Source organism: Ylistrum balloti, unplaced genomic scaffold, assembly GCF_031769215.1.
Source record: "Ylistrum balloti isolate Yb309-2 unplaced genomic scaffold, AGI_CSIRO_Ybal_v1 Utg370448, whole genome shotgun sequence".
NCBI classification, from domain to species: Eukaryota; Metazoa; Mollusca; class Bivalvia; order Pectinida; family Pectinidae; genus Ylistrum; species Ylistrum balloti.
Window position 1 is genome coordinate 463,913 of NW_026782298.1, and position 136,700 is coordinate 600,612.

Here is a 136,700-nt window from a genome sequence, read left to right on the forward strand (position 1 = left end):
GGGACAGAGCACTTAAAGCCCTTCCCATGTTTTTCACAGTCCTGAACCGATACGTGTTTTTATGTGGGACAGAGCACTTAAAGCCCTTCCTATGTTTTTACAGTCCTGAACCGATACGTGTTTTTATGTGGGACGAGACACTTAAAGTCCTTCCCATGTTTTTACAGTCCTGAACCGATACGTGGTTTTATGTGGAACGAGACACTTAAAGTCCTTCCCGTGTTTTCACAGTCCTGAACCGATACGTGTTTTTATGTGGGACGAGACACTTAAAGTCCTTCCCGTGTTTTTACAGTCCTGAACCGATACGTGTTTTTATGTGGGACGAGACACTTAAAGTCCATCCCATGTTTTTCACAGTCCTGAACCGATACGTGTTTTTATGTGGGACGGAACATTAAAGCCCTTCCCATGTTTTTACAGTCCTGAACCGATACGTGTTTTTATGTGGGACGAGACACTGAAAGTCCTTCCCATCTTTTTCACAGTCCTGAACCGATACGTGTTTTTATGTGGGACAGAGCACTTAAAGTCCATCCCATGTTTTTCACAGTCCTGAACCGATACGTGTTTTTATGTGGGACTTAAAGTCCTTCCCATCTTTTTCACAGTCCTGAACCGATACGTGTTTTTATGTGGGACAGAGCACTTAAAGCCCTTCCCATGTTTTTACAGTCCTGAACCGATACGTGTTTTTATGTGGGACGAGACACTTAAAGTCCATCCCATGTTTTTCACAGTCCTGAACCGATACGTGTTTTTATGTGGGACGGAACATTAAAGCCCTTCCCATGTTTTTACAGTCCTGAACCGATACGTGTTTTTATGTGGGACGAGACACTTAAAGTCCATCCCATGTTTTTCACAGTCCTGAACCGAAACGGGGTTTTATGTGGTACTATACCCTTAAAGTCCTTCCCATATTTTTACAGTCCTGAACCGATACGTGTTTTTATGTGGGACGAGACACTTAAAGTCCTTCCCGTGTTTTTACAGTCCTGAACCGATACGTGTTTTTATGTGGGACAGAGCACTTAAAGCCCTTCCCATGTTTTTACAGTCCTGAACCGATACGTGTTTTTATGTGGGACGAGACACTGAAAGTCCTTCCCGTGTTTTTACAGCCCTGAACCTATATGTGGTTTTATGTGGGACGAGACACTTAAAGTCCTTCCCATGTATTTTACAATCCTGCCAGGATAGACTCGTCTGTAGAGGGGTGTGTTATCACTGAAATGAAGATAATTGTGGTTGTTTGAACTGCATAGGTATCTCTCCCAGGACCAGAGAAGATGGAAGAGTTTTAAAAAGTTGCGTGGCCAGTAATAATCACAATATTAAATATTAAAAGTGAAAATGTTTCTTCCGATGAAAGCCATATTGTTCATACAAAGTCGCTAGAAAGAAAGAGTTAGAAATTAATGGTTTCTAGTTGTGAGAAGATTTCTGTGCCAATGACTTGTGTGATATGTTCTCGGTGCACACTTTTCTATTTGGTGAAAGCACAAGGCCAAGTTCGACTGATTAGAGGATGAAACGCACAACTAAACAGTAATCTGTAGTTCTTACTGCAGCAGTTCATGGTAGCACGTCATTGGTGCCAACGCTCAATGTAGCACGTCATTGGTGCCAACGCTCAATGTAGCACGTCATTGGCGCCAACACTAATGATAGCATGTCATTGGCGCTGACACTCATGGTAGCACATCATTGGCGCAAACCTCATTGTAGCACGTCATTGGTGCAAACCCTCAAGGTGGCACGTCTTCGGCGGCGACACTTATGGTAGCACATCATTGGCGCAAACTCTCAAAGTAGCACGTCATTGGCGCTGGCACTCATGGCAGAACACCACTGGCGCAAACACTCATTGTAGAACATTATTGGCGCCAACCTCATTATAGCACGTCATTAGCCACGACGCTAATGGTAGCACGTTATTTGCGCCAACACTCACGGTAGCACATAATTGACGCCAACGCTCAAGGTAGCACGTTATGGCGCCAAGATTCAAGGTAGCACGTCACTGGCGGCAACAATAGAGACAAAATAATGACAGAAGTTCCTCCGTAGATGAGTGTAAAAAATCCATGCGTTCGAGACCAAGATTAGATTTACCTAGCTCATAGGGCGTTTACTTCGATGATAAAGAATTCCTGTAGTGATGAGTCTACACAGGATTCAGATATACTTAATGTGATTACACGTGCTGGTATGACGAAATACAGCTCTCACAATTAACTCTAACTGGTGCACGATATGGGACTTTTGTGATACATACTTGAATTATCTCCCCTTATATAACAGAAACATCAAATAATCTGACACCATAACATGACTAAGGTTCGACAGATTTTACCTTCATCAGTGATTTAACGAGTGTTTGTTATTATTTATATCTGTCGTACAATATCAACACTACCATAATCAGACCACTAACAGGACAACAGAGACAGCGACTCTCACAGAAAAAAAATCAATGTAATCTAAACAGACACCTGAACTACGAGGAAGATTTGAATGATTACTACCTTTCATTTGTTGTACCTGTGAATTCCTTTCTGTCGGGTATATCGCCTCGTGTTATTTGTATTCTTAAATTATTTTCTTCTTTCCTTAACTGTAATTGTGAAAACGAGATTCCGTTTAAACAGTTCTGTAAAAGTACAACAATTCTTGCTCCTTAGGACGAGTCTATCTTCAACGTCACATGTACCAACCCATTATCATTTGTAAAATATCATTGCTATTCTTTTGCGTTCTCTCCGTTACCACTTCTTATATCGCACTAACTCACAGAACAGTCACAGACGACACTTTCTCCTCCCCCAATAACCCCTTCATCGCACCAACCTACAATACACCCACTAACTTAGCGTTGCCCTACCCCAATAACCCCTTCATCACACCAACCTACAATAAACCCAATAACCTAGCGTTGCCCTCCCCAATAACCCCTTCATCACACCAACCTACAATACACCCACTAACCTAGCGGTGCCCTCCCCCAATAACCCCTTCATCACATCAACCTACAATACACCCACTAACCTAGCGTTGCCCTCCCCCAATAACCCCTCATCACATCAACCTACAATACACCCACTAACCTAGCGTTGCCCTCCCCCAATAACCCCTTCATCACACCAACCTACAATACACTTACTAACCTAGCGTTGCCCTCTCCCAATAACCCCCTTAATCACACGAACCTACAATACACCAACTAACCTAGCGTTGCCCTCCCCCAATAACCCCCTCATCACACCAACCTAAAATACACCCACTAACCTAGCGTTGCCCTCCCCCAATAACCCCCTCATCACACCTGCTTACAGGACTGTCATTTACCCCCACCCGTACATATATCTATCTATATATATATCACTTTTTGTAGCCTGACTGATGTATATGTAGGTATGATAAGTATCATTTATCTGTACCCAGATGTAGATATTAACGTGATTACACTATTTACTTAATCACGTCTCGTGCACGTCATGTTGTGTGAATAGTTACATGAATACAGATATATATAGTCGTGAGAATGGATGCTTCTGTCAATGTGCCCACTATATTTCGTTCACAATATGATGCATTCTTAAGGCTGGTGCCCTTTGACCTTTTGATTATTGACGCTTCATTCTTACTCTCTGATAAGGGTGTAAAATTATGGACGTCTGAACAAAACAAGAAATCGTAAGCGGTGTTGATATTGAGTTCGGTCGTCCTCGACCGGAAGTGCACGGTTTGTAGATTGTGTCAACCATCAGACGGTTCTCAGTCAGTATTTGCCCGGGTATCTGTGTGAAACTGTCCGATATCGTCACTGCTGCAGCTACCCGGGTATGATGGATCTGGATGCTTGAATACTGTCCAATAATTAGACAGAATGCTGATATAGGACTTCCTGGATGATAAAACAGCGGTACGGACTCCGGTAAACACCGAACAATTAGGAATTGTTTTATCATTATTGATACTGGATACATTGTCCGTTATCTCAATGACTGGGCCGTAATTTGATAACAAAACAACACTACAAGCTGATTACAGTATAAAAGAGGTAAGATTAATTGTTTTTGTTCATTATAAATTGATGTGAATCGGGCTAAATCACACACACGAATCGTCTTCTGTATCGATACAAGCCAATAGGGCCTCTTTCTCTCGTTAACCCCAGGACTTATGAACATCATCTAAGATGGCATCAGTAAAGGTAAGTTGTTATTCCAATACTTTATGAGCCCGTTAGTTGGTATCTCTATTCCATCACATTCTGTTTGGTGATGTGTCTTAATATGGTTTCGTTAACGCTTGCACGGTTCTCACTTTGGGTGCGTGGCCTTTCTTTCGAGTTTGAAAAATTATCTCACAACAGCCCTTATCGGAGCAAACGAAGACCTTCATCATTAACTTGACTTGTGTTACCCTGTGTTATATACCAGTTACAGCTATTACGTGGCTGTGGCTGTGACTTTCATTAACACTGGCGGGCAGCTGAAAGAATGATGAGGAATACTGTTGTTTTGTACAATACATAACGACCAAATAGGAAACTGAACTGAAAGATATTTTAGATTGATGTAGTACCGGTTACAATGGATGTATAACAACGGACCAAAATCGTCAGAAAATTTGTCAGTAACTGAGCTTTGTTATTTAATCCAATTGTAAACATTCTTGTGTTAGAAACCGTTGGATAAGACAGGTATGTTTGACTTCTCTACCGAAGGACACCAGAGAACAGCACGTTGTAATACAGTAGTCAATACTGCAAAGTCAAACAATAACCGAAAGTGCAACCTCGTTTTCTAGATCAGTATTTGAAATTCTCTGTTCTAAACCAAATATCTTTATTCTTTTTTTTTTCAAATGAAAATGCCAGTTTTTCTCTCTCTCTCGATGGGGCTTGGGGCAGTGTAGTATTCCTTAAAGGACAGGAAATAAAGGTAGGATTAATGAATAGTTCCGGACTAAACATCCGAGGTACCCCGAGTAAAATATACATGGCTTTTGGTAGAGAAATTAAGAAAAATACCGCTGCTGACTTTAGATCTCTGTCAATCTTCGATTAATGTGGAAAATTTAACAGCAAACGTTGAATTTTAAACACTTCTAAAAATACGATGATGAAGAGAGCGAAATATCATGACAGATCTTTTGCTATTTAATAAAAATTGGTCGAAACGCCAAAGAGCCTTACAATCCTGCATGAGTTTTTTTTTTCAAATTAATTCGAAACTTTCATCATCAATTTTATGAACCAAAACTCTGTTACAATCCACATAATATTTTATTTGGTAACGATTATTACAGTAGTTTACGGCACGGTATTATCACGTGACGGATCAATGTCTGTTTCTAAATTACCATATCCTCTATTATATATAACATAGGTGACAATACCCCGATACTGGTCGATCTATTGATTATCAGTAAGAGACAGTGATAAAACACCACGGTTATTATACCGTACGACGTGACCTTGAGCCGTCCTCGGGTGTGTCACAAATCACTTTATCCCGTATAGTTTAGAGTGGTATTCATGGAGTCCCAACCACGCCTACTCCCTGGAGGAATCTGTTACTTAAGATGTAAACAATGGAACATATTTAAGTAAACAAAGAGATGTGAGACAAACTGTTCTCAGAAAAAATATCTAGTATATATAATTAGATATATAATACCTAGAAAAACACCTGTCTAGTATATATATGTAGATATATTATACCTAGAAAAATACCTGTCTCGTATATATATATGTAGATATATCATACCTAGAAAAATACCTATCTAGTATATATATGTAGATATATTATACCTAGAAAAACACCTGTCTAGTATATATATGTAGATATATAATACCTAGAAAAATACCTGTCTAGTAATATATATATACTAGAAGATATATACCTGTCTAGTATATATATGTATCTACATAGATATATACCTGTCTAGTATATATATGTATATAAATACCTGTCTAGTATATATATGTAGATATATCATACCTAGAAAAACACCTGTCTAGTATATATATATAGATATATAATACCTAGAAAAATACCTGTCTAGTATATATATATGTAGTATATATACCTGTCTAGTATATATATGTAGATATATACCTGTCTAGTATATATATGTAGATATATACCTGTCTAGTATATATATGTAGATATATAATACCTAGAAAAACACCTGTCTAGTATATATATATAGTAAAAATACCTGTCTAGTATATATATGTAGATATATCATACCTAGAAAAATACCTGTCTAGTATATATATGTAGATATATAATACCTAGAAAAACACCTGTCTAGTATATATATGTAGATATATTATACCTAGAAAAATACCTGTCTAGTATATATATGTAGATATATTATATAGAAAAATACCTGTCTAGTATATATATGTAGATATATAATACCTAGAAAAACCTGTCTAGTATATATATGTAGATATATAATACCTAGAAAAATACCTGTCTAGTATATATATGTAGATATATACCTGTCTAGTATATATATGTCGATATATACCTGTCTAGTATATATATGTAGATATATACCTGTCTAGTATATATATGTAGATTTATTATACCTAGAAAAATACCTGTCTAGTATATATATGTAGATATATAATACCTAGAAAAACACCTGTCTAGTATATATATATATATAGATATATTATACCTAGAAAAATACCTGTCTAGTATATATATGTAGATATATAATACCTAGAAAAATACCTGTCTAGTAATGTAGATATATTATACCTAGAAAAATACCTGTCTAGTATATATATGTATCTACATATCATACCTAGAAAAATACCTGTCTAGTATATATATGTAGATATATACCTGTCTAGTATATATATGTAGATAAATACCTGTCTAGTATATATATGTAGATATATACCTGTCTAGTATATATATGTAGAAAAATACCTGTCTAGTATATATATGTAGATATATACCTGTCTAGTATATATAAGTAATCAGATGTCTAATTTGGCGTTGTGTATCTATATTAGGATACTCAAGGTCACTTCTGACCGTGAACGTGACATGTATGACTGCAATGAACATGATGTCACGTGTCAGGATAGAATTCTCAGTCCTGATAAAAGTTACATGGAAAAGTCAACAAATGAAATAAACATTTCGTGATATCACAGGTACAACGTTATCTATATCATATCTACTTAATGAGTTAATATTATAAAAATATGTGTATCGCCATAGTATCAGTATATATTATATATGTATATCACAATTTATATAATAAAATTATAAGTTTATATTATACAACATTTATATAATAAAATTATAAGTTGATATTATACAACATTTATATAATAAAATTATAAGTTTATATTATACAACATTTATATAATAAAATTATAAGTTTATATTATACAACATTTATATAATAAAATTATAAGTTTATATTATACAACATTTATATAATAGAATTATAAGTTTATTTTATACAACATTTATATAATAAAATTATAAGTTTATTTTATACAACATTTATATAATAAAATTATAAGTTTATATTATACAACATTTATATAATAAAATTATAAGTTTATATTATACAACATTTATATAATAAAATTATAAGTTTATATTATACAACATTTATATAATAAAATTATAAGTTTATATTATACAACATATATATCACAATATCAGTAAAGCTTGCCACTTCTTTCATGTTTAACTGATTTCATTTATCACAAGTCTACATGTACATGGCACGACAAAATCACACCACCGACACCAGATGAGTGATATGAAATAGTGTATGTCAAGGTTACACCATCGACACCAGATGAGTGATATGAAATAGTGTATGTCAAGGTTACACCATCGACACCAGATGAGTGATATGAAATAGTGTATGTCAAGGTTACACCATCGACACCAGATGAGTGATATGAAGTTATTTATGACAAGGTTACACCATCGACACCAGATGAGTGATATGAAGTTATTTATGACAAGGTTACACCATCGACACCAGATGAGTGATATGAAGTTATTTATGACAAGGTTACACCATCGACACCAGATGAGTGATATGAAGTTATTTATGACAAGGTTACACCATCGACACCAGATGAGTGATATGAAGTTATTTATGACAAGGTTACACCATCGACACCAGATGAGTGATATGAAGTTATTTATGACAAGGTTACACCATCGACACCAGATGAGTGATATGAAGTTATTTATGACAAGGTTACACCATCGACACCAGATGAGTGATATGAAGTTATTTATGACAAGGTTACACCATCGACACCAGATGAGTGATATGAAGTTATTTATGACAAGGTTACACCATCGACACCAGATGAGTGATATGAAGTTATTTATGACAAGGTTACACCATCGACACCAGATGAGTGATATGAAGTTATTTATGATAAGGTTACACCATCGACACCAGATGAGTGATATGAAGTTATTTATGACAAGGCTACACCATCGACACCAGATGAGTGATATGAAGTTATTTATGACAAGGTTACACCATCGACACCAGATGAGTGATATGAAGTTATTTATGACAAGGTTACACCATCGACACCAGATGAGTGATATGAAGTTATTTATGACAAGGTTACACCATCGACACCAGATGAGTGATATGAAGTAGAGTAGGTAGTAGAGATTTCCTTTAGAATCAAATTTATCTGAATTTCACTCGTTTGGCCTTTAAGCGTCAAGAAAATGTGGAAAATGTTGCTTTATCCATTAATTGAGTATTGCAAGATACTACACGCCTGTGGTGTTGTACAATCACACGGAAAACATCTAGTCCAAGAGGTTTGCCATTTATTTATGTTGTTTTTTTTTAATTTAAATTTTTGAAACTATGGAGTTCGCCTCCATATCCAATTTTTGACATTTCTTTTGATAATTTCCCTTAATCGCCTCGTAGTTTTCAACACAGTAGGCAGCTATTATCACTGAACATACCTATAAGGACGAAACAACTGTATGATGTAGTATCATTGACAAATATTTTAAGGACGAAACAACTGTATGATGTAGTATCATTGACAAATCCTATAAGGACGAAACAGCTGTATGATGTAGCATCACTGATAAGTCCTAGAAGGACGAAACAGCTGTATGATGTAGTATCACTGACGAGTCCTAGAAGGACGAAACAACTGTATGATGTAGTATCATTGACAAATCCTATAAGGACGAAACAACTGTATGATGTATCATTGACAAATCCTATAAGGACGAAACAACTGTATGATGTAGTATCATTGACAAATCCTATAAGGACGAAACAACTGTATGATGTATCATTGACAAATCCTATAAGGACGAAACAACTGTATGATGTAGTATCATTGACAAATCCTATAAGGACGAAACAACTGTATGATGTAGTATCATTGACAAATCCTATAAGGACGAAACAACTGTATGATGTATCATTGACAAATCCTATAAGGACGAAACAACTGTATGATGTAGTATCATTGACAAATCCTATAAGGACGAAACAACTGTATGATGTAGTATCATTGACAAATATTTTAAGGACGAAACAACTGTATGATGTAGTATCATTGACAAATCTTTTAAGGACGAAACAACTGTATGATGTAGTATCATTGACAAATCCTATAAGGACGAAACAACTGTATGATGTAGTATCATTGACAAATTCTATAAGGACGAAACAACTGTATGATGTAGTATCATTGACAAATCCTATAAGGACGAAACAACTGTATGATGTAGTATCATTGACAAATCCTATAAGGACGAAACAACTGTATGATGTAGTATCATTGACAAATCTTTTAAGGACGAAACAACTGTATGATGTAGTATCATTGACAAATCCTATAAGGACGAAACAGCTGTATGATGTAGTATCATTGACAAATCTTTTAAGGACGAAACAACTGTATGATGTAGTATCATTGACAAATCCTATAAGGACGAAACAACTGTATGATGTAGTATCATTGACAAATCTTTTAAGGACGAAACAACTGTATGATGTAGTATCATTGACAAATCCTATAAGGACGAAACAACTGTATGATGTAGTATCATTGACAAATCTTTTAAGGACGAAACAACTGTATGATGTAGTATCATTGACAAATCCTATAAGGACGAAACAACTGTATGATGTAGTATCATTGACAAATCTTTTAAGGATGAAACAACTGTATGATGTAGTATCATTGACAAATATTTTAAGGACGAAACAGCTGTATGATGTAGCATCACTGACGAGTCCTATAAGGACGAAACAGCTGTATGAAAGAGTCTGGGAAAGTCGGGTCTATAAGCAGATCATAATACCGGGGAAAGCCTCTCCAGACAGGAACATAGTTGCTCGTTCAATCTACTGTAAAACACGACTGTCTATCGGACTCACTTAAACATAACACGAATCCTGTAGACATTGTCACGTTTGTCAGGAGTCTTGTGATCTGGCGAAGATTTACTTGGAACATTAATTGTTCTGTTGAATCAATGATCATTTGGTAATGTTTTAAACGTTCCTATGATATTGAATTTTTACAAAATATTGTCCTACACAAGAAAAGGGGTTGCTTTTCAGTTTCGGCACTTTTTGAAGGGTTACAGATTCCATATGAAAATCAGTGGTCGGACAGCATTGGCTCACTGTTACATCTCTTTGTTGAAATAATAATCTATTCTTTTGATATTCCACATTAAAACTATGCAAACATCTATCAATGATTTTGTAGATATCCTGTCGTCATGGCAACGGTACATCCTGCCCCTCCATATCGCTCTGAGGTAGATGTTGATGGATTGGAGAGCTTCGAGAGTACCGAAATATTGACTTCTAATACCTATAACAAGACGGAGATAGAACCTTCCTCACAAATTCATCATTCTACCGCTTTAGATGTTGATAACCATTCACAGACCTCGTTTACGGGTGATTTAGACGACTCAAATACATTGAAATCAGACTTGGACGTTGAACGGTCGAGCGAAACCAACTCTTCTGTGAGTCCTTCACAGGACAACGATAATTCACTCGGATCAAGCCATAACTTTCACACAGACAAAATGGCGACAGCTTTTCCGATTAGCTCCCTTGGAGTGGATTATGAGCGATCGTGTGAAGTAAACAGTCAGGATGTAGATTGGCAGCTCTCTTCTCCCGGGCAAACCGGCATTAAGACACAACCAGAGACATGTCGGACGGGAGAAAATTCCAATTTCACTACCAGCAATACTGCGACATCTTATGGGACCTCACGCCAATCAGTGGACCCGACATGTAAACTCACTGTGAAGGAACAGTCAAAAGTAGACCGAGAATTATCCAAGAAACAGGTCCAGGACTTACGACCTTCTAAGATTGTTGTCATCTTTAAATGGGTGGCCACGTTGTTACTGGGACTAACAGCACTCGGATGTCTAATAGCTAGCCGAGTCTCCTTCATATCAATAGCTGTACGTCTGCGCATGCCCGAAAATGACAACATCCCTAACAGTTCTTACGCCTACACAATGATCACCATGATACTTCTGATCCCAAACGTCTTTAACCTGCTGAGGTCTCTATGGATGGGCTTGTCTCGTAAAGATATGCCGTGGCCGAGTAGGAGGTCCATTTTCTGGGTAAGTGATGTTCTCTCACGACATTTAAATAAACATCCAAAAGTATCCAAGAGAAATGTGATATTTTATAGACAAATAAAAAAAAAATTCTACAACGTTTTTATTTTTTTAAAGTATTGATTAAGATAAACGATGACATTGTATTAGATTGATGAAATTCAGCATATATTGTCAAGTGAAAGGACTAGGCGTGTTTTTTGTTGCTGTCAATAGAGTGACAGTAGTGCGACACAGTTTCATCGTTAAGCAATCTCTGGTGTTTCAGATAGTAGGGACCAGTATCGTCGAGTCGTTTGGGATATGCCTCTTTGCATTTAAAATCTTCGGTCTGCAGTTCGGGGTGACCAGCATTGTGATGTCCGGGGGAGTGTTTTTTGGGCCGATGTTTTACCTGATCTACCGCCGTAATCGTTGTAACAAACCGCTGTCTGTAACACTAAGCTGTGGAGCCGGAATGGTGCTCCTGGCGATCGTTATTATCATCGGAGTATGGAGGGGTTTCACCCTGCTGGAGGCCATAAGTGCATGGCACATTCCTGTAGCTATACTATGTATCATGTTCACATGGATCCCTAGGGTACAGAAACGTTTGATTTCTCTGTCGACCTCATCAGGTGCATGGACTTCAAACGTCCTACCGAACTCTAAAGACCATTCAGGAGAAATCGAAAACCTTGAATCGAATATGGAAAGTGGAAGGTTTGAAGCCTCTTATCAACTTGATAATGTCGTTGAAAACACGCAGAACGTAGTGGTAAACATGGAAACACAGTCTTTCTGGAAGTCGGCTATCATCATGTCCGCGTGTCGAATCCCTGCAATCATCTTATTCTCTGTAATTCTTTACTTTTTTGACACGGACAAATCCTTTATCGGAGGAGCGATGGAATCCTTCAGAAATTCCTGGAGCCATTTCACCACGGATACCACCGCTCTTAACATGTTTATTGTCAACATAGTGTGTACCTTCATCGGTTACTTCATATCTCTATCAGCTTGTAGAATCAACATGCAAAGAGGAGCCTTCGTTCTGCCACTTATGTTTTCGACTCCGGGAGTGATGGCTGTAGTGTCGGGACTCTGTAGCTCCGGTGACTACTTTATTGTAGATGGAATTGATGAAGATGTGTGCGACACCGGGGAAGTGGTGTACAGTGCGATTTCCAGTGTACTTCTCCTTATATCAATATGTATGTCATTTGGCTGGATTATCTGGACCACAGATACAGTGATCATGTGCTCGGAATCCGAGGTAAGACATCTTTTATTAATCTTGTCTAGATTATCATTTATCAGATCTGAGGGGGAGATTGTGTTCTCGTGTACATAAGATCTGGGATGGAGACTGTGTTCTCGTGTACATAAGATCTGGGATGGAGACTGTGTTCTCGTTTACATAAGATCTGGGATGGAGACTGTGTTCTCGTTTACATAAGATCTGGGATGGAGACTGTGTTCTCGTTTACATAAGATCTGGGATGGAGACTGTGTTCTCGGATGGAGACTGTGTTTTACATAAGATCTGGGATGGAGACTGTGTTCTCGTTTACATAAGATCTGGGATGGAGACTGTGTTCTCGTTTACATAAGATCTGGGATGGAGACTGTGGTTTACATAAGATGGAGACTGTGTTCTCGTTTACATAAGATCTGGGATGGAGACTGTGTTCTCGTTTACATAAGATCTGGGATGGAGACTGTGTTCTCGTTTACATAAGATCTGGGATGGAGACTGTGTTCTCGTTTACATAAGATCTGGGATGGAGACTGTGTTCTCGTTTACATAAGATCTGGGATGGAGACTGTGTTCTCGTGTACATAAGATCTGGGATGGAGACTGTGTGTTCTCTGTGTTCTGTTTACATAAGATCTGGGATGGAGTTTACTGTGTTCATAAGATCTGTGATCTGTGTTCTCGTTTACATAAGATCTGGGATGGAGACTGTGTTCTCGTTTACATAAGATCTGGGATGGAGACTGTGTTCTCGTTTACATAAGATCTGGGATGGAGACTGTGTTCTCGTTTACATAAGATCTGGGATGGAGACTGTGTTCTCGTTTACATAAGATCTGGGATGGAGACTGTGTTCTCGTTTACATAAGATCTGGGATTGAGACTGTGTTCTCGTTTACATAAGATCTGGGATGGAGACTGTGTTCTCGTTTACATAAGATCTGGGATGGAGACTGTGTTCTCGTTTACATAAGGTCTGGGATGGAGACTGTGTTCTCGTTTACATAAGATCATAAGACTGTGTTCTCGTTTACATAAGGATGTTTACATAAGAGACTGTGTGTTCTGGGATGGAGACTGTGTTTACATAAGATCTGGGATGGAGACTGTGTTCTCGTTTACATAAGATCTGGGATGGAGACTGTGTTCTCGTTACATATCTGGGATGGAAGTACATAAGATCTGGGATGGAGACTGTGTTCTCGTGTTCTGGGATGGAGACTGTGTTCTCGTTTACATAAGATCTGGGATGGAGACTGTGTTCTCGTTTACATAAGATCTGTCGTTTACATAAGGTCTGGGATGGAGACTGTGTTCTCGTTTACATAAGGTCTGGGATGGAGACTGTGTTCTCGTGTACATAAGGTCTGGGATGGAGACTGTGTTCTCGTGTACATAAGGTCTGGGATGGAGACTGTGTTCTCGTTTACATAAGATCTGGGATGGAGACTGTGTTCTCGTTTACATAAGATCTGGGATGGAGACTGTGTTCTCGTTTACATAAGATCTGGGATGGAGACTGTGTTCTCGTTTACATAAGGTCTGGGATGGAGACTGTAAACTCATAAGGAAGTAATCTAGTACACAGTTTGATAGGGAATAATATAGTTCATGTAGCTTGTTGTAAATCTCTTATTTTCATCATACATGATCACTCCAGTCTACCCCAGTTGTTGCTGTAACTACTGACTTTGTTGTTACAGGTGTTCTGGTCGCCCGTTTATCCCGGTATCATGTTACACGAATGGTTACTGATATCTCGGCGAAACAAAATAACTGAGATTCGGGAGGCACCGCAACAAGTGGCACAGAAAACTAAAGTGTACATCTGTACTACCATGTACCGTGAGGTTAGAGATGTACTTTAAGCAGCAAAATCGTGACGAAGGCCCATCAACACACATGTATAGTGTCATTTAACGACAACCTGTTAGCACACATGTATAGTGTCATTTAACGACAACCCATTAACACACGTGCATACTATCACTTAACGACGACCCATTAACACACATGTATATGGTCACCCATTAACACACATGTATATGGTCACCCATTAACACACATGTGTAGTGTCATTAAAGACGACCCATTAACACACATGTATATGGTCACTTAACGACGACCCATTAACAAACATGTATATGGTCACCCATTAACACACATGTATAGTGTCATTAAAGACGACCCATTAACACACATGTGTAGTGTCATTAAAGACGACCCATTAACACACATGTATATGGTCACTTAACGACGACCCATTAACAAACATGTATATGGTCACCCATTAACACACATGTATAGTGTCATTAAAGACGACCCATTAACACACATGTATAGTGTCACTTAACAACGACCCATTAACATACATGTATAGTGTCACTTAACGACGAACCATTAACATACATGTATAGTGTCATTTAACGACGACCCATGAACACACATGTATATGGTCACTTAACAACGACCCATTAACACACATGCATAGTGTCATTTAACGACGACCCATTAACACACATGTATAGTGTCATTTAACGACGACCCATGAACACACATGTATATGGTCACTTAACGACGACCCATTAACACACATGCATAGTGTCATTTAACGACGACCCATTAACACACATGCATAGTGTCATTTAACGACGACCCATTAACACACATGTATAGTGTTATTTAACGACGACCCATGAACACACATGTATATGGTCACCCATTAACACACATGCATAGTGTCATTTAACGACGACCCATTAACACACATGTATAGTGTTATTTAACGACGACCCATGAACACACATGTATATGGTCACCCATTAACACACATGTATATGGTCACCCATTAACACACATGTATATGGTCACCCATTAACACACATGTATATGGTCACCCATTAACACACATGCATAGTGTCATTTAACGACGACCCATTAACACACATGTATAGTGTTATTTAACGACGACCCATTAACACACATGTATATGGTCACCCATTAACACACATGTATATGGTCACACATTAACACACATGTATATGGTCACACATTAACACACATGTATATGGTCACCCATTAACACACATGTATATGGTCACCCATTAACACACATGTATATGGTCACCCATTAACACACATGTATATGGTCACCCATTAACACACATGTATATGGTCACACATTAACACACATGTATATGGTCACCCATCAACACACATGTATATGGTCACTTAACGACGACCCATCAACACACATGTATATGGTCACCCATTAACACACATGTAGGTTGTCATTAAACGACCACTTGTTAACTTTTATGCGAGATGAGTAAATTTGTACTATATTTTAGTAAGCCTCCTTGTGTGGAACTGATACAGATTTTATAGTGCTACACTGAACTATACTGTAGAAGGCCTCGAGTAAAACACTTAACCTGCTACAATATATAAAGACAACAGACAAACAAGTTATTACTCTACCACAATGCTGAATACTAAATAGGTTGAAGACATTTTTCATTTAAAGTATCTGGACTCTCTCGGACCCCGGGGCTGAGAGCCCAAAGTGTTACCAAAGTGACGCTGTGTCAAGGGAGACAATAGGAAGTGCTCCCACAGTCAGTGACATCTTGCCACTCACGTAAGGGGACGAAAAGCCTAATCTTACACCCTACCTGCACGCCCATTAACATATACACATTGGGAGGATATCCTTAAACCAAAACAACAAACCTGTGTCGTCTGTCTTATGTTGGAAATGACAAAAAATTCTAGATACAAATGACCATACCGGATATGACGTAACACATTATGTCACGCGTTACATGTGACTAATTAAGATCGCTGCTGCGATAGACCCTTACTGAAAATATATCGATATCAGAATTAGTCCGTGTAATATCTGATTATCTCAGGTGTTTTCGTCGTCTAGTATGATAAAGTTCTACTGCTAATAACCACCAGATCGTTTTTTGTTTATCAAAGGCAGTACAAAAGTTTTAAGTAATCACTTAATGATATCAGTAATTAAAAGTGAAAACTCTTTCTTTATTACAGGTCGCCGACCAAAAAAGGAGTTGGCGATTTGTTCAGTTTACGTAGACGCTCGCTCAAAATATTCGTTTAAATCAGATCAATATTTTTCTCTGGTGGCCTGCCAGTCCCGATTTTTTTAAATAGCTCATTATCATTCCTATGTATAGAGATAGTACAGGCTGATACATTACCATAAAACATCGACTGAAGAGAAAAGTTTTCTACACATATCACATAATCAAAATCGCACTAAAATATCTCAGGATTTCTTTACGTCCCCCAAACCACTTAATTCCTCAACCTCAAAACATTGGCACCAATGCTGATTCAAATTTTACAAAAAATGACGTTACACTGATTCAGTAACGTCACACTGATCCAGTAACGTCACACTGATCCAGTATCGTCACACTGATCCAGTAACGTCACACTGATCCAGTGACGTCACACTGATTCAGTAACGTCACACTGATTCAGTAACGTCACACTGAACAAGTAACGTTATACTGATCCAGTGACGTCACACTGATCTAAGAGTGTTATATTCCAATGAGACGAATAAACACACTGAAAAAAGGATATTTACGGTGATCAGGCGGATGTAAATTTCACTCATGTATCGGTATTACTATATTGCAATAAATTGAAATTATTTAAAATATGCCTGCGATGACTTACACATATTCCCACATTAGATTGCTTTTTACATCAAAGTTTTCAGAAAGAAATTCGTTTGTCTTGCCTAATTTCTGTCTTGGTGTTTTTTATTCTAGACAAGAGATGAAATGGGGCAACTGCTAAAGTCAATATGTCGTATAAAGGACGCACAGGCGCACTCCGACAAGTATTTTGAATCGCACGTGTTTTTTGACGGAGGAGTCAAAGAGAAAACGCCAACTGACTTCGCTCTACAGCTTATAAGTCTTCTTCCGGAAACTCTAGGTAAATATACTGCCCAGCTGAAAAGTCTTCTACCGGAAACTCTAGGTAAATATACCGCCTAGCTGAAAAGTCTTCTACCGGAAACTCTAGGTAGTTATACCGCCCAGCTTATAAGTCTTCTACCGGAAACTCTAGGTAAATATACCGCCCAGCTTATAAGTCTTCTACCGGAAACTCTAGGTAGTTATACCGCCCAGCTGAAAAGTCTTCTACCGGAAACTCTAGGTAAATATACCGCCCAGCTTATAAGTCTTCTACCGGAAACTCTAGGTAAATATACCGCCCAGCTGAAAAGTCTTCTACCGGAAACTCTAGGTAAATATACCGCCCAGCTGAAAAGTCTTCTACCGGAAACTCTAGGTAGTTATACCGCCCAGCTTATAAGTCTTCTACCGGAAACTCTAGGTAAATATCGCCCTTGTGGTAAGTCTTCTACCGAAAACTCTAGATAAATATCGCCCTTGTGGTAAGTCTTCTACCGAAAACTCTAGATAAATATACCATCCAGGTGGTTAGTCTACCGCCAAGCTGAAAAGTCTTATACCGGAAACTCTAGGTTAATATACCGCAAAGATGAGTAAATATATCGCCTATGCATTTAGCTATGTCAACAACGATATGACACCATGTCAACAACGATATGGTGGTCAACAACGATATGGTACTATGTCAACAACGATATGGTACTATGTCAACAACGATATGACACCATGTCAACAACGATATGGTACAATGTCAACAACGATATGGTACTATGTCAACAACGATATGGTACTATGTCAACAACGATATGACACCATGTCAACAACGATATGGTACTATGTCAACAACGATATGGTACTATGTCAACAACGATATGGTACCATGTCAACAACGATATGGTACTATGTCAACAACGATATGGTACAATGTCAACAACGATATGACACCATGTCAACAACGATATGGTACTATGTCAACAACGATATGACAGCATGTCAACAACGATATGGTACTGTGTCAACAACGATATGGTACAATGTCAACAACGATATGGTACTATGTCAACAACGATATGGTACTATGTCAACAACGATATGACACCATGTCAACAACGATATGGTACTATGTCAACAACGATATGGTACTATGTCAACAACGATATGGTACCATGTCAACAACGATATGGTACTATGTCAACAACGATATGACACCATGTCAACAACGATATGGTACTATGTCAACAACGATATGGTACTATGTCAACAACGATATGGTACTATGTCAACAACGATATGGTACTATGTCAACAACGATATGGTACCATGTCAACAACGATATGGTACTATGTCAACAACGATATGGTACCATGTCAACAACGATATGGTACTATGTCAACAACGATATGGTACTATGTCAACAACGATATGGTACAATGTCAACAACGATATGACACCATGTCAACAACGATATGGTACTATGTCAACAACGATATGGTACTATGTCAACAACGATATGGTACTATGTCAACAACGATATGGTACCATGTCGTAGTGTCGAGGTTCTGATTGTTTTATCTACACATCGGAATTGTCTAATTCTTACAGGTGTTGACATAACTATGGTTACAAGAACCATGACTCTAGGTTAATATACCGCAAAGATGAGTAAATATATCGCCTATGCATTTAGCTATGTCAACAACGATATGACACCATGTCAACAACGATATGGTGCTATGTCAAAAACGATATGGTACTATGTCAACAACGATATGACAGCATGTCAACAACGATATGGTACTGTGTCAACAACGATATGGTACAATGTCAACAACGATATGGTACTATGTCAACAACGATATGGTACTATGTCAACAACGATATGACACCATGTCAACAACGATATGGTACTATGTCAACAACGATATGGTACTATGTCAACAACGATATGGTACCATGTCAACAACGATATGGTACTATGTCAACAACGATATGGTACCATGTCAACAACGATATGGTACTATGTCAACAACGATATGGTACCATGTCAACAACGATATGGTACCATGTCAACAACGATATGGTACTATGTCAACAACGATATGGTACTATGTCAACAACGATATGGTACTATGTCAACAACGATATGGTACAATATGGTACTATGTCAACAACGATATGGTACTATGTCAACAACGATATGGTACCATGTCGTAGTGTTGAGGTTCTGATTGTTTTATCTACACATCGGAATTGTCTAATTCTTACAGGTGTTGACATAACTATGGTTACAAGAACCATGACAACATACGGCATGAAGTTGTCATGGCAACTGTTAGCAACAGGGGAAAGACGCCAAGCACGTGGTATGACATTCTCAATTCACCTGAAAGACAACAGAAAGGTAGGCATTTTCCTTCGTTTGAGAGAGGGCGAATTCAAGAAAGATAGAGGGACGAGGCCAAAAGGAATAGAAGGGCGTGGCCAAGAGGGATATAAAAGTCTAGACCAAGAGGGAGAGAGGGGGCGAGGGCAAGAAGGATAGAAAGGGTTAGGCCAATGGGATATAGGGTCCAAGACCAAATATGGGGTATAGAGTGGGCTTGGCCAAAAGGGATAGAGGGTTATCGCGAGATAGAAAGGATGTGGCCAAGCTTATAAGATTACGAATCGTTTTAGTATTAATACATGGATCGGAAGGGAGTATGAAACAAGGGGAAAGAGATATGTAGTTGAAGACAAATTGCCAATGAAAGACAAGATATATTTTCCTCGCATTAAGTATATAAAAATAATATGCCTCCCTTCGTGTTATTTTGCAGTTGATACAAACGTTATTCGTACGTAATAAATTTAACATTATTGTTAAAACATAGGACCCACGCGTTTTATATTCTGCATCATAGAAGCATATAAAGCTATTTCTAATACCATTCAACATGTTTTTTTCGCTGATATTCTGACTAGGACCGCTTTCATTCTGTTTGTGTACGCTGTCACTACCAGCTCGGCAAATATTATAATACACTTTGAACTTACACAATATGCTCCATATCATGGTTTATAAGGTAGGGTTAAGGTTGATATATTTATGTCTTCAACTTCTCTCTATCTTTCTGTTATCAATTCCTCCTTGACACGTGAACTCAGGGTTAGCTGTGTGATTCATGTTTACCCGTGACTTGTGTGTATGATTGACAGATATCTGGTAGTAACACGAATCATCGTAACCTTGACAGTGCCCACACTTTTAAATTGTTAATCTTAGGTTGATTAAATGAAAACTAATTCTACACCAGATGATTATAGTAAAACCTGTAGCACAACGGGATGGATTTACAGTCATACATGTGAAATTAGCTTTTGTATGGTATGTAAATATTGGTATGTAAATATCGTTATGAAGACAGACTTAGCTATGGTATGTAAATATTGGTATGAAGACAGACTTAGTTATGGTATGTAAATATTGGTATGAAGACAGACTCAGCTATGGTATGTAAATATTGGTATGTAGCCAGACTCAGCTATGGTATGTAAATATTGGTATGAAGACAGACTTAGTTATGGTATGTAAATATCGGTATGAAGACAGACTTAGTTATGGTATGTAAATATTGGTATGAAGACAGACTTAGTTATGGTATGTAAATATCGGTATGAAGACAGACTTAGTTATGGTATGTAAATATCGGTATGAAGACAGACTTAGTTATGGTATGTAAATATTGGTATGAAGACAGACTTAGCTATGGTATGTAAATATCGTTATGAAGACAGACTTAGCTATGGTATGTAAATATTGGTATGAAGACAGACTTAGTTATGGTATGTAAATATTGGTATGAAGACAGACTTAGTTATGGTATGTAAATATGTAAATATTGGTATGAAGACAGACTTAGCTATGGTATGTAAATATCGGTATGAAGACAGACTTAGTTATGGTATGTAAATATCGTTATGAAGACAGACTTAGCTATGGTATGTAAATATTGGTATGAAGACAGACTTAGTTATGGTATGTAAATATTGGTATGAAGACAGACATAGCTATGGTATGTAAATATTGGTATGAAGACAGACTTAGCTATGGTATGTAAATATTGGTATGTAAAGATTGGTATGAAGACAGACTTAGCTATGGTATGTAAATATTGGTATGTAGCCAGACTCAGTTATGGTATGTAAAGATTGGTATGTAGCCAGACTCAGCTATGGTATGTAAATATTGGTATGTAGCCAGACTAAGCTATGGTATGTAAAGATTGGTATGTAGCCAGACTCAGTTATGGTATGTAAATATTGGTATGTAGCCAGACTCAGCTATGGGATGTAAATATTGGTATGTAGCCAGACTCAGATATGGTATGTAAATGTCGGTAGGTAGACAGACTTAGCTATGGTATGTAAATATCGGTATGTAGCCAGACTCAGCTATGGTATGTAAATATTGGTATGTAGCCAGACTCAGCTATGGTATGTTAATATCGGCATGTAGCCAAACTCAGCTATGGTATGTAGATATTGGTATGTAGCCAGACTCAGCTATGGTATGTAAATATTGGTATGTAGCCAGACTCAGCTATGGCATGTAAATATTGGTATGTAGCCAGACTCAGTTATGGTATGTAAATGTCGGTAGGTAGACAGACTTAGCTATGGTATGTAAATATCGGTATGTAGCCAGACTCAGCTATGGTATGTAAATATTGGTATGTAGCCAGACTCAGCTATGGTATGTAGATATTGGTATGTAGCCAGACTCAGCTATGGTATGTAAATATTGGTATGTAGCCAGACTCAGTTATGGTATGTAAATATTGGTATGTAGCCAGACTCAGCTATGGTATGTAAATATTGGTAACTAAACACAACACTATATACAATGACAATATACAACAACTCGGAGTAAAAATGTTCCAGACAATCACAAATCACACAAAAGCACCAGCCGATGACTCCAGTACACTCTGCCTATACTACATTTCTCCCTCAAGTTGTCACTTCATTTTCATATACAAACATATTCAAACATTCAGACGATAATGTTCCATACAAATTAGGATTAAGTTATATGACAACAAAAAACGTCTGATTTACAACTACTGACAAACTGCTCTGCTGTGTCTTCTTGACAGATAGATAGTATCCTTCATGCAAATGTTATTTAAGTGTGATGTATAATGTTTTTCATCTTTTGTATCTTCTTCTTGAAAATGTTTTATTCGGTTTAAATCAAATTTCATGCATTAAAGCAGAACTATTGATAACGCGAACATTGTTGTTGCCATTGAAGATGCTGTTTTCTGTGTAGGTGAACAACATGCTATTTTCTGTGTAGGTGAACAACATGCTATTTTCTGTGTAGGTGAACAACATGCTATTTTCTGTGTAGGTGAACAACATGCTGTTTTCTGTGTAGGTGAAGAACATGCTATTTTCTGTGTAGGTGAACAACATGCTGTTTTCTGTGTAGGTGAACAACATGCTATTTTCTGTGTAGGTGAAGAACATGCTATTTTCTGTGTAGGTGAAGAACATGCTGTTTTCTGTGTAGGTGAACAACATGCTATTTTCTGTGTAGGTGAACAACATGCTATTTTCTGTGTAGGTGAACAACATGCTGTTTTCTGTGTAGGTGAACAACATGCTATTTTCTGTGTAGGTGAAGAACATGCTATTTTCTGTGTAGGTGAACAACATGCTGTTTTCTGTGTAGGTGAACAACATGCTATTTTCTGTGTAGGTGAAGAACATGCTATTTTCTGTGTAGGTGAACAACATGCTGTTTTCTGTGTAGGTGAACAACATGCTATTTGCTGTGTAGGTGAAGAACATGCTGTTTTCTGTGTAGGTGAAGAACATGCTATTTTCTGTGTAGGTGAACAACATGCTATTTTCTGTGTAGGTGAACTACATGTTATTTTATGTGTAGGTGAACAACATGCTATTTTCTGTGTAGGTGAAGAACATGCTATTTTATGTGTAGGTGAACAACATGCTATTTTCTGTGTAGGTGAACAACATGCTGTTTTCTGTGTAGGTGAACAACATGCTGTTTTCTGTGTAGGTGAAGAACATGCTATTTTCTGTGTAGGTGAAGAACATGCTATTTTCTGTGTAGGTGAAGAACATGCTATTTTCTGTGTAGGTGAACAACATGATTATTTTCTGTGTAGGTGAACAACATGCTATTTTTATGTGTAGGTGAAGAACATGTTATTTTCTGTGTAGGTGAAGAACATGCTATTTTCTGTGTAGGTGAAGAACATGCTATTTTCTGTGTAGGTGAAGAACAAGAAGAGATGGAGTCAGATTATGTACATGTCTTATGTTCTCGACTTCCTTGTCAGACAGTATATCGGCCCTTCAGGAAACCCGGAAGGTGAGTCAATGCCTTTGGATGTAACCTAGGTGAGTCACTAATGTCTGATACTCCTACGTCACTACTGTCAGGACCTCGGTGTGTAACCCGGAGGGTAAATTACTATTGTCGGAATTCGATGTTACACCCAGATGGTGAGTCACTTCTATCAGGAATTCAAGTCACAATCTCGAAAGAAATGAGTCTTTACAGTCAAATTATCGTCAAGAATAAGCCATTAAGGTCACATTCTCGTCAGGAATAAGTCTTTACAGTCAAATTATCGTCAGGAATAGGTCTTTACAGTCAAATTATCGTCAGGAATAAGCCATGAAGGTCAAATTATCGTCAGGAATAAGTCTTTACAGTCAAATTCTCGTCAGGAATATGTCTTTACAGTCAAATTATCGTCAGGAATAGGTCTTTACAGTCAACGTATCGTCAGGAATAAGCCATGAAGGTCAAATTATCGTCAGGAATAAGCCATTAAGGTCAAATTCTCGTCAGGAATATGTCTTTACAGTCAAATTATCGTCAGGAATAGGTCTTTACAGTCAAATTATCGTCAGGAATAAGTCTTTACAGTCAAATTCTCGTCAGGAATAAGTCTTTACAGTCAAATTATCGTCAGGAATAAGTCTTTACAGTCAAATTATCGTCAGGAATAAGTCTTTACAGTCAAATTCTCGTCAGGAATAAGCCATGAAGGTCAAATTATCGTCAGGAATAAGCCATGAAGGTCAAATTCTCGTCAGGAATAAGTCTTTACAGTCAAATTATCGTCAGGAATAAGTCTTTACAGTCAAATTCTCGTCAGGAATAAGCCATGAAGGTCAAATTATCGTCAGGAATAAGCCATGAAGGTCAAATTCTCGTCAGGAATATGTCTTTACAGTCAAATTATCGTCAGGAATAAGTCTTTACAGTCAAATTCTCGTCAGGAATAAGTCTTTACAGTCAAATTCTCGTCAGGAATATGTCTTTACAGTCAAATTATCGTCAGGAATAAGCCATGAAGGTCAAATTATCGTCAGGAATAAGCCATGAAGGTCAAATTATCGTCAGGAATATGTCTTTACAGTCAAATTATCGTCAGGAATATGTCTTTACAGTCAAATTCTCGTCAGGAATAGGTCTTTACAGTCAAATTATCGTCAGGAATAGGTCTTTACAGTCAAATTCTCGTCAGGAATATGTCTTTACAGTCAAATTATCGTCAGGAATAGGTCTTTACAGTCAAAGTATCGTCAGGAATAAGCCATTAAGGTCAAATTCTCGTCAGGAATAAGCCATGAAGGTCAAATTATCGTCAGGAATAAGTCTTTACAGTCAAATTCTCGTCAGGAATATGTCTTTACAGTCAAATTATCGTCAGGAATAGGTCTTTACAGTCAAATTATCGTCAGGAATAAGCCATGAAGGTCAAATTCTCGTCAGGAATAAGCCATGAAGGTCAAATTATCGTCAGGAATAAGTCTTTACAGTCAAATTATCGTCAGGAATAAGCCATGAAGGTCAAATTCTCGTCAGGAATATGTCTTTACAGTCAAATTATCGTCAGGAATAAGCCATTAAGGTCAAATTCTCGTCAGGAATAGGTCTTTACAGTCAAATCATCGTCAGGAATAAGCCATTAAGGTCAATTTCTCGTCAGGAATATGTCATTTCCCTCACATTCTCGTCAGGAATATGTCATTTCTGTACATTCTCATAAGGAATAAGTCATTCCGTCACATTCTCGCACGGAATAAGTCATTACTGTCGCAATGTCGTCAGAAATAAGTCAAATTGTTCTCAACCATTACCAATGAGATAGATCTGACAAAGTATTTGTACAAAAGATGCACAGAACATATTATAATTAAATAACGTCCTCACACCACTATTTGGTAAATCTAGGACCTTTTTTCTGATGCCTAAAGTGCTTAAATCTAGCCGGTGAATGATCTACACTAACCTAATAGATAAATGTGGAGTGGCACTTTTTCTATGCTTCAACGATTTTCGTTGTTTCCAGGATTGTAATGAACAGAATAGCTTCTTTTCAATACAAGTTTTGAATTAGATACAGGAGAGTCAAATACACGAATTGAATTTAAATGCATCGTACAGATATTCTATCCTTCTGGATCTCGTTAATGAGTCTTAATGGTCGGAGGTGTTGAAATCAAGGAGGCGACATAGAAGATTCAATATTGGACACGAGGGTTGAAATATAGTGTAGAGGTTTCATTTACAACAGATAATGATGACGTCACGGAAATAACCAGTTTATTGCTGACGAAATTGAATATCCTGTGAACATCGACGTATCACACGTGTATTAGACTCGGGCCACCAAACAAGTCATGCAGGATAGGCAGAGGGGCGGAACAGATAAAATAGATCATAGAAAAATTAGGATATCAAACTAATCTCCCTTTTGTGTGAGAAACTTTCATTCAAATTTCTTTCCAGATAATATGTAGTTATGTGTCTGCTGTTTCTATACTACAGTTGACGATAGCCACGCCTTCATCCTCACAACCGATGCTGATGTTAATTTTACACCAGATTCTGTGGAGGCATTGCTTGATCTCATGACACGTGACCAATCAGTAGGAGCTGTGTGCGCACGCACACATCCAATCGGATTTGGTCCTCTGGTGTGGTACCAGAAATTCGAATACGCGATTGGTCACTGGTTCCAGAAGGTGAGATGTCTGAATAGACACCAGGAATAACTCCCGTGTATTATTTTGTATGTCTGAATAGACACCAGGAATAACTCCCGTGTATTGTTTTGTATGTCTGAATAGACACCAGGAAGAACTCCCGTATATGAAATTTAAGATTAATCTCAGGTTTCATAAAATGTCTTCAACATTGTACTTTTTAAAATAATCATGATAATATGTGGAAGTACTTATTAAGACAAGATAACACGCTATTATATCTGATATTAAATCATCGCTTCTGGTAAATAACTGAAGAACATATTTCAGGCTGCCGAAGACGTCTTGGGTTCGGTTCTTTGTGCCCCTGGGTGTTTCAGTGTGTACCGGGTGAGTGCCGTTCGAGATATCGTGTCCACTTACGCCTCCAATGTCGAGAAGGCATTCGAATTTCTCACCAAAGACATGGGCGAGGATCGCTGGTTCTGTACGCTACTGGTAAGTATTCCTCGACTGTCGGTCTAAGGTCAAGGGTCATTAGGTCAAAAGCCATAATGAAAAACGTGAAAATAATGTAGCGATTAGGAAGGGTAAAAAATAAGTTTATATATACCGGGTACAGAGAGATAACGAATGTCTCTGATTTACTGCTGATAGCGAGGGTAAAAAATAAGTTTATATATACTGATGATAGCGAGGGTAAAAATAAGTTTATATATACTGCTGATAGCGAGGGTAAAAATAAGTTTATATATACTGATGATAGCGAGGGTAAAAATAAGTTTATATATACTGCTGATAGCGAGGGTAAAAATAAGTTTATATATACTGCTGATAGCGAGGGTAAAAATAAGTTTATATATACTGCTGATAGCGAGGGTAAAAATAAGTTTATATATACTGCTGATAGCGAGGGTAAAAATAAGTGTATATATACTGCTGATAGCGAGGGTAAAAATAAGTGTATATATACTGCTGATAGCGAGGGTAAAAATAAGTGTATATATACTGCTGATAGCGAGGGTGAAAATAAGTGTATATATACTGCTGATAGCGAGGGTAAAAATAAGTTTATATATACTGCTGATAGCGAGGGAGGGTAAAAATAAGTTTATATATACTGCTTTATATATACTGCTGATAGCGAGGGTAAAAAATAAGTTTATATATACTGCTGATAGCGAGGGTAAAAATAAGTTTATATATACTGCTGATAGCGAGGGTAAACAATAAGTTTATATATACTGCTGATAGCGAGGGTAAAAATAAGTATATATATACCGGGTACAGATAGATAACGCATGTCTCTGATTTACTGCTGATAGCGAGGGTAAAAAATAAGTTTATATAACCGGGCACAGATAGATAAATACGAATGTAAACGACGTACGAGTAACTGTTGAAGAGAACCAACTGCTTCCGCCATGTTACCACTCTTACGTTTCTTTAATAGGTTCAAAGTGGCTGGAGAATAGAGTATTGTGCCGCTTCTGAGAATAAGACCCAATGTCCGGAGGAATTTGAGGAGTTCTACAAACAAAGGAGACGTTGGATTGCATCAACGATCGCCAACCTGATTCTCCTCGTCCGGGAGTGGAAGATCATCAGTAAGTTTAACCAACGGGTGTCCATCTTCTTCACCATATACCAAGGCCTGCTTCTCTTCTCTACGCTGATTGGACCAAGTGTCGTTATCTTGATTGTCTCAGGTAATTTGATTGGTTGATATTTATTAATCTTGAATATGTTGTGCCTGTATAGCAGGAAATCTTTACGACCTTTCACAACAGACAACGACACTTTACATGTATCTAACTATATGTACATCCGTTTCAAAACTCGTAATTCTAGATAACAGAAATGTTAAAATTCGATTTTAAAGCACACTTCGACAATCGACAATCAGACAAACATTATCAATATATGAGATTTGTTGGAGTCTGGCGATGCTCTGCAGTGGTTTGACGACAACATAATTCCTGACTAGTATTATCAGACATATTTCAAGGATTGCTGAGGTGCTATGCTTATTTTGAAGAATCATGATATTACGAGATAGAATTATGACCAATACTAAGGATATTCTGATAACCTCTGGTGTTTTCACAGGAGGCCTTGTTTATGCTTGGGCTGTAAGCAGCGTGACTACCATCATACTTCAATGTATAACCTGTGTGGGCTTCACAATCATCTGTCTCTACTTCTCACAAACCACACAGATGAAGGTAAGCCTGGTCTGTCTCTGCTTCTCACAAACCACACAGATGAAGGTAAGCCTGGTCTGTCTCTACTTCTCACAAACGACACAGATGAAGGTAAGCCTGGTCTGTCTCTGCTTCTCACAAACCACACAGATGAAGGTAAGTTTGGTCTGTCTCTGCTTCTCACAAACGACACAGATGTAAGGTACAGTTTGGTAAGCCTGTCTCTACTTCTCACAAACGACACAGATGAAGGTAAGCCTGGTCTGTCTCTACTTCTCACAAACCACACAGATGTAGGTAAGTTTGGTCTGTCTCTACTTCTCACAAACCACACAGATGAAGGTAAGCCTGGTCTGTCTCTGCTTCTCACAAACCACACAGATGTAGGTAAGTTTGGTCTGTCTCTACTTCTCACAAACCACACAGATGAAGGTAAGCCTGGTCTGTCTCTACTTCTCACAAACCACACAGATGAAGGTAAGCCTGGTCTGTCTCTGCTTCTCACAAACCACACTGATGAAGGTAAGCCTGGTCTGTCTCTACTTCTCACAAACCACACAGATGAAGGTAAGCCTGGTCTGTCTCTACTTCTCACAAACGACACTGATGAAGGTAAGCCTGGTCTGTCTCTACTTCTCACAAACCACACAGATGAAGGTAAGCCTGGTCTGTCTCTACTTCTCACAAACCACACAGATGAAAGTAAGCCTGGTCTGTCTCTACTTCTCACAAACCTCACAGATGAAGGTGAGTCTGGTCTGCCTCTACTTCTCACAAACCACACAGATGTAGGTAAGTTTGGTCTGTCTCTACTTCTCACAAACCACACAGATGAAAGTAAGCCTGGTCTGTCTCTACTTCTCACAAACCTCACAGATGAAGGTGAGTCTGGTCTGCCTCTACTTCTCACAAACCTAATTCTGTCAACCGAGAAAATATAGCTTAGGCCCTTGAACTATTATACAGGAGTTCGTCTCATGTGCTTTTCTCCTGCCTTGAACTGAGAATTATATAGAAAGGCGATAGAAGTGTTTTAAAATCGCTCCAAATTCCTTGTTCATGGACGAAAAGGACGAAAGAAAACAAGAACGAAAAGAAACCAAGGACGAAAAGAAAACAAGGACGAAAAATTCACTGTATACAGTAATAACATTCAATGATAAAATCGTATGACAATCGATGTTTCAGTGGGATTATTTTAGAAACAACAAAATACTAATTTGATCAAAAAATTCTGTTTGTTTTCTGGTCAGAACATAATGTGGCTAGGTTGCCCGAACACCAGTGATTTATACACAATAACCATTGATATGACAGTGAAAAGGTTCGTGTGCACTTTTCCAATGTGGAACAATTTTCTAGGTGGCCAAGTTACTGACTTTCCTGTACGCATGCGTCATGATGGCTGTGACTGTCGGAACTGCCCAACAGGTGGTGCAGGATCTCGCGTTCGGTGATGACAGCAAACCCATCACGGCAGATAACAACACCGGTGGAGTGGAGGTCATTACAAAGAGTCCATCAGGTATTTAAAGTTCCAACACCATATTACATATTCTGAAATTGTATGTTCCTGATGTTTAAATTTGTGATCTCGAGTGTATTTAGAAATATTCAATATGACTGTGTATTTTCATGGTATCACAATATCGATAAGCCTTCAGTATGAAGTGTACAACATAAAGTTAGCCGCTTTATCTTATTCCGTCCTCTCCTTCTCGTGCAGCAAAGTCAATTGCGAATAAATAAAAGATGTTCCTCGCGACAAAGGTTAGAAGGTATAAAAACTTGAGATACAAAGTCGATATTAATCGCGTTGCTTTAAGTGACGACAAGTTGTCCTGCATGTTTCCAGATGTCAGCATGGGATTTCCGGTGTCCTTGACCACTCTGTACTTGGGAAGTCTGATTGGAATATTTCTAACCGCTGGTCTTCTTCATCCTCGAGAGTTTACGTGCCTTGTGCATGGCTTATGGTACCTGATATGCTTACCTTCGGGATACCTCATCCTCAATATATACAGCGTGTGTAACATCACGGATAGATCATGGGGTGAGTTTTACTTGAAAATTCCATTGTCTATATGTGTACAATTAGATAGCGTCTTTCATGAGGGATATCTGTGATGGTACTCGGCTCTTACACACGGGAGTAGCTTATGTTTACTAGGTGTATTAATACCATTGATTCCATTGTGACCTCTGTATTTCGACACTTACGTGAAATTTGCAATTTTGTTGATAAACGATCTCTGACTGAATCGCGTTATCAAATGTAAACAAATACAGGTTTGACACCGTAGTTACTGATGTCACGTCGGGTCGGGTCGGTTTAGGTTAGGTAAGGTAAGGGTAGCTCAGGCCAGGTCAAGATAGGTCAGGTAAGGGTTAGTTGGGTTAGGTAAGGTCAGGTAAGGGTTAGTTTGGTTAAGTAATGTCAGGTAAGGGTTAGGTGTGTTATGTAAAGTCAGGTAAGTGTTAGTTTGGTTAGGTAAGGTCAGGTAAGGGTTAGTTTGGTTAGATAAGGTCAGGTAAGGGTTAGTTTTGTTAGATTAGGTCAGGTAAGGGTTAGTTGTGTTGGGTAAAGTCAGGTAAGGGTTAGTTGTGTTGGGTAAAGTCAGGTAAGGGTTAGTTTTGTTAGGTAAAGTCAGGTAAGGGTTAGTTTTGTTAGGTAAAGTCAGGTAAGGGTTAGTTTGGTTAGGTAAAGTCAGGTTAAGTAAGATGGGTTAGGTAATTTGATGTTAGGGCTAGTTGGGTTCGATAAGGTTAGGTAAATATTAGTTGGGTAAATTAAGGTAAATTTAGAGCTAGTTGGGTTAGGTAAAATAATGTTAGGGTGAGTTGGTTTAGGTAAAATAAGGTTAAGGTAAGTTGGGTTAGGTAAAATAATGTTAGGGTTAGTTAGGTAAAATAAGGTAAGGTAAAATAAGGTTAGGGTTAGTTAGGTAAAATAAAGGGTAGTTAGGTAAAATAAGGTTAGGGTTAGTTAGGTAAAATAAGGTTAGGGTTAGTTAGGTAAAATAAGGTTAGGTAAGGTAAAATAAGGTTAGGTAAGGTAAAATAAGGTTAGGGTTAGTTAGGTAAAATAAGGTTAAGGTAAGTTGGGTTAGGTAAAATAAGGTTAGGGTTAGTTAGGTAAAATAAGGTTAGGGTTAGTTAGGTAAGGTAAAATAAGGTTAGGGTTAGTTAGGTAAGGTAAAATAAGGTAAGGGTTAGTTAGGTAAGGTAAAATAAGGTTAGGGTTAGTTAGGTAAAATAAGGTTAGGGTTAGTTAGGTAAAATAAGGTTAGGGTTAGTTAGATAAGGTAAAATAAGGTTAGGGTTAGTTGGGTTAGGTAAAATAAGGTTAGGGTTAGTTAGGTAAAATAAGGTTAGGGTTAGTTAGGTAAGGTAAAATAAGGTTAGGGTTAGTTAGGTAAAATAAGGTTAGGGTTAGTTAGGTAAGGTAAAATAAGGTTAGGGTTAGTTAGGTAAGGTAAAATAAGGTTAGGGTTAGTTAGGTAAGGTAAAATAAGGTTAGGGTTAGTTAGGTAAGGTAAAATAAGGTTAGGGTTAGTTAGGTTTGGATAGGGTAATTGCTATCAGGGTTACATGTATATTGTGCCGATTTGTTTCAGGTACTCGAGAAGAGAAAACAAAGTCGGTAGTGAAAGATACGCGGACGTGGTACGAAATTGTAGGGGACACCTCTCGAAAATTATTCGGGTAAGTATTTTCTTATATATGTTATTGCTTGGGAATACAGTACATATTTGAAGTTGGTGGTCCGGGGATCGGTTCACGAAGAGAACGTGTACAGGTAGGGAATAACTTCTCCTGCTACGTAGGTTTTTTCGGGAGATTTCGGTTTCCTCCCATCCGCTTCCATCAGGACCAACAAGAGAGATTAATGTAAGCCGATAGCGTCAGATATCATATCTATTTATAGAAACATTGGCAAAATCGCAAAGGTCATGTGTAATTGTAAACGATTAAGGCTGAAATTGTTGTTACTCCCGATTTTTCTTTTCTAAGATTGAACGACAAGAGTGGAAGTGTACGTAAGGTTTTACAATTTGTCCTGTTTATCTTTGATCTGAAGTTACATTTGTGTACACGTGGAAATATCAACCTACAGTTCGGAGCTCAAGTCACATTCGGAGCTGGTTAACTGAGGGTATCATCAGAAGACACCATGTGTCTACTGGTGGGGTGTGTCACCATATGTATACAGGTGAGGTGTGACACCATGTGTCAACTTGTGACATGTGACACCATATGTATACTGGTGAGGTGTGACACCATGTGTCTACTTGTGAGGTGTGACACCATATGTATACTGGTGAGGTGTGTTACCATGTGTCTGCTGGTGGGGTGTGACACCATGTGTCTACTGGTGGGGTGTGACACCATATGTACACTGGTTAGGTGTGACTATGTGTCTTCTGGTGGGGTGTGACACCATATGTCTACAGGTGGGGTGTGACACCATGTGTCTACTGGTGGGGTGCGACACCGTGTGCCTACTGGTGAGGAGTGACACCATGTGTCTACTTGTGAGGTGTGACACCATATGTATACTGGTGACGTGTGTCACCATGTGTCTTCTGGTGGGGTGTGACACCATGTGTCTACTTGTGAGGTGTGACACCATATGTATACTGGTGAGGAGTGACACCATGTGTCTACTTGGAGGGGGCTACTGGTATGAATGTACCAAGCTGCTGAAAATAAAATCTATAGAGAAAAAAATCCTTTCATAACTTTAGGGAAATTTTTTATCTTCTTCGGGGTTTTGTTAAATAGCTAGCCTTTATAGTATAAAGCCCGCTTGAAGAAATACACTTAATGTATTATTTCAGTTGTTGTCAGAGAGAAGAAAGACCTGCGCCCAGTGAACAAGCTGTCGTGGTTCGAGCTCGGCACTCTTCTGTAACAGAACCCCACCACAAGACAAGCGAGAGTCATCTTTCTAAACCATTTACAGAAGAAAAGGACCGAGAACCTGAAGGTAGGGAATGATATTCGTTTTATGTTGAGGATGTGTTAACATGGTATGGCTTGTTTTTATTAGGAAGGACTTCACTAATCCCGACATTGCAGGGGCGTGTGGGATTTGTGATTGACTAATGTTTGTGTAAGACTGTTGGTATGATTGGGAGAAACAGGTCTGATTGATTATCGATAATTTAGAGAAGCGTGTGAGATTTGTGATTGACTAAGCACCAGGAAATCTGGACTCTTGTCGTCAATTTGTTGCATTACCGTAAAAGCGTAGTATATTGTTTTATCTAAAGCATCTTATTGATGACGTCAGTATTTAATGTGTAAATTATTTTATATAAAAAGCACCCTTTTGATGACGTCATTATTTATTGTGTTAATTGTTTAATGAAAATGCACCATATTGATGACGTCAGTACTTATTGTGTAACTTATATCTAAATCTCAATAATTTGTAGTTGACTTACAACGTAGTCTGTCAGTCGACATGCTACAGGACGACGTGGAGGAGAGCTACTTCGAGGATGATATAACACCACAACCAGTGGAAGAATGGCTGGATAAAGATTTCCGGGTGAGATAATAGCTTATAAATATTCCCCATTACTCCACACATTTAGGGAGTGTAACTTTGATGAACGAGATATCCCGCCTGTTTCCTAGCAGTGAGAGTTGAATAACATACCTAAAGTGATTATTGTTTTTGAATTGTTAACGTGATTTCGTCAAATCGATACAATGATGTAGATATCAGATACAATGATGTAAGTATCAGATACAAACAGCCGCAGTAGATACAATTGTGTAGGTATCAGATACAGACAGCCGCAGTAGATACGATGATGTAGGTATCAGATACAATGATGTAGATATCAGATACAATGATGTAGGTGACAGATAGAGACAGCCGCAGTAGATACAATTGTGTAGGTATCAGATACAGACAGCCGCAGTAGATACGATGATGTAGGTATCAGATACAATGATGTAGATATCAGATACAATGATGTAGATATCAGATACAATGATGTAGGTATCAGATAGAGACAGCCGCAGTAGATACAATGATGTAGGTATCAGATACAGACAGCCGCAGTAGATACAATGATGTAGGTATCAGATACAGACAGCCGCAGTAGATACAATGATGTAGGTATCAGATACAGACAGCCGTAGTACAATGAGATACAATGATGTAGGTATCAGATACAGACAGCCGCAGTAGATACAATGATGTAGGTATCAGATACAGACAGCCGCAGTAGATACAATGATGTAGGTATCAGATACAGACAGCCGCAGTAGATACAATGATGTAGGTATCAGATACAGACAGCCGCAGTAGATACAATGATGTAGGTATCAGATAGAGACAGCCGCAGTAGATACAATGATGTAGGTATCAGATACAGACAGCCGCAGTAGATACAATGATGTAGGTATCAGATACAGACAGCCGCAGTAGATACAATGATGTAGGTATCAGATAGAGACAGCCGCAGTAGATACAATGATGTAGGTATCAGATACAGACAGCCGCAGTAGATACAATGATGTAGGTATCAGATACAATGATGTAGGTATCAGATACAATGATGTAGGTATCAGATACAGACAGCCGCAGTAGATACAATGATGTAGGTATCTACAGACAGCCGCAGTAGATACAATGATGTAGGTATCAGATACAGACAGCCGCAGTAGATACAATGATGTAGGTAGATACAATGATATCAGATAGAGACAGCCGCAGTAGATACAATGATGTAGGTATCAGATATAGATACAATGATGTAGGTATCAGATACAGACAGCCGCAGTAGATACAATGATGTAGGTATCAGATACAGACAGCCGCAGTAGATACAATGATGTAGGTATCAGATACAGACAGCCGCAGTAGATACAATGATGTAGGTATCAGATACAGACAGCCGCAGTAGATACAATGATGTAGGTATCAGATACAGACAGCCGCAGAAGATACAAAGATGTAGGTATCAGATACAATGATGTAGTATCAGATACAGACAGCCGCAGTAGATACAATGATGTAGGTATCAGATACAGACAGCCGCAGTAGACACAATGATCTAGGTATCAGATACAGACAGCCGCAGTAGACACAATGATGTAGGTATCAGATACAGACAGCCGCAGTAGATACAATGATGTAGGTATCAGATACAGACAGCCGCAGTAGATACAATGATGTAGGTATCAGATACAGACAGCCGCAGTAGATACAATGATGTAGGTATCAGATACAATGAGACAGCCGCAGTAGATACAATGATGTAGGTATCAGATACAATGATGTATAGATACAATGATGTAGGTATCAGATACAGACAGCCGCAGTAGATACAATGATGTAGGTATACAGTATATCAGACAGCCGCAGTAGATACAATGATGTAGGTATAGATACAATGATGTAGGTATCAGATACAGACAGCCGCAGTAGATACAATGATGTAGGTATCAGATACAGACAGCCGCAGTAGATACAATGATGTAGGTATCAGATACAATGATGTAGGTATCAGATACAATGATGTAGGTATCAGATACAATGATGTAGGTATCAGATACAGACAGCCGCAGTAGATACAATGATGTAGGTATCAGATACAGACAGCCGCAGTAGATACAATGATGTAGGTATCAGATACAGACAGCCGCAGTAGATACAATGATGTAGGTATCAGACAGCCGCAGTAGATACAATGATGTAGGTATCAGATACAGACAGCCGCAGTAGATACAATGATGTAGGTATACAGACAGCCGCAGTAGATACAATGATGTAGGTATCAGATACAATGATGTAGGTATCAGATACAATGATGTAGGTATCAGATACAGACAGCCGCAGTAGATACAATGATGTAGGTATCAGATACAATGATGTAGGTATCAGATACAGACAGCCGCAGTAGATACAATGATGTAGGTATCAGATACAGACAGCCGCAGTAGATACAATGATGTAGGTATCAGATACAATGATGTAGGTATCAGATACAGACAGATACAATGATGTAGGTATCAGATACAGACAGCCGCAGTAGATACAATGATGTAGGTATCAGATACAGACAGCCGCAGTAGATACAATGATGTAGGTATCAGATACAATGATGTAGGTATCAGATACAAACAGCCGCAGTAGATACAATGATGTAGGTATCAGATACAATGATGTAGGTATCAGATACAGACAGCCGCAGTAGATACAATGATGTAGGTATCAGATACAATGATGTAGGTATCAGATACAATGATGTAGGTATCAGATACAATGATGTAGGTATCAGATACAATGATGTAGGTATCAGATACAATGATGTAGGTATCAGATACAATGATGTAGGTATCAGATACAATGATGTAGGTATCAGATACAGACAGCCGCAGTAGATACAATGATGTAGGTATCAGATACAGACAGCCGCAGTAGATACAATGATGTAGGTATCAGATACAAACAGCCGCAGTAGATACAATGATGTAGGTATCAGATACAGACAGCCGCAGTAGATACAATGATGTAGGTATCAGATACAATGATGTAGGTATCAGATACAGACAGCCGCAGTAGATACAATGATGTAGGTATCAGATACAATGATGTAGGTATCAGATACAATGATGTAGGTATCAGATACGATGATGTAGGTATCAGATAGAGACAACCGCAGTAGATACAATGATGTAGGTATCAGATACAATGATGTAGGTATCAGATACAGACAGCCGCAGTAGATAAAGTACTGTTAAGCTGGTCATTTTCACGGGTAAAAATATTCGCTGAATTATATTTTGGCAAATTAAAATTGCGTAATTTGGATTAAAAAGAACAGCTTATACACAGTGGATTAAATTTTCACGAGCACTACAAAAAAATCATCCCACGAAAATAGCCGGTTATACGGTAAAACGTTATTGCTGGTTTTCGTTGCAGCAGGACTACGTACCTTTATTCAAAAAGCATGGTTTTGACAGTACGATTTTCATCAGTGCTATGAAAGAAAAGGATCTGACTTCAATTGGGATAAAAAAGAAGGCTCACGCGACGTACCTCATGGAGCGAATCAAAGTACTTCCAGAATTCCGAATCGAGGTCAAAGTACCGGTAAGTATAAAAATACCTACCGCGCTACTTACAGGAGATCACTGTTCAATTTAATGGACAGAATATGTGTGTAATCTTTGGAATTTTTGAACGATTATTAAAAATCCTGATTTTTCCTTTACTTTATACATTAACATATATAACATGTGTAACCCTGGTAAATACTAGCCACAATATACCACTCCGATAGAGAGAATGTAACCCTGGTTAATACTAGCCACAATATACCACTCCGATAGAGAGAATATTACCCTGGTAAATACTAGCCACAATGTACCACTCCGATAGAGAATGTAACCCTGGTAAATACTAGCCACAATATACCACTCAGCTAGAGAGAATGTAACCCTGGTAAATACTAGCCACAATATACCACTCAGATAGAGAGAATGTAACCCTTGTAAATACTAGCCACAATATACCACTCAGATAGAGAGAATGTAACCCTGGTAAATACTAGCCACAATATACCACTCAGATAGAGAGAATGTAACCCTGGTAAATACTAGCCACAATATACCACTCAGATAGAGAGAATGTAACCCTTGTAAATACTAGCCACAATATACCACTCAGATAGAGAGAATGTAACCCTTGTAAATACTAGCCACAATATACCACTCAGATCAGATAGAGAGAATGTAACCCTGGTAAATACTAGCCACAATATACCACTCAGAGAGAATGTAACCCTGGTAAATACTAGCCACAATATACCACTCAGAGAGAATGTAACCCTGGTAAATACTAGCCACAATATACCACTCAGCTAGAGAGAATGTAACCCTGGTAAATACTAGCCACAATATACCACTCAGATAGAGAGAATGTAACCCTGGTAAATACTAGCCACAATATACCACTCAGATAGAGAGAATGTAACCCTGGTAAATACTAGCCACAATATACCACTCAGATAGAGAGAATGTAACCCTGGTAAATACTAGCCACAATATACCACTCAGATAGAGAGAATGTAACCCTGGTAAATACTAGCCACAATATACCACTCAGATAGAGAGAATGTAACCCTGGTAAATACTAGCCACAATATACCACTCATAGAGAGAATGTAACCCTGGTAAATACTAGCCACAATATACCACTCAGATAGAGAGAATGTAACCCTGGTAAATACTAGCCACAATATACCACTCAGCTAGAGAGAATGTAACCCTGGTAAATACTAGCCACAATATACCACTTAGATAGAGAGAATGTAACCCTGGTAAATACTAGCCACAATATACCACTCAGATAGAGAGAATGTAACCCTGGTAAATACTAGCCACAATATACCACTCAGATAGAGAGAATGTAACCCTGGTAAATACTAGCCACAATATACCACTCAGATAGAGAGAATGTAACCCTGGTAAATACTAGCTACAATATACCACTCAGATAGAGAGAATGTAACCCTGGTAAATACTAGCTACAATATACCACTCAGATAGAGAGACTGTAACCCTGGTAAATACTAGCCACAATATACCACTCAGAGAGAATGTAACCCTGGTAAATACTAGCCACAATATACCACTCAGATAGAGAGAATGTAACCCTGGTAAATACTAGCCACAATATACCACTCAGATAGAGAGAATGTAACCCTGGTAAATACTAGCCACAATATACCACTCAGATAGAGAGAATGTAACCCTGGTAAATACTAGCTACAATATACCACCCTGATAGAGAGAATGTAACCCTGGTAAATACTAGCCACAATATACCACTCAGTAAATACTAGCCACAATAGAGAGAATGTAACCCTGGTAAATACTAGCCACAATATACCACAATGGTAAATACTAGCCACAATATACCACTTAGATAGAGAGAATGTAACCCTGGTAAATACTAGCCACAATATACCACTCAGATAGAGAGAATGTAACCCTGGTAAATACTAGCCACAATATACCACTCAGATAGAGAGAATGTAACCCTGGTAAATACTAGCCACAATATACCACTCTGCTAGAGAGAATGTAACCCTGGTAAATACTAGCCACAATATACCACTCAGATAGAGAGAGGGTAACCCTGGTAAATACTAGCCACAATATACCACTCAGATAGAGAGAATGTAACCCTGGTAAATACTAGCCACAATATACCACTCAGATAGAGAGACTGTAACCCTGGTAAATACTAGCCACAATATACCACTCAGAGAGAATGTAACCCTGGTAAATACCGGCCACAATATACCACTCAGAGAGAATGTAACCCTGGTAAATACTAGCTACAATATACCACTAGAGAGGTAACCCTGGTAAATACTAGCCACAATATACCACTTAGATAGAGAGAATGTAACCCTGGTAAATACTAGCCACAATATACCACTCAGATAAAGAGAATGTAACCCTGGTAAATACTAGCCACAATATACCACTCAGATAGAGAGAATGTAACCCTGGTAAATACTAGCTACAATATACCACTCAGATAGAGAGAATGTAACCCTGGTAAATACTAGTCACAATATACCACTCAGAGAAAATGTAACCCTGGTAAATACTAGTCACAATATACCACTCAGATAGAGAGAAGGTAACCCTGGTAAATACTAGCCACAATATACCACTCAGAGAGAATGTAACCCTGGTAAATACTAGCCACAATATACCACTCAGAGAGAATGTAACCCTGGTAAATACTAGCCACAATATACCACCCTGATAGAGAGAATGTAACCCTGGTAAATACTAGCCACAATATACCACTCAGATAGAGAGAATGTAACCCTGGTAAATACTAGCCACAATATACCACTCAGGGAGAATGTAACCCTGGTAAATACTAGCCACAATATACCACTCAGAGAGAATGTAACCCTGGTAAATACTAGCCACAATGTACCACTCAGAGAGAATGTAACCCTGGTAAATACTAGCCACAATATACCACTCAGATAGAGAGAATGTAACCCTGGTAAATACTAGCCACAATATACCACCCTGATAGAGAGAATGTAACCCTGGTAAATACTAGCCACAATATACCACTTAGATAGAGAGAATGTAACCCTGGTAAATACTAGCCACAATATACCACTCATAGAGAATGTAACCCTGGTAAATACTAGCCACAATATACCACTTAGATAGAGAGAATGTAACCCTGGTAAATACTAGCTACAATATACCACCCTGATAGAGAGAATGTAACCCTGGTAAATACTAGCCACAATATACCACCCTGATAGAGAGAATGTAACCCTGGTAAATACTAGCCACAATATACCACTTAGATAGAGAGAATGTAACCCTGGTAAATACTAGCCACAATATACCACTCATAGAGAGAATGTAACCCTGGTAAATACTAGCCACAATATACCACTTAGATAGAGAGAATGTAACCCTGGTAAATACTAGCCACAATATACCACTCGGCTAGAGAGAACTTCTCTGTAGCTTAGTAACCCTGGTAAATACTAGCTACAATATACCACTTAGATAGAGAGAATGTAACCCTGGTAAATACTAGCCACAATATACCACTCAGCTAGAGAGAATGTAACCCTGGTAAATACTAGCTACAATATACCACTTAGATAGAGAGAATGTAACCCTGGTAAATACTAGCCACAATATACCACTTAGATAGAGAGAATGTAACCCTGGTAAATACTAGCCACAATATACCACTCATAGAGAATGTAACCCTGGTAAATACTAGCCACAATATACCACTTAGATAGAGAGAATGTAACCCTGGTAAATACTAGCCACAATATACCACTCAGCTAGAGAGAATGTAACCCTGGTAAATACTAGCCACAATATACCACTTAGATAGAGAGAATGTAACCCTGGTAAATACTAGCTACAATATACCACCCTGATAGAGAGAATGTAACCCTGGTAAATACTAGCCACAATATACCACCCTGATAGAGAGAATGTAACCCTGGTAAATACTAGCCACAATATACCACTTAGATAGAGAGAATGTAACCCTGGTAAATACTAGCCACAATATACCACTCATAGAGAATGTAACCCTGGTAAATACTAGCCACAATATACCACTTAGATAGAGAGAATGTAACCCTGGTAAATACTAGCCACAATATACCACTTAGATAGAGAGAATGTAACCCTGGTAAATACTAGCCACAATATACCACTCAGCTAGAGAGAATGTAACCCTGGTAAATACTAGCTACAATATACCACTTAGATAGAGAGAATGTAACCCTGGTAAATACTAGCCACAATATACCACTCAGATAAAGAGAATGTAACCCTGGTAAATACCAGCTACAATATACCACTCAGATAGAGAGAATGTAACCCCGGTAAATACTAGCCACATTATACCACTCAGATAGAGAGAATGTAACCCCGGTAAATACTAGTCACAATATACCACTCAGATAGAGAGAATGTAACCCTGGTAAATACCAGCTACAATATACCACTCACAGAGAGAATGTAACCCTGGTAAATACTAGCCACAATATACCACTCAGCTAGAGAGAATGTAACCCTGGTAAATACTAGCTACAATATACCACTTAGATAGAGAGAATGTAACCCTGGTAAATACTAGCCACAATATACCACTCAGATAAAGAGAATGTAACCCTGGTAAATACCAGCTACAATATACCACTCAGATAGAGAGAATGTAACCCCGGTAAATACTAGCCACATTATACCACTCAGATAGAGAGAATGTAACCCCGGTAAATACTAGTCACAATATACCACTCAGATAGAGAGAATGTAACCCTGGTAAATACCAGCTACAATATACCACTCAGAGAGAAGGTAACCCTGGTAAATACTAGCCACAATATACCACTCAGCTAGAGAGAATGTAACCCTGGTAAATACTAGCCACAATATACCACTTAGATAGAGAGAATGTTACATATGTAGTCACCTGACAGGTAAATTAGTGATCGCGGATGTCGCTACTCAGGATGTACTGAATGGTCCATTCCATATGTAGGACATAACTGCTTCTACTTGTACAATATCAGTTATGGGACTGAAAACTTACCGATGGACGGCCATATTGGGTTTAGACTGTGAATGTTTATAATTATTTATTGATAATTTCTAGTTGGAACGTCCTGATATTCTATATTTAGGCTTCCATGTGTCCCAAATTGTGCATTTTCAATTTTGGTACTGGTCAACAAAAAAAAACACAAAAAAAAACCAAATTGGTCGAAAGTTATTGTAGAAGATAGCCGTTCCCTGATAAGTAAGGGGGATGGATCCTATTCACTAAAACGCTTGTTTACCTTGGTAAGTTACGGCCATTGTTCAGTTGTGAACGGATGAACAGAGTGACAACCAATTTTGATTTTGTTTGTTACCGTTATTTATCGCAGTGTACTTGGTGGGATTGAAATATTTGACGAAACTTTATCTGAACTGAAAGATTAAAGGCTAATTTGTGGCATTCGCAGTTTTCTTAACGACGAAGACCTTTGTTGGAAAGAACGATGCAACTTGTGAAGGGCAGGTCTGCTTTTTGGGGCCCCATTCAACATTGAACTGAGTGTTGGTTTTACAGGAAAACGTGTTGGTTTTACAGTAGAACGTGTCGGCCTGACTCCGTGTGAGAGAGCCTCAGTAAACATTGTTCTAAATGTTAGTTTTACATGAGAACGTGTCCGCCTGGCTCTATGAGATATCGCCGCAGTAAACGTTGTTCTGAGTGTGTTTGTTTTACAGGAGAACGTGTCCGCCTGGCTCTATGAGATATGGTCTCAGTAAACATTGTTCTGAGTGTGTTTGTTTTACAGGAGAACGTGTCCGCCTGGCTCTATGAGATATCGCCTCAGTAAACATTGTTCTGAGTGTGTTTGTTTTACAGGAGAACGTGTCCGCCTGGCTCTATGAGATATGGTCTCAGTAAACGTTGTTCTGAGTGTGTTTGTTTTACAGGAGAACGTGTCCGCCTGGCTCTATGAGATATCGCCTCAGTAAACATTGTTCTGAGTGTGTTTGTTTTACAGGAGAACGTGTCCGCCTGGCTCTATGAGATATGGTCTCAGTAAACATTGTTCTAAATGTTAGTTTTACAGGAGAACGTGTCCGCCTGGCTCTATGAGATATGGTCTCAGTAAACATTGTTCTGAGTGTGTTTGTTTTACAGGAGAACGTGTCCGCCTGGCTCTATGAGATATGGTCTCAGTAAACATTGTTCTGAGTGTGTTTGTTTTACAGGAGAACGTGTCCGCCTGGCTCTATGAGATAGGGCTGGAACAGTACTACGGCGCCTTCAAATCAAACAAAATCACGGCACCAAAGGATCTGGAAATTCTCAAATCTTTTTCACGAAAAGAAATTGAAACGGAATTGAAAATCACCAAATCTGGTAAGTATTCTTGCTATATATCAACGAGGAAAACTTTCGACAAAGTCTTTGTGATACTGGCTCTGAAATATGCCGTACGATTTTAAGTCTCAAAGTGGTACCAAATCCGAGACCTTTATGTAAATAAATGTTTTGCAACAAAATATAATAAACAAGAAAAAATTACAATAAACCGAGTAAACCGCCTCTTTGACGAAGAACTTCTAAGTAACCATAAGTCATTCCTGATCTACCCGGATAACAATGTCAAGGGTATCGATTTATTGTTTATTGATTCAGCATGTATCACTATAGTAACCTGATGTGTCGTATTAATTCAGGTCACGTGGCTAGACTGTTGACCGCCATCAAGCACCTGAGGAACCCAACTGAAGGTAAATTCTTAAAGTATCAAGGGAGATAACTCTCGTGTTTCTGGCGCTTATGATTCCTCCAAGGATATCTTTCAAGCACATCTACATTATATACACTGTTGACAAAAGGGGATGTATAAGTAGCGGGACTTTTTCATGGCTTATAAAATGATTTATATTGGTTTTCATATTTCCTACTTATGCCACGGAAATGTTCTGTTGTGTCAAAAAATGTGTTGAAATCGTTATAATAAAGTTGTCCAAATAAAGACAAAAAGATCCTTAAAAAATTGACACCATAAATTGAAGTGTAAACTTTGACAGAATCTTGTTATACATATAAAAACAGTATTTATATACTTACGGATACTGGACAAAAAAAGATGCAAGAAGTATAAAATTTCCCTTTTTCAGAGGAATTGAAACGTATCGAGGTGAAGAAACAGCTCGGCAACACGGAGTGTTACGAGATAGAACACATTAACCAAGAGGAACATATCTTTTGGAATGAGCTGAAGGACGTCTGTCTCAAGCCTAGCTCTACCGCATTCGGTCACAACGAGGACCTGAAAGGTGCCACATAAAGGAGAAAATGAACTTTTTTATCATGTACCTCTTTAGAATATGTCAAGAAGGGCTAGGAACTTTTTACCAAAGATTTAAAAAAGACAAAAACAAAATATAAAAAAAGAACAAAAAAAAAAAAACAAGAAAAAGAATAAGAAAAACAAAAACAAAAAAAAAACAGAAACAGAAAAAAGTTAAAAAGCACGTTTCAATATGAGAAAAGGATTGTGATATAAATGCACCGTGCAGTCTTAACTTTACATTAATGTACAGGTGTAAATATATAGATTAGAACTTTACACACCTTTTTTTGTACAGGTGTAAATATATAGAATAGAACTTTACACTCCTGTACAGGTGTAAATATATAGAATAGAACTTTACACTCTTGTACAGGTGTAAATATATAGAATAGAACTTGACGCTCCTGTACAGGCGAAAATATATAGAATAGATCTTTACACACCTTTTTTTGTACATGTGTAAATATATAGAATAGAACTTTACACTCATGTACAGGTGTAAATATATAGAATAGAACTTTACGCTCCTGTACAGGCGAAAATATATAGAACTGAACTTTACACTCCTGTACAGGTGTAAATATATAGAATAGAACTTTACGCTCCTGTACAGGTGAAAATATATAGAATAGATCTTTACACTCCTGTACAGGTGTAAATATATAGATTAGAACTTTACACTCCTGCACAGGTGTAAATATACAGAATAGAACGTTACACTCCTGTACAGGCGAAAATATATAGAACCGGTACACGTGTAAATATATAGAATAGAACTTAACACTCCGGTACGATGTGTTGTGTTTATACCAGATGGACAAATCTATTGTTTCACTAACCATTCTAGATGTCACATTGATGGCCACCGGGTAAATATATTACTCATCCTGTAAGTTATATTTCAGAAAAACTTGGAGAGTTAAGAAACAACTTTCTCGGGATTCTCGCGGTCTCTAACACCTTGTGGTTGATTCTCCTGGCAACCCTGGCATCTAAGATGGAGCTAAAAGTTTCTGGAACGGATCCTGTCGGTAAGTTATCAAATTTTATAAAGTTATCCATTTGACGTGTCGTCCACGTGTATCACATCGGGACATCTGATGTCCCATATCACGTGACATCGTCACGCGCCGGACAATCTGCTACTTCCGACATGATATTACACCATGACACCTGGTGTACCTACCAACGTGATACCATTTGACATGTGTCTTTTTTTTTTTATAAAAGTTCTCTACTTGTGAAACCAGGAATTCTATAGTATTTACTCATTTATTTGTCAGCACTTTAGCGGTTTCACATCTTGAGGAATTTTCATCAATTTACTTTCAGATTCAGGTTTGTGAGGCCAAGGTCGTGCTTCTCTCCCTGAAAGATCTTTTATAAAAATCACACACCTTTAAAGCACCTTAATGTCTTAAACAAGTTCAAATTTCAGGATTGTTGGGTCACCTGTACTATTTCCTCACAGGATTTTGGTCAAAACTCACCCACTTACAGAAGAGCATAACGCGGTCTTTCATATAACCTTGCTTCGTTGAATTCACTTACATACTAATGATAAAACCTCTAAACCACACCATCTTTATAAATCATTACAGGGTCGGTGGGGAACATGGCTTACTTTAGCAATAAATAATGTGCTTGTTGTTTCAGGACTGGTGTTCTTGGGAATTTTCGGTTTTCTCTTCGTCCTGCAGTTTCTTTGTATGCTTGTCCATCGCCTGACGACCTTCGGTCACTTCTGTGCGCGCGCGCCTTACAGATTTGGCCATCAGTATAACAGTTCCTGGAAGTTTGCGGACGGTAACACGGGCTGTAATTTAAGCGATGACGACAGACAGGCTCTCAACGAAGCCAAGGAGGGCGATAAAAAGATAAAAGCTCGTTTAATATCCCAGAAGCGAAAACACCGGAAACAGCATGTGTCTATAGCAGACGAGAAAGAACATTTACTAAAGGACCTCAATAAGACTTCTTATTTCTGAACCAAAATATTGGAAATATTCAGGAAATAGTTTACAGTGTCAGTGTAGGGGAGGCGTGTCTCTGATGACCGCCTCTCAGGCATTCGTCATCAGACCGAAGTAATTTAATTGTTTGATTGTTTGGACAGGAATTATGTAAGTTTAAATATTTGTTCAAAGGTACTTGTGGACATGAGTGTTTGTGAGGGTCTATACTCAGAACCAGACTAACTTAAAAACGTGTTAATTTCCTCGCAAACAATCAACAACACATATCTACCTCCGCGAAAGGAAAAAAGTCTAATCATTCCATGAAAGAGTTGATACTGTTATTTTGCAAAATAAATATTTATATATATATATATCAGATCAGCAAATCATAAATATTCAAATATAATACCATTTTATCTGTGATAAGACGATAACTACATTATATACACATCACCACTGTTAGGCTCATTTCTTGCCGGTCGAGTTGCTTCCCCTTGTCCATCCTTTTCAAGTTTGATGAAATCGTGATCGTACAAGGCCTTAAAACATTTTCATTCACCTAGGTTGCTAAGATGATCATATCATAATTGAACGGGTGAACAATTCCCGACAGTTTTTGACTCCGGAAGTATATGATTTAGTTTCATTTTGACTGATACGTCCGTGCACTCGGTTTCCGAGAGCCAGTTTCCTACACAATGTAATAGATAAGTGAATTTTTTTCAGTGCTGAAAAGAGTATCGTGACAATTGATAAAAAATGTTTATAGAAAATTTGATCTTTTTTTTTACAAAACGATACACGAGTAGAGCTTTGTATAGTAAAATGGTACCAATCTTCGTTCGTAATCTGTGAAAGATTTATTGACTAAAATGTATTAGCTGGTAAACTACATAGCTTTGAACAAATTCGTATAAAGCACCATCCTGAGAAAGAATCGATCAGCTTCATGGCTACACACTCAGTATACTAATATTACAGATTTGAATATGTCACGTGATTCAATCACTAAATATTTAAATTACCAATTACACTGTAAAGTTTTACTAGCAAATATTGATGTTATGACGTTCTGCAAATCGTTAGGTCAAAGGTCGTAGGTCAAGTTTATAGGAAGAACTCAATTTTCATTCGTTGTTCCAGTTTAGTCGAAACGTTTTGTTACTTGTCAACTGTAATTAAAATAAGGAAAGAGTTTCCGATAATTCAACAAAAGCTGCAAACACCGTGACAGTTTTTAGAGAGTACGGAGATGGGTTACATGAACTAGTCTGATGAATTTCATATTGTGAATACTTACTATGTTGATGTCTATTTTGTGTAAATCATTTTCGGTCAGAACTCCGAAAGATTTTAATTGTCAAACTGTTATATTAATAAATACTCATTGATCGTAACATTGTTTGTGGTTTCAATTTGTCCTGGAACAAGAACAACAGATTTTGAGTCCGGATCTGTTAAAATGAATTTAAAATTACTTCTGTAAACTGGTCTTACCTAAGTGGTCAATGAAGGATTTCTTTCGAGCGATTTCAACAGGATCTAGTCACGTGTTCCTACCGTGTGATCTCAGAGGGATCTAGTTACGTGTTCCTGCCGTGGGATCTCAGACGGATCTAGTCACGAGTTTCTACCGTGGGATCTAGGGATCTAGCCTTGAGTTAATATGGCACACACAAGAAGGACCAGCGCTGAACATGTCCGTAAAGTTTAGATACGGTTCCTCACTCAGTTGCTCACCAAGAGATCACAAATTGATGATTTTGGTGCCCGCTTCTGATTAATCATTGTTCTTTAGAAATTGGATCCTTCCCCTTTATTTTTTCATTGCTCTTCATGATAGGAAACTTGAGGATTTCTCAGAAGAAGTGGTGAAAATAACGATCCTTGTCCAATCCAAGATGACCACCTTTCAACCATTTTGTTTTCCTAGTCAGTCCTAAAATTAACAGGGCACAGCTTGGGAGCAAGAGGAACCTACACAAAAAATTAAGTAGACCAATCAGTATTTCTTACGAAAATAGCATCAACAAATCTTCATAGTTTAAAATCCAAGATGGACACTCATCAGCCATTTTGTTTAGCTTATCACTCCCAAAATCAAGAGGGCACGACTAGGGACCAAGAGGAACCTACGTATGAAATTCGAGAAAAATTAATGATGAACTATGTAAGAAATAATGAAAACATGCATTGAAAAAAATAAAGATGACTGCATGTGAGACAGTTTTTTTTTATCAAATTCATAATCCAAAGGCTACAACCAGTCAAATGCGAACCTGTACTTCGTTAATGGACGATTAGAGTATGTAGGCTAAAAGCAAATATAAATGTGACTATAAATGATACAATCAAAATCCGCACAGAAGTTTTCAGCTGGTATAATATTCAGCCCTTTGACTCTACAAAACACCTAATCCATATGTTATAAATTTTTACTGCTGCCAAGGATTCATAATTCAACACAGCTCAAACTGTTCTATGTAAAGAATAATCGACTGCATCGTAAATCTTTAGACCATCTTATTTCCAGTATCAATTTCCATAATTACTCATGTAAACCTACATTTGTGAAGACTGAAATTAACCAGATCAATGTTTTGTGACAGAGAGTAAGTAACCAGATCAATGTTTTGTGACAGAGAGTAAGTAACCAGATCAATGTTTAGTGACAGAGAGTAAGTAACCAGATCAATGTTTAGTGACTGAGAGTAAGTAACCAGATCAATGTTTAGTGACTGAGAGTAAGTAACCAGATCAATGTTTTGTGACAGAGAGTAAGTAACCAGATCAATGTTTTGTGACAGAGAGTAAGTAACCAGATCAATGTTTTGTGACAGAGAGTAAGTAACCAGATCAATGTTTTGTGACAGAGAGTAAGTAACCAGATCAATGTTTTGTGACAGAGAGTAACCAGATCAATGTTTTGTGACAGATCAAATGTTTCAATGTTTTGTGACAGAGAGAGAGTAAGTAACCAGATCAATGTTTTGTGACAGAGAGTAAGTAACCAGATCAATGTTTTGTGACAGAGAGTAAGTAACCAGATCAATGTTTTGTGACAGAGAGTAAGTAACCAGATCAATGAGTGACAGAGAGTAAGTAAGAGAGTGACAGAGTAAGTAACCAGATCAATGTTTTGTGACAGAGAGTAAGTAACCAGATCAATGTTTTCTGACAGAGTAAGTAACCAGATCAATGTTTTGTGACAGAGTAAGTAACCAGATCAATGTTTTGTGACAGAGTAAGTAACCAGATCAATGTTTTGTGACAGAGAGTAAGTAACCAGATCAATGTTTTGTGACAGAGAGTAAGTAACCAGATCAATGTTTTGTGACAGAGAGTAAGTAACCAGATCAATGTTTTGTGACAGAGAGTAAGTAACCAGATCAATGTTTTGTGACAGAGAGTAAGTAACCAGATCAATGTTTTGTGACAGAGAGTAAGTAACCAGATCAATGTTTTGTGACAGAGAGTAAGTAACCAGATCAATGTTTTGTGACAGAGAGTAAGTAACCAGATCAATGTTTTGTGACAGAGAGTAAGTAACCAGATCAATGTTTTGTGACAGAGTAAGTAACCAGATCAATGTTTTGTGACAGAGAGTAAGTAACCAGATCAATGTTTTGTGACTGAGAGTAAGTAACCAGATCAATGTTTTGTGACAGAGAGTAAGTAACCAGATCAATGTTTTGTGACTGAGAGTAAGTAACCAGATCAATGTTTTGTGACAGAGAGTAAGTAACCAGATCAATGTTTTGTGACAGAGAGTAAGTAACCAGATCAATGTTTTGTGACTGAGAGTGTGACAGAGAGTAAGTAACCAGATCAATGTTTTGTGACAGAGAGTAAGTAACCAGATCAATGTTTTGTGACAGAGAGTAAGTAACCAGATCAATGTTTTGTGACAGAGAGTAAGTAACCAGATCAATGTTTAGTGACTGAGAGTAAGTAACCAGATCAATGTTTTGTGACAGAGAGTAAGTAACCAGATCAATGTTCTGTGACAGAGAGTAAGTAACCACATCAATGTTTTCTGACAGAGAGTAAGTAACCACATCAATGTTTTGTGACAGAGAGTAAGTAACCAGATCAATGTTTTGTGACAGAGAGTAAGTAACCAGATCAATGTTTTGTGACAGAGAGTAAGTAACCAGATCAATGTTTTGTGACAGAGAGTAAGTAACCAGATCAATGTTTAGTGACAGAGAGTAAGTAACCAGATCAATGTTTAGTGACTGAGAGTAAGTAACCAGATCAATGTTTTGTGACAGAGAGTAAGTAACCAGATCAATGTTTTGTGACAAATCTATGGTTTGTGACTGAGAGTAAGTAACCAGATCAATGTTTTGTGACAGAGAGTAAGTAACCAGATCAATGTTTTGTGACAGAGAGTAAGTAACCAGATCAATGTTTTGTGACAGAGAGTAAGTAACCAGATCAATGTTTTGTGACAGAGTAAGTAACCAGATCAATGTTTTGTGACAGAGAGTAAGTAACCAGATCAATGTTTTGTGACAGAGAGTAAGTAACCAGATCAATGTTTTGTGACAGAGAGTAAGTAACCAGATCAATGTTTTGTGACAGAGAGTAAGTAACCAGATCAATGTTTAGTGACTGAGAGTAAGTAACCAGATCAATGTTTTGTGACAGAGAGTAAGTAACCAGATCAATGTTTTGTGACAGAGAGTAAGTAACCAGATCAATGTTTTGTGACAGAGAGTAAGTAACCAGATCAATGTTTTGTGACAGAGTAAGTAACCAGATCAATGTTTAGTGACAGAGAGTAAGTAACCAAATCAATGTTTTGTGACTGAGAGTAAGTAACCAGATCAATGTTTAGTGACAGAGAGTAAGTAACCAGATCAATGTTTTGTGACAGAGAGTAAGTAACCAGATCAATGTTTTGTGACAGAGAGTAAGTAACCAGATCAATGTTTAGTGACAGAGAGTAAGTAACCAGATCAATGTTTTGTGACAGAGAGTAAGTAACCAGATCAATGTTTTGTGACAGAGAGTAAGTAACCAGATCAATGTTTTGTGACAGAGAGTAAGTAACCAGATCAATGTTTTGTGACAGAGAGTAAGTAACCAGATCAATGTTTTGTGACAGAGAGTAAGTAACCAGATCAATGTTTTGTGACAGAGAGTAAGTAACCAGATCAATGTTTTGTGACAGAGAGTAAGTAACCAGATCAATGTTTTGTGACTGAGAGTAAGTAACCAGATCAATGTTTTGTGACTGAGAGTAAATAACCAGATCAATGTTTTGTGACTGAAACTGTATGTGCTATGTTTAGCGACTGGAGTGAATAAGTCTCGTTCATGGTATCATAAGTTAACTGTATGTGCTATGTTTAGCGACTGGAGTGAATAAGTCTCGTTCATGGTATCATAAGTTAACTGTATGTGCTATGTTTAGCGACTGGAGTGAATAAGTCTCGTTCGTGGTATCATAAGTTAACTGTATGTGTTATGTTTAGCGACTGGAGTGAATAACTGTATGTCTATGTTTATGGTATCATGGTATCATAAGTTAACTGTATGTGTTATGTTTTGCGACTGGAGTGAATAAGTCTCGTTCATGGTATCATAAGTTAACTGTATGTGTTATGTTTAGCGACTGGAGTGAATAAGTCTTTTCATGGTCATAAGTTAACTGTATGTGTTATGTTTCTGGAGTGAATAAGTCTTTCATGGTATCATAAGTTAACTGTATGTGTTATGTTTAGCGACTGGAGTGAATAAGTCTCGTTCATGGTATCATAAGTTAACTGTATGTGTTATGTTTAGCGACTGGAGTGAATAGATCTGTTTCATGGTATCATAAGTTAACTGTATGTGTATGTTTAGCGATAAGTTAAACTGTATCATAAGTTAACTGTATGTGTTATGTTTAGCGACTGGAGTGAACAAGTCTTTTTCATGGTATCATAAGTTAACTGTATGTGCTATGTTTAGCGACTGGAGTGAATAAATCTCGTTCATGGTATCATAAGTTAACTGTATGTGTTATGTTTAGCGACTGGAGTGAATAAGTTTCGTTCTTGGTATCATAAGTTAACTGTATGTGTTATGTTTAGCGACTGGAGTGAATAGATCTGTTTCATGGTATCATAAGTTAACTGTATGTGCTATGTTTAGCGACTGAAGTGAATAAGTTTCGTTGATGCTATCATAAGTTAACTGTATGTGTTATGTTTAGCGATTGTGGTGAATAAGTCATTTTCATGGTATCATAAATTAACTGTATGTGTCATGTTTAGCGACTGTAGTGAATAAGTCTCGTTCATGGTATCATAAGTTAACTGTATGTGCTATGTTTAGCGACTGGAGTGAATAAGTCTCGTTCGTGGTATCATAAGTTAACTGTATGTGTTATGTTTAGCGACTGGAGTGAATAACTCTCGTTCATGGTATCATAAGTTAACTGTATGTGTTATGTTTAGCGACTGGAGTGAATAAGTCTCGTTCATGGTATCATAAGTTAACTGTATGTGTTATACTGGAGTGAATAAGTCTGTTCATGGTATCATAAGTTAACTGTATGTGTTATGTTTAGCGACTGGAGTGAATAAGTCTCGTTCATGGTATCATAAGTTAATGTATGTGTTATGTTTTAAATGTATGTAAATTAACTGTATGTTTATGTTTAGCGACTGGAGTGAATAAGTCTCGTTCATGGTATCATAAGTTAACTGTATGTGTTATGTTTAGCGACTGGAGTGAATAAGTCTTTTCATGGTATCATAAGTTAACTGTATGTGTTATGTTTAGCGACTGGAGTGAATAAGTCTGGTTCATGGTATCATAAGTTAACTGTATGTGTTAAGCGACTGTGAATAAGTCTCGTTCATGGTATCATAAGTTAAATGTATGTGTTATGTGGAGCGACTGGAGTGAATAAGTCTCGTTCATGGTATCATAAGTTAACTGTATGTGTTATGTTTTACTAAGTGAATAAGTCTCGTTGTATCATAAGTTAACTGTATGTGTTATGTTTAGCGACTGGAGTGAATAAGTTTCGTTCTTGGTATCATAAGTTAACTGTATGTGTTATGTTTAGCGACTGTATGTGTTATGTTTAGCGATAAGTCTTCGTTCATGGTATCATAACTGTATGTGTTATGTTTAGCGACTGGTATGTGTAAATAAGTCTCGTTCATGGTATTATAAGTTAACTGTATGTTGTTATGTTTAGCGACTGGAGTGAATAAGTCTCCTTCATGATATCATAAGTTAACTGTATGTGTTATGTTTAGCGACTGGAGTGAATAGATCTTTTTCATGGTATCATAAGTTAACTGTATGTGCTATGTTTAGCGACTGGAGTGAATAAGTCTCGTTCATGGTATCATAAGTTAACTGTATGTGTTATGTTTAGCGACTGGAGTGAATAAGTCTTCATGGTATCATAAGTTCATGGTATCATAAGTTAACTGTATGTGTTATGTTTAGCGACTGGAGTGAATAAGTCTATTTCATGGTATCATATGTTAACTGTATGTGTTATGTTTAGCGACTGGGGTGAATAAGTCTTTTTCATTGTATCATAAGTTAACTGTATGTGCTATGTTTAGCGACTGGAGTGAATAAATCTCGTTCATGGTATCATAAGTTAACTGTATGTGGTATGTTTAGCGACTGGAGTGAATAAGTCTCGTTTCATGGTATCATATCATAAGTTAACTTTATGTGTTATGTTTAGCGACTGGAGTGAATAAGTCTTTTTCATGGTATCATACGTTAACTGTATGTGTTATGTTTAGCTACTAGAGTGAATAAATCTTTTTCATGGTATCATAAGTTAACTGTATGTGCTATGTTTAACGACTAGAGTGAATAAATCTTTTTCATGGTATCATAAGTTAACTGTATGTGTTATGTTTAGCGACTGGAGTGAATAGATCTTTTTCATGGTATCATAAGTTAACTGTATGTGCTATGTTTAGCGACTGGAGTGAATAAGTCTCGTTCATGGTATCATAAGTTAACTGTATGTGCTATGTTTAGCGACTGGAGTGAATAAGTCTCGTTCATGGTATCATAAGTTAACTGTATGTGTTATGTTTAGCGACTGTGAGTGAATAAGTCTTGTTTCATGGTATCATAAGTTAACTGTATGTGTTATGTTTAGCGACTGGAGTGAATAGATCTGTTTCATGGTATCATAAGTTAACTGTATGTGCTATGTTTAGCGACTGGAGTGAATAAGTCTCGTTCATGGTATCATAAGTTAACTGTATGTGTTATGTTTAGCGACTGGAGTGAATAGATCTGTTTCATGGTATCATAAGTTAACTGTATGTGCTATGTTTAGCGACTGGAGTGAATAAGTCTCGTTCATGGTATCATAAGTTAACTGTATGTGTTATGTTTAGCGACTGGAGTGAATAGATCTGTTTCATGGTATCATAAGTTAACTGTATGTAATAAGTAACTGTATGTGTTATGTTTCGACTGTGGTGAATAAGTCTTTTTCATGGTATCATAAATTAACTGTATGTGTTATGTTTAGCGACTGGAGTGAATAAGTCTAGTTCATGGTATCATAAATTAACTTTATGTGTTATGTTTAGCGACTGGAGTGAATAAGTCTTTTTCATGGTATCATACGTTAACTGTATGTGTTATGTTTAGCTACTAGAGTGAATAAATCTTTTTCATTGTATCATAAGTTAACTGTATGTGCTACGTTTAATGTGAATATCATAAGTTAAATGTATGTGTTATGTGGAGAGACTGGGGAGAATAAGTCTTTTTCATTGTATCATACGTTAACTGTATGTGTTATGTTTAGCGACTGGAGTGAATAAGTCTATTTCATGGTATCATATGTTAACTGTATGTGTTATGTTTAGTGACTGGGGTGAATAAGTCTCCTTCATGGTATCATAAGTTAACTGTATGTGTTATGTTTAGCGACTGGAGTGAATAAGTCTCGTTCTTGGTATCATAAGTTAACTGTATGTGTTATGTTTAGCGACTGGAGTGAATAAATCTCGTTCATGGTATCATAAGTTAACTGTATGTGTTATGTTTAGCGACTGGAGTGAATAAGTCTCGTTCATGGTATCATAAGTTAACTGTATGTGTTATGTTTAGCGACTGGAGTGAATAAGTCTATTTCATGGTATCATATGTTAACTGTATGTGTTTGTTTCATATGGTATCATAAGTTAACTGTATGTGCTATGTTTAGCAATTGGAGTGAATAAGTCTCGTTCATGGTATCATAAGTTAAATGTATGTGTTATGTGGAGCGACTGTGATGAATAAGACTCGTTCATGGTATCAAAAATTAACTGTATGTGTTATGTTTAGCGACTGGAGTGAATAAGTCTCGTTCGTGGTATCATAAGTTAACTGTATGTGTTATGTTTAGCGACTGGAGTGAATAGATCTGTTTCATGGTATCATAAGTTAACTGTATGTGCTATGTGTAGCGACTGGAGTGAATAAGTCTCGTTCATGGTATCATAAGTTAACTGTATGTGTTATGTTTAGCGACTGGAGTGAATAAGTCTCGTTCATGGTATCATAAGTTAACTGTATGTGTTATGTTTAGCGACTGGAGTGAATAGATCTGTTTCATGGTATCATAAGTTAACTGTATGTGCTATGTTTAGCGACTGGAGTGAATAAGTCTCGTTCATGGTATCATAAGTTAAATGTATGTGTTGTTGATGGTATCATAAATTAACTGTATGTGTTATGTTTAGCGACTGGAGTGAATAAGTCTTTTTCATGGTATCATAAGTTAACTTTATGTGTTATGTTTAGCGACTGGAGTGAATAAGTCTTTTTCATGGTATCATACGTTAACTGTATGTGTTATGTTTAGCGATTGGGGTGAATAAGTCTCCTTCATGATATCATAAATTAACTGTATGTGCTATGTTTAGCGACTGGAGTGAATAAGTCTCGTTCATGGTATCATAAGTTAACTGTATGTGCTATGTTTAGCGACTGGAGTGAATAAGTCTCGTTCATGGTATCATAAGTTAACTGTATGTGTATGTGTTATGTTTAAGTTAACTGTATGTGCTATGGAGTGAATAAGTCTGTATTCATGGTATCATAAGTTAACTGTATGTGTATGTGTGGAGTATGTTTAGTATCATAAGTTAACTGTATGTGGACTGGGGTGAATAAGTCTCGTTCATGGTATCATAAGTTAACTGTATGTGTTATGTTTAGCGACTTGGGTGAATAAGTCTCCTCCATGGTATCATAAGTTAACTGTATGTGTTATGTTTAGCGACTGGAGTGAATAAGTCTTTTTCATGGTATCATTAGTTAAATGTATGTGTTATGTTTAGCGACTGTTCATGGTATCATAAGTTAACTGTATGTGTTATGTTTAGCGACTGAAGTGAATAAGTCTCGTTCGTGGTATCATAAGTTAACTGTATGTGTTATGTTTAGCGACTGGAGTGAATATATCTGTTTCATGGTATCATAAGTTAACTGTATGTGCTATGTTTAGCGACTGGAGTGAATAAGTCTCGTTCATGGTATCATAAGTTAACTGTATGTTAATTTAACTGTATGTGTTATGTTTAGCGACTGGAGTGAATAAGTCTCGTTCATGGTATCATAAGTTAACTGTATGTGTTATGTTTAGCGACTGGAGTGAATAAGTCTCGTTCATGGTATCATAAGTTAACTGTATGTGTTATGTTTAGCGACTGGAGTGAATAGATCTGTTTCATGGTATCATAAGTTAACTGTATGTGTTATGTTTAGTGACTGGAGTGAATAAGTCTCGTTCATGGTATCATAAGTTAACTGTATGTGTTATGTGGAGCGACTGTGGTGAATAAGTCTTTTTCATGGTAACATACTTTAACTGTATGTTTTATGTTTAGCTACTAGAGTGAATAAATCTTTTTCATGGTATCATAAGTTAACTGTATGTGTTATGTTTAGCGACTGGAGTGAATAAGTTCTATGTTTCATGTGTATCATAAGTTAACTGTATGTGTTATGTTTATGTGGAGTGAATAGTTCATGACATGTTAACTGTATGTGTGAATAAGTCTCGTTCATGTATCATAAGTTAACTGTATGTGTTATGTTTAGCGACTGGAGTGAATAAGTCTCGTTCATGGTATCATAAAGTTAACTGTATGTGTTATGTTTAGCGACTGGAGTGAATAAGTCTTCTTCATGGTATCATAGGTTAACTGTATGTGCTATGTTTCGCGACTGGAGTGAATAAGTCTTTTTCATGGTATCATAAGTTAACTGTATGTGCTATGTTTAGCGACTGGAGTGAATAAGTCTCGTTCATGGTATCATAAATTAACTGTATGTGTTATGTTTAGCGACTGGAGTGAATAAGTCTTTTTCATGGTATCATAAGTTAACTGTATGTGCTATGTTTAGCGACTGGAGTGAATAAGTCTCGTTCATGGTATCATAAATTAACTGTATGTGTTATGTTTAGCGACTGGGGTGAATAAGTCTTTTTCATGGTATCATAAGTTAACTGTATGTGCTATGTTTAGCGACTGGAGTGAATAAATCTCGTTCATGGTATCATAAGTTAACTGTATGTGTTATGTTTAGCGACTGGAGTGAATAAGTCTCGTTCATGGTATCATAAGTTAACTGTATGTGTTATGTTTAGCGACTGGAGTGAATAAGTCTTTTTCATGGTATCATAAATTAACTGTATGTGTTATGTTTAGCGACTGGGGTGAATAAGTCTTTTTCATTGTATCATAAGTTAACTGTATGTGCTATGTTTAGCGACTGGAGTGAATAAATCTCGTTCATGGTATCATAAGTTAACTGTATGTGTTATGTTTAGCGACTGGAGTGAATAAGTCTGTTTCATGGTATCATAAGTTAACTGTATGTGTTATGTTTAGCTGGAGTGAATAAGTCTTTTTCATGGTATCATAAGTTAACGACTGGAGTGAATAAGTCTCGTTCATGGTATCATAAATTAACTGTATATGTTATGTTTAGCGACTGGAGTGAATAAATCTCGTTCATGGTATCATAAGTTAACTGTATGTGTTATGTTTTGCGACTGGAGTGAATAAGTCTCGTTCATGGTATCATAAGTTAACTGTATGTGTTATGTTTAGCGATTGGGGTTCATGGTATCATAAGTGAATAATGTTTCATGGTATCATAAGTTAACTGTATGTGCTATTAGCGACTGGAGTGTATCATAAGTTAACTGTATGTGCTATGTTTAGCGACTGGAGTGAATAAATCTCGTTCATGGTATCATAAGTTAACTGTATGTGTTATGTTTAGCGACTGGAGTGAATAAGTCTCGTTCATGGTATCATAAGTTAACTGTATGTGTTATGTTTAGCGACTGGAGTGAATAGTCTTTTCTAAGTTAACTGTATGTTATGTCATAAATTAACATGTATGTATGTGCTATGTTTAGCGACTGGAGTGAATAAGTCTCCTTCATGGTATCATAGGTTAACTGTATGTGCTATGTTTCGCGACTGGAGTGAATAAGTCTTTTTCATGGTATCATAAGTTAACTGTATGTGCTATGTTTAGCGACTGGAGTGAATAAGTCTCGTTCATGGTATCATAAGTTAACTGTATGTGTTATGTTTAGCGACTGGAGTGAATAAGTCTCGTTCGTGGTATCATAAGTTAACTGTATGTGTTATGTTTAGCGACTGGAGTGAATAGATCTGTTTCATGGTATCATAAGTTAACTGTATGTGCTATGTTTAGCGACTGGAGTGAATAAGTCGTTCATGGTTCATAAGTTAACTGTATGTGTTATAGCGAAGTTAACTGTATGTGCTATGTTTCGCGACTGGAGTGAATAAGTCTTTTTCATGGTATCATAAGTTAACTGTATGTGCTATGTTTAGCGACTGGAGTGAATAAGTCTCCTTCATGGTATCATAAGTTAACTGTATGTGTTATGTTTAGCGACTGGAGTGAATAGATCTTTTTCATGGTATCATAAGTTAACTGTATGTGCTATGTTTAGCGACTGGAGTGAATAAGTCTCGTTCATGGTATCATAAGTTAACTGTATGTGCTATGTTTAGCGACTGAAGTGAATAAGTTTCGTTGATGCTATCATAAGTTAACTGTATGTGTTATGTTTAGCGACTGGAGTGAATAGATCTGTTTCATGGTATCATAAGTTAACTGTATGTGCTATGTTTAGTGACTGGAGTGAATAACTTATGTTAACTGTATGTGTTATGTTTAGCGACTGGGGAGAATAAGTCTTTTTCATTGTATCATACGTTAACTGTATGTGTTATGTTTAGCGACTGGAGGGAATAAGTCTTTTTCACGGTATCATAAGTTAACTGTATGTGCTATGTTTAGCGACTGGAGTGAATAAGTCTCGTTCATGGTATCATAAGTTAACTGTATGTGTTATGTTTAGCGACTGGGGTGAATAAGTCTACTTCATGATATCATAAATTAACTGTATGTGCTATGTTTAGCGACTGGAGTGAATAAGTCTCCTTCTTGGTATCATAGGTTAACTGTATGTGCTATGTTTCGCGACTGGAGTGAATAAGTCTTTTTCATGGTATCATAAGAAAATTTGTGAGTCAGTAAAACCTACAGGACACAGACATTAAGTGTCAGCGACACAGGAAGTCTATAGGACACAGACATAAAGTGTCAGTGACACAGGAAGTCTATAGGACACAGACATTAAGTGTTAGTGACACAGGAAGTCTAAAGGACACAGACATAAAGTGTCAGTGACACAGGAAATCTGAGGGACACAGACAAACAGTGAGTCTGTTACACAGGAAGTCCAAAGGACTGGACATACAGAATGTCGGTTACACAGGAAAACTGCAGGACCCAGACATACAGTGTATCAGTGACACAGGAAGTCCAAATGACACAGAAATACAATTTCCATTACACATCCAGTCAAAAGGACATGGACATACAGTAAGTCAGTGACACAGTAAGTCTGATGGACACAGACATACAATGTGTTTGATACACAGGAAGTCAGCAGGACAGACAAAGTGTGTCCGTTACACAAGAAGTCCAAAGGACACAGACATACAGCATGTCTATTACACAGGAAGTCTGCAGGGCGTGGACATACAGTGTGTCAGTGACACAGGAAATCTGCAGGGCGTGGACATACAGTGTGTCAGTGACACAGGAAATCTGCAGGGCATGGACATACAGTGTGTCAGTGACAACAGAAGTCTGCAGGGCGTAGACATACAGTGTGTCAGTGACACCAGAAATCTGCAGAGCATAGACATACAGTGTGTCTGTGACACCAGAAGTCTGCAGGGCGTAGACATACAGTGTGTCAGTGACACCAGAAGTCTGCAGGGCGTAGACATACAGTGTGTCTGTGACACCAGAAGTCTGCAGGGCGTAGACATACAGTGTGTCAGTGACACCAGAAGCCTGCAGGGCGTAGACATACAGTGTGTCAGTGACACAGGAAATCTGCAGGGCATGGACATACAGTGTGTCAGTGACACAGGAAATCTGCAGGGCGTAGACATAGTGTGTCAGTGACACAGAAAATCAATGGGATATTCCTATTACTGAAGTTGTTCTGAAGTTTAGGACTTTAAAAAACAAAGTGAAAAAGGAATCACCACTTGAATTATCAGTATTCCTTTAGAAATACCCTTTATCACTGTTCAATATATATAAGTGTATATATATAGACATGCAGGCAATTCTATCTTGTCAAGTAAATTGGCACAGACAAAGGTTTAAAGTTACAAAATTTTCTCATTTTCAAATTGAAAATAAAGCTTGGTCAGAAAGATGGGTCATACAATTAAAACGCTGTGATTGGCCCCAAATGATTGACGCCCCGCCCACTGTGACATTTACCTGGTGAAAACTGTAAGCTCAAGCACATTCAATCTGGTTACCATGGCAAATATACAAATTCTACAAAAGTTCTCCTACCTAAACATCAAAATAAGCTGAACCAAGAGGAGGGAGTACCAAGGCTCCCGAGGGAGTCATAGCCAAGATCTGCTCCCCATTGTATTCCAATAGATTACAAATCAAAGCCCTGAATCTGATGAAGCTATTGTAACTAATAAACATTCAAATGTAAATTAAATATGAAATGAACAGTATTTGTGGTAATGTTCAAAAAATTTCCTTTGAACTTTTTAACAATAAAATACATTTTATTAAGAAAGAAAATCTGCCGTTAAGCAAAAAAATGATGATTTTTAGGGTATAATTGTCCGAGCTTGTCTCAGTTCCAAGAATACATCAAACGGATCAGTCTTATTATTTTAGGAAGGTAAACAAGTAGAGAAAAAACGTGTTATATAATAAAATTCATATTAAATATGTGTATAACTGGTATAAAACTTCTACAAATAAAGTTAACAAAACTGGAAACAGATCAAGGGGAGATAATTCTACATGAAGACCAAGTCTTTGTCTGGGACGGATATGACATCATCACATCACACAACAGACAGCGACATTAATATTTACTCTTAAATTATCAAAATCTTCAAAGAAAATATGCCATGAGAATATCCAGAGAGACATGTATAATAATACACAGCTATGGCTAATGATATACACCACTGTTGTAACATTAACTACCAAATGAAATTTAATGTAATCTGACAAAGTTTATTAATCATTTTCTAAGAGAAATGAAATATGTTTAAATATACATGATTGATCTTATATCACTGAATCTGTTCTGCTGTATAAATATGAACAATTCTTATTGACTGATTGAACTATCAAACCACATTCAAATAACTGTAGTGTTGTGTAGTAACCAAAATACTTAATTGGTTGTAAGAATCACGATAATAATGAACAACTTTATGGGTTGTCTCCCCTTCAGGTTTTATCCTAGATTAAATAAAGTGTACTCTTTGAGTTGTCTCAAAATCAAGAATTAAACTAGGTATCAGACACTAGACTCCCCTTTTTAGGTTGTCTCCCCTTCAGTTTTTATATGAATTAAAGAAGGGATTTGTTTTGGACGCCTATCCATGGAGCTGTCAGCGCCAACATACAAGAGCCAAGAACAATGTCAATCTATTACACCCTATACCTGTTTGTGCAGAGCCCTGAATTAGTGTCCAGTCTGTCTATCAATCTATTACACCTTACACCTGTTTGTGCAGAGCCCTGAATTAGTGTACAGTCTATCAATCTATTACACCTTACACCTGTTTGTGCAGAGCCCTGAATTAGTGTCCAGTCTGTCTATCAATCTATTACACCTTACACCTGTTTGTGCAGAGCCCTGAATTAGTGTCCAGTCTGTCATGTCAGAAGCTGTCACTAAGGCCCGATAAAACAGAGATAAATGCAGACTTTTCCATGCTTCCACAAGGCAAACTTAAAACCCTACTTCAGAACTTTCTATTTGTATCAATTTGAGACTGCTGAACATAACTGAATGAATTCCCAGATATAATGTTCTCAACACCCAAGTCCTACTATAGAATACATTCTGTATCTCACCTCAACTTCCTGTATCCTTCTCAGTCCTATTACAGCAACATTTCACCTCACCCTTCCCGTAGGTTCAAAATCATTTTCAAATCAAAATATAATATGAAATCAATGCAGGATTTAGGTGACATTGGTACAATACATTTTTAATATAAAAACATTTGTTGATGATTCAGAACTATATTCTGTTTGTTCATAATTTCATACTACATGTTACAATATTATCTAAAAAACAAAAAAAAAAAAAACAAAAAAAAAAAAAGGAAAAAAAAGGCATTATCACAATATAATCGTTTTTTAAAATCAACAAAAAGTCCTGAAACAGACCGGTCAAGATTTCAGAGGACATTACTTGATTTTTTTTAACTCCACACACTTAGCAACATCATTGTTTTTTTAAACTTATTTGGGGGCGTTTGACACTCCCAACCTCTGGCAATTTATGTTTCACAGGAAGCTGAGAAATGCGCCAGTCTGTACTGCTGGACAACATTTTACCCTAATTGGTCTGGATGACATACAACTGACCTCTTGTATGGTGTTCGGTGAAGTACCTACTACAAAGAGACCTGCATCAAAATAACCCTGGCTGTTCACAGATATATAATAAACCCTACAAACCTCTTCTCTTCTACCAGATAACACAAAAAGTCATCAATTTTCTGAGATGAGAAAACAAATTCACCATAAACACTGAAAATAACAAAATTAGTATTTCTTGTACATAATTTTACCTGGGTCATCTAGACCTGAGAACTTGGGTCTATAAATTGTGTTTTATTGGCCTTGGAGCACTGAAAAATTGCATCAGTCATAAAATGCCTTTTGAGAATCTTTGAGAATGTGAACAACGACAAAAAGATTGAAGATAATTCCATTTTAGTCATCACTTCTGTACAGCTCAAGTATTGCAATAAAATGAGAACAGAAATGAAATGTGACCGTACTGCTACTATGGCAACACTGGCAGACATCAGTTAGTGCTATTAAATATATATATATATATATTTATATTTATATATATATATATAAATGATAATAAAAATTTTCATGCGAGACTCTGTAAACACAACCCTTGTTAACACAGTAAATACCTAGCACTCAACAGATTACTCTTTAGCTGCGACAATCTTGTATCGAGTTGTGAATTTGAGACGTTGCGTAGTGGTGGACTGATTTCTTTCTAAACCCCAGAAACATTCTTTATCATAGTATGTCTCCAATCTTTCAACACGTTATTTAATAACATCAAAAGATTGAAAGCAATGTAATCATTTTCACAATTTGGAAATTCCCATCCTGATGCAAAAAGTCATTCAAAGAATGCACCCAGTTACTTCCCCTATCTGAAGTATACTTCTTGCATCAGTGAAATGAAAATTGCACAAAATCTACCATCTGTTCAACAAACTGAGCCCAAATCTGCATTACTATGACTGAATCTACTCGATGGTCTAAATCACAAAAACAACCAACTGTTTCATATTGGGATTAGCACATTTTCACATTTGTATTCAATAAAAATCATGAAACCCTGTCCATCGCAGTCCCTTTACAAACATTTATGGGACTACATGATAAAAGTAATTGCGTACAGAGACTTGTGTATATCTACCCTTGTTAACAGGAGTTATCCCCCTTGTCTGTGTATGCTGTAAAACTACCACATCAAAGTAGAAGCAAGCAAGTCAGACAACAAGAGTTGCTTCCCTTTATCACTAAATGTGATTTGACTCCTGGTTTCCTTTTGTCCTTCTCACTTGCTAGGTGTGTCAATAAAATGCGGACAGATCTTTTTCACACACACACACACACACACACACACACACGCACGCATGCACGCACACGCACACACACACACCTTCGTATATACACCCTCAAGTTCAACTTTCCACACACATACACATCATCCATACCTCAGATCATTACTATTGGCATCGCAGCAAGTCAGCCTCCAAGTTTCCTTCAGGTGTTAATCTCAAACCTTAGAAACCATGATTCTGTTGATAGCATATCTCAAAATTATTTACATAAATTGAAAACATGATAAATATTGTTAACCAAATATGTTCATTTTGAGATTTTTAAAGGTCTAAACCTATGGGCTGACCAACCATGTGCCTCCAGGAAATCTATTTGTATACACACACACACTATACACATATATATATATATATTACACATATATATACATAGATATACGTACGTTTAGCTATGTATACATACATATAAACTAACTATATCACCCTAGCTCAGTCTCAAGCATTACAAAACCAATATATAAAAAAAACTATAAAAATCCTATCTCTCGGCCAGTGAAACAGTAACCTAGCATGTAAGGACATTGGTGAAGAATGTCACTGTTATTTTACTACAAGACAGTTTTACAGAGGAAAAAGGATTCCATCAGAACTGTAGTAAATACTACAATGCAAACACACGTCTCTCTCTCCACCCAGTCACCATGGTCTCACCAACGACTCCAACTCGTTTAGATCTTTCCTTTGGAATTGGTTACACCATTTGTGGTACCTGGACTGTCCAGGGCTAGCAAAGGGAGACTTGCGAAGGATTTGCTTAAGTCACAGGTGTTAATAAATTACATGCACTATGCACACACATACCATTACATACAAATGACACGACACATTTCCCGCCAGGAAAGTGTACATCGGGCATTCAACCTTGTGGTAGGGGAGTCATGTTGCTTTTAACACCGGCTCCACTGCTGCCCAGGTCAGTGAACACTCAGCTCCACACAATCTTGCAGTGGTCAGCCAGTCCTTGTATGGTCAGTTCATCTAAGCCACCTTAGCTTAACAAGAGTATTTATTTATCACGAACTTTGCCTTATTTTTATGCAAAAACAAACAAGAAACCCATTAAAATAAACATTACCAATTTGTAAATACTGTAACCATACAAATTTGATTCCTAATTAATTGGATTTGTTTACAACCGACTTTCTTGGTAGTCAGATGCACATTTTTGTCAATCAAAGCTATGAAAGCATGGTGATCTCCATGTAAATCATGAAAATGGGTCCATTTAAACCAGTGAACTTCAAAGTGATCTCTAAGTAGGTCAATTTAAACCAGTGAACTTCGTAGTGATCTCTAAGTAGGTCAATTTAAACCAGTGAACTTCGTAGTGATCTCTAAGTAGGTCAATTTAAACCAGTGAACTTCATAGTGATCTCCAAGTAGGTCAATGGGTCAATTTAAACCAGTGACCTTCATAGTGATCTCTAATAGGTCAATGGGTCAATTTAAACCAGTGAACTTCATAGTGATCTCTAAGTAGGTCAATGGGTCAATTCAAACCAGTGAACTTCATAGTGATCTCTAAGTAGGTCAATGGGTCAATTTAAACCAGTGACCTTCATAGTGATTTCTAAGTAGGTCAATTTTTACCCACGAACCTCTTGTTATTCTAAGGCCACTACTGTCATATTTTCCTGCAGTAATTTTGTTGCAAATTTGCTGGACCAATACAACAAGTTCTGTATTTTATAAAACTACAAGAAATGAAAGTTTCCTATCAAAAGTCAACAGTAGCAAGTGCACTCAGATATCAAAGAACAAACGAAAGTGGCACAGAACTTCCATCCTGGTAGCTCTTACAACCCCAGCAGTGTGTTGATTCAAACGAACATACTTTCTGCACCTATCACTCCACAAATACCATAGTGCACGACTGGGACCCAATGTTTTATGTTATACGACAGCGGTACTGAGAGAAACCAGACATCTTTGACTACAGTAAAATTTGCCAAACAGCTTTAGGAATCAGACATCTAAACACTGTTGGCTAGTAAAACGATATATATCTTGTATTTAAAATTGTGAAACTGTTGATGTCCTTCTAGAAAAAATCTCCAAACCTCTCTCCAATGATTTCTCTCTCAGTTCAGTTTAAAATTGTTATGTCCAACTGAACAAGAATGAAATGTTTGTAACAATCAGCTATTCAGATCTTTCCAACCATCAAACTTTGTTCTCCTCACAAATTCATTCAGTATGATATCCACATGAAATCTCCTGCAAGACAGACTGACGAGTGTTGAACTGTTGGTGTTGGAAGTCCAGCCGCTGACCGCTGGTCCTATATACTGGTCATTTGACAAAGTCCAGCTGTTGACCGCTGGTCCTGTATACTGGTCATTTGACAAAGTCCAGCCGTTGACCGCTGGTCCTGTATACTGGTCATTTGACAAAGTCCAGCCGTTGACCGCTGGTCCTGTATACTGGTCATTTGACAAAGTCCAGTCGTTGACCGCTGGTCCTGTATACTGGTCATTTGACAAAGTCCAGCCGTTGACCGCTGGTCCTGTATACTGGTCATTTGACAAAGTCCAGCCGTTGACCGCTGGTCCTATATACTGGTCATTTGACAAGTCCAGCCGTTGACCACTGGTCCTATATACTGGTCATTTGACAAAGTCCAGCCGTTAACCGCTGGTTCTATATACTTGTCATTTGACAAAGTCCAGCCGTTGACCGTTGGTTCTATATACTGGTCACTCGACAAAACCGTCAACAATTGTCACAACAATCACAGGTTTTTTTTAAATAAAAAGATTTTTTTTAATTTCTAGCACGCATTCAAAATGACCACCTTATATTTAAATGGCGATCCACCACATGTAGCTGAATTCAGACACCAATACACTCTTTAAGCCCAAGATCTTCTAGTGCTTCTCTCCAATGGTTGTCCTCTCCAAACCACACGGAGAAAAAGCCATGTGGACAATACGGACTGGTATGCAGCACTGAGCCAGACTATGCTGGCTCACATCACCATAAAAAACCAGTTTTCTTTTAAATGTGTATATATATATATATATATGTATGTATATATATGTATAAAACCGTTTTAAATTAAACCGACTTTTGAATTGTTAATAAAACCGGTTCAAGATAAAACCGGCTGTTACAACACCAGCTTGACGATCATCCGGCCCACAATCAACCAATGGACCAGCTCGTAACAAATGTGTGTTCAATGTCGATCAAGCCAAGGCCACGTGTCAGAGATGGTAATTGGATGAGGTCAGAGGTTACTGACTGGGGTCAAAGGTCACCAGACCAGTTTCCTCCCCTTGTTAATGTACACCAATGGACTGTCTATGCAGGTGGGCGTACCTGACCTTTGACCTGCTCACACTAAATTGTATTCCTTTAGATTTAGCTGCAGAATGGTATCCTTCACAGCCGCAAACACAAACCTAATGTTTTCAGTATCTGAAACATGAACATAGACAAATTGAGAGAAAGTTTACTCTGTTTATTACATAGGAATTCACCATAATCTCTGTAAGGTTCTGAGAACACCTCCAGATTTTTTTTCAGTTCTCCAAAAAGTTATAAATTTTGAAGGAGTTTAATCAACATATTATTCAATTTGAGATGTTTAAATGTGCTTTACAGAATATACAGATGTAGAGGTAATAAAACACAGTTAGACTTGAATAAAAACAATGTGAACCCATTCAGCACTTTTTAGGGACAACTGTACATTAACAGGGTATTACAAAATCATCTCACCTGTTGCACACGTAAAATGTGAATAAATTATCTTGTCTGGATCAGGATTTAAATCCACAAACATCCGTAATATAAACTCACGAGCCAGCTGAGCATCCTTCTTTGGCCCTGTAACACAATACACAGAATAGATCAGCTATGCAATAGATGTGTAGACATGTAACAGATATGTAGACATATAACAGATGTGTAGACATTACAGATGTGCAGACATATTACAGATGTGTAGACATATAACAGATGTGTAGACATTACAGATGTGTAGACATATAACAGATGTGTAGACATATAACAGATGTGTAGACATTACAGATGTATAGACATATAACAGATGTGTAGACATATTACAGATGTGTAGACATTACACATGTGTAGACATTACAGATGTGTAGACATATAACAGATGTGTAGATGTGTAGACATTACAGATGTGTAGACATATAACAGATGTGTAGACATATAACAGATGTGTAGACATATAACAGATAAGTAGACATTACAGATGTGTAGACATTACAGATGTGTAGACATATAACAGATGTATAGACATATCACAGATGTGTAGATGTGTAGACATTACAGATGTGTAGACATAAAACAGATGTGTAGACATTACAGATGTGTAGACATATAACAGATGTGTAGACATTACAGATGTGTAGACATATAACAAATGTGTAGACATTAGAGATGTGTAGACATATAACAGATGTGTAGACATTACAGATGTGTATACAGATGTGTAGACATATAACAGATGTGTAGACATTACAGATGTGTAGACATTACAGATGTGCAGACATATAACAGATGTATAGACATATTACAGATGTATAGACATATAACAGATGTGTAGACATTACAGATGTGTAGACATATAACAGATGTGTAGACATATTACAGATGTGTAGACATATAACAGATGTGTAGACATTACAGATGTGTAGACATTACAGATGTGTAGACATATAACAGATGTGTAGACATATCACATATTGGTAGACATATTATAGATGTGTAGACATTTAACAGATGGGTAGACAGACATTTTTTAGACATGTAGACATATTACAGGTGGGCAGACATAATATAAATGTCACAGATGGGTTGACAGACATAACTGGGTTAACAGACGTGCGACAGATAAGCCACAACCTACCATCAAATTCTGGAAAATAGTCTACGAGGTGCGAGTGCATAATCTTCTCCTCCAGTAGGTCTTTTTTGTTGAGAAAGAGGATGACGGAGGAGTTCTGGAACCAGGGGTATGTAATTATAGTCCTAAACAAAGCCTTCGATTCCTCCATTCGATTCTAAAAAAAGCAACAACAAAAAAACACCATATCATCATTTTATCAATATTATAGTCAAAAATTTCCATTTGACAATATTTCACTATTTTCTCCCTTTTGACTAAATGTCCTTTTTAGTGTTTTTTTAGCACAATATTCAATCCAATTACCAATTAAATATAGATATGTTTGTGCCAATAAAAAAACACAGTTGAAGGGAGATAAACCATACACAAATAAAGGCTTTTTCACTGATACTAATCATGGAGGTATGATACTCAACTTGGACACAATTAACTTTTCCCCCAACAAGTTCCTGTCAAAGTAATTAAAACTGAAAATGCAAACAATTCCTCATTAAATATTCAGATCAATGTCCCAGCCTTTTTTGTTTAATCCAATGCAATTCTAAGCCTTTCTTTAAAACAGTGTTACCAATCCAGTTGTCATACCATCACTTACCTCATTATCAGATTCCACAAGAACCTGGTCATATTCACTTAAGGCTACAAGAAACATGATGGACGTGACATTTTCAAAACAGTGGATCCATTTGCGCCGTTCAGACCTCTGTCCTCCCACATCCACCATTCTGGAAGGAAAAAAGATCATATTTGGAAACAAGACCTCTACAGTATCCTTCGAAATGGGAGACACACTTTCTTATGGGAGACACACTTCCTAATGGGAGACACTTCCTAATGGGAGACACACTTCCTTATGGGACACACTTTCTAATGGGAGACACACTTCCTAATGGGAGACACTTCCTTATGGGACACACTTCCTTATGGGACACACTTTCTAATGGGAGACACACTTCCTAATGGGAGACACACTTCCTAATGGGAGACACTTCCTTATGGGACACACTTTCTAATGGGAGACACACTTCCTAATGTGAGACACACTTCCTAATGGGAGACACACTTCCTAATGAGAGACAAACTTCATAATGGGAGACACACTTCCTAATGTGAGACACACTTCCTAATGGGAGACACACTTCCTTATGGGACTCACTTCCTAATGGGAGACACACTTCCTAATGGGAGACACACTTCCTTATGGGACACACTTTCTAATGGGAGACACACTTCCTTATGGGACACACTTTCTAATGGGAGACACACTTCCTATAGGTGATATACATTTATCATTGTATAAACAATTCTCTGTACCAGTTCATGTTTAGGTATCTGGTCAAGCATCATATCTGTTAGTACCAATTATATGGTCAAGCATTGCGTCTCTCTGAACCAGTTATATGGTCAAGCATTGGGTCTCTCTAAACCAGTTATATGGTCAAGCATTGTGTCTTTGAACCAGTTATATGGTCAAGCATTGTGTCTCACTGAACCAGATACATGGTCAAGCATTGTGTCTCACTGAACCAGTTATATGGTCAAGCAATGTGTCTCAATGAACCAGTTATATGGTCAAGCATTGTGTCTCACTGAACCAGTTATATGGTCAAGCATTGTGTCTCTCTGAACCAGTTATATAGTCAAGCATTGTGTCTCTCTGAACCAGATATATGGTCAAGCATTGTGTCTCACTGAACCAGATACATGGTCAAGCATTGTCTCACTGAACCAGTTATATGGTCAAGCATTGTGTCTCTCTGAACCAGTTATATGGTCAAGCATTGTGTCTCTCTGAACCAGTTATATAGTCAAGCATTTTGTCTCTCTGAACCAGTTATATGGTCAAGCATTGTGTCTCTCTGAACCAGTTATATGGTCAAGCATTGTGTCTCTCTAAACCAGTTATATGGTCAAGCATTGTGTCTTTGAACCAGTTATATGGTCAAGCATTGTGTCTCACTGAACCAGATACATGGTCAAGCATTGTGTCTCACTGAACCAGTTATATGGTCAAGCAATGTGTCTCAATGAACCAGTTATATGGTCAAGCATTGTGTCTCACTGAACCAGTTATATGGTCAAGCATTGTGTCTCTCTGAACCAGTTATATGGTCAAGCGTTGTGTCTCTCTGAACCAGTTATATAGTCAAGCATTGTGTCTCTCTGAACCAGATATATGGTCAAGCATTTTGTCTCTCTGAACCAGTTATATGGTCAAGCATTGTGTCTCTCTGAACCAGTTATATGGTCAAGCATTGTGTCTTTGTGATGTGAATGCTTACTTACCTAAATATTATACTGTCCAGATCAAAAGGATACTCTATAATTCCAGTTGTGGGCACCCTCACACGTAAGATGTCTTGCAATGTGGGTAGATAGTTTGGTGCCGCAATCCTGTCCACATCATCTAAGTAACTAATAAAAAAACATAGTATATTGATATCTGTGTAAATTGTTTCAAATCCTGTCTATGTATAACCAGGGCTCTCGATTTGCCAGATTTGGGGCCGATTCCCAATGCAAAATAGTATCTTTTTTCCCAATTTAGACCCCAAGTTTTCCCAATTCTAAGGAAAACACCGCTATCTTTCCCAATTCTAAGGACCCCGGGCCCCAGTCCCAAAATGGGGTGTAAGAGCCCTGATAAAAATTGACAAACTTTTAACTGTAACTTGTTTACTGTTCATACCAGGACACTAAAAGTTAAAATCAAAATTAAATGATATTTTACGTCTCACCATCCCACTTTGTCTTCTTCAAATTAAGTGTCCACACATGCAAAATTTACTTTAAAAAGAAAAATGAGAAACTATCGAAAAAACAGGTATCACTAATATGTTATGTATGGTGTTCACAAATTCTAACATCAATTATGACATGTTTAGGAAGTTCTTAAGATATGTAAACTATGGTGTTATTGAACATAATGAAAGGTATATAAGACTGAAATGAATGTCAATATTTTTGAAGTTCTGACCAATTCTCCTAATGCACAAAAAAAAAATTCTCACAAAATAACTGGATCGCAGCAATCCGAATCACTAATTCTTGAAATAAGTTTGAACTGCTGATTGTAACTATATATTATTGAAACTTCAGGGATTTACTGTACAGTTACTTTATCAAATAGGGAAAGCTTCAATTTAAACTGTTCTTTTATAGACCTATGCTTTCTACTAGGAGTATTTCGCCAAGGAAAACTGGTGATATAAACATCTTTCTTTTCAAAATGTTTCAATCTGCAATAAATGATGAACTTAAACATATAACCGCATATTTCAGTGGGGAGTTCTCTGTGTATTTTTGGACCATGTCACTTCCATAATGTAAAGTTTTGATTTGTTCATTCTCTAGAGTATTCATAAAGACACTATGCTTTAAAAATTCTCTTTGAACCAGATCTTGAAAGCGTATTGTCTCTTACAATCCCTTTACATCACACTGGCTTCTATGGAACTCTTTAAGCAGTTAAATAAAAACTTACTATTTAGCAGAGTCTGTGAGTTGGTACTCTCTCCGCCTGTCGTAGCACTCCTGTATGCCAGCATCAGCCCACAATGACTGAATCGCTTCAACAGACTGAGAGTCCAGTGTGGTTACAGTCTCGTAGTCAACCTGTCTGATCATCGAGGCATTCTCCTGTAAAGTGTGATAATAAATCAGATAAAATGGAACCAAGGATTTCATTAAATAAAACAATTTTACAACAAGCTTCTCTCAAGATTAATGGTTAACGAAGCAGACAAATAAAATAAGTATTTTTCATATGTTTCTTTCAATAGGATTTATACATAAACAATAAGACGGTTCCTCTGTCCTTTTTCTTTGGAAATTCATTCTATCACCTTGTCATTGTTTCCAAAAATCATCAACAAACAAATCGAGTCCTACAGGTATCTAAAGTAAACATTACAAATAATTTCAGGAATTTTTTTTTTATCTTTTGTAAATTACACTCCGTTTTACTTCAGCCATTTTACACTTATCCAATAGATATGTTACCATATAGCTGGTGACTTTCACAGAATTTTTACAACATTTAAAAACAATCCTCTCATATCTTAATGAATGACATGTACCTTAGAGAGCGTAAATATCATAAAATAACCAGCTATATACATCATCGTGTTCTATTTCTATTCCCTATTCTAACTCGGTACTATAATTATGTTGTTTTTCCACAATCAATTCAGGCCTAGGCTTTTAGTCTGATAATAAAACTGACCTAACAAGACCTAATATCATTTATTTCAAAACGAAAATCATATGTAGAATAAGCTAAATTAATGAAATTTGAATTCACTTTGACTGACCTCATTATCTGCTACTTCAAACGCGATCTTGATGGTGTCCATTGCCCTAATCATTGAATGCATGGCCATAAAGATGTTCTGGTAGACAATCTTGATGAAGCCACGTTTGTCCTCCTCGGAGTAGCCAGTTCCATGGATAATTCTCATCTGTTTGATGAATGTACTCTTTCCAGACTCTCCAGTTCCTAAAAAAATTGAAGCGATGCATGATATTAACATTTTTTCTGCTCTTCCCTCTCGGTGATACACAAGGCCTTCCCTCTCGGGAGATAAACAAGGCCTTCCCTCTCGGAAATAAACAAGCCCATCCCTCTCGGTGATACACAAGCCCTTTCTACTCAGTAATACACAAGGCCTTCCCTCTCGGTGATACACAAGGCCTTCCCTCTCAGTAATACACAAGCCCTTCCATCTTGGTGATACACAAGGCCTTCCCTCTCGGTGATACACAAGGCCTTCCCTCTCGGTAATACACAAGGCCTTCCCTCTCGGTGATACACAAGGCCTTCCCACTCGGTAATACACAAGGCCTTCCCACTCAGTAATACACAAGGCCTTACCTCTCGGTAATACACAAGGCCTTCCCTCTCGGTGATACACAAGGCCTTCCCACTCAGTGATACACAAGTCCTTCCCTCTCGGTGATACACAAGGCCTTCCCACTCGGTGATACACAAGGCCTTCCCACTCGGTGATACACAAGGCATTCCCTTTTGGTGATACACAAGACCCTCCCTCTCGGTAATACACAAGGCCTTCCCTCTCGGTGATACACAAGGCCTTCCCACTCAGTGATACACAAGTCCTTCCCTCTCGGTGATACACAAGGCCTTCCCACTCGGTGATACACAAGGCCTTCCCACTCGGTAATACACAAGGCATTCCCTTTTGGTGATACACAAGGCCCTCCCTCTCGGTAATACACAAGGCCTTCCCACTCAGTAATACACAAGGCCTTCCCACTCAGTAATACACAAGGCCTTCCCACTCAGTAATACACAAGGCCTTTCCACTCAGTAATACACAAGGCCTTCCCTCCTAAATTCACAAGGCCTTCCCTATTTGTGATACACAAGGCCTTCCCACTCAGTAATACACAAGGCCTTCCCACTCGGTGATACACAAGGCCTTCCCACTCCGTGATACACAAGGCCTTCCCTCTTGGTGATACACAAGCCCTTCCCTCTTGGTGATACACAAGGCCTTCCCTCTCGGAGTCAAGAGAACATCATGATCATTTTGTTGGATTCTCCGTATTTTCTTTACAGAGCGTGTTAGTCCCCTTAAAGTTACAGTTCATTGTATGATCATTATGACACAGAGACTAGCTCAAGTCAGTAGAATAATTCACCAACTAGAGCTTTATATCGGAGATTTTAGAGGACAACCTGAACTTTCACCTTTATTTGTATTTCTCTGCTGGAACTTGACAGGTATGCTACTCAAGTACTACACCATCTACAGCTATGTGTTCACATCACAGAAATTAACAGATCCAACAAGGAAATGACAATATAAAAGCCCCATCAGATACTCGATTAAATTGTGTCAAAGTTTAGTCAGCTACTGAAGAGAAAAACATGGAGACAAAAACAAAATATTCATTTTTACAACTTGTTTTCACGGAGTTCAAATACCAAGCTATAGTTTATTCCAAGTTACACTTCAGGGATCTTTCAACTCATTTGACCCGAGGTTTGTACATGACCTGAGGTCTGTTTATGACCCAAGTTTTGTAGATGACCTGAGGTTTGTATTGACCTGAGGTCTGTACATGACCTGAGGTTCGTACATGACCAGAGGTCTGTACATGACCTGAGGTTCGTACATAACCAGAGGTTCGTACATGACCTGAGGTCTGTACATGACCTGAGGTTTGTACATGACCAGAGGTTCGTACATGACCTGAGGTTGGTACATGACCAGAGGTCTGTACATGACCTGAGGTCTGTACATGACCTGAGGTTCGTACATGACCTGAGGTTGGTACATGACCTGAGGTCTGTACATGACCTGAGGTTTGTACATGACCTGAGGTCTGTACATGACCTGAGGTCTGTACATGACCTGAGGTTTGTATTGACCTGAGGTCTGTACATGACCTGAGGTTTGTATTGACCTGAGGTCTGTACATGACCTGAGGTTTGTACATGACCTGAGGTCTGTACATGACATGAGGTTCGTACATGACCAGAGGTTCGTATATGACCTGAGGTCTGTACATGACCTGAGGTTTGTACATGACCTGAGGTTCGTACATGACCTGAGGTTGGTACATGACCTGAGGTCTGTACATGACCTGAGGTTTGTACATGACCTGAGGTCTGTACATGACCTGAGGTCTGTACATGACCTGAGGTTTGTATTGACCTGAGGTCTGTACATGACCTGAGGTTTGTACATGACCTGAGGTCTGTACATGACCTGAGGTCTGTACATGACCTGAGGTTTGTACATGACCTGAGGTTTGTACATGACCTGAGGCTTGTATATGATAAGGGGTTTGTATATATGATCTGAAGTTTGTTTAAATCTACAAGTTTCCTGGGTCCACATACAGTATATGAATGTAGACTATGACAAGTAGTCAGCATTAAGTAATTCATGGGTCTAACAAATTTGCTTTAGCAGGGGAATGCATATTAATGTTATAGGATATTAAAGACTCAAGTCTTACATTTTGACCTTTTTACACTGTTGACCAAGTAACTTGATTACATAAGGAACCTGCAGCTAGTCATTATAGACTGTAATGATGAGTACTCTCAATGGACTGTAAACAACGATCAGTCTGCTGATATAAACTAGATGTCTTAAGGATGAAATAAAGTCCATGATCTTGTTTATGTTAAACATGTGATGATCACATTTCACAACAGTCACTTCAGTCTTATCATCTATTACAGATAAGTTTTACATCTCACCATTGACAAAAATGCAAGTCGCTTACTTGTTCCAAGTCACTGTGACATCTATTGAAACGAACAGATATTGCCAATAACACAAACAAGACTCCTTATTAGGCCCCTATAATCAGAAAACAACAGGTAATTCACAACTTTTTCTAACAACAATTTTTGTATCACTTGGCTTTGTGGTATTAAAATGTACAAGAGCTGGGTACTAAATATTGTACAAGAGCTGGGGACTAAATATTGTACAAGAGCTGGGTACTAAATATTGTACAAGAACTGGGGACTAAATGTTGTACAAGAGCTGGGGACTAAATGTTGTACAAGAGCTGGGTACTAAATATTGTACAAGAGCTGGGGACTAAATGTTCTACAAGAGCTGGGGACTAAATATTGTACAAGAGCTGGGGACTAAATATTGTACAAGAGCTGGGTACTAAATATTGTACAAGAACTAGGGACTAAATGTTGTACAAGAGCTGGGGACTAAATGTTGTACAAGAGCTGGGTACTAAATATTGTACAAGAGCTGGGGACTAAATGTTCTACAAGAGCTGGGGACTAAATGTTGTACAAGAGCTGGGGACTGAACGTACATGAGCTGGGGACTAAATATTGTACAAGAGCTGGGTACTAAATATTGTACAAGAGCTGGGGACTAAATGTTGTACAAGAGCTGGGGACTAAATGTTGTACAAGAGCTGGGTACTAAATGTTGTACAAGAACTGGGGACTGAATGTTGTACAAGAGCTGGGGACTAAATGATGTACAAGAGCTGGTGACTAAATGTTGTACAAGAGCTGGGGACTGAATGTTGTACAAGAGCTGGGTACTAAATGTTGTACAAGAGCTGGGGACTAAACGTACATGAGCTGGGGACTAAATGTTGTACAAGAGCTGGGGACTGAATGTTGTACAAGAGCTGGGGACTGAATGTTGTACAAGAGCTGGGGACTAAATGTTGTACAAGAGCTGGGGACTGAATGTTGTACAAGAGCTGGGAGAGCTGGGGACTAAATGTTGTACAAGAGCTGGGGACTAAATGTTGTACAAGAGCTGGGTACTAAATGTTGTACAAGAGCTGGGGACTGAATGTTGTACAAGAGCTGGGGACTAAACATACATGAGCTGGGGACTAAATGTTGTACAAGAACTGGGGACTGAATGTTGTACAAGAGCTGGGGACTAAATGATGTACAAGAGCTGGGGACTAAATGTTGTACAAGAGCTGGGTACTAAATATTGTACAAGAGCTGGGGACTGAATGTTGTACAAGAGCTGGGGACTAAACGTACATGAGCTGGGGACTAAATGTTGTACAAGAGCTGGGGACTGAATGTTGTACAAGAGCTGGGGACTGAATGTTGTACAAGAGCTGGGGACTAAATGTTGTACAAGAGCTGGGGACTGAATGTTGTACAAGAGCTGGGGACTAAATGTTGTACAAGAGCTGGGGGACTGAATGTTGTACAAGAGCTGGGGACTAAACATACATGAGCTGGGGACTAAATATTGTACAAGAGCTGGGGACTGAATGTTGTACAAGAACTGGGGACTAAATATTGTACAAGAGCTGGGGACTAAATGTTGTACAAGAGCTGGGTACTAAATGTTGTACAAGAGCTGGGGACTAAATATTGTACAAGAGTTGGGGACTAAATGTTGTACAAGAGCTGGGGACTAAATGTTGTACAGAGCTGGGGACTAAATATTGTACAAGAGCTGGGGACTAAATGTTGTACAAGAGCTGGGGACTAAATGTTGTACAGAGTTTGATTCTAAATGTTGTACAAGAGCTGGGGACTAAATGTTGTACAAGAGCTGGGTACTAAATATTGTACAAGAGCTGTAGAAAGTCAAGACAAAAGTATGGGACTTAAGATATACAAATATTAAAAGCAACATCTCAAGGGTTTATCTATTTGTTCTGGTACAAATCAAAGTAAAAACTTTTTTTTTCCAAATATGTTATCCAGTTAACTGTGTAACAAAAGTAATGGTTTGTTATCTTATTAAAATCTACCTTATCAAGCTGACCTATCCTATGTACAAAATTACTTCTTATTAAGTTTTGTTCAATCTATCAGGCCTGGCTATGTAACAGGATGATATATCCCCACCAAGGGCAATGAGTCCAAGACAATATCCCCACCAAGGGCAATGAGTCCAAGACAATATCCCCACCAAGGGCAATGAGTCCAAGACAATATCCCCACCAAGGGTAATGAGTCCAAGACAATATCCCCACCAAGGGCAATGAGTCCAAGACAATATCCCCACCAAGTGTAATGAGTCCAAGACAATATCCCCACCAAGGGCAATGAGTCCAAGACAATATCCCCACCAAGGGCAATGAGTCCAAGACAATATCCCCACCAAGGGCAATGAGTCCAAGACAATATCCCCACCAAGGGCAATGAGTCCAAGACAATATCCCCACCAAGGGCAATGAGTCCAAGACAATATCCCCACCAAGGGTAATGAGTCCAAGACAATATCCCCACCAAGTGTAATGAGTCCAAGACAATATCCCCACCAAGGGTAATGAGTCCAAGACAATATCCCCACCAAGGGCAATGAGTCCAAGACAATATCCCCACCAAGGGCAATGAGTCCAAGACAATATCCCCACCAAGTGTAACGAGTCCACAACAATATCCCAAATGAGCAATGGGGATATCCCAAACAAAAGGAAAACCTCCAGTCCAGGGATAATAAAGAAACGTCCCCTCAGAAGCAAGGGGGGATGTGTCCAGGCAGTGACTTTGGTAGAATCTTTTAGGCAAGTATGGTACACACCATTTCCAAAATTCCAAGGCCCATTATATAATAACTAAGAGATAAATTGACCCCTCAAAATTCCACAGTTCCACAGGAAAATCACGAGCCCAGGATTCAAGTATCCAGGTCCCTAAAATCACAGTGTGTGGTATGGTATTTTGTCTCACCAAGAACGGGTAAATAAGGGTTTTTTCTCTGTGCAAGAACTCCTTATTCTAAACCAAGGCTCGAAACAAGCGCATGTGCTCTTTGCATGTTCTGAAAACAATTTCAGGGACTTCAATGACGTGTCCTGAAAGTGGAAGTACTTTTATGAGGTCAAACATGTACACCAGGATGTCTACCACTAATAATGTGTTATCCTCAAACTGAAAATCCTATGATATCATCAAGATTGAAACTCATCTTAACCAACAACTTATAATCAAAGACTTGTGACATTTAATAATCTTCCCCCTCATGTTCAGATCAACCTATTTCATCCTAAAGGGGGTGAACATTTCTGTTTTGGTCCAAATAACAGGGGATGTGGCCCAGACAATATCCTGTCCTAATCATGAGGGATGTGTCCAGGATAATATCCCGTCCAAATCATGAAGGATGTGTCCAGGATAATATCCCGTCCATATCATGAGGGATGTGTCGAGGATAATATCCCATCCATATCATGAGGGATGTGTCGAGGATAATATCCCGTCCATATCATGAGGGATGTGTCGAGGATAATATCTCGTCCATATCATGAGGGATGTGTCCAGGACAATATCCCGTCCAAATCATGAGGGATGTGTCCAGGATAATATCCTGTCCTAATCATGAGGGATGTGTCGTGGACAATGTCCCTTCCAAATCATGTGGGACGTGTCCAGGCTAATATCCTGTCCTAATCATGAGGGATGTGGCCAGGATAATATCCTGTCCTAATCATGAGGGATGTGTCCAGGATAATATCTCGTTCAAATCATGAGGGATGTGGCCAGGATAATATCTCGTCCATATCATGAGGGATGTTGCCAGGATAATATCCCGTCCAATCATGAAGGATGTGTCCAGGATAATATCCCTTCCAAATCATGGGGGATGTGTCCAGGACAATATCCCGTCCATATCATGAGGGATGTGTCGAGGACAATATCCCATCCAAATCATGAGGGATGTGTCCAGGACAATATCCCGTCCAAATCATAGGGGATGTGTCCAGGATAATATCCCGTCCATATCATGAGGGATGTGTCCAGGATAATACCCCATCCTAATGATAAGGGATGTGGCCAGGATAATATCTCGTCCATATCATGAGGGATGTTGCCAGGATAATATCCCGTCCAATCATGGGGGATATGTCCAGGACAATATCCCGTTCAAATCATGGTGGATGTGGCCAGGACAATATCCCGTCCATAACATGAGGGATGTGTCGAGGATAATATCCCGTCCAAATCATGAGGGATGTGTCCAGGACAATAACCTGTCCAAATCATGAGGGATGTGTCCAGGATAATATCCCGTCCAAATCATAGGGGATGTGTCCAGGATAATATCCTGTCCTAATCATGAAGGATGTGTCCAGGATAATATCCCGTCCATATCATGAGGGATGTGTCCAGGATAATATCCTGTCCTAATCATGAGGGATGTGTCCAGGATAATATCCCGTCCAAATCATGAGGGATGTGTCCAGGATAATATCCCGTCCTAATCATGAGGAATGTGTCTAGGATAATATCCCGTCCTAATCATGAGGAATGTGTCTAGGATAATATCCCGTCCATATCATGAGGGATGTGTCCAGGACAATATCCTGTCCATATCATGAGGGATGTGTCCAGGACAATATCCCATCCAAATCATGAGGGATGTGTCCAGGACAATAACCTGTCCAAATTATAGGGGATGTGTCCAGGATAACATGCTGTCCAAATCATGGGGGATGTGTCGAGGATAATACCCCATCTAAATCATGAGGGATGTGTCCAGGATAATATCCCGTCCAAATCATGAGGGATGTGTGCATGACAATATCCTGTCTCAATCAGAGGGGTTACCTAACTTTTTTGGCTGTGTTGTCTTCGTGAGACAGAGAAAGGGTTCAGCATTCTGGGTATGGTACCTTCATGGGGCATAACAAGGACATACTATTCTGCTTGTGATATCTGTTTGATACTCAATGGGTCATAAAGAAAAGCTGACTGGTATGTTGTCTTTGTGGCACAAGTTGATTTTTGGATGTTGTTTCATGGGGCACAGAAATCAGGAAGGGTAAATATTTTCAAATAAAATTGAAAGCAGCTCTGAAAGGCTAATATCTGATATGTATATAATACTAAACTGATAACGATTACCATGCTGATTAAATGAAAAGAGTTCCAATCAGGCCCATCTTTTCCATTTTTAACAAGCATCTCAAAAATACAATTAACACAAGGAACTACAATCTGGGGTAATTAATGATGTTGTGTGATATTGGGATTTTTTTTAAATCACTCTAGCAAAATCTTTAAATATGACACTACTTGCCTCAGCAGCTTTAATTATGATGCTGTGTATCAGACAAACCCTGTCCTGATAGAATCAGCTTTCCTATGTAATCTGCTTAGGTTGTTAAGCAAACTGTAATTCTACAAAATAAGGCAATCGACGATTCCACCTACACATAGCATAATGCACATCTACATGAAGCTGGCCCATACAGACATCCAATACACACCAACTATACATTGCAAATGTCAACATTTTCTGTAAAAAAAATCAATTTCTTCCCTTTGGAATATATTATATATCATGAACAATAACAGACATATAAGTGGCGACGGAAGATTTTAAATATTGAAAATTTGAATGACTGGGTAAAAAATCATTATATATCACGAAAAGTAGTTTCTTCAATGAAAACAGCTCGAGCTAATGAATTCACCCGAATGTTTCATTTCAAGATGGCGGCCCACATCAGCTATCATACAATACACACAAACTGTCGGTATACAACCAGTGTCTCATGTCTGCATTGGCTGCCCGAGACCACAAATGTAGGAAAAACCAACAGAAAATCACAATTAAATGCCGATATTTCTCTTTACAGCTGTACCAAACCCTTAGAACGACATAAGTTATTCAAGATGGCTGCCGGTGGACCATCGATTGCAGAGCAGTCCTGGGTTGTTTATATCCGTGTTTTGGGGTATAATACATCGACAAATCTCCACAGTTCTATACGTACCTAAAAGCAGAAGTTTCAACTCCCGTCTGGCATCTCTCTTGGCCTTCCTCAGTTCCTTTTCTATTTCGCAATTTATCCGTTTTTGCTCCTTCGCTTCTTCACTCAAACAACACGCCATGACGAGAGTGTGTATTGCCGAGTCTTTCCCTGCTATCCGTTCTACTCTAGTCCGACCGACAATTAATTAGTCGGCTAGGTCCTTAAACCAACACATGTGAAATTGTAAAACCGATTCTTGAGAGTAGAACCTTTCTCTGGTACCGGCAGGCCTAGCCAGTCCACAACGTTTCTCTAGTCTCGTTCCGGTATTTCTATTTTCCTTGGGTGTGGTGAAAGGCCCTGTAAAGCTGTAGCGATTTCTCCACACTTTCGCGCACCTGTTAAATACTCACATCCGGTTAATCAAATTTGCGAATATGACAATTAACACATAAAATTAATAAAGACTTATTTTCATCAGACAAATTAACCTTCCGTACTACAATCGACAAACACCGAGAGAATAGGTGCCGATGCGCTCATCTGTACAATTGATGGAACAGCCGAAATGTTGAACAGCCAACAGTCGCGATTGCCTAGAGTATTATGGGATGGCTAACTAGTTGCATATGAAATGAGCCGGCATTTCATTCACATAGCGCCGATCCACATGATGGGATACTAAATCACTCAGCAGCTGCAACTTTACACAACGAGCTCTCTGTCTACATCAGGATTAATATAATCAGAATATCATCATATTTGTATGAATAGTAATATAATTAGAGAACAATTATCGCCCGCTGGAATACCAGAGGGTCGTTATAGTGGACGTAAAACCCGTGAAATAAATAAACAATGATAAGCTAGAGGAGTCACAACCACTCGTGTGAGTAGGGCTAACCGAATACATTGGCATAGCAGAAAAAAACACGGATTAAATGAAAGTGGCAGGGCATCAATTATTACCTGGATTTAAAAGGTATATGTAAATATTTCACCGGGGAACAGAGTTTCCTTTTTAGATGAGTACAAGAGTTTCCATCTTTTTTTCATTTTACCAATCCTGGCGGAACAAATTGGAAATTCAGTACGATCACTATCTCATATGAAATAGTCAGACACGTAAATTTCTGTTCATCACATCCATATCTATACAACACAAAACTACCATGCCCGAGAAAACATGTGACATAACGGGTACAAAATCTAAATTAGCGACATTTTCATGGCGACGTCACCATGTTTATGACGTCACTGAAAGCATATTACAGCTAACCCCAATGAATAATGAAATGTATATTATTAGTATTACATTTTATGACAACTCTGTGTTATCATTCTTTCGTCGAGCCTTCAGCGAGTTGGAACTTTTACACGAATTTCATACAATGAATAAAACATATTTATCTCCATATTATTTTTCCCTTAAAATATTGCAGGACACACTTATGTCGTGTTATTTTTACCTAATTGTCTCTTTAATGACGACACGAGTAAAAAAAAATCACATCATTTCATCATCATATTACGTCACAGTCTGTCACATGATAACGTATAGTGCATAGAATATTTCAGCCGGCTGAAGATATCTTGTTCAACGCATCTTCAGGCACTATGAGGTTTCTGGTTTAAATACATAGATTTATGCACACCATGGTAAATAGGTAAATGTGACATTTATTAGAAAATAAATTAAGTCGTCTTCAATCCGACACCACGGTCACCACCCCTACCACTGCCGCCCGTGACCACCACCACCACCGCTGCCGCCCGTGACCACCACCACTAACACTGCCGCCAGTTAGCACCACCACCGCCGCCCGTGACCACCAATACCATCTGCCCTCCATGATCACCACCACTAACCCTAATGCTGCCGTCCGTAACCACCCCTACCAACGCTGTCCGTGACCACCAACCCCTACCACTACCGCCCGTGACCACCACCACCAAACTTACCAATGCCGCCCGTGACCACCACCATCACCACCCTTGTTCACCCTTGCCCACCCTTGCCCACCCCTACCACCGCCGCCATTGACCACCACCACCGCCCCCCATGACTACCATCACCATCGCCCATGACCACCATCATCCCTATCACTGCAGCCCATGACCACTACCACCACCGCCGCCCGTGACCACCACCCCTACCACTGCCCTTTATGACCACCATCAACAACCCTACCAATGCCGACCGTGACCATCACCATCACCACCATCACCACCATCACCACCATCACCACCCTTACCTACCCCTACCACTGTCGTCCGTGACCACAACCATCACCACCCTTACCCACCCCTATCACCGCCGCCAGTAACCACCACCACCATCACCACCGCCGCTCGTGACCACCAACACCATCGCCCATGACCACCATCATCCCCTTTCACTGCAGCCCGTGACCATTACCACAACCGTCGCCCGTGACCATCACCCCTACCACTGCCCTCAATGACCACCACCACCAACCCTATCAATGCCGCCCGTGACCATCACCACCCTTGCCCACCCCTACCATCGCCGCCAGTAACCACCACCACCGCCGCCGGTGACCACCAACACCATCGCACATGACCACCATCATCCCCTTTCACTGCAGCCCGTGACCATTACCACCACCGTCGCCCGTGGCCATCACCCCTACCACTGCCCTGAATGACCACCATCACCAACCCTACCACTGCCGCCCGTGACCACCACCATCACCACCCTTGCCCACCCCTACCACCACCGCCAGTAACCACCACCACCGCCGCCCGTGACCACCATCATCCCTATCACCGGAGCCATTACTACCACTACCACAGCCGCCCGTGACCACCAGCACTACCACTGCCACCCGTGACCACCAACACCATCGCCAGTAACCACCACCACCACCGCCAGTAACCACCACCACCGCTGCCCGTGACCACCAACACCATCGTCCGTGACCACCATCATCCCTATCACCGGAGCCCATTACTACCACAGCCGCCCGTGACCACCAGCACTACCACTGCCGCCCGTGACCACCAACACCATCGCCCGTGACCACCACCATCCCTATCACCGGAGCCCGTGACCACCACCGCCGCCGCCCGTGACCACCAACACCATCGCCCGTGACAACCATTATCCCTATCACCGGAGCCCGTGACCACCACCACCACAGCCGCCCGTGACCACCACCCCTTCCACTGCCGCCCGTGACCACCACAACCATCACCGCCAGTGACCACCACAACCAACCCTACTACTGCCTCCCGTGACCACACCTACCACCGCCGTCCGTGACCACCAACCCTTTCCACTGCCGTCTGTGACCACCACCATCATCACCACCACCGCCACCGCCACCATCACCGCCAACGCCGCCGCCGCCGCCACCACCACCACCACCCCTATTATTGCAGCCCGGGCCCATCCCACTACCACCGCCCGTGACCACCACCACCACCGCCAGTGACCAACACCACTCCTTCCACTGCAGCCCATGACCAGTATTATTTGATATTTAACTCTTATGAATGTGTTTTTGTAGCTAAATGATTACCTTGTATATAATTAGAAGGATCAATTATATAATGAATTTAAATATTGATATCAACAAAGTGAAAAAAGACCACATTGACAGCTGGGAGGTAGATAGTTCTTACTCTGGTCAGTGAGTGACCGACCACACTGACAGCGGGGAGGTAGACATTCCTTACTCTGATCAGTGAGTGACCGACCACACTGACAGCGGGGAGGTACATAATTCTTTCTCTGATCAGTAAGTGACCAACCACACTGACAGCGGGGAGGTAGACATTCCTTACTCTGATCAGTGAGTGACCGACCACACTGACAGCGGGGAGGTAAACATTCCTTACTCTGATCAGTGAGTGACCGACCACACTGACAGCGGGGAGGTACATAGTTCTTACTCTGATCAGTGAGTGACCGACCACACTGACAGCGGGGAGGTATATCTCCCTTGTATCCTTACTGATGTATAGGACGTGTATAGGACGTGTATATTTCCCTTGTATCCTTACTGATGTAAAGGACGTGGTTACCTCCCTTGTATATTTACTGATGTATAGGACCTGGTTACCTCCCTTGTATCCTTACTGATGTATAGGACGTTGTTACCTCCCTTGTATCCTTACTGATGTATAGGACGTGTATATCTCCCTTGTATCCTACTGATGTATAGGACGTGGTTACCTCCCTTGTATCCTTATTGATGTATAGGACATGTATATCTCCCTTGTATCCTTACTGATGTATAGGACATGTTTAACTCCCTTGTATCCTTACTGATGTATAGGACATGTATATCTCCCTTGTATCCTTTCTGATGTATAGGACATGTATATCTCCCTTGTATCCTTACTGATGTATAGGACGTGTTTACCTCCCTTGTATCCTTTCTGATGTATAGGACATATATATCTCCCTTGTATCCTTACTGATGTATAGGACGTGTTTACCTCCCTTGTATCCTTACTGATGTATAGGACATGTATATCTCCCTTGTATCCTTACTGATGTATAGGACGTGTTTACCTCCCTTGTATCCTTACTGATGTATAGGACGTGGTTACCTCACTTGTATCCTTACTGATGTATAGGACGTGGTTACCTCCCTTGTATCCTTTCTGATGTATAGGACATGTATATCTCCCTTGTTTCCTTACTGATGTATAGGACGTGTTTACCTCCCTTGTATCCTTACTGATGTATAGGACATGTATATCTCCCTTGTATCCTTACTGATGTATAGGACGTGTTTACCTCCCTTGTATCCTTACTGATGTATAGGACGTGTTTACCTCCCTTGTATCCTTTCTGATGTATAGGACATATATATCTTCCTTGTATCCTTACTGATGTATAGGACGTGTTTACCTCCCTTGTATCCTTACTGATGTATAGGACGTGGTTACCTTCCTTGTATCCTTATTGATGTATAGGACATGTATATCTCCCTTGTATCCTTACTGATGTATAGGACGTGGTTACCTCCCTTGTATCCTTATTGATGTATAGGACGTGTTTACCTCCCTTGTATCCTTACTGATGTATAGGACATGTATATCTCCCTTGTATCCTTACTGATGTATAGGACGTGTTTACCTCCCTTGTATCCTTACTGATGTATAGGACGTGGTTAACTCCCTTGTATCCTTACTGATGTATAGGACGTGTTTACCTCCCTTGTATCCTTACTGATGTATAGGACGTGTTTACCTCCCTTGTATCCTTACTGATGTATAGGACGTGGTTACCTCCCTTGTATCCTTATTGATGTATAGGACATGTATATCTCCCTTGTATCCTTACTGATGTATAGGACGTGGTTACCTCCCTTGTATCCTTATTGATGTATAGGACATGTATATCTCCCTTGTATCCTTACTGATGTATAGGACGTGGTTACCTCCCTTGTATCCTTATTGATGTATAGGACATGTATATCTCCCTTGTATCCTTACTGATGTATAGGACGTGTTTACCTCCCTTGTATCCTTACTGATGTATAGGACGTGGTTACCTCCCTTGTATCCTTACTGATGTATAGGACGTGTTTACCTCCCTTGTATCCTTACTGATGTATAGGACGTGTTTACCTCCCTTGTATCCTTACTGATGTATAGGACGTGGTTACCTCCCTTGTATCCTTATTGATGTATAGGACATGTATATCTCCCTTGTATCCTTACTGATGTATAGGACGTGGTTACCTCCCTTGTATCCTTACTGATGTATAGGACGTGTTTACCTCCCTTGTATCCTTTCTGATGTATAGGACATATATATCTTCCTTGTATCCTTACTGATGTATAGGACGTGTTTACCTCCCTTGTATCCTTACTGATGTATAGGACGTGGTTACCTCCCTAGTATCCTTATTGATGTATAGGACATGTATATCTCCCTTGTATCCTTACTGATGTATAGGACGTGGTTACCTCCCTTGTATCCTTATTGATGTATAGGACGTGTTTACCTCCCTTGTATCCTTACTGATGTATAGGACATGTATATCTCCCTTGTATCCTTACTGATGTATAGGACGTGTTTACCTCCCTTGTATCCTTACTGATGTATAGGACGTGGTTACCTCCCTTGTATCCTTACTGATGTATAGGACGTGTTTACCTAGCTTGTATCCTTACTGATGTATAGGACGTGTTTACCTCCCTTGTATCCTTACTGATGTATAGGACGTGGTTACCTCCCTTGTATCCTTATTGATGTATAGGACATGTATATCTCCCTTGTATCCTTACTGATGTATAGGACGTGGTTACCTCCCTTGTATCCTTATTGATGTATAGGACGTGTTTACCTCCCTTGTATCCTTACTGATGTATAGGACGTGGTTACCTCCCTTGTATCCTTATTGATGTATAGGACATGTATATCTCCCTTGTATCCTTACTGATGTATAGGACGTGTTTACCTCCCTTGTATCCTTACTGATGTATAGGACATGTATATCTCCCTTGTATCCTTACTGATGTATAGGACGTGTTTACCTCCCTTGTATCCTTACTGATGTATAGGACATGTATATCTCCCTTGTATCCTTACTGATGTATAGGACGTGTTTACCTCCCTTGTATCCTTACTGATGTATAGGACGTGGTTACCTCCCTTGTATCCTTATTGATGTATAGGACATGTATATCTCCCTTGTATCCTTACTGATGTATAGGACGTGGTTACCTCCCTTATATCCTTATTGATGTATTGGACATGTATAGTCCATGCTATCAAACTATTGTCCGTTAGACATGATGTACGTTATCGCTCCATATTTGCAGTGTCAAATGCGACCTTTCATCCTTTAACCTTGACCGATGACGATCTTAACCTAATTCATATAATGATCGACATATAGAACTATGAACCATTTTTTGAATGTTCAAGATATGACATATTGATTCGGAACAGGACGTGACGCAATAAGGCGGACGGATATGACTTGATTCCTATGATATCTTGTCTCTTCTCCAACCAAATAGCTGAGACTTACATTTATATTCCACTTCGTGGTGTGAGAGACTCCTCTTAGTTTAAGAAAGGGAACCCAAATGTATTTAACTGAAATGTCTGTCTATATATACTGAAAATATTGAAATCGCTTTTGAATTTCCGTATATCTGACAACCAGAGTAAACAGAACACCAACGGTTACAGAGTGACGTCACACCCACAAGTAGAGAATGACGTCACACTTACAATTACAGAATGACGTCACACTTACGATTACAGAATGACGTCACACTTACGATTACAGAGTGACGTCACACCTACAATTAGAGAATTACGTCCGATTTACGATTACAGAGTGACGTCATACTGCAAGTTTGGATACCCTTGCAATTCAATCAACGTTGTTGTGACTTGGATTGACATACAAGATAAGTATGTATCACGATAGATAGACATCGCCTGACAGAAATGCAAACACCTTTTAGCTTTAACGCTGGACTCTTTGATGTTGGATTCCTCAATGGTTTTCCATAGATTTACCAAACGAATCCCGTGTGCACGGTTCTAGTATTAAACACTTTTCTTGTTTCTACTTGTAAGTTATAACATACACCACGCGTGTTTACACAGCGCTGTTTGAAAAGGGAGTTCTGTATGGAGGGGAAGGGTAGGGAGGGACGTCATTCCCCAAAATTTCATTTAATCTTCTCGTGCATAATTAATATACCGAAAGTCTGTTGTCACTGTCTACGCAAGACTGAAGAAAGTAGGATCTATACAGTAACATGTAATGTGTGAATAATAAAACACATAGAATATCTAATTACTACAGGTTCACTATGTCCTATATACAAATACGAGGTTTGAAGGAGAAACACGGCCTGAGAGGATACAGATAGTGTGAGAGTGATGCTGCACGAAATAAGTAAGTACGACAGATATAAGCTGATTAACAACTGAATTCACCTGAGGTAATTAGTGCCCAGGTAAACCTATTACCGGCAGGTGTGTTATCTACATTCCGCCCAGGTTCGGTCAGCAGCTGTCCAGAGACGCCCACCCCACCATCATTCACAAACTGTTAACTTTAAATACATAGTAGATCTGTCGCTACTCCGCAATCACACTGGACACTATGTCAGCAATACCAGATAAGGTAATGATAGGGAGATTTATAGCTAAATATAACCTACTCAGAATAGAAAAATATGGGTACGTATTGAGAACAGAAATTAAAAAGGAATCAACTAAAAAAAGATCAACAAAGAAATAAGAATTCAACAATTCAGTGATTCATCACCAATCGGGAATCAACATACCTCCGTCTACACACCGCAGAAATAGTGTGTAGTTAATGATATTCTTTTCAAGGCTGAGTTAAACTGGCTTTACAATTCTTTCTGTAAAATCTTATTCTTTCGAAGTTCAATTTCTAAGTCTGTACACATGAATACGTTCCCTAAGCAGTGAGAGGTTATGATATCTTGTTCCTGTCCTGACTTTGTCTGTACACATGGATACGTTCCCTACATAGAGAGAGACTATGATATCCTGTCCCTGTCCTGACTTTGTCTGTACACATGGATACGTTCCCTACATAGTGAGAGACTATGATATCTTGTCCCTGTCCTGACTTTGTCTGTACACATGAATACGTTCCCTACATAGTGAGAGGTTATGATATCTTGTACCTGTCCTGACTTTGTCTGTACACATGGATACGTTCCCTACATAGTGAGAGGTTATGATATCTTGTACCTGTCCTGACTTTGTCTGTACACATGGATACGTTCCCTACATAGTGAGAGGTTATGATATCTTGTTCCTGTCCTGACTTTGTCTGTACACATGGATACGTTCCCTACATAGTGAGAGGTTATGATATCTTGATATCCTGTCCCTGTCCTGACTTTGTCTGTACACATGAATACGTTCCCTAAGTAGTGAGAGACTATGATATCCTGTCCCTGTCCTGACTTTGTCTGTACACATGGATACGTTCCCTACATAGTGAGAGACTATGATATCTTGTCCCTGTCCTGACTTTGTCTGTACACATGGATACGTTCCCTACATAGTGAGAGACTATGATATCTTGTCCCTGTCCTGACTTTGTCTGTACACATGAATACGTTCCCTGTCCTGACTTTGTCTGTACACATGATATCTTGTCCCTACTTTGTCTGTACACATGGATACGTTCCCTATATAGTGAAAGGTTATGATATCTTGTCCCTGTCCTGACTTTGTCTGTACACATGAATAAGTTTCCTGATTATTGAGTGGTTATGATATCCTGTCCCTGTCCTGACTTTGTCTGTACACATGGATACGTTCCCTAAGTAGTGAGAGGTTAATATATATTGTCCCTGTCGTGACTTTGTCTGTACACATGAATACGTTCCCTACATAGTGAGAGACTATGATATCTTGTCCCTGTCCTGACTTTGTCTGTACACATGGATACGTTCCCTAAGTAGTGAGAGGTTATGATATCTTGTTCCTGTCCTGACTTTGTCTGTACACATGGATACGTTCCCTACATAGAGAGAGACTATGATATCCTGTCCCTGTCCTGACTTTGTCTGTACACATGGATACGTTCCCTACATAGTGAGATAGTGAGAGACATATGATATCTTGTCCCTGTCCTGACTTTGTCTGTACACATGCACATACGTTCCCTATATAGTGAGAGACTATGATATCTTGTCCCTGTCCTGACTTTGTCTGTACACATGAGAGACTATGATACTGACTTTGTCTGTACACATGGATACGTTCCCTAAGTAGTGAGAGACTATGATATCTTGTCCCTATCGTGACTTTGTCTGTGCACATGGATACGTTCCCTATATAGTGAGAGGTTATGATATCTTGTTCCTGTCCTGACTTTGTCTGTACACATGAATAAGTTTCCTAAGTAGTGAGTGGTTATGATATCCTGTCCCTGTCCTGACTTTGTCTGTACACATGAATACGTTCCCTAAGTAGTGAGAGACTATGATATCCTGTCCCTGTCCTGACTTTGTCTGTACACATGAATACGTTCCCTACATAGTGAGAGACTATGATATCTTGTCCCTGTCCTGACTTTGTCTGTACACATGAATACGTTCTCTACATAGTGAGAGACTATGATATCCTGTCCCTGTCCTGACTTTGTCTGTACACATGAATACGTTCCCTACATAGTGAGAGACTATGATATCTTGTCCCTGTCCTGACTTTGTCTGTACACATGAATACGTTCCCTAAGTAGTGAGTGGTTATGATATCTTGTTCCTGTCCTGACTTTGTCTGTACACATGGATACGTTCCCTAAGTAGTGAGAGACTATGATATCTTGTCCCTGTCCTGACTTTGTCTGTACACATGAATACGTTCCCTAAGTAGTGAGAGACTATGATATCCTGTCCCTGTCCTGACTTTGTCTGTACACATGGATACGTTCCCTACATAGTGAGAGACTATGATATCCTGTCCCTGTCCTGACTTTGTCTGTACACATGAATACGTTCCCTACATAGTGAGAGACTATGATATCTTGTCCCTGTCCTGACTTTGTCTGTACACATGGATACGTTCCCTAAGTAGTGAGAGGTTATGATGTCTTGTCCCTGTCGTGACTTTGTCTGTACACATGAATACTTTCCTTGGTAACAATAAAACATTTTTTGGTAATCTTGGATTATTATCTCAGTGTCGTATTTTCAATTTGTAAGCCTGTGTCAATACTTCGCCCCAGTGTCATAATAACAGAATAACATACCCCATGTGTCTCCCACTTGTTCAGGAGATTGTTGTTAAAAATCGGAACAGCGGGGAAAGCTTTTTAATCTACATAAACGTTGCAGCCATGCATCCCAACAGGTCACTAGCGAAATATTACATACTCTGGACATCTTGTTTATTCAGAATGTTTAAGTATGATCAGATCTTTCTACTCGGAGACATCTACAACAAAAATATGCTTCTCTTGAAAAACTGTTACAAAGAATTCAAGTTAATTATAATATGTACCTTCTAGTTAACCACACGCCCGCTTTATTATTGTACCGACTATTCCCTGTACATTTGTGTTGTTAACAGAATTTTTTGCTATTTATGTTGGTGTGCTGACTTCTACCATTATGCCTACAAAGCTGATGAATTCCTCTCTGGAAATCTGGTTGGTTAGGCCTAGTTATGCTGTCAAACCCTTGCGGTTAACACCAGTATAATGAACGGTCCAAATCTTGGTATGTCTAATGATATGTGAGTGCATCCGAGTTTAACCGGAAAATGGGAAACTAGGATAGTCATCAGTACACGGACTTTAGATTGAAGGGAAATAACTCGAGTATTTTTTTCTTCTTCGTGCATAATCCTTACAGAGTTATCGTTCTTTACATCTCTTTAAAAGGTTTATTTTCGTGCCTTCACGCCATTTGAAGTTGCAATTTGTCTACAAATCTTCAAAGGGGGCACTTGATTTAACACAGTGATTTTTGTACTTATTTTGTGTACTAGGTACAAATGTAGATGCTGTTTAAGGCCTATAAGAAAGGATATGATATCCTTTGTACCCATTCCTCTCACTATCGATTATTACACCACTAATTCTATATACAATCAGTCCTATCAGTATTTGTGGATACTTTTTTTTTGAGGTTTGGAATATTTTTAGAATTTCAAAAGGTTCGAACAAAAATGAACAACAATAATTATCAGGACCGCCTTACCCACTAACACATCTCGTGTCCGCAAAACAAAAGTTATGTCTGATAATAGGTGATTGTTTATGAAGAGGTTATGGTACAATCATTTGTACTATTTGTACTTTCCATTTTGAGAAAAATTGTATTCAAGAAAGTCAGTCAGATCTGAGAAAGAAGACAATCTAGTTGGTCGCTAAAATATCCCTTTGTATCAAAGCATCTCCTAACTAACCGAAGGCCGTACAGACCACTGCTTTGATAGCGTGACACATTTTAACCTCGTGATTCTAAAGGGCACTTTTTATTGTAAGATAGTGCTGAATTTAATCGACCCAGTAGAGCTAATTTGATATTCATAAGGAAGCTAAGTGTATAAAGATATATGTCGGTCAAAGGCACTCCGGAATATTGTTAAACCTTTATTTTCTATTTATAGTAACAATGACCTTAATATATGATCTTCTGAAAGGCAACTATAGATATAGGTATTTATATTTAGGTTCAGATGCATGTTTGAATATTGAGTGGAATTGAATGAGCCAACGGGATGCCCAATTACAGTGTATATCGATTCAAAATTTATATTAACAGTGACCTTGGTTTTACCCTTCATATCTGACACAATAAACTATTTATAGTAACAGTAGCCTTGATTTTCCCTTCAGATCTGACACAATTAACTATTTATAGTAACAGAATTGATTTCCCCTTCAGATCTGACATATTAGCTATTTAAAGTAACAAAGCCTTAATTTTCCGTTTCATATCTGACACAATTAACTATTTACAGTAACAGTAGCCTTGATTTTCCCTTCAGATCTGACATGATTAGCTATTTATAGTAACAAGGCCTTGATTTTTACGAACCGATCAGACAGATTAACTGTTTTGAGTGAAAATGACATTAATTTTTACAAATTGATTTTACACGATATACTATTTATAGTAACAATGATCTTGATTTTTACACTTCAGATCTGAAATGTTTGACTTGCTAAAGAACACCCATTATGGGTGTTTCCTCTTGACATAACATGTTCACTATGACTGGCTTTTATAAACAAAACAACAAAGACCTTCCCATGTTTTTCCTGATTTATTCCAAAACGAAAATAAATAGAAATGTGTAAGTCTGGCTCTAGAGTGTAACTGTACAGGTGTAAATACATTCACACAAGCCTGGCTCTAGAGTGTAACGGTACAGGTGTAAATACATTTGCACAAGCCTGGCTCTACAGTGTAACTGTACAGGTGTAAATACATTTGCACAAGCCTGGCTCTACAGTGTAACGGTACAGGTGTAAATACATTTACACAAGCCTGGCTCTACAGTGTAACGGTACAGGTGTAAATACATTTACACAAGCCTGGCTCTACAGTGTAACGGTACAGGTGTAAATACATTTACACAAGCCCGGCTCTAGAGTGTAACGGTACAGGTGTAAATACATTTACACAAGCCCGGCTGCACAGTGTAACTGTACAGGTGTAAATACATTTACACAAGTCTGGCTCTAGAGTGTTACTGTACAGGTGTAAATACTTTTACACTAGCCCGGCTGCACAGTGTACTGTACAGGTGTAAATACATTAACACAAGCCTGATTGCAAGGTGTAACTGTACAGGTGTAAATACATTTAAACAAGCCTGGCTCTACAGTGTAACTGTACAGGTGTAAATACGTTTTAACAAGCCTGGCTGCACAGTCTAACTGTACAGGTGTAAATACATTTACACAAGCCTGACTGCAAGGTGTAACTGTATAGGTGTAAATACATTTACACAAGCCTGACTGCAAGATGTAACTGTACAGGTGTAAATGTATTTACAGAACTTCAGAACTTCTTAAGGAATATGATAACAAAAATTGTTTAGGGACAAATAGATGATGGACCATGGAAATAGGGTGATTTGAATAGCTAACCATCTGATGATAGTGAGCTAATAAATCTACATAATATGTCACTAGAATGTGGACTCATCTGGTGTCAATGGGATCAGAGAAAGTGACAACATATACACTATCATTGTCATAAAGGTGTTACCATAGCAACAACTGTCACAGAGGTATTACCATTGCAATGCCTGTCATATAAGTATTACCATAGCAACAACATCATAGGTGTTACCTTAGCAACAGTTGTAACAGAGGTGTTAACATAGCACAAACTATCATACAGGTGTACCCAGAGCAACAAGTGTTGTATAGGTGTTTCCATAGCAACTCTTCACTTCAAAGTGGTTAAACTGTAGCAATATCTGCCACCACATGGCAATAACTTTCTCAGAAGTAAAACCATAGCGACAATGACTGTAACACAGGTTTAAACATAGCAAAGATGTCTGACACTGTAACACATGTTTAAACATAACAAAGATGTCCGGCACTGTCACACAGGTTTGAACATAGCAAAGATGTCTGACACTGTCACACAGGTTTAAACATAGCAAAGATGTCTGACACTGTCACACAGTAATAATTGCCACAGTCATAGATGTGTAACCATAGCAACAAAAAACGTCATGAAAGCTTAACCACTGGCAATGATTGCCACTGTCACAGAGATGTAATCATAGACAATGACTGCCACTGTCACAGAAATGTGGCCATACATACATAGTATTGCGTTAGCTTCAACTTCAAACTTAAAATGCAAATAAGCAGTGATGATGACAAGTAGGAGAATTAAACTACAACTGACATCTATAATACCTGGTACAACTGACATCTATAATACCCAGTAGAACTGACATCTATAATACCCAGTACAACTGACATCTATAATACCTGGTACAACTGACATCTATAATACCTGGTACAATTGACATCTATAATACCCAGTACAACTGACATCTATAATACCTGGTACAATTGACATCTATAATACCCAGTACAACTGACATCTATAATACCTGGTACAACTGACATCTATATTACCTGGTACAACTCACATCTATAATACCCGGTACAACTGACATCCATAATACCCAGTACAACTGACATCCATAATACCCAGTACAACTGACATCTATAATACCCAGTACAACTGACATCTATAATACCCAGTACAACTGACATCTATAATACCCAGTACAACTGACATCTATAATACCCAGTACAACTGACATCTATAATACCTGGTACAACTGACATCTATAATACCTTGTACAACTGACATCTATAATACCTGGTACAACTGACATCTATAATACCTGGTACAACTGACATCTATAATACCCAGTACAACTGACATCTATAATACCTGGTACAACTGACATCTATAATACCCGGTACAACTGACATCCATAATACCCGGTACAACTGACATCTATAATACCCGGTACAACTGACATCTATAATACCCGGTACAACTGACATCTATAATACCTGGTACAACTGACATATATAATACCCAGTACAACTGACATCTATAATACCCAGTACAACTGACATCTATAATACCCAGTACAACTGACATCTATAATACCCAGTACAACTGACATCTATAATACCCAGTACAACTGACATCTATAATACCTGGTACAACTGACATCTATAATACCAGTACAACTGACATCTATAATACCTGGTACAACTGACATATATAATACCCAGTACAACTGACATCTACCCAGTACAACTGACATCAAAGTTACATTTAGTAACTTAATATCCTCAAACACATTTCAGAACTGTTGTCTAATTGCAAATGGGAAGCTGCCTGATGTCATGAGGCCTCCAAGGCAATGTTGGCAGTTGCATGTTACTGGTCAGTAGAGGTTACAGTTCAGTTATTGGTGATGTCCTTGTCTGTATATATCATTATAACAACACTGGTGATGTCCTTGTCTGTACTATATCATTATAACAACACTGGTGATGTCCTTGTCTGTACTATATCATTATAACAACACTGGTGATGTCCTTGTCTGTACTATATCATTATAACAACACTGGTGAGGTCCTTGTCTGTATATATCATTATAACAACACTGGTGATGTCCTTGTCTGTACTATATCATTATAACAACACTGGTGATGTCCTTGTCTGTACTATATCATTATAACAACACTGGTGATGTCATTGTCTGTACTATATCATTATAACAACACTGGTGATGTCCTTGTCTGTATATATAATTATACCAACACTGGTGATGTCCTTGTGTGTACTTCTGTGTCATTAAAATGACAACACTGGTGATGTCCTTGTGTGTACTTCTGTGTCATTAAAATGACAACACTGGTGATGTCCTTGTGTGTACTTCTGTGTCATTAAAATGACAACACTGGTGATGTCCTTGTGTGTACTTCTGTGTCATTAAAATGACAACACTGGTGATGTCCTTGTCTGTATATATAATTATACCAACACTGGTGATGTCATTGTGTGTACTTCTATATCATTATAACAACACTGGTGATGTCCTTGTCTGAACTATATCATTATAACAACACTGGTGATGTCATTGTCTGAACTATATCATTATAACAACACTGGTGATGTCCTTGTCTGAACTATATCATTATAACAACACTGGTGATGTCATTGTCTGTACTATATCATTATAACAACACTGGTGATGTCATTGTCTGAACTATATCATTATAACAACACTGGTGATGTCATTGTCTGAACTATATCATTATAACAACACTGGTGATGTCCTTGTCTGTACTATATCATTATAAGAACACTGGTGAGGTCCTTGTGTGTATATATATCATTATAACAACACTGGTGATGTCCTTGTCTGTAGATATCATTATAACAACACTGGTGATGTCCTTGTCTGTATATATCATTATAACAACACTGGTGATGTCCTTGTGTGTAATATATCATTATAACAACACTGGTGATGTCCTTGTCTGTAGATATCATTATAACAACACTGGTGATGTCCTTGTCTGTATATATCATTATAACAACACTGGTGATGTCATTGTGTGTACTATATCATTATAACAACACTGGTGATGTCCTTGTGTGTACTTCTGTGTCATTAAAATGACAACACTGGTGATGTCCTTGTCTGTATATATAATTATACCAACACTGGTGATGTCCTTGTCTGTATATATAATTATACCAACACTGGTGATGTCCTTGTCTGTATATATAATTATACCAACACTGGTGATGTCCTTGTGTGTACTTCTGTGTCATTAAAATGACAACACTGGTGAAATCCAACTTTGTGTCTTCATAATTTATCTCTGAAATTAAAAAATTGCAAATGAAAATTATTCCATTGAAAGCAGTATATTGTAATACAGTAACACTTGGCTATAATGAATCCCTAGGGGCCTACAAAATCACTTTGTTATTATTGTAATTCATAACAACATTATGTGACAGAGGCCATTTCAGTGCCTCAGATTTGAATTCTGGACCACTGGCTCATTAGTCTCATGCTCAACTGATCAAGCTAAAGAGAAGTTCTCTTTAGCCGAGAAATAATGCAGCTAGTATTTACCATGGTTACATTTTAACGAATCATGCTTTAAAGTGATGTGAATTAATATCCAAAAGATTAAGGAAATGTCTGGTCTCTAGACATTTAGTAGTCAAATATAGACATTTCCTGTTCTTTTATCCCACAGACATAAATAAACTCATGATATGTATGATGGGTACCACTGTTACTGGGTATCCTTGTAGACTTCGACTCTGGGTTCACTAGTCAGTTGGTGCTGGGAATATGTGAGAAGGCTTTTTATAAGCTATAAATGATCAGAAACATTGGTGACTGAAACCAGTGTAGTGTTGATGTACAAGGCTTAGCACAGACAAAATAAATTGAATGTACATTGTACTTCTAACATTTAGCTTGTCCAGAATTCCACTCTCTCTGCCTGATAAACATGGAGATCACCGCATCACTAGAGGATGATTCTCACGTTAACACGTAGGATAACACCGACCCAGTAATTATTCATTACAATACAGTTGATCAAATTATGATGTAGACAAAAAATAGGAAGAATTTTAAGAAGTGAAACAGAGTTACCTACCCTTCAACATTAAGTCGTCCTAGTATATCACGTACAGTTGCAATGAGTGATTCGTGATCCTGAGGAGACTCCAGAATGAGGCTGTGTAGTTTAGCCATGTACGCATCAATGGTATCTATAGTGGGAAGTTCACCAGTACCTGTAATAATGGTAGATTGTTATATAACAATGATATCTATATTGAGATGTACCTGTAGTAATGGTAGATTGTTATATAACAATGATATCTATGGCGAGATGTACCTGTAGTAATGGTAGATTGTTATATAACAATGATATCTATGGTGAGATGTACCTGTAGTAATGGTAGATTGTTATATAACAATGATATCTATGGTGAGATGTACCTGTAGTAATGGTAGATTGTTATATAACAATGATATCTATGGTGAGATGTACACTTGTAATGAGAGATTGTTATATAACACTGCACCTATCCTGGGAGAGGAGTGAGAAGTGTACCTGTAGTAACACTGCATGGTGGGAGAGGAGTTGTTATATAACACTGTACTTACCTGGGAGAGGAGTACTGGAGAAGTGTGAGACAGTCTCTCAGTCCCCATGTCTAACACTGTACTTACCTGGGAGAGGAGTACTGGAGAAGTGTGAGACAGTCTCTCAGTCCCCATGTCTAACACTGTACTTACCTGGGAGAGGAGTACTGGAGAAATGTGAGGTGACAGACTCCCAGTCCCCATGTCTAACACTGTACCTACCTGGGAGAGGAGTACTGAAGAAGTGTGAGACAGTCTCTCAGTCCCCACGTCTAACACTGCACCTACCTGGGAGAGGAGTACTGGAGAAGTGTGAGACAGTCTCTCAGTCCCCACGTCTAACACTGCACCTACCTGGGAGAGGAGTACTGGTGAAGTGTGAGACAGTCTCTCAGTCCCCATGTCTAACACTGTACCTACCTGGGAGAGGAGTACTGGAGAAGTGTGAGACAGTCTCTCAGTCCCCACGTCTAACACTGTACCTACCTGGGAGAGGAGTACTGGAGAAGTGTGAGACAGTCTCTCAGTCCCCACGTCTAACACTGCACCTACCTGGGAGAGGAGTACTGGTGAAGTGTGAGACAGTCTCTCAGTCCCCATGTCTAACACTGTACCTACCTGGGAGAGGAGTACTGGAGAAGTGTGAGACAGTCTCTCAGTCCCCACGTCTAACACTGTACCTACCTGGGAGAGGAGTACTGGTGAAGTGTGAGACAGTCTCTCAGTCCCCACGTCTAACACTGCACCTGCCTGGGAGAGGAGTACTGGAGAAGTGTGAGACAGTCTCTCAGTCCCCATGTCTAACACTGTACTTACCTGGGGTAGGAGTACTGGAGAAGTGTGAGACAGTCTCTCAGTCCCCACGTCTAACACTGCACCTACCTGGGAGAGGAGTACTGTAGAAGTGTGAGACAGTCTCTCAGTCCCCACGTCTAACACTGCACCTACCTGGGAGAGGAGTACTGGAGAAGTGTGAGACAGTCTCTCAGTCCCCATGTCTAACACTGCACCTACCTGGGAGAGGAGTACTGGTGAAGTGTGAGACAGTCTCTCAGTCCCCATGTCTAACACTGTACCTACCTGGGAGAGGAGTACTGGAGAAGTGTGAGGTTAGAGAGGCTCTCAATCCATCCAGATGACCCTGTAGTGCCATGTTAGAGCTACGCTGCTGCACAGACTCCACTTCCAGCTTTTCTATAGCCTGTTTCATATTTTCTATATGTTTGCTGAGAATGGCATTCTGCTCCTCTAATTCAGTTGTCTGTTTCCTCAACTGTCTGAGCTCTGATTCCCTTGCTGTGTGGAAATCATTAACACTATAATCACACTACACATCTCACCTCCCACTCAATCCAAATATTTTTGTACAGGGAGGAACAAGTAATAAAGGAATTTTAAGCAATTTATAGTTTCACAAGGTTAAAACTAATTAAGTCTTAACCTTACTATTGATTTTTCTACTAAGGTATTTCTATATTAATTTATTAGCGAATAAGAGAACTGCAGGATGGAACAATAAATGCTTGCAGGGCTCTCACACCCCATTTTGGGACTGGGGCCCGGGGCCCTTAGAATTGGGAAAAATAGCGGTGTTTTCCTTAGAATTGGGAAAACTTGGGGTCTAAATTGGGAAAAAAGATACTATTTAGCATAGGGAATATTCGGCCCCAAATCTGGCAGATCGAGAGCCCTGGCTTGTTCAAGATCACAGAAATAATTGTAAATGTAATATTAAGTTAAAGTGATTAGAGATAAAACAGTGCTGTATCTTGGGATGATAAATTAATGTTTACAAAGTGTTAAAATGTCAGGAATATTAAAATCTGAAAAAAAACATGGGTATTTACTTGTTTAACCAAAACATTGTTGATGGGTTTTGATCTGAATTCACAAGTGGCCATATCCATGTAATCAAACTGATACATATAGCAGACTAGATCATGTAACCAATGAAATACCTTTGTTATGGTCAAGGAACTCCTCTGTGAAGACAGGAATATCAAAAGTGCCTGTGTTTTCCTCGTCGCCATGTAGAGTCTGCAGCAATAAAATCAGCATATTCATCCCGCAGAATAAACATTGAAATAGCAAGCTCACATTACATAAATGGACTTAGTTATGTCCAAGCAATGATTTACCACTAAATGAACAGAGTGACTGAGTGATTTACCACTAAATGAACAGAGTAACTGAATGATTTACCACTAAATGAACAATGACTGAATGATTTACCACTAAATAAACAGTGACTGAGTGATTTACCACAAAATGAACAGAGATTTACCACTAAATGAACAGAGTGACTGAATGATTTACCACTAAATGAACAATGACAGAGTGATTTACCACTAAATGAACAGAGTAACTGAATGATTTACCACTAAATGAACAATGACTGAGTGATTTACCACTAAATGAACAGAGTAACTGAATGATTTACCACTAAATGAACAATGACTGAATGATTTACCACTAAATAAACAGTGACTGAGTGATTTACCACTAAATGAACAATGACTGAATGATTTACCACTAAATAAACAGAGTAACTGAATGATTTACCACTAAATGAACAGAGTGACTGAATGATTTACCACTAAATGAACAGTGACTGAGTGATTTACCACTAAATAAACAGTGACTGAGTGATTTACCACTAAATGAACAGAGTGACTGAATGATTTACCACTAAATGAACAATGACAGAGTGATTTACCACTAAATAAACAGAGTAACTGAATGATTTACCACTAAATAAACAGAGTGACTGAATGATTTACCACTAAATAAACAGTGACTGAATGATTTACCACTAAATGAACAGAGTGACTGAGTGATTTACCACTTAATGAACAGTGACTGAATGATTTACCACTAAATAAACAGAGTAACTGAATGATTTACCACTAAATAAACAGAGTGACTGAATGATTTACCACTAAATGAACAGAGTAACTGAATGATTTACCACTAAATAAACAGAGTGACTGAATGATTTACCACTAAATAAACAGAGTGACTGAATGATTTACCACTAAATGAACAGAGTGACTGAATGATTTACCACTTAATGAACAGAGTGACTGAGTGATTTACCACTAAATGAACAGAGTGACTGAATGATTTACCACTTAATGAACAGAGTGACTGAATGATTTACCACTAAATGAACAATGACTGAGTAATTTACCACTAAATAAACAGTGACTGAATGATTTACCACTAAATAAACAGAGTGACTGAATGATTTACCACTAAATGAACAGAGTGACTGAGTAATTTACCACTAAATGAACAGAGTGACTGAATGATTTACCACTTAATGAACAGAGTGACTGAATGATTTACCACTAAATGAACAGAGTGACTGAATGATTTACCACTAAATGAACACTGATTTACCACTAAATAAACAGTGACTGAGTGATTTACCACTAAATGAACAGAGTGACTGAGTGATTTACCACTAAATGAACAGTGACTGAATGATTTACCACTAAATGAACAGAGTGACTGAATGATTTACCACTAAATGAACAGAGTGACTGAATGATTTACCACTAAATGAACAGAGTGACTGAATGATTTACCACTAAATGAACAATGACAGAGTGATTTACCACTAAATGACCAATGACAGAGTGATTTACCACTAAATGACCAATGACTGAGTGATTTACCACTAATTGAACAGAGTGACTGAATGATTTACCACTAAATGAACAATGACTGAGTGATTTACCACTAAATGAACAGAGTGACTGAGTGATTTACCACTAAATGAACAGTGACTGAATGATTTACCACTTAATGAACAGTGACTGGGTGATTTACCACTCAATGAACAGTGACTGAATCTTGAGTTACCACTAAATAAACAGAGTTACTGAACAATTTACAAACATGTTTTACTTACATCTAATGTAGAACTGTTGAACCCAGATGATTCTGAAGTAAAAAAAATAAAAATTAAAGTCAAGGAAAAAAAAAATGATCATTGATAATTACAGATGATGTATCCTGTCCATATACACGGATGAAGCGTTCTAACTTTATATACATTTATATACACTTAAAACATAGTTCCTTGCGAGATCAAGTGATTTACACTATCAGCAATCTGATTGAGGTTTTGTGACAAAAGCCAGGAAGACATAGACAGTAACTGATTAATCACATGAATTTTTCTTACAAATTCTGAAAAAACAACCATATGTGGGTCTCGACAGGAAGTTAACGTGTCAAGGACTCAAAATCTGAGTCCCATAAATCAGCAAAATCCATCTGATATCACTAATGTCGTGGACCATTAATGCAAACCTTTCATCTTCTTCTCACGGAATAATTTGTATGCCTCCGTTTTTTGGTAGCTCTCCATCTCTTTCATGTAACGCTCTTTATCCTTTTCTGCCTCATCTAGGTACCTCTGAAACAGTGTTAAGTGGTTATAGAGACATGATATTACAGACTGATGCCCGAATTATCTCCCCTGTATTTGTATTAGACCAATCATGATATACTAGGATTTTACTATCCTTTTCTGCCTCATCTAGGTACCTCTGAAACAGTGTTAAGTGGTTATAGAGACATGATATTACAGACTGATTCCTGAATTATCTCCCCTGTATTTGTATTAGACCAATCATGATATACTAGGATTTTACTACCCTTTTCTGCCTCGTCTAGGTACCTCTGAAACAGTGTTAAGTGGTTATAGAGACATGATATTACAGACTGATTCCTGAATTATCTCCCCTGTATTTGTATTAGACAAATCATGATATACTACGATGTTTTTAGAGATATATGAGATCTTACTTGTTTATCGTGTTGAGGAAGTTTAGACCATTCCGCGCCCAGTAGTCTTAACAGGTCAGTAAAAGCCGTACTAGGGTTCTCCTTTCTTAATGTCTCACGCCTCTCATTCAGGAACCGGACATATCCTGTCAGAGGTGGCTTGGGTGCATTTGTATCCCTCACTCGCTTCCTCTTCTTCCCTTTTGGCCATCCTCCTTTCTTCTTCACACCCTAAAGAAACAATCATTGTCTACATTTGCTCTTAAAAAAATTGGTAAAAACACCAAAATATCATATGTCCCTCATTTCTTGTCCCTGTTAAGCATAATAATCCCCAATATTAGTTTCACTAGCAATGTGTCTGATGGTAGCTCTTCCATTTTGTGTTACCTAGAAACTAGACAACAAGAGTTGTTGTCACATATCCTTAAAAATTCTCCCCATTCTTCTACATTTAAGCCCTGCTTTCCCTGTCCCTTTAACAGAACTAACATGTATTATATAGTGGTATCAATACTACACATATGTGTACAGCTGAGCCACATTAATCATGTCACCTTTCAAGCAAAAGTGGCTGGATAGCGAAGCAGATGGATTACTGAAACAGACCATGATCTGTAGGAGTTATGTCCCTTGTCAGAAACAAGACAGCATACATCAAATAGTATTACTCCAATTGATTCTATTATACTTTAACATTGCATTTTCTCACGTAGCAGTTGGGGTAAAACGTCATACTTCTTGTAAGCAATTATGAGTGAATGTTAGGAAACATTGCTGATGCTAGAATATTTATCCTGCCGTGAACAATATTGTCCCAAGCTAAATCTGGTCAGTGAAATTACCACTAGTTAAACATTAACTTGGAAGGCAGAGAAAATGACCAGGGCCTTCCCATTTACTCACTGTAATCTGAACAGTTTTCAAAGAGAAACAAACCAACAAAAAATAATAATGATGACCGATGGTTAAAACAGCTCCTTATAAATAAACACAATTCACTACAGGTGAATCATGCATTATTTGTATACTATGGGTCCTCGTCCATTCATTTGTTACCAACAGCCAAACACGTGATCAAGACAAATGTAGTGGTATTCAGAGAACTTAATTACTTGACCAGCGACAAGTCAAAATGACACAACTGCACCAGTAAATTGATAAACAGATTAATAGTAAACAAAAAACATGCTTTCATTGCATCCAACCTGTTGTCAGATAGCCAGCATATCCAGCCAGAGGCACGATGAAAATTAGCAGCTGGATTTGAGGGACTTTTTATACTGCAAAATGGTGATCTGTTCCCAAATTTACCGACTGTAGACAGATACTGAGGCAACCAGATAAGAGTGGCAAATTAATGTTAGGGAGATCTGGATTTTAGTATTTCCAGCTGGATACAAGGGGAACAAGATTAACTGTGAATTAATGGGGCCCCACTCTTTAATGGGATCAGATCTCAGAACCAGTAAACCCTACAGGTCCTTGTCCTGGCTACAGACAACAATATACAGTTAACCATACAAGAATATATATAACCATATACCCACCTCGAGAGGAGCAGCTCCATCAGCTTCTGTACTTGTTATTTGTGTGACTGAAAAACAAGCAAACATCGGAATTTTACACAGAAACAAAAGAAGCTATAGGAAAAATAGCCAACCTCACAATATTCCTCCATTTTAGACTGTCTCTCTATATCTGACAATATTCCTCCATTTTAGACGGTCTCTCTATATCAGACAATATTCCTCCATTTTAGACTGTCTCTCTATATCTGACAATATTCCTCCATTTTAGATGGTCTCTCTATATCTGACAATATTCCTCCATTTTAGATGGTCTCTCTATATCTGACAATATTCCTCCATTTTAGATGGTCTCTCTATATCTGACAATATTCCTCCATTTTAGACGGTCTCTCTATATCTGACAATATTCCTCCATTTTAGACTGTCTCTCTATATCTGACAATATTCCTCCATTTTAGACAGTCTCTCTATATCTGACAATATTCCTCCATTTTAGATGCAGTTTCTCCGTATATAACATTATTTTTCCATTTTAAATGGTCTCTCTATATCTGACAATATTCCTCTATTTAAGATTGTTTCTCTATATCTGACAATATTCCTCCATTTTAGACATTCTCTCTTTATCTGACAATATTCCTCTATTTTTGACTGTCTCTCTATATCTGACAATCTTCCTCTATTTTTGACTGTCTCTCTATATCTGACAATATTCCTCCATTTTAGACAGTCTCTCTATATCTGACAATATTCCTCCATTTTAGACTGTCTCTCTATATCTGACAATATTCCTCCATTTTAGACAGTCTCTCTATATCCGACAATATTCCTCCATTTTAGATGCAGTTTCTCCGTATATAACATTATTTTTCCATTTTAGACGGTCTCTCTTTATCTGACAATATTCCTCCATTTAAGACGGTCTCTTTATATGACAATATTCCTCTATTTTAGACAGTCTCTTTATATCTGACAATATTCCTCTATTTTCGACTTTCTCTCTATATCTGACAATATTCCTCCATTTTAGACTGTCTCTCTATATTTGACAATATTCCTCCATTTTAGACGGTCTCTCTATATCCGACAATATTCCTCCATTTTAGACAGTCTCTTTATATCTGACAATATTCCTCTATTTTAGACAGTCTCTTTATATCTGACAATATTCCTCTATTTTCGACTTTCTCTCTATATCTGACAATATTCCTCCATTTTAGACTGTCTCTCTATATTTGACAATATTCCTCCATTTTAGACGGTCTCTCTATATCCGACAATATTCCTCCATTTTAGACAGTCTCTTTATATCTGACAATATTCCTCAATTTCAGACCCTCTCAATATCTGACATTTTAGATGCAGTTTCTCCATATATAACAATATTCCTCCATTTTAGACGGTCTCAATACCTGGCATTTTAGATGCAGTTTCTCCATATATAACAATATTCCTCCATTTTAGACGGTCTCAATACCTGGCATTTTAGATGCAGTTTCTCCATATATAACAATATTCCTCCATTTTAGACTGTCTCAATACCTGACATTTTAGTTGCAGTTTCTCCGCATATAACATTATTTTTCCATTTTAGACTGTGATGATATAAAGTACAGTGTTACTGAGTGTATACCATACCTTGAGCTAAATCACCAAGTCCTTGACTATGTGAAGTGATGAATGAACTATCAGGATTGGAGAAACTGGAAAATAAAAGTCAACCTTGAAATAAAAGAATCAGTTCACAGTCACAAAGTACGTCATTGGTGAATTATTGAACATCTTCAATAACTACCTAATGATACAGAAATATGATCAATGTTCCTACAAGACAATAACTGGTACTGTTAATACACTAACAAAGCAATAACTGGTAGGTATATCAGGGCTCTCACACCCCATTTTGGGACTGGGGCCTGGGGCCCTTAGAATTGAGAAAAATAATGGTGTTTTTCTTAGAATTGGGAAAACTTCGAGTCTAAATTGGGAAAAAAAGATACTATTTTGCATTGGGAATGGGGCTGAATATCAGCCCCAAATCTGGCAGATCAAGAGCCCTGTATACATACTGTTCACCCACATATCAGGCAATGAAGAGCATGTGCCTTTCATCTACACAATAGTTACTACAACTTGTACACTTACGACGCATCCACTGTAAGGTCGTGGCTCTCCTTTGAGACATCATCATCAAATCCTTCAAAGTTTAGTCGTAACCCAGACAACATAGTGTTGCCTGACCCAGGTCCAAGGTCCATCATCTTCACTGCTCAACTGAAAATGTTGAACTACAGAAGTATAACAACCTTAAATGACAAATACTTTGTGTAAATATTAAGGATGTTGTTAGATCCTAATGTTAAAGTCCCGATTCAGTAATGTAATTAACAATCCAAGAATTAATCTATACTGCAGTCCACTTATTATTTACAAAGATTTGTAATTACACCTAGATCTTTTTAATCTAAAAATCAGAATGATTGGTACAGCAAGTAATTTAATATTTTTAAGTATCACCATATCTAGTTATTGATTTGGTGTCTGCGACCACAGGGGCATGTATTGATGTTTCTAGGGGAGGGAACTTGTATGGGCCCCGACTTCTCCCCATCATTACATGCCATTGTGCCTTTCATCATCTGAGGTAATAGGAAATTGAGGGGCTAGATTGCATTTTGAGCGCTAAGGCTATCAGTGACCGATATAGTGTATGATTATGCATGGTATAAGAAAGAGTAGAATATATTAGGAGAGATCCCAGAGGGATGTTGGCACCCAACATTGTGTGATCTTTATTTGTTCTTTAAAAGATATTTTTCTCGTCTACATTTATTAATTATATGAAATGTGAAAATTCATACAAGAAATTGACTTAATCTTTGGCCGTTTTTTTCTGATCAATCTCAAAACAAAAACGGCATATCCCATATCAGTAACCTTTAGAACATGATGTTAGAGCAAGGACACCCCGACTTGGTCTTTATGATTAATATTGTGAAAAACTTTTTGAGACCATATACTGATTATATAAGCCTTAGTTTCCTTCGCCATTAGCCGAGACTACAGCACTTCTTTCTTTCACGAATAGCAGATCGACAAACACCTTGTTTTGTGACCAAGAGCGCGATAGCAAAGCGGTGTGTATCGGCAAATATATTAATAGCCTTCAACACTCAAAGAAACGCATGTTGCGGCTCTCAATGCATAACTTGAACATCGAGAAACTTCCGATAAGTTGCACACTTCAATACAACCAGTTGACTTAGAACTTGAAAACAACATAAACCAAAATACATGTGGCCATGTGGTAATGTTGACATTATTCACCAATAGCCCCTTAGAGGGGGGGTACCTGTTAATCAGCAATGGCGGGGTGTCCGTTCTCCTGCTCGCGCAGTGATATAAATCATAAAATAGTTCAAAATGTAACAAGTTATTTTTCGATTACTTTAGCAGGTTTTGGTAAAATTCATATGAAAAACTGACAATGTCTGCTTCATTGAATACAATATTATGAAAGTTTACACAAAATAATTCACAAGAAATATGTAATATTTTTAGAGAATACACCGGACGGCGCATGGTTTTACAGACCGGAAGCGCAATGCGGCGATAATTAATGTCCCATGTGGTCTCTATTTACATTTCAACCATGACTGGACAAGAACTGTCGAGTAAATACACAACAGAGATCCTTTGTCAGGGAACAGAGAATGGCTTGAAATGGAGGTGAGATCATTTACACTTTTAAGGTTGAAACAGACATTTTTTTTGAAATACAAACACGTAGATCGCGAATGAAAATTGTTTTATGATAAATTGAATAAATAATCGTGAAAACATGAAATAAAACAAGCGATGACAGGTCGAATGTGTCAATATCGATTTTGACAGCTGATAAAGGATTGTTTCGCTCTGAGAGGATATTGGATTTTTGATTGTATACAATGACTGCCATTTTGTGTTGAACAACACGAGCATATTACGTTAAGATTGTGTTCCTCTCTAGATCGCGATATTCGCCATTATTTACTATAGAACTGTTTTTATACTGTACCGTTATTACGTCAAATGTTGGTAACATAACACTATAACATGCATAATTTGGTCTATTTTTAAACATCAAGTTAAACTCTAGTAAAATGTAATGTTAGAGTCAACAGATAGTAAATTTTAGATAAAGTATAATTAATTAATGATATGATAATTAATAGTCATATATATATATCATCGTCCATATATTTTAGTCTCAATATTGTTTTGATTTTTTTTGTATGGATATATGTGTAAACGTATTACATAACTTTACATCCTAAATTACATAGAATAGTGTTTGATTATTTGAATATATTTACATAATTTCCACTGATTCAGGGACATTTACAATTTTATCAATACATTTAGAACTGAAATGTACTTAAAAAGAAACTATTTTTCACCTGTTTTGTTTGTTATATATATCACAAATTGCTTAGTTTTAAAAATGTGTGCCACGAAAAACATCTTTGATGTTTTAATGAAACATTTTAAAAATCACATTATTCGTTTAACATTAACATAGAATTGCTACCTTGCAGAGAATTTGAAATGTTCTGTTTTAGAAAAAAATTCTTTAAGTTTGTATAAAAATACACCTTTGTTTAGTCCATGAATATTATGGATGCAAACATAAAGCTTCAAATGAAAGATTTTATTTTTGGAGACTTTGCATTCACTAAAATAATGGTTAGGAAATCTTTACCAAGATGATTAGGAAGCAATTTATCAAAAGGGATAGAAAACCCTTAAGGAGAACAACCAGGGAACCTTTCATCAAAATGGTAAAAAAGATCTTTTACCAAAATGATTGCGTAGGGAACATTTCACCCAAATAGTTTTGGGTACAATTGTCCATTTCCCAAAATGGTTAGGAAACAGTTCACCAACATGCTTGAGAAACCACCTTTAACCAAAATGGTCAAGGAGTCCTTCGCCATTTTTCTTTACTTTTTTTTTCACGACTTTTCAGTACATGCACACATTTCATTTGCCATCTTTTTTTTTCTCATACTTTGTGTGAGAAATCCAAAAAGATAGAATTCCTGATAAAAAATCAAAAGGAAAAGTAAGTGTCTTGTAGATAGGTAGGATGAAAAATGATCATTGAAATTTTGGAAATTGTTGATAATGACATTATCCTCAGTACTATGAAATTAATTAGTTCAAAATTGAAATATATCTTTTATTCTGTACTACAAATTTTATGTCGAGAATTGAAAATTGATCATGATGAAAATAAAAGGACTAAACTGCAAAAAGAAACAAAAAATGAGCAGTTTTCTTACAGTCACCATGCATTAAACAGTCAAAATAGAATGATTGATATGAGGAAACAAAAGAAAAAAAAAGAAGAAAGAAACAAAAAATTCTGTAAAGTTCTTGAGAGTGTTAGTTTAAAGTAACTACAACTGAATCAAGTTTAAAGGTCAGTTTTCAGGTTTGGATATTACTGGGTTGACCTCCCTGTGAACACTCAGGGTCATTTTGGATAATACTTGGTTACTGGGTTGACCTCCCTGTGAACACTCAGGGTCATTTTGGATAATATTTGATTACTGGGTTGACCTCTCTGTGAACACTCAGGGTCATTTTGGATAATACTTCATTACTGGGTTGACCTCCCTGTGAACACTTGATTCCTGAGTTGACCTCTCTGTGAACACTCAGGGTAATTTTGGATAATACTTGATACCCGGGCTGACCTCCCTGTGAACACTCAGGGTCATTTTGGTAATATGAGGGAATTATACCTCTGATACAAGCATTGGTAAGATTTTACAGTACAATATCATGGCTCTTGATCTGTCAGATTTGGAGCAGATATTCGGCCCCATTCCCAATGCAAAACAGTATCTTTTTTCCTAATTTAGACCCAAAGTTTTCCCAATTCTAAGGAAAACACCGCTATTTTTCCCAATTCTAAGGGCCCCGGGCCCCAGTCCCCAAAATGGGGTGTGAGAGCCCTGTAATGTAGCACCACCAATGTAGCAAATATTCACCAGAATTTTAAAGTTTATGATAATACCCAGAGTACTTAACATAGGCATATAGCCTACATGTCAGCCTGAACGTTAGAGGTTTTCTGGATAACTTGTAAGCAGTGGTTCCCAGCTGCTGTACATGTAAGTGGCCACTTGGAAAAGTTAGCAGAAAATGATGAGTGACAAGGTCTGTCTGTTTTATAAAGCACTGAGTGCATGGAAATTAAACTTCTCAAAGTTTTACTGGCTAAAGTGGCTTGGTGTCTGAGGTATTTTCTCAGGCATCACAGAAACAAAAAATTGTCTTAGTTTTAATTTGTCAGATACCATTAATGGTGTAAATAGTCAGATTTAACTGACAATAGTAAGATTTAACTGTCAGTGTAAACAGTCAGATTTAATTGTCAGTATAAATAGTCAGATTTAACTCCGTGTAAATAGTCAGATTTAATTGTCTGTATAAATAGTCAGATTTAATTTTCAGTGTAAATGGTCAGATTTAATTTTCAGTGTAAATAGTCAGATTTAATTTTCAGTGTAAATAGTCAGATTTAACTGTCAGTGTAAATAGTCAGATTTAACTGTCTGTGTGAATGGTCAGATTTAATTTTCAGTGTAAATGGTCAGATTTAATTTTCAGTGTAAATAGTCAGATTTAACTCCGTGTAAATAGTCAGATTTTATTGTCAGTGTAAATGGTCAGATTTACCTGTCAGTGTAAAGAGTCAGATTTAATTTTCAGTGTAAATGGTCAGATTTAATTTTCAGTGTAAATGGTCAGATTTAATTGTCAGTGTAAAGAGTCATATTTCATTTTCAGTGTAAATAGTCAGATTTAATTTTCAGTGTAAATAGTCAGATTTAACTGTCAGTGTAAATGGTCAGATTTCATTTTCAGTGTAAATGGTCAGATTTTATTTTCAGTGTAAATGGTCAGATTTCATTTTCAGTGTAAATGGTCAGATTTCATTTTCAGTGTAAATAGTCAGATTTAACTGTCAGTGTAAATGGTCAGATTTAACTGTCAGTGTAAATAGTCAGATTTAATTTTCAGTGTAAATGGTCAGATTTACCTGTCAGTGTAAATGGTCAGAGTTAACTGTCAGTGTAAATAGTCAGATTTACCTGTCAGTGTAAATGGTCAGATTTAACTGTCAGTGTAAATGGTCAGATTTAACTGTCAGTTTAAAGGGTAAGATTTAATTGTCAGTGTAAATGGTCAGATTTAATTTTCAGTGTAAATGGTCAGATTTAATTGTCAGTGTAAAGAGTCATATTTCATTTTCAGTGTAAATAGTCAGATTTAATTTTCAGTGTAAATAGTCAGATTTAACTGTCAGTGTAAATGGTCAGATTTCATTTTCAGTGTAAATGGTCAGATTTTATTTTCAGTGTAAATGGTCAGATTTCATTTTCAGTGTAAATGGTCAGATTTCATTTTCAGTGTAAATGGTTAGATTTAACTGTCAGTGTAAATGGTCAGATTTCATTTTCAGTGTAAATGGTCAGATTTTATTTTCAGTGTAAATGGTCAGATTTTATTTTCAGTGTAAATGGTCAGATTTCATTTTCAGTGTAAATGGTCAGATTTCATTTTCAGTGTAAATGGTCAGATTTCATTTTCAGTGTAAATAGTCAGATTTAATTTTCAGTGTAAATGGTCAGATTTAACTCAGTGTAAATAGTCAGATTTAACTGTCAGTGTAAATGGTTAGATTTAATTGTCAGTGTAAAGAGTCAGATTTCATTTTCAGTGTAAATGGTCAGATTTCATTTTCAGTGTAAATGGTCAGATTTCATTTTCAGTGTAAATGGTTAGATTTAACTGTCAGTTTAAATAATCAGATTTAACTGTCAGTGTAAATGGTCAGATTTCATTTTCAGTGTAAATGGTCAGATTTCATTTTCAGTGTAAATGGTCAGATTTAATTTTCAGTGTAAATAGTCAGATTTAATTGTCAGTGTAAATAGTCAGATTTAACTCCGTGTAAACAGTCAGATTTAACTGTCAGTGTAAATAGTCAGATTTAATTGTCAGTGTAAATAGTCAGATTTAACTCAGTGTAAATAGTCAGATTTAACTGTCAGTGTAAATGGTCAGATTTAATTTTCAGTGTAAATAGTCAGATTTAATTTTCAGTGTAAATGGTCAGATTTCATTTTCAGTGTAAATGGTTAGATTTAACTGTCAGTGTAAATGGTCAGATTTAATTGTCAGTGTAAATGGTCAGATTTAACTGTCAGTGTAAATGGTCAGATTTAATTTTCAGTGTAAATAGTCAGATTTAATTTTCAGTGTAAATAGTCAGATTTAACTGTCAGTGTAAATAGTCAGATTTAACTGTCAGTGTAAATGGTCAGATTTAACTCAGTGTAAATGGTCAGATTTCATTTTCAGTGTAAATGGTTAGATTTAACTGTCAGTGTAAATGGTCAGATTTAATTGTCAGTGTAAATGGTCAGATTTAACTGTCAGTGTAAATGGTCAGATTTAATTTTCAGTGTAAATAGTCAGATTTAATTTTCAGTGTAAATAGTCAGATTTAACTGTCAGTGTAAATAGTCAGATTTAACTGTCAGTGTAAATGGTCAGATTTAACTCAGTGTAAATGGTCAGATTTAATTTTCAGTGTAAATGGTTAGATTTAACTGTCAGTGTAAATAGTCAGATTTAACTGTCAGTGTAAATGGTCAGATTTAACTGTCAGTGTAAATGGTCAGATTTAATTTTCAGTGTAAAGAGTCAGATTTAATTTTCAGTGTAAATGGTCAGATTTACCTGTCAGTGTAAATGGTCAGATTTAACTGTCAGTGTAAATAGTCAGATTTAACTGTCAGTGTAAATGGTCAGATTTAACTCAGTGTAAATAGTCAGATTTAATTTTCAGTGTAAATAGTCAGATTTAACTGTCAGTGTAAATGGTCAGATTTAACTCAGTGTAAATGGTCAGATTTAATTTTCAGTGTAAATAGTCAGATTTAACTGTCAGTGTAAATAGTCAGATTTAATTGTCAGTGTAAATGGTCAGATTTAATTGTCAGTGTAAATGGTCAGATTTAATTGTCAGTGTAAATGGTCAGATTTAACTGTCAGTGTAAATGGCCAGATTTAACTCAGTGTAAATAGTCAGATTTAATTGTCAGTGTAAATAGTCAGATTTAATTGTCAGTGTAAATAGTCAGATTTAACTGTCAGTGTAAATGGTCAGATTTAATTTTCAGTGTAAATGGTCAGATTTAACTGTCAGTGTAAATGGTCAGATTTAACTCAGTGTAAATAGTCAGATTTTATTTTCAGTGTAAATGGTCAGATTTAACTGTCAGTATAAATGGTTAGATTTCATTTTCAGTGTAAATGGTCAGATTAAACTATCTACATTGTACACTGGTCAGAGTTATTGTCTATACAGTCTTTGTACACAGATCAGAAATCACAAAAGACATTAACATAGGGTTATTATCAGGCTTGAGTTGATTTCTAATTAGTATGTAATATTATTAGATATATGTGGCAGGTAAATCTCAGAAGCAAGGCCTCACTTTTAATTGATTTCTTATGATTTATCAAAAGTAAAATCTTCCTAAAACATTACATACATGTAGTGTTGTATATATGTATATCTCTGAAAATCCAGACAAGACATCCATGTACGAGTTGTATTCACTGTCCTAACAAAATATTTTCAAAGTGAGCTATTTTTGTCGCAATAATATTTCCTTTGTATTAGCGTGTAGATAGCACTGTGAGTAAAGACTGCATTAAGGCTGTGTAGACTAAGAGGATTTAAATGTAGGACATGATACATTGATAGAGATGTGTTCTACGTTACAGAGTGCCTCAGTTATAACCACAGTAGACCTACTGAGCTCTCCATATGTCTTCTGTAACATTAATTCATTAAAGATGTTAAAACTGAGAAATTGGGTTAAAGTAGTACTTAACACTTTCCTCAAACTGCTGCTACAGTCAGGAGATGTGATCTGTAAAGGCTTAACGAATGAGTAGATTTAAAAGCTTATACAGTACAGTTTCAAATTAGCCAAGCATGACATTGAACAAATTGTCAGAGTGAGGTCTGAAGGCCAATGTTTTAATGAAAAAAGAACTGATCTAAACGTAAGAAATTTGTTTACAACATATATAATACACAGGCAAACCCACAAGTGGTATCTCTATAGATAGTATATACCTGACACATGTAATACTAATCATAATAATTCAACCTCTATATACCTCCGTTACCAGTGTTATAACACCCATTACATAACTACTATGTTACCAGTGTAACACCCATTACATAACTACTATGTTACCAGTGTTATAACACCCATTACATAACTACTATGTTATCAGTGTTATAACACCCATTACATAACTACCCTGTTATCAGTGTTATAACACCCATTACATAACTACCCTGTTATCAGTGTTATAACACCCATCACATAACTACACTGTTATCAGTGTTATAACACCCATAACACCCATTACATAAATACCCTGTTATCAGTGTTATAACACCCATTACATAACTACTATGTTACCAGTGTTATAACACCCATTACATAACTACTATGTTACCAGTGTTATAACACCCATTACATAACTACTATGTTACCAGTGTTATAACACCCATTACATAACTACCCTGTTATCAGTGTTATAACACCCATTACATAACTACCCTGTTATCAGTGTTATAACACCCATTACATAACTACCCTGTTATCAGTGTTATAACACCCATTACATAACTACCCTGTTATCAGTGTTATAACACCCATTACATAACTACCCTGTTACCAGTGAAATAACACCCATTACATAACTACCCTGTTATCAGTGTTATAACACCCATTACATAACTACCCAGTTACCAGTGAAATAACACCCATTACATAACTACCCTGTTACCAGTGAAATAACACCCATTACATAACTACCCTGTTACCAGTGAAATAACACCCATTACATAACTACCCTGTTATCAGTGTTATAACACCCATTACATAACTACTATGTTACCAGTGAAATAACACCCATTACATAACTACCCTGTTATCAGTGTTATAACACCCATTACATAACTACCCTGTTATCAGTGTTATAACACCCATTACATAACTACCCTGTTATCAGTGTTATAACACCCATCACATAACTACCCAGTTATCAGTGTTATAACACCCATTACATAACTACCCTGCTATCAGTGTTATAACACCCATTACATAACTACCCTGTTATCAGTGTTATAACACACATCACATAACTACCCTGTTATCAGTGTTATAACACCCATTACATAACTACCCTGTTATCAGTGTTATAACACCCATTACACAACTACCCTATTGTCAGTGTAATAACACCTATTACATAACTACCCTGTTATCAGTGTTATAACACCCATCACGTAACTACCCTGTTATCAGTGTAATAACACACATCACATAACTACCCTGTTATCAGTGTTATAACACACATCACATAACCACCCTGTTATCAGTGTAATAACACACATTAAATAACTACCCTGTTATCAGTGTAATTAAACCCTTAACATAACTACCCTGTTATCAGTGTAATAACACCCATTACATAACTACCCTGTTGTAAGTGTTATAACACCCATTACATAACTACCCTGTTATCAGTGTTATAACACCCATCGCGTAACTACCCTGTTATCAGTGTAATAACACACATCACATAACTACCCTGTTATCAGTGTTATAACACACATCACATAACCACCCTGTTATCAGTGTAATAACACACATTAAATAACTACCCTGTTATCAGTGTAATTAAACCCTTAACATAACTACCCTGTTATCAGTGTAATAACACCCATTACATAACTACTATGTTATCAGTGTAATAACACCCATTACATAACTACCCTGTTATCAGTGTAATAACACCCATTACATAACTACCCTGTTGTCAGTGTAATAACACCCATTACATAACTACCTTGTTATCAGTGTTATAACACCCATTACATAACTACCCTATTGTCAGTGTATTAACACACATTAAATAACTACCCTGTAATCAGTGTTATAACACCCATTACACAACTACCCTATTGTCAGTGTAATAACACCCATTACATAACTACTATGTTATCAGTGTAATAACACCCATTACATAACTACCTTGTTCTCAGTGTCATAACACCCATTAAATAACTACCATGTTATCAGTGTTATAACACCCATTACACAACTACCCTATTGTCAGTATAATAACACCCATTACATAACTACTATGTTATCAGTGTAATAATACCCATTACACAACTACCCTATTGTCAGTGTAATAACACCCATTACATAACTACTATGTTATCAGTGTAATAACACCCATTACATAACTACCCTGTTATCAGTGTTATAGCACCCATTACATAACTACCCTGTTATCAGCATTATAACACCCATTACATAACTACTATGTTATCAGTGTAATAACACCCATTACATTTCTACCCTGTTGTCAGTGTACTAACACCCATTACATAACTACCCTGTTGTCAGCGTTATAGCACCCATTACATTACTACCCTGTTATCAGCGTTATAACACCCATTACATAACTACTATGTTATCAGTGTAATAACACCCATTACATTTTTACCCTGTTATCAGTGTAATAACACCCATTACATAACTACCCTGTTATCAGTGTAATTAAACCCTTAACATAACTACCCTGTTATCAGTGTTATAACACCCATTACATAACTACCCTGTTGTCAGTGTAATAACACCCATTACATAACTACTGTGTTATCAGTGTAATAACACCCATTACATAACTACCCTGTTATCAGTATAATAACATCCATTACATAACTACCCTATTGTCAGTGTAATAACACCCATTACATAACTACCCTGTTATCAGTGTAATAACACCCATTACATAACTACCCTGTTATCAGTGTAATTAAACCCTTAACATAACTACCCTGTTATCAGTGTTATAACACCCATTACATAACTACCCTGTTGTCAGTGTAATAACACCCATTACATAACTACTGTGTTATCAGTGTTACAACACACATTACATAACTACTGTGTTATCAGTGTTACAACACACATCACATAACTACCCTGTTATCAGTATAATAACACCCATTACGTAACTACCCTGTTATCAGTGTAATAACACCCATTACATACATGTATATTATCACACTTGTAAGTTCACCTACCAGAGCTGTGATTACCTGAATGTATATTGATTATAATGTCATAGCTTTGTGATGTTTTAAGCATGGTTACATTACTCATGGAAGAGATTAAGAAGGAGAAGATTTTATTTATGTGTAAAATGATATTCTGTTTTATTAACTGTCTTCAGTGTTGTTTAATTTATGTGAATACAAAGGTTACATTTGTTCATTCTGTACATCAGATTCGTGAAACACATCCTAATTACCTCATTGTAAGCTCTAAGACAGGATATTTTAAAAGTCTCTTATGACTGGAAACTCCAGTAAAATCCTGTGTATACATACAAACTTCACCTTCCAACAAAGAACAAGGTGACAAAACATCACCTATTGTAGAGAATTTCAAGGGTAAATTCTGTCTGGTTTGACTGTCAGCAATGGAGCTTGTGCTGAGGTCATATGAAATTGTGTTTAAGTGGTGGCTGTACAGAAATTAAATCTTTATTTCTCTGTATACAAATAATGTTGTGTGTATAGTTGTATAGAATATGTTGTTGTACACACCTACACACATGTATTGTTGTACACAACTATATACACATGTTGTTGTATACAACTATATATATATGTTGTTGTACACAACTATATATATATGTTGTACATGCCTACATATGTATGATGTTGTACACACCTATATATATGATGTTGTACACAACTACACACATATGATGTTGTACACAACTACATACACTTGTTGTATACAACTATATATATATGATGTTGTGCACAACTATATATATATGATGTTGTACATAACTGTATATATATGATGTTGTACACAACTATATATATATATGATGTTGTACACAACTGTATATATATATATGTATATATATATATATATATGATGTTGTACACAACTATATATATATATATATATATGATGTTGTACACACTATATATATCTATATATATATATATATGATGTTGTACACAACTATATATATATATGATGTTGTATACAAATATATATACATATGTTGTTGTATACACCTACATACACGTTGTTGTACACAACTATATATACATAGGGTTATTGTGTACAACTTGTGATTTTGATATACAGTTAACATCAATAGGGAACTGTTATCTTTTTATTGTTTTATTTCTGTCATATTAACATGTTATTAATTGTGGCAAGCTCACCCTTGTCTTTTCAGATAATCTTAGGTAGTATTGACAAAACTTCCATTTTACAGGTCAATTGTGTCATTTACATGTCATCAGTATATACAAGTTATATGATAACAACAAAATAGAATAATTATTGATTCATTATAGTATATACCTCCACTCTGAAAAGTTGTGACAGTTTGCGACAATGATACTCAGGGCTCTCATACCCCATTTTGGGACTGGGGCCCGGGACCCTTAGAAATGGGAAAAATAATGGCGGTTTCCTTAGAATTAGGAAAACTTTGGGTCTGAATTGGGAGAAAAGATACTATTTTGCATTGGGAATTCGGCCCCAAATCTGGCAGATCGAGAGCCCTGATACTACATAAAATATTCTGTTCCCTTGTTACAGACCAAGTGTACTATACAATATATATATTTTAACGTCTACAGATGCTGGTATTATGAGTCAGTATAGTTTAATGCTGAATAAGTGTACTATACATATCTGTACATATATTTCATAGTCACTTAATAAAAAACACTGGCTTATCAGCAGTTGCCAAATTAAATTTTCCATTCTTAAGACCTCTATTTAATACAATTTTCAGAAGTACCCTTTATTTACTTTCAGTCAAGTTGATATAAAATGAAATATACAAACTTTAAGACGATTTAAGACTAAAGTCTTACCCCACAATGTGTTTTGTAATTTCAGCTTATTGTAACTGTTTTCCTGTGATAAAGCTGACAATGCTAGCAGGACACCGTCAGATTTTGTGGTTGGAAAAATTTGCATTTTGATATGGTAACACAGAGAGTTTAAAGAGTCTGTATCGCTTCTCGCTGAACATGATCAATTATTGACGTAGGATGCAGCCTTCGTAGAGGCAGACTTCAAGTCTTCGTTTCTAGCGTCTGGCTGTTGTATGCTTTCAGACACTGGATCAGTCAACATCCAATCCATGTGATTGCTGGAATTCACTCTTTGTGTTGGTCATAATTTTCTATTTTTTCAGATGTAACTGTGATACTGTTGATATTGAGAGATAGATGACAAGTAACTGTGATACTGTTGACATTGAGAGATAGATGACAAGTAACTGTGTGTTGATATTGAGAGATAGATGACAAGTAACTGTGTGTTGATATTGAGAGATAGATGACAAGTAACTGTGATACTGTTGATATTGAGAGATAGATGACAAGTAACTGTGTGTTGATATTGAGAGATAGATGACAAGTAACTGTGTGTTGATATTGAGAGATAGATGACAAGTAACTGTGTGTTGATATTGAGAGATAGATGACAAGTAACTGTGATACTGTTGATATTGAGAGATAGATGACAAGTAACTGTGTGTTGATATTGAGAGATAGATGACAAGTAACTGTGATACTGTTGATATTGAGAGATAGATGACAAGTTACTGTGATACTGTTGATATTGAGAGATAGATGACAAGTTACTGTGTGTTGATATTGAGAGATAGATGACAAGTAACTGTGATACTGTTGATATTGAGAGATAGATGACAAGTAACTGTGATACTGTTGATATTGAGAGATAGATGACAAGTTACTGTGATACTGTTGATATTGAGAGATAGATGACAAGTTACTGTGATACTGTTGATATTGAGAGATAGATGACAAGTCAAGTTACTGTGACAAGTAACTGTGTGATATTGAGAGATAGATGACAAGTTACTGTGATACTGTTGATATTGAGAGATAGATGACAAGTTACTGTGATACTGTTGATATTGAGAGATAGATGACAAGTTACTGTGATACTGTTGATATTGAGAGATAGATGACAAGTTACTGTGTGTTGATATTGAGAGATAGATGACAAGTTACTGTGATACTGTTGATATTGAGAGATAGATGACAAGTAACTGTGTGTTGATATTGAGAGATAGATGACAAGTTACTGTGATACTGTTGATATTGAGAGATAGATGACAAGTTACTGTGATACTGTTGATATTGAGAGATAGATGACAAGTAACTGTGTGTTGATATTGAGAGATAGATGACAGAGATAGATGACAAGTAACTGTGATACTGTTGATATTGAGAGATAGATGACAAGTAACTGTGTGTTGATATTGAGAGATAGATGACAAGTAACTGTGATACTGTTGATATTGAGAGATAGATGACAAGTAACTGTGTGTTGATATTGAGAGATAGATGACAAGTAACTGTGTGTTGATGTTGAGAGATAGATGACAAGTAACTGTGTGTTGATATTGAGAGATAGATGACAAGTAACTGTGTGTTGATATTGAGAGATAGATGACAAGTAACTGTTGTTGATATTGAGAGATAGATGACAAGATATTGAGACTGTGACAATACTGTGTGTTGATATTGAGAGATAGATGACAAGTTACTGTGATACTGTTGATATTGAGAGATAGATGACAAGTAACTGTGATACTGTTGATATTGAGAGATAGATGACAAGTAACTGTGTGTTGATGTTGAGAGATAGATGACAAGTTACTGTGATACTGTTGATGTTGAGAGATAGATGACAAGTAACTGTGTGTTGATATTGAGAGATAGATGACAAGTAACTGTGTGTTGATATTGAGAGATAGATGACAAGTAACTGTGTGTTGATGTTGAGAGATAGATGACAAGTTACTGTGATACTGTTGATATTGAGAGATAGATGACAAGTTACTGTGATACTGTTGATATTGAGAGATAGATGACAAGTTACTGTGATACTGTTGATATTGAGAGATAGATGACAAGTTACTGTGATACTGTTGATATTGAGAGATAGATGACCAGGGTTGTTTTCTGAAGACTTATTTTTGGGCTTAAAATGGGTTCCATTTCATATTGAAATGATCTAATATCAATGTCACTTCAAATTAAACCTAGAACCTTAGTTGGGAACCCCTGTCCCTTTAGTAAGGACACTGGGACCTAACTTGTGATCCTCTGTCCCTTTAGTTAGGACACAGGGACCTGACTTGTTATCTCCTGTCCCTTTAGTTAGGACACTGGGACCTGACTTGTGATCCTCTGTCCCTTTAGTTAGGACACAGGGACCTGACTTGTTATCCCCTGTCCCTTTAGTTAAGACACAGGGAACTCACCTGTGATTCCTGTCCTTTAGTTAGGACACAGGGACCTAACTTGTGATCCTCTTTTCCTTTAGTTAGGACACAGGGACCTGACTTGTTATCCCCTGTCCCTTTAGTTAAGACACAGGGAACTCACCTGTGATTCCCGTTCCTTTAGTTAGGACACAGGGACCTAACTTGTGATCCTCTGTTCCTTTAGTTAGGACACAGGGACCTAACTTGTTATCCCCTGTCCCTTTAGTTAGGACACAGGGAACTCACCTGTGATTCCTGTCCTTTAGTTAGGACACAGGGACCTAACTTGTGATCCTCTTTTCCTTTAGTTAGGACACAGGGACCTAACTTGTGATCCTCTTTTCCTTTAGTTAGGACACAGGGACCTGACTTGTGATCCTCTGTCCCATTAGTTAGGACACAGGGACCTGACTTGTTATCTCCTGTTCCTTTAGTTTGGACACAGGGACCTGACTTGTTATCCCCTGTCCCTTTAGTTAGGACACAGGGACCTAACTTGTGATTTCCATTCCTTTAGTTAGGACACAGGGACATGACTTGTTATCCCCTGATCCGTTAGTTAGGACACAAGGACCTCAGTGGTGAACCTGTGCCCCTTTAGTTAGGACACAAGGACCTCAGTGGTGAGCCCGTGTCTCTTTAGTTAGGACACAAGGACCTCAGTGGTGAGCCTGTGTCCCTTTAGTTAGGACACAAAGACCTCAGTGGTGAGCCCGTGTCTCTTTAGTAAGGACACAAGGACCTCAGTGGTAAGCCCGTGTCTCTTTAGTTAGGACACAAGGACCTCAGTGGTGAGCCCATGTCCCTTTAGTTAGGACACAAGGACCTCAGTGGTAAGCCCGTGTTCCTGTAGTTAGGACACCAGGGTCTTATTGGTAAGCCCGTATCCTTTCTAAACAGGCCTAGGTATCCCAGTGGTGAGCCCTTTTTCATCAAGGTTTGACATAGGTATCCCAGTGGTGAACCCTTTTTCATCAAGGTTTGACATACGTATCCCAGTGGTGAGCCCTTTTTCATCAAGGTTTGACATAGGTATCCCAGTGGTGAGCCCTTTTTCATCAAGGTTTGACATACGTATCCCAGTGGTGAGCCCTTTTTCATCAAGGTTTGACATAGGTATCCCAGTGGTGAGCCCTTTTTCATCAAGGTTTGACATAGGTATCCCAGTGGTGAGCCCTTTTTCATCAAGGTTTGACATAGGTATCCCAGTGGTGAGCCCTTTTTCATCAAGGTTTGACATAGGTATCCCAGTGGTGAGCCCTTTTTCATCAAGGTTTGACATAGGTATCCCAGTGGTGAACCCATGTACTCTTATTAATTGATTTTTCCTCCATGCAACATTCTGCAATCTTTCATCACAGTGTTGATACAGCAGCTTTCCCTCCTCATTGATCACTGTAGGGGAGTGATCACACTGTCACAGAGACTCTCATCACTGTAGGGGAGTGATCACACTGTCACAGAGACTCTCATCACTGTAGGGGAGTGATCACACTGTCACAGAGACTCTCATCACTGTAGGGGAATGATCACACTGTCACAGAGACTCTCATCACTGTAGGGGAGTGATCACACTGTCACAGAGACTCATCACTGTAGGGGAATGATCACACTGTCACAGAGACTCTCATCACTGTAGGGGAGTGATCACACTGTCATAGAGACTCTCATCACTGTAGGGGAGTGATCACACTGTCATAGAGACTCTCATCACTGTAGAGGAGTGATCACACTGTCACAGAGACTCTCATCACTGTAGGGGAGTGATCACACTGTCACAGAGACTCTCATCACTGTAGGGGAGTGATCACACTGTCACAGAGACTCTCATCACTGTAGGGGAGTGATCACACTGTCACAGAGACTCATCACTGTAGGGGAGTGATCACACTGTCACAGAGACTCTCACCACTGTAGGGGAATGATCACACTGTCACAGAGACTCTCATCACTGTAGGGGAGTGATCACACTGTCATAGAGACTCTCATCACTGTAGGGGAGGAGTGATCACGCTGTCACAATACTGGTGACATAAACTCCTGATATCAAGATTACAATTAATCTACAGTTATTTCAAGTATTGATCATAATGGAGCATCCCTGACTAGGATTTCTGATATGGGCTGATGGTAACCTGGTAAGCACTCCCAGGGTGTGTTGTTTACCTGCTCCTGATGTAGAGCCATGATAACCTGGTAAACACTCCCAGGGTGTGTTGTAGCACCCCCAGGGTGTGTTGTTTACCTACTCCTGATGTAGAGTCATGATAATCTGGTAAGTACTCCCAGGGTGTGTTGTTTACCAGCTCCTGATGTAGAGCCATGATAACCTGGTAAGCACTCCCTGGGTGTGTTGTTTACCTGCTCCTGATGTAGAGTCATGATAATCTGGTAAGTACTCCCAGGGTGTGTTGTTTACCAGCTCCTGATGTAGAGCCATGGTAACCTGGTAAGCACTCCCAGGGTGTGTTGTAGCACTCCCAGGATGTGTTGTTTACCAGCTCCTGATGTAGAGTCATGATAATCTGGTAAGTACTCCCAGGGTGTGTTGTTTACCAGCTCCTGATGTAGAGCCATGATAATCTGGTAAACACTCCCAGGGTGTGTTGTTTACCTGCTCCTGATGTAGAGCCATGATAATCTGGTAAGCACTCCCAGGGTGTGTTGTTTACCTGCTCCTGATGTAGAACCATGATAATCTGGTAAACACTCCCAGGGTGTGTTGTTTACCTGCTCCTGATGTAAAGCCATGATAATCTGGTAAGCACTCCCAGGGTGTGTTGTTTACCTGCTCCTGATGTAGAACCATGATAACCTGGTAAACACTCCCAGGGTGTGTTGTTTACCTGCTCCTGATGTAGAGCCATGATAATCTGGTAAACACTCCCAGGGTGTGTTGTTTACCTGCTCCTGATGTAAAGCCATGATAATCTGGCAAGCACTCCCAGGGTGTGTTGTTTACCTGCTCCTGATGTAGAACCATGATAACCTGGTAAACACTCCCAGGGTGTGGCAACAGTTGTGTTTGGGTTGCTGAGACAGCTCAATGTTGTGAAATATTGATCCAAACCTGGTCCTCCCTTGAGTTATACAATGAGACGATCCATTTGTAATGGAAGCATAAACGTAACAGAATGTAAGCATTAATTTTGAAGGTTGGTTAATTAAGACGTGTGTGAGTCACAGGAGGTGTGTGGAGGAGTGTGTGACAGGGAACCGCTATACTAACATTAAGTGTGGAGACATGTAACCCAGGATTTTGTGTGAAGAAGGTAGGTTATTTGGTGTAAATTTTATGCCAGGGCTACTGAAATGATGTGCAGTCTAAAGCATTACATGGATAATTTAACACAACAGAGAGTGTTTCCAGGCTCAGTAATCTGGTATGCATCTCAGCTGTAGTATCTGTAGTATAGGACCTACATAGCATTAGTAGGATAGTATTACCACTGTTATACTATAGTCTATGGAGTACAGTTGATACAGTAGGTGTAAACAACTACATGGAGAGTCTACACAGGTCCATGTTATAGGAATTTCATACACTTTCCAGACAAAGTTATCTATGTACTGTGAAGTATATTAGCAGTTTATGATAGCTACCAGCTATAGAAACACATAGGTATCATCAAGACTCCGAGTATGTGGTATGTTATAATTCTAGCATTGTGTAATTCCATGAGAGCTCTCCCCAGAGATGCGTTTTTAATTCCCGATGTCACTTTTCTACCCATGGTTTTAATTCTTGATGTCATCTGTCTCACTATGTTTTGATTTCCTGATGTCACCTGTCTGAATGTGTTTTGATTTCCTGATGTCTGACGGTTCTCTCGCATGTCTGACGGTTCTCTCGCATGTTTGACGGTTCTCTCGCATGTCTGACGGTTCTCTTACATGTCCGACGGTTCTCTCGCATGTCCGACGGTTCTCTCCCATGTCCGACGGTTCTCTCGCATGTTTGACGGTTCTCTCGCATGTCCGACGGTTCTCTCGCATGTTTGACGGTTCTCTCGCATGTCCGACGGTTCTCTCCCATGTCCGACGGTTCTCTTACATGTCTGACGGTTCTCCCTGATCCCTGATGTGTCCCCTCAAAGTTTGAATTTGACCATGACATGTTAGGGGTAGACAAATTTCAAGACAATGAATTGACTTTTGTTTGTTGTTGTAAAGATTATTCCTAAAAAGGGACGGGTTGTTACCACACACCACACATAGGGTTGTTACAACACATAGGGTTGTTACCACACACCACACACCACACATAGGGTTGTTACAACACATAAGGTGGTCACCACACATAGGGTGTTAACCACACATAGGGTTGTTACCACACACCACACACCACACATAGGGTTGTTACAACACATAAGGTGGTTACCACACATCGGGTTGTTACCACACATAGGGTTGTTAACAAGCATAGGGTTGTTACCACACATAGGGTTGTTACCACACATACGGTTGCTACCACACATACGGTTGTTACCACACATAGGGTTATTACCACACATAGGGTTGTTACCACACATAGGGTTATTACCACACATAGGGTTGTTACCACACATAGGGTTGTTGTCAGGTAAATATGGCGTTATAGCTGAAATGTTCCTATTGTAGATGTAACGGAAAGAACTCTGGTTGGTTGCTGATCATTATAGTGCAATATAGATTGTATCAGCATTCTCTGGTGGTCAGTCCAGGGTCAGACGGTTTATGTTCACCACAGAGTCAGCTGTGTATATATGTCCAATCATTTCTCCAGACACAACACTGATCAGGGTCAGGGAACTTATTTGTTTGTTTACTCACTTTGGCGTGGTAGTATCTGCTGATTCAAACCATATTCATTAATTTGTGGCATGCCTCTTGTTTCTTGATCTCCCTAAGTGGTCAGTCTGTTTCTAGCTTCCTGGAGTTATGTCAATCTGTCTTAAGTCTCCATCAGTTGTCAGTCTATTTCTAGCTTCCCTCAGTTAGATCAGTCTGTCCATTTCTAGCTTCCCTCAGTTAGATCAGTCTGTCCATTTCTAGCTTCCCTCAGTTAGATCAGTCTGTCCATTTCTAGCTTCCCTCAGTTAGATCAGTCTGTCCATTTCTAGCTTCCCTCAGTTAGATCAGTCTGTCCATTTCTAGCTTCCCTCAGTTAGATCAGTCTTTCCATTTCTAGCTTCCCTCAGATCAGTCTGTCCATTTCTAGCTTCCCTCAGTTAGATCAGTCTGTCCATTTCTAGCTTCCCTCAGATCAGTCTGTCCATTTCTAGCTTCCCTCAGTTAGATCAGTCTGTCCATTTCTAGCTTCCCTCAGATCAGTCTGTCCATTTCTAGCTTCCCTCAGTTAGATCAGTCTGTCCATTTCTAGCGTCCCTCAGTTAGATCAGTCTGTCCATTTCTAGCGTCCCTCAGTTAGATCAGTCTGTCCATTTCTAGCTTCCCTCAGTTAGATCAGTCTGTCCATTTCTAGCTTCCCTCAGTTAGATCAGTCTGTCCATTTCTAGTGTCCCTCAGTTAGATCAGTCTGTCCATTTCTAGCTTCCCTCAGTTAGATCAGTCTGTCCATTTCTAGCTTCCCTCAGATCAGTCTGTCCATTTCTAGCTTCCCTCAGTTAGATCAGTCTGTCCATTTCTAGCGTCCCTCAGTTAGATCAGTCTGTTCATTTCTAGCTTCCCTCAGTTAGATCAGTCTGTCCATTTCTAGCTTCCCTCAGTTAGATCAGTCTGTCCATTTCTAGCTTCCCTCAGTTAGATCAGTCTGTCCATTTCTAGCTTCCCTCAGTTAGATCATTCTGTCCATTTCTAGCTTCCCTCAGTTAGATCAGTCTGTCCATTTCTAGCTTCCCTCAGTTAGATCAGTCTGTCCATTTCTAGCTTCCCTCAGATCAGTCTGTCCATTTCTAGCTTCCCTCAGTTAGATCAGTCTGTCTAAGTCTCCAAGTGGTGTCCCTCACAAGTGAGTCTTTGTTTGTTTTCCTCATTGATGAGTCTTTTTTGGTTACCATCAGTGGTCACTTTTCTGTTGGTCATTGTCAAGTTTGTGTGGGTGTCACTTAGTGGTCAGTTTTGTGTTGGTGTCCCTCAGTCAGTCTTGTACTGATGTTCCCAAATGGTCAGTCTGTGAAGTAATGTCTCCCCTAGTGGTCAGTTGCTATCTGTAATGAGTCCCCCTGTGCCTGACTATCCATTGCTGATCATCATTATAGTAATCCTGTGATTCCCTCTGGATGTTTTGACCAGTGGTTGTGTCCAGGATGTACTTACTGAATAAGTGTTGCACTGATAATCACTTACAGGTTAGACATACGAAGAGACATGGAGATACCATGTGTATTTACCAACCACAGCTTATCAGAATTGTCTATGATGCTAGCCTGGTTGTCAGTTAAATTGTGTCTGATGCTGGCCTGGTTGTCAGTTAAATTGTGTCTGATGCTGGCCTGGTTGTCAGTTAAATTGTGTCTGATGCTGGCCTGGTTGTCAGTGTCATTGTCTCTGATGCTGGCCTGGTTGTCAGTTAAATTGTGTCAGATGCCTGTCTGGTTGTCAGTTAAATTGTGTCTGATGCTGGCCTGGTTGTCAGTTAAATTGTGTCTGATGCTGGCCTGGTTGTCAGTTAAATTGTGTCTGATGCTGGCCTGGTTGTCAGTTAAATTGTGTCTGATGCTGGCCTGGTTGTCAGTGTCATTGTCTCTGATGCTGGCCTGGTTGTCAGTGTCATTGTCTCTGATGCTGGCCTGGTTGTCTGTTTCATTGTGTCTGATGCTTGCCTGGTTGTCAGTTTCATTGTGTCTGACGCTGGCCTGGTTGTCAGTTAAATTGTGTCTGATGCTGGCCTGGTTGTCAGTTAAATTGTGTCTGATGCTTGCCTGGTTGTCAGTTTCATTGTCTCTGATGCTGGCCTGGTTGTAAGTGTCATTGTCTCTGATGCTTGCCTGGTTGTCAGTTTCATTGTGTCTGACGCTGGCCTGGTTGTCTGTTTCATTGTGTCTGATGCTTGCCTGGTTGTCAGTTTCATTGTCTATGATGCTGGCCTGGTTGTAAGTGTCATTGTCTCTGATGCTTGCCTGGTTGTCAGTTTCATTGTGTCTGACGCTGGCCTGGTTGTCTGTTTCATTGTGTCTGATGCTTGCCTGGTTGTCAGTTTCATTGTGTCTGACGCTGGCCTGGTTGTCTGTTTCATTGTCTCTGATGCTTGCCTGGTTGTCAGTTTCATTGTCTATGATGCCTGTCTGGTTGTCAGTTTCATTGTCTCTGATGCTGGCCTGGTTGTCAGTTTCATCGTCTCTGATGCTTGCCTGGTTGTCAGTTAAATTGTGTCTGATGTTTGCCTGGTTGTCAGTGTCATTGTCTATGATGCTGGCCTGGTTGTCAGTGTCATTGTCTCTGATGCTGGCCTGGTTGTCAGTTTCATTGTCTATGATGCTGGCCTGGTTGTCAGTGTCATTGTCTCTGATGATTGCCTGGTTGTAAGTGTCATTGTCTCTGATGCTGGCCTGGTTGTCAGTTTCATTGTGTCTGATGCTGGCCTGGTTGTCTGTTTCATTGTGTCTGATGCTTGCCTGGTTGTCAGTTAAATTGTGTCTGATGCTGGCCTGGTTGTCAGTTAAATTGTGTCTGATGCTGGCCTGGTTGTCAGTTTCATTGTCTATGATGCTGGCCTGGTTGTCAGTTAAATTGTGTCTGATGCTTGCCTGGTTGTCAGTTTCATTGTCTATGATGCCTGTCTGGTTGTCAGTTTCATTGTCTCTGATGCTGGCCTGGTTGTCAGTGTCATTTTCTCTGATGCTTGCCTGGTTGTCAGTTTCATTGTCTATGATGCTTGCCTGGTTGTCAGTTTCATTGTGTCTGATGTTTGCCTGGTTGTCAGTTTCATCGTCTCTGATGCTTGCGTGGTCGTCAGACTTATTGTCTGTGATGCACACTGAGGGTTGGTACTATATTTGCCTCAGGGTTGTTTTGTACCACTCTCACCTGTCTTCATCATTTCCAGCATCAGTCTACAGCTGTTTGACTTTCATCTCACTAGTAGTTAAGCTTTAACAACTGTGATGGTAGATTTAAGTTATAATCTGCTCTTTGTCAGTCTTATCAACAAATTCACATCAAACACAACAAAACACACAATAAAATCACCTGTTTTAACAACATGATTATGTGGCAGAACCAATGTTCGTGTTGTTTAGTATCAGGACAAGGTGACAGGGTACAGTCATCAATGGGTCACACATCACACTTATGTCTACCCTGAGACAATTTCAAACTTGTAAACTGTTTCTATCCTGGAAGTTTCAAGGTCTCTATTACAGTTAGTGGTAGTCAGTCTACATGAATATAAATATGAGAAAAACCTTAGGAGCACATTAATCACTCCTTCAGTGTAATATGCTGTGAATTCCCATGTCATCTGAAAACAATTACATTTGTGGGTGTGTAATGGGGCTCCTAACCTGTACACATGTAGGGGGTGTAATGGGGCTCCTAACCTGTGCACATGTAGGGGGTGTAATGGGGCTCCTAACCTGTACACATGTAGGGGGTGTAATGGGGCTCCTAACCTGTGCACATGTAGGGGGTGTAATGGGGCTCCTAAACCTGCTCCTAACCTGTACACATGTAGGGGGTGTAATGGGGCTCCTAACCTGTACACATGTAGGGTGTGTAATGGGGCTCCTAACCTGTGCACATGTAGGGGGTGTAATGGGGCTCCTAACCTGTACACATGTAGGGTGTGTAATGGGGCTCCTAACCTGTACACATGTAGGGTGGTAATGGGGCTCCTAACCTGTACACATGTAGGGTGGTAATGGGCTCCTAACCTGTACACATGTAGGGTGTGTAATGGGGCTCCTAACCTGTACACATGTAGGGTGTGTAATGGGGCTCCTAACCTGTACACATGTAGGGTGGTAATGGGGCTCCTAACCTGTGCACATGTAGGGTGGTAATGGGGCTCCTAACCTGTAAACATGTAGGGTGGTAATGGGGCTCCTAACCTGTACACATGTAGGGTGTGTAATGGGGCTCCTAACCTGTACACATGTAGGGTGTGTAATGGGGCTCCTAACCTGTACACATGTAGGGTGGTAATGGGGCTCCTAACCTGTACACATGTAGGGTGTGTAATGGGGCTCCTAACCTGTACACATGTAGGGTGTGTAATGGGGCTCCTAACCTGTACACATGTAGGGTGTGTAATGGGGCTCCTGACCTGTACACATGTAGGGTGTGTAATGGGGCTCCTAACCTGTACACATGTAGGATGTGTAATGGGGCTCCTGACCTGTACACAAGTAGGTTGTGGAAAGGGGCTCCTAACCCGTACACATGTAGGGTGTGTAATGGGGCTCCTAACCTGTACACATGTAGGGTGTGTAATGGGGCTCCTGACCTGTACACATGTAGGGTGTGTAATGGGGCTCCTAACCTGTACACATGTAGGGTGTGTAATGGGGCTCCTAACCTGTACACATGTAGGGTGGTAATGGGGCTCCTAACCTGTACACATGTAGGGTGTGTAATGGGGCTCCTAGCCTGTACACATGTAGGGTGTGTAATGGGGCTCCTAACCTGTACACATGTAGGGTGTGTAATGGGGCTCCTAACCTGTACACATGTAGGGTGGTAATGGGGCTCCTAACCTGTACACATGTAGGGTGTGTAATGGGGCTCCTAACCTGTACACATGTAGGGTGTGTAATGGGGCTCCTAACCTGTACACATGTAGGGGTGTAATGGGGCTCCTAACCTGTACACATGTAGGGGTGTACAATAGGGTGCTCCTGACCTGTACACATGTAGGGTGTGTGACAGAAAAAATGGGGCTCCCCTAACTGACATATTGTGCCTCTCAACATAATCAGAAAATAATGTGAGAGGGAATGATATACGCATTAACTAATGTTCGTCCAGATGTCAGAACTAAGTCGGGAATTCCACTTACAAGTCAGTAGGATGTAATATAACTATTTGGTGCCTGGTGTTGTACTGTTTACAACATATATATGGTATGTAGGGAAGTGAACTGGTTTGGCCTGAATGGTATGAGATAATTGTACTAATTAGAGTACAATCACATGTGACATTTGGCAAATCCTGACTTAGATTTGACCTTTTTAGGGGAAGAGTCATATAAATCTCACTTGATTGTTCCTGATCGGAGTGTTTGGATTATCTCACTTTCCTGGAGAGGGTTGGTTGTCTGCAAAAAGTAGATTTAAATAACAGATCTGATAGTATAGATGGCCCCTCTCTACCTCATCTCTGTGTCTCAATCTCTCCAGTCACTGATAGTATAGACAGCCCCTCTCTACCTCATCTCTGTATTTGACTCTCTCTAGTCACTGATAGTAAAGACAGCCCCTCTCTAACTTATCTCTGTCTCTCACTCTCTTCAGTCACTGATAGTACAGACGACCCCTCTGCACACCATCTCTGTATCTCATTCTCTCCAGTCACTGATAGTATAGAGGGGCCCTCTCTACCTCATCTCTGTGTCTCAATATCTCCAGTCACTGATAGTATAGACAGCCCCTCTCTACCTCATCTCTGTATTTGACTCTCTCAAGTCACTGATAGTATAGATGGCCCCTCTCTACCTCATCTCTGTATTTGACTCTCTCAAGTCACTGATAGTATAGACGGCCCCTCTCTACCTCATCTCTGTATTTGACTCTCTCAAGTCACTGATAGTATAGACAGCCCCTCTCTACCTCATCTCTGTATTTGACTCTCTCTAGTCACTGATAGTATAGACAGCCCCTCACTTTTCTCACATGACTGTATCCTGAGATTGTGGATCAGCTCACTTTTCTCAACTGTTTTTTAAAAAAATTGGTA

General features: G+C 38.3%; 4 protein-coding genes and 1 long non-coding RNA gene across 8 annotated transcripts; 1 reads left to right on the plus strand and 4 right to left on the minus strand.

Annotated features, from left to right (window-relative positions):
* The first annotated feature begins 10,799 nt into the window (after positions 1-10,799).
* On the plus strand, positions 10,800-47,498 carry LOC132554839 (uncharacterized). The gene is made up of 21 exons (XM_060219163.1): positions 10,800-11,675; positions 11,941-12,927; positions 14,613-14,759; positions 17,718-17,886; positions 20,138-20,271; positions 24,159-24,255; positions 26,731-26,927; positions 27,219-27,386; positions 28,342-28,597; positions 28,998-29,113; positions 30,455-30,617; positions 30,948-31,145; positions 32,710-32,797; positions 33,934-34,082; positions 34,534-34,649; positions 38,046-38,213; positions 44,417-44,567; positions 44,888-44,941; positions 45,335-45,493; positions 46,416-46,541; positions 47,167-47,498. Exons 1-21 carry the CDS (start codon positions 10,800-10,802, stop codon positions 47,496-47,498), a joined length of 4,851 nt encoding a protein of 1,616 aa, XP_060075146.1.
* An 18,230-nt stretch (positions 47,499-65,728) lies between these two features.
* On the minus strand, positions 65,729-84,096 carry LOC132554881 (guanine nucleotide-binding protein G(q) subunit alpha). Its single transcript, XM_060219210.1, has 8 exons — positions 83,856-84,096; positions 74,945-75,129; positions 74,116-74,270; positions 72,918-73,046; positions 71,227-71,356; positions 70,632-70,785; positions 69,473-69,580; positions 65,729-69,169 (listed from the first exon to the last, which is right to left on the minus strand). Exons 1-8 carry the CDS (start codon positions 83,971-83,973, stop codon positions 69,087-69,089), a joined length of 1,062 nt encoding a protein of 353 aa, XP_060075193.1. The 5' UTR covers positions 83,974-84,096; the 3' UTR covers positions 65,729-69,086.
* Positions 84,097-96,594: 12,498 nt separating this feature from the next.
* Positions 96,595-99,915, minus strand: LOC132554883 (uncharacterized). Its single transcript, XR_009554406.1, has 2 exons — positions 99,102-99,915; positions 96,595-99,052 (listed from the first exon to the last, which is right to left on the minus strand). It is a non-coding gene; the product is annotated as an uncharacterized LOC132554883 (long non-coding RNA).
* Positions 99,916-99,919: 4 nt separating this feature from the next.
* On the minus strand, positions 99,920-111,733 carry LOC132554882 (high mobility group protein 20A-like). Of its 4 annotated transcripts, none has more exons than XM_060219213.1 (11): positions 111,709-111,733; positions 110,502-110,630; positions 109,995-110,059; positions 108,375-108,421; positions 106,846-107,055; positions 106,348-106,453; positions 105,944-105,975; positions 103,986-104,064; positions 103,108-103,323; positions 101,534-101,672; positions 99,920-100,735 (listed from the first exon to the last, which is right to left on the minus strand). In XM_060219213.1, exons 2-11 carry the CDS (start codon positions 110,615-110,617, stop codon positions 100,723-100,725), a joined length of 1,023 nt encoding a protein of 340 aa, XP_060075196.1. In that variant the 5' UTR covers positions 110,618-110,630; positions 111,709-111,733; the 3' UTR covers positions 99,920-100,722. The 4 variants fall into 4 exon arrangements, with proteins under 4 accessions (XP_060075196.1, XP_060075197.1, XP_060075195.1 ...); XM_060219214.1 differs by lacking the exon at positions 111,709-111,733 and adding an exon at positions 111,566-111,676; XM_060219212.1 differs by lacking the exon at positions 111,709-111,733 and adding an exon at positions 111,460-111,676.
* A 20,655-nt stretch (positions 111,734-132,388) lies between these two features.
* LOC132554840 (GATA zinc finger domain-containing protein 14-like) lies at positions 132,389-134,357 on the minus strand. Its single transcript, XM_060219164.1, has 2 exons — positions 134,348-134,357; positions 132,389-133,773 (listed from the first exon to the last, which is right to left on the minus strand). The coding sequence occupies exons 1-2, from the start codon at positions 134,355-134,357 to the stop codon at positions 132,389-132,391; spliced, it is 1,395 nt and encodes a 464-aa protein (XP_060075147.1).
* Positions 134,358-136,700: the final 2,343 nt, after the last annotated feature.

Bases quoted from the DNA above. Each gene is read 5' to 3' on its own strand.
- LOC132554839 (XM_060219163.1), top strand. From the start codon at position 10,800: ATGGCAACGGTACATCCTGCCCCTCCATATCGCTCTGAGGTAGATGTT. The intron at 28,598-28,997 runs GTAATTTGATTG...GTGTTTTCACAG, and splicing joins CGTTATCTTGATTGTCTCAG to GAGGCCTTGTTTATGCTTGG. The intron at 38,214-44,416 runs GTAAGTATAAAA...TTTGTTTTACAG, and splicing joins GAATCGAGGTCAAAGTACCG to GAGAACGTGTCCGCCTGGCT.
- LOC132554881 (XM_060219210.1), bottom strand. From the start codon at position 83,973: ATGGCGTGTTGTTTGAGTGAAGAAGCGAAGGAGCAAAAACGGATAAAT. The intron at 73,047-74,115 runs GTAAGTTTTTAT...TTTTTTTATTAG, and splicing joins CTCACAGACTCTGCTAAATA to TTACTTAGATGATGTGGACA. The intron at 69,581-70,631 runs GTAGGTTGTGGC...ATTGTGTTACAG, and splicing joins CTATTTTCCAGAATTTGATG to GGCCAAAGAAGGATGCTCAG.
- LOC132554882 (XM_060219213.1), bottom strand. From the start codon at position 110,617: ATGATGGACCTTGGACCTGGGTCAGGCAACACTATGTTGTCTGGGTTA. The intron at 105,976-106,347 runs GTTTGCATTAAT...TTTTTACTTCAG, and splicing joins CCGTGAGAAGAAGATGAAAG to AATCATCTGGGTTCAACAGT. The intron at 104,065-105,943 runs GTAAGTAAAACA...TTATTGCTGCAG, and splicing joins TCAACAGTTCTACATTAGAT to ACTCTACATGGCGACGAGGA.